The 144179-nt window shown below is 32.9% G+C and overlaps 9 protein-coding genes across 9 annotated transcripts; 3 read left to right on the top strand and 6 right to left on the bottom strand.

Annotated features, from left to right (window-relative positions):
- Positions 1-2282: 2282 nt before the first annotated feature.
- On the bottom strand, positions 2283-5441 carry LOC132738921 (uncharacterized). Its single transcript, XM_060726535.1, has 3 exons — positions 5192-5441; positions 3561-3728; positions 2283-3287 (listed from the first exon to the last, which is right to left on the bottom strand). The coding sequence occupies exons 1-3, from the start codon at positions 5321-5323 to the stop codon at positions 2868-2870; spliced, it is 720 nt and encodes a 239-aa protein (XP_060582518.1). The 5' UTR covers positions 5324-5441; the 3' UTR covers positions 2283-2867.
- Positions 5442-9352: 3911 nt separating this feature from the next.
- On the bottom strand, positions 9353-11127 carry LOC132738920 (uncharacterized). The gene is made up of 3 exons (XM_060726534.1): positions 10910-11127; positions 10511-10678; positions 9353-10292 (listed from the first exon to the last, which is right to left on the bottom strand). The coding sequence occupies exons 1-3, from the start codon at positions 11027-11029 to the stop codon at positions 9837-9839; spliced, it is 744 nt and encodes a 247-aa protein (XP_060582517.1). The 5' UTR covers positions 11030-11127; the 3' UTR covers positions 9353-9836.
- Positions 11128-17462: 6335 nt separating this feature from the next.
- LOC132738919 (uncharacterized) lies at positions 17463-19832 on the bottom strand. Its single transcript, XM_060726533.1, has 3 exons — positions 19624-19832; positions 19197-19364; positions 17463-18764 (listed from the first exon to the last, which is right to left on the bottom strand). The coding sequence occupies exons 1-3, from the start codon at positions 19729-19731 to the stop codon at positions 18318-18320; spliced, it is 723 nt and encodes a 240-aa protein (XP_060582516.1). The 5' UTR covers positions 19732-19832; the 3' UTR covers positions 17463-18317.
- Positions 19833-30352: 10520 nt separating this feature from the next.
- Positions 30353-35850, top strand: LOC132738918 (trimethylamine monooxygenase-like). Its single transcript, XM_060726532.1, has 5 exons — positions 30353-30427; positions 32639-32811; positions 33319-33483; positions 33798-34482; positions 34909-35850. Exons 2-5 carry the CDS (start codon positions 32655-32657, stop codon positions 35252-35254), a joined length of 1353 nt encoding a protein of 450 aa, XP_060582515.1. The 5' UTR covers positions 30353-30427; positions 32639-32654; the 3' UTR covers positions 35255-35850.
- A 5752-nt stretch (positions 35851-41602) lies between these two features.
- LOC132738917 (uncharacterized) lies at positions 41603-44309 on the bottom strand. Its single transcript, XM_060726530.1, has 2 exons — positions 43749-44309; positions 41603-43295 (listed from the first exon to the last, which is right to left on the bottom strand). The coding sequence occupies exon 2, from the start codon at positions 43162-43164 to the stop codon at positions 42157-42159; it is 1008 nt and encodes a 335-aa protein (XP_060582513.1). The 5' UTR covers positions 43165-43295; positions 43749-44309; the 3' UTR covers positions 41603-42156.
- A 3054-nt stretch (positions 44310-47363) lies between these two features.
- Positions 47364-57651, bottom strand: LOC132738916 (thymus-specific serine protease-like). Its single transcript, XM_060726529.1, has 12 exons — positions 57495-57651; positions 56518-56678; positions 55344-55467; positions 54646-54775; positions 53792-53915; positions 53098-53223; positions 52450-52559; positions 51230-51383; positions 50401-50548; positions 49661-49846; positions 48765-48913; positions 47364-48188 (listed from the first exon to the last, which is right to left on the bottom strand). Exons 1-12 carry the CDS (start codon positions 57556-57558, stop codon positions 48132-48134), a joined length of 1533 nt encoding a protein of 510 aa, XP_060582512.1. The 5' UTR covers positions 57559-57651; the 3' UTR covers positions 47364-48131.
- A 2408-nt stretch (positions 57652-60059) lies between these two features.
- LOC132738911 (probable RNA polymerase II nuclear localization protein SLC7A6OS) lies at positions 60060-64685 on the top strand. The gene is made up of 4 exons (XM_060726523.1): positions 60060-60235; positions 62386-62511; positions 63404-63901; positions 64377-64685. Exons 1-4 carry the CDS (start codon positions 60074-60076, stop codon positions 64683-64685), a joined length of 1095 nt encoding a protein of 364 aa, XP_060582506.1. The 5' UTR covers positions 60060-60073.
- Positions 64686-69371: 4686 nt separating this feature from the next.
- On the bottom strand, positions 69372-74273 carry LOC132738915 (M-phase phosphoprotein 6-like). Its single transcript, XM_060726528.1, has 5 exons — positions 74117-74273; positions 72911-73023; positions 70838-70928; positions 70471-70565; positions 69372-69911 (listed from the first exon to the last, which is right to left on the bottom strand). The coding sequence occupies exons 1-5, from the start codon at positions 74168-74170 to the stop codon at positions 69779-69781; spliced, it is 486 nt and encodes a 161-aa protein (XP_060582511.1). The 5' UTR covers positions 74171-74273; the 3' UTR covers positions 69372-69778.
- A 138-nt stretch (positions 74274-74411) lies between these two features.
- On the top strand, positions 74412-143777 carry LOC132738910 (uncharacterized). Its single transcript, XM_060726522.1, has 47 exons — positions 74412-74509; positions 84001-84047; positions 84557-84688; positions 85339-85430; positions 85628-85675; positions 86084-86203; positions 86451-86506; positions 86747-86899; positions 87653-88103; positions 102766-103215; positions 107384-107461; positions 108286-108343; positions 108698-108805; positions 109202-109393; positions 109535-109672; positions 110140-110241; positions 112024-112263; positions 113011-113142; positions 113921-114020; positions 114273-114418; positions 114949-115086; positions 116254-116315; positions 116503-116596; positions 116913-117075; positions 117858-117933; positions 118508-118571; positions 119379-119468; positions 119771-119833; positions 120225-120416; positions 120791-120861; positions 121288-121413; positions 125542-125664; positions 131561-131736; positions 132237-132469; positions 133004-133099; positions 133474-133538; positions 134481-134609; positions 135162-135222; positions 135722-135789; positions 136364-136439; positions 138284-138336; positions 138720-138845; positions 139926-140001; positions 140970-141070; positions 141837-141974; positions 142901-143023; positions 143561-143777. Exons 2-47 carry the CDS (start codon positions 84015-84017, stop codon positions 143775-143777), a joined length of 5829 nt encoding a protein of 1942 aa, XP_060582505.1. The 5' UTR covers positions 74412-74509; positions 84001-84014.
- Positions 143778-144179: the final 402 nt, after the last annotated feature.

Here is a 144179-nt window from a genome sequence, read left to right as displayed (position 1 = left end):
CACCAGTAATGAACAGAATCCCAGCCAGTCCTTCGTCATCGTAAATATCGAACGATTAGATTGTCCGTATACAAAAACTTTTATTTTATTTCTAAAAATCTTTTTCATTTTTTTTTTTTTTTTTTTGGTATGCTTTTATAGTTTCTTATAAGATACTCAATTATCTGAACCATCTTTTCCTTTTTCTTTTCTTTTTATATATAAATGTGTAAAATGATAAAAAGTGCCGGAACAAGAAAAAAAATATATAAAAAAATAACTGAAATTAACTGGATTTTCTCAATTTAATTTATTTCTTACCGGTTTCTATAATCGTCAGGGCAAATAAACATAAAACCATATGTGTATTATTATTATTATTATTAAATGTCTTAAGTCAATGCATATTTGAGCAAGAGAACACATGTTGTGCATTTTTTGTATATAAATCGTTGTCATGTCCTCTCTAGAATTCTGCCAGCCTGCATAGCACAATCGGTTAGAGCTCGAGACTTGAAATCTCGACATTGTGGATTCGATTCCCGGGCTGCCCAACTAAAATTACTAATCAGTCTTTCGGATGAGACTTTAAAACGAGGTCCTGTGTATGTGTGCTTAAACACTTGGCACGCTAAAGAACCAGGAGAAGCTTCTGGAAGTGGATCATTGCACTATCCTCCAAGAATCTGAAATTACAACTAATCTTCTGGAGGACTCGGCCATATGGGCAACCGATGGCCAGTATAGATAAACGGGAATACACACACATACGCACGCACGCACGCACGCACGCAAGCACGCACGCACACACGCACACACACACACACACACCAACACACCAACGCACACGCACACACACTAGAATTCTCATTGACTTTCGTACGTCATTTATAACAACAAAAAACAATTTAAAAAAACAACTTCCGGGGTTACAGGAACATTACCATGTTTTTAATATAATAGGAAAAATGTATTTTTAGAACGGTATAATATTATATTGCCATGACCTCGCACAAAATCTCATTTTAAAAATACTGCCGACTTTTTGTGCGTAATTTTTTAAAATAAACATCTGTGATAACAGGAAAATTGCCATATTTGGAATAGGAAAAAATGTTACAAGATATCATTGTATATTTAGGTTAGTGATTCGCGATCGTTCAGTCGGCATATCTCTAGTATGATTTTTACTTTTTTGATTTATTGTCAGAAATACCAAATATTGCAGTTAAAGCCGTAAAATTAAATGACATTTTTAGGTTGCTAAACATAACCTAAAACCAATGATTCGATACTTTAAATAACATTTGTCAACTTGTACTAAATATAAAACTTTGAAAACATGGGATAACAAATAGTTTGGTTGTCAAGCAATTTCTGTCGTGGGTGATTTGTCAAGTGAATGAATTAGGGCGCACTGTGTAATCAAAGAAGTATATAAAGTCAAGATGTATATTTAAAAAATAATTACATTTGTGTGTACTTCTAATTATTATATTTCAATATATCCGCTGCTTTTACAATAATTGTTGATAATATCCGGTTCATAAAAGTGAAATATAAACAGTTATATGAACTTAGTCATTAATAACTACTTCTTATTTTCTATCTTTATTTCAAACGGCTAGACAGGCGCTATTTATACATTCAGAATATTGCTTTTGAAAGCCCGGTATGATCATTAATTGTAACACTTGAAGTGTCATTTTCTTTAAATTTCATTATAGAATATCTTTATAAAGTTCGTCAAGGGGGCCAATAACAAAAGCTGAATGACTCAAGATGAGCCAAAGTATTTCAAGGGGAAAACAACTTGAGAAAAATGTTCTTAGAGTAGATATTACGAAATGTAAAACGATTAAAGATTTAAGTAAAAATTTACATGTTTTGTACGATTACTGACTGATTTTGACAGTTTTTTATAACAATGTTTGCACGTCATTAATATTTGATGAAGTTAAAAATATTCAAAAATTAATCAAATTTATGACGAATATGTTAACCAAACCAGGCTCTTATTTTCAAAGTAATAGAAAGGATATAATTGGGAAAATTGAATGACACAGTAAAATAACTTAGAAATATCGTGTACTTTGTCTACATAATAAATTATGAAGCCATTGGTAATAAGCAGAACCAATCGGACTGTAAACATAAGAAGGTTCAATCTTTAGTCAGATTGAGGTAGAACTTCAGATATATCCAACTTGCAAGTTTAGGGACCTCGTACACGGAAGAACGAACGGGTCAATTACTATATTATAAAGGTATAAAAAGGTATGAGTAATTAAGGAGAAATGTATAGTTTTCATTCATTATATTTCTTTCCAAACTCTATAAAGCTTAACAATACTGTGTGCTATTTGATAAGATAAGTACATGTATATAATTTGTGAAAACAATGTGTTTCTCCTGAAACAACTGCACCTTTTTCAACTGAAATAATCCGCCAATGTCCTTTGGAAAAAAGAAAATAAAATATCATGAAGAAATTGTTTCGTTTCTCTTTTCTCATAGCCACGACTATGTCTCACCTCCCAAACTAGCTTCATCTAACTTAATACCACTGTCTACTCAGACATCTCCCTCTTAAACACCGTCTAAACTTTAACGCTAGCCAAACCAACAAGATGATTATACATAGGTGATTAGTTAAATGCGATTTGTCTCTTTTCAAAGACTGCCCATGTGTGCATATTAATCAGTATGATGTTTTTAGCACTTGACTACATTTTATGTACAAAATGAAGTTTTCAGGCTTTTCAACAGTGTGCATAACTTCTTCACTGATGTATGATGATTACCCTCCTGTGGGTACTGGTGGAAAATAACATTCCATATTAAGATAAAACCTCTTACTATGAAGATTTAAGCTGTAATTGATTCATTCAAATCTCGTCTGGTCCATTGGTAATTTTTGATGGTTTATTTAAAAACATTTGGCAAAACTTATTGCAAGTATGGTTATCCGTAACATCTCTTATTCCCGGATCTCGCTTGTCTTTCGGACCAAATTTACCTTCTCTCGAATGTATTGTCGGGTTGGTTAGGATGAATTCTGATTTGTCCTTTCTATAAACACCTTTCAGACCACAAATTACAAAATTTCCTTCCGAAATGACAAAAGAAAAGTGGCTGAATGCCTCCAAAATCAAACAATAGGTATTTCCCCTCTTGTCAATAAAAGTGGTAAAATTTCCTTCAAGTTTTTCCTCAAAGGCCACAGATTCATCTTTCTTAAACTTCTTGCCGAAGGTTACGCCAGATCTAGTGTCAATTTGTGTAACAGCAGGGACAACAAAACGTAGCTGAAATGTACATGCATTTTTAAAAGATTAAACTATGTGATTTCCAATTATAATTTTTATTAAATGTCTAATGTTAGCATTTCTCGTACATAAAATATTGTAAATCCTTTTAACTTTGAATGGATATGTATATTGCCATTTTAAAGAAATGCTTCTATGGCATGAATTGTGCATAACGTTTTGAAATAAACAATATCAATCTTAAATATTTAATCTTTAACAACAATCACTTATTAGAAATTTGTTGAAATAATTCGTAAAATATAGATTTACCTTGCTAGAAAAGGTTGTGGACAGCTTATTGAATTGAATGGCTATTTTCCGGCTTTGTTCGTTGCAAAGTTTATACATTTCAAAGTCATCTTTATTTCCACAGAAGTACCTCATACCCTTTACAACAACAGGCCTCGGAATATAATCTTCATGACTAAACGCCTTGCCCTGAAATATGATAGACAATTTATAGATAGATAGATAGATAGATAGATAGATAGATAGATAGATAGATAGATAGATAGATAGATTTATTTCCGCATAGGAAGCATATACATAGTTGACAACATATCATAGGATAAAATAATGAGCATTATTAAATACTATATCACATACGAGAAAACTATGACATGCTCACCAACCCCAAGGATAACACAAAAAAGGGCAAAAAAGCTCTTATTTTCATTGTGGTCCTTTGTATTGGCGGCATGATATAGAGAGGCAGACCTAAATATAATCATGTTTAAAAGTACTAATACAAAGGACCACAATGGAAATAAGAGCTTGTTTGCCCTTTTTTGTGTTATCATTGGTGTTGGTGAGCATGTCATAGTTTTCTCGTATGTGATATAGTATTTAATAATGCTCATTATTTTATCCTATGTTATGTTGTCAACTATGTATATGCTTCCTATGCCGAAATCTATCTATCTATCTATCTATCTATCTATCTATCTATCTATCTATCTATCTATCTATCTATCTATCTATCTATCATAAAAATGTATATCACAGTCAAATCTTCAGTTAATGACACTCTTGTTTACAGCTAGGATTTAAAACACATTACTAAAATTGTAAAAAGATAATTAGCAGACAATTTAAAATCCTGAGCCGAAATATATAAAAACATAGTAAAAAAATAAATACATGTACTGTACATAAGATGACTTTTGATGTCAACCATAAAACTCTGTAACCTGTTAATCTCAAATTTAGATTTCATTAACGACAGACATTACATATTTTGCAATTAAAATTATCTAAAATTGATAGTATGGTTTATGTTTTATAAGCCATATAAAACCTTGCTTTTTGATGCCTTTTAAAAGGAACTCAAATGAGGTTAAAAATCATAAAACATAAAATTTGAAGCTTTTACATAGATCAACTTGGGCACTCGAGATAAGCACAAGATAATTAAGAAATATGTCCAGAAATTAATTGAAAATCCTATTTTTGTGCTATTCTAATGAAAAGCGCCGCACCGCTTATAAATTTTGGTTCGTTTTTTTTTCACAATTAGAATAATTATTCTGGATAAACGGATTGAACAAACGATCTGAAATTTTGCATACAAGTTATAGGTCCAAACTTACATCAAATCGAACATTACATCTTGAAAAATTAACTCCAGTCAAATCATGTCAGAAACCCTAGTAAATTTAGTCCTTTTGCAACTCACAATTGTTTAAGCTTCTATATACTTTTTTCATTGCAAATTGAATATCTAGTACTTTGTCGTTATTTGTCAACAGCATTGAAATATGATGATGAAAAAAATGTATATGTATTATACATTAAAGCTAAACAACATGCGAACACGCCACAGACAATAACTTTTGTTTAAGTCTCAGATGCTACAAATATTGCACTCAGAACTAACGCTTTAATGTCGTATAGAAAATTACCTTAAAAACAATCAAATGTTCCCCTTCCATAAAAGATTTCGGTCCAAACGATGCACGATACCTTGTTATTTTGTCCCTTTTCATGCCGTTTAATTTCGGCCAATAAACTGAATATGTACTATTTTCCAGCATTTTCACAATGAATTTTGCAAAATTTAATCATAAAAAACACAAGGAAAAACAAATCGCTAAGTGTATGTTGTACATAAAGAGATGAAAACATACTTCCTTATATACTTATATATACTCACAATATTTAATTTGCCGGAAACGAAAACAATACTGCGATGAAGATTGTTGTCTTTATAAATAGAAAATGGTGTCCCAAATATATGAGAGCGCGTTGAGAAAAGTTTAAATATTGGCGTACACATGTAAATGGGTATAGGCATTAAGCAAAAGCTTTACTGTGGATATATAAATAAAATCATAAAGTACATTTTAAGTTATAGATAGCGATTAAACTTCCTTTATTTCATATTAATGGACACAACTGCATTGTATATAAAGGAAATTTCTAAGACAATGCTTGAGAAAATCTTTCAAATTTAATAGTCTATGTTATACTAAAGTTGCAATATGAGCATTCGAAGCAATCCTTGGCGCAAACCTTACTGCCATTGATTTATAACACTTCTTTCTCAGAAAAAAATACTGTCAATTGATTATATTAAAAATAATGAGTAATCAACACATGCCTATGTATACACTTTTTAGAGAGCAATGTAATTCCCAGAACGCAAATTCTTGGTCAAATAAAATTAAAAATTTACTTGATAGTCTAGGTTTATGTGATATATGGTCAAATTTTGACTCTTCCTGTAACTATTTTTGTATTTTGAAACAAAGACTACGCGATCAATATATCCAAAACTGGCAAATGGAGATTCGTAATGTAGCTAAACTTGAATACTATAAACAATTTAAAGTCGATTTTTGTTATGAAAAATATCTAGATATTTTGACTAATAGTAAACAAAGAGAGCTATACACTAAATTTAGAATATCAGCACATAATCTCGAAATTGAAGTAGGTAGATATACTGGCATTGAAAGACAAAATCGTATATGTAAACTTTGTCAATCACAATCCGTTGAATCTGAGTACCATTTTTTGTTATGTTGTAATAAATATTATGACCTACGACAGAAATATTTTACAAATAATGCTTGGCCTTCAGTACAAAAGTTCATTAATATTATGTCATCAAAACGTAGAACTAGTATTGTAAAAAATGCAAAGTTTTTAACAGAAGCTTATAAATTGAGAAGTCTAACCCTTGAAAATAATGCTGCTTCGTAGGACTTATTACCTTTGTGAGTTAAAAATTGTGTTAATGTTTGATATTTGGTGATTATTTATTATGTAAAGATTAAATGTGTATTCATTTGTGTATCTTTTATGTATACTGTATGTCTTGACCATGTGTATTAGTATGTGTAAATGGTCAAAGGCATTATTATGCCGATTTGCCAATAAATGAAATGAAATGAAATGATTATATTAACTTCCTTAACTGCAGTGTCAATGTAGCCTAATTAGTTACGAGTTGCATTACATCATTACGTATTTTCAAATAATTTAAAACCGTCACAACACATGTTTCGTCTATCAAGTGTATATTTATACGTATATTTAGATCATTTGTATTCTAAATAAGTTACATATTTTATGTTATGTATGAATCTCTAAAGTTGTAAAATTAAATATGATAAATTTGGCAAGTAAGAGTTCACTTTACGGGTGCAGTCATCGCGCTGGAATTCAGATGCGAAAAAAATTAAACACTGCGAAATGTTAAATGTTTTGTAAAATTGTAAGCATAGTGTTGATTATCTCTTTATGACGTTGATTGGGATTAATACCATGTCTGGATATATAGCGTCTTCCTGTATATAGCCATGTCTGAAGATCTTATATGTACAAAGTGTTCAAATAAAGAGTCTGACCGTGCGGATGTTTTGTATTTAATTGTAAAATGATTATCTAACTTTATAAATATCATAATCAATCGAAACCGATACTTTATTATTTAACTTAGATTATGTCAAATTCAACATCTATACTTTAAAGTTTAATATTATATTTAAATATACATGGTCCATTGGATTGTAATCATTTGCGGAAAAATAGATCCATTCTCTATTATATTTCACTATTTGTAAGTTTCATTCCCATCAGTTTAAGTATGTTATCAGTAATTGGTCAAAGGTGTGTGTGTATTGATTAAATCTCCAATATGTGAAAGTATAATAAATCAACTTTTCAATTTAATTTCGATATACCTGTCACTGTTTATGTGTCAATAAAACTAATATAATTGATATTTCTTCCTTAAAAGAATAACAACGCATCTGAACTAGAACCTGGGTAATTACCTCCCTAAATAACCTGAAAAGTTTTCATGGTATCTTTTTTTAAGTAATGAAATCACATGATTCAAAGTAAAAGCAAACTACGTTTTAAATTTTTTGCAGTAATGAATGTCATTGGAATTCCTATTATCGGAGTTCAAGTCATTCAATTTAATCCTTAGTAACTACTTGCGTCATAGCTCAACACTCATGAAGTTGAATCGCAAAACTATTTTGTAAAAAAACACACCTCAGAATAATGTCTTCCCGTAATAAAACATTACATAGGGTTGCATTATTTTATAATATTGTGTTGTTCAACTTTCTTTATTGACATCTCCATCTGCTTGCTTAAAAGTAATGAATTTTGCTGAAAACTTAATAATTCATGTATGTTCGTAATACACTTTGGCTATTTTTTGAATACTAGTATTTTTACGTCTTTCTACAGTAATGAGCTATGCTGGGATAAATTTCACGGGATTTCATCATATCTTGGTCCACTTAAGTCCCATAGAATCCCGTAGGAAAGACACTGGACAATCCTTGGTCAAACAAATATAGTATTCATAAATATCGAACCAGTAGATCAGTTCCGTGATAAACGTTATGAGATACAATAAGTTATTTTTAATGATTTTTATTTCTTTTTTTAGCATATCCTTTTATTCATTTTTGATCAAGGAAACACCTAACCATTTTTATTTTTGGTCAAATTTTTGTATAGAAAGTAAAATGATTGCATCATTTATAAATTGTGGTTTTAAAAAAGGGAAAGGCTGAATCAATAATTACACGGTTAGGTCGAGGTATACTTGAAAATCATGTCAAACAAATAATGTTACACCATTTTTTTTGCTACACAGATATGGTATTTTAATAGCTGCTATATCGTTGAATATTCAGAGCCGTCCGTCATTTAACTGATAAGGGTGATTTTATCGCTTAAATACCATTTTTTTTATAAATATGACCGTGATATTGGATGACATTTTTATTTACTAAATCTATTAAAATCAATGAGTTAACACATTAGATAAGATTTGTTACAGGCAATATTATAGTACTAAAAAGATAATTAAAAGTATGAAAGGAGTTTATAAATAGTACGGTTTCGGCAACATAATTTTATTATGGGTGGTTTATCTGGTAATTGTATAATGACGCATTGTATGCTCGGTCACTTCTTTGAAAGTAAATAGGAAAGCCAACTATGCTTTATCAATAAAAATAGAATTGTTTAGATAGTTAATGCTGAAGTTTCCCAAAACTAAGACAATATATGTTTTAAAGAAAATGTCATAAATTATGACACTAATGTTTAGACTCTTCAAATTTGGAAAAGCAATAGCGATTCAGATGGACATTTACACTTTGCGGATTGAAGAACATGCCATTGCATCTTTTAATTTTTCTCAGGAGAATGAATAAAACAAAATTCTAAAAGTTTTGCTAATGATGAGAATATTTCTTGAAACGATCTTAAGTTAGTCCTAGAGTTTGTCGTCATAAATCCTAGATCTTAGGGTACATTTAGGACTTCCTATGACACGCAGCCCTGCCTCTTAGGACGATATGCTGTAGTAATAGGGCATCATTTATTTCAGGGATATATTTCGTTTATGTTTTATTGTAGAAAGGCTTATGAAGCAATAACTAAACCCACACTAATGTATTTTATTTGCTTTATTCCTGAATTAAAATAAAAGCAGAAAAACGAACAATTAACAATGCAGTTGAATAAATATGACATGTCAAAATTTAGTATTAAATATTTAAAAAAAAAAACAAACAACATGGCATATCAATGTGAAATGTAATTTTTTTGTATTTCATTTCAAAATTGATAGGTACATATCTTTTTTATTTAAACCGTGTTTTTCTTTTGAAACTCCTCTTTCAATTAAATATTCCATTTGTCAATCCATATGTCCATTCGTTTATTTTTTCTCACAGCCACGACTATATCACATCTCCCAACTAGCTTCACTTAAAATACAAAACTTAACACCACTGTCGATTCAGACATCGGCCTCTCAAAACAATATGTGAACTTTAATGCCAGCTTCTCCAACCTACTGATCTTACAAAGGTGATTCGTCATTTACGAATGCCTATTTTACAGACTGTCCCTGTTTGTATGTCAGTATGGCTTTTTAAGCATTTATCAACGTTTTCAACAGTGTATCCATGTTCTTCTCTGATGTATGATGCTTGTTTTCCGGTGTTGCTGCATTCAATATCTAGATAAACCCTCTTCTTGTACAGAGTTGAGCTGTATTTGATTCATTCATATCTCGCTTGTGCCATTGTCAAATGTTGATGGTTTCTTCATAAACATTTGGCAAAACTTATTGCAAGTATGGTTCTTTGTAACATCTCTTATTCCCGGGTCTCGCTTGTCTTTCTGACCAAATTTACCTTCTCTCGAATGTATTGTCGGGTTGGTTAGGATGAAGTCTGATTTGTCCTCTCTATAAACGCCTTTGAGACCACAAATAACAAAGTTTTCTCCAGAAACGACAAAAGAAAAATGGCTGAATGCCTCCAAAATCAAACAACATTTATTTCTATCCAACGTCTCTCCCCGCTTGTCAATAAAAGTTGTAAACTTTCCTTCAAGCTTTTCCTCAAAGGCGACATATTCATCTTTCTTAAATTTCTTGCCCAAGGCTAAGGTAGATCTTGTGTCGATTTGCGTAACAGCAGCAACAACAAACCGTAACTTAAATGTAGATTGCATCTTCTGAAAAAATTTGAAAAGTGCTCTACAAAAATAATTATTATTCAATGGCATACATACATCAAATAGTTGGTTTTTTATTAGTTTCGTAAAAATAAGCATAAAATCTTTTTCGGTTAATGCTATTTTGAACAGAACAATACACAATGTTTATATCTCTAAATAAATTTGTATGTAAATGTATATTTATATTCGTTAAAATAGTCCGTAAATGAACTTACTTTGCTTGAAAAAGTTGCGGATAGTTTGTTGAAGTGAATGGCCAATATTCGGGTTTGTTCGTTGCAAAGTTTATACATCTCAAAGTCATCTTTATTTCCACAGAAGTACCTCATACTCTTCACAACAACAGGCCTCGGAATATAATCTTCATGACTAAACGCCTTGCCCTAAAATAAAAAAAATCAAATTTCATACACGCCAGACATGGCAGAATGTTGCTATTTTAATAAATTGGAGTTTTACATTGATAGTAGGGTTAATATTTTATCAGCCGTATCTATCACCCCTTTTTCCAAATTTTGATACCATTTTAATATTTTGAGCCCCTTAAATACATTTCAACTCCTCTCATTAGTTTATCTTACCAATACGGAATACCTACTGTCTTTCTGAATTACCTTAAAAACAATCAAATGTTCCCCTTCCATGAACGACTTTAGCCCGAACGATGCTCGATACCTCTTTGTGTTGCCAATAACTTTCGGCCATTTAACAGAATATGTGCTATTTTCAAGCATTTTTGTAATGTTTAATAAGTCTTGAAGATAAATAATATAATCTGAAGTCTCAAAATTATGAAAACAAATCGCAAAGTGATTTTTGACGCAGAAAACATATCTTAAATACTCACAAATTTGGAAATTCCAGGAATCCGAATTAGTTCTGCGTTTTTATATTGGTTCTTGGCTGTTCTTATTAATAGAAATGGTTTCCCGGCGTGAGTGTAGTATTTTGCGTAAATTTAGATCTTACAAATGTTATTTGATGTGTTTGTTTCCATATAAACTCCGAGATATAATGTAGATTAAGCGATTAAACTTCCTGCACTGTAAAAGCAATATTAACGTTTGGTTATTCTAATTTATTTTCAAGTTGTGATAAGAGCATTCCAATCAATATTTGGTGACAGAAAATACATTAAACAATACCGCCATTGACAATTTTGCTATTTCTGTTTTTGAATGATTTTTTCCATATATAATTTTACCTTGTCAGCTGCGACGTCAATGTAGCCTATTAATTAAGTCAAAGGTCGCCATGCAAGAAATTTCAAACCAATGTAACAAATATTTCGTCTATAAGTGAACATTTAAAATCATTTGTATTCTGAATAAATTCTAAATGTAATTACAATTTAATATCTCTTTTAAGTTGTAAAAAGTAAATATGATAAATTTGTCAACTCGGTTTTCTCATTAAAAGCTGAAATTCAGATAGAAATTTTCTAAATCACTGCGTAATATCAAATGTTTTGTAAAGTGGTACGAGTAGAGTTCAGCAATAAATACAGGGTAATTATAAAGTTATTATAAACAGAACCTTGTAGTAAAGGTAGAAAAACAATCTGTTTTATCGCATGTTATTGCATTTGTACATACCAGGTTTCTCACGTCACTCCGCTAGAGTTTTTGACATGATTGAACTGGATTTTTTTTTTATCTAAAGTAATGTTCGATTTGATGTATGTTTAGATCTTATGGAAAGACTTATGGAAAAAGAATTCAGATCATTCGCTCACTTCGTTTTTCCAGAATAATTATTCTAATGATAAACGTTTTCCAAGAATATGGCAAAAATATTTTTCAATTTATTTCTTGGTATATTTCGTAATTATCTTTTGCACGTCTCTCCCCTCTTTTAACTGTCAAGGCTCTTGTAAGAACTTCAAATGTTATGTTTAAGGCTATTTAACCTGATTGGAGTTCCTTTAATATATCTATATGTATTTATCTAAAATTTGATTAATTATGACGAATATTTTCTCCCGCGTAAATATATATTTCCTCGCACGTAAATATATCGAAAAGTTACCAGTTAAAAGATTAATCAGATATCTTGGTTACCGAAAAGGTCACAACATTTTCATAATCTCTAAACTAAAAATAGGAACTTATCTCCGAAATTTAGATCAAATTTATAGAAGGGTATTTCCATGATTTTCATAATCGAGAAATAAATTTCTTACCTGTAGATACAACTGAGAAGTAAATCCAGGTCATACATTTTACTTCAATGAACAAAACATTTAAATAGAGATAAGGGTTTCACGATACGTGTTTTTCAATCAGAGTTTATTATCGGAATATAGTTTTACATTTCAGATCCCGAATATATATAAAAATCGACAAAATGAACAAAATATTGAAAGAATTTGTTGCTTCTATAGAACAAAATAATAGAGACTACAGAAAACGGACAGTATGAATTTGCTGAGCTTAGAATTCATTGAAAAGAATGCAATTCTAAAACATGTAACGAAATGACACAGTCTTGTTATGGTTATATTGTAATACCATAACATATTTATAGCTAGTTTATTATGTTTGTGCCATTTAAATCATAAAGAAAATAAACACCGTCATGACCAGGATATACACTGTGCACATGACTCTGTTTAATTGCATATGTACACTTTTACAATCTCTCATTCATGACAAAGTTAAAATTATTTAAATTTCATATCTATAACTGGGATATAGCCGTTTGCTAAAATATCCCAATTAGTTTGATTAAGAGTGACTATTTAAATTTGTACGGCGATGGTTACAAACTTTATATCATTTAATGTAATTGCTCTTTAGAACTACAAGCATCAGCTCCTGTTGCAGTAAATTCATCAATTGCTGTATCATGGTTCTGTTTATGCTGGCTCGTGAAAGACTCTAGGAATCTGAGACGCCATTTTGTACGTCAAATACCAAATACTGAATTGCTGCAATAGTTAGAATGCAGTGTTGCAATTGTTCAATGACCTAATCGAGCGGGCCTTTGAATAGGCCAAAGTTAATACAAAGCTATTAAACTCGTTTAATTTACCTTTGCGTATTTAAAAAAATTCTTTTGAAGAGGTCATGTACTAAGTATGGTGGCATAGAGGTGACATTTGCAGTTTTATTTTATCTCGTGGCCACGACTTATTATCTTGAGGCCTCAAGATATTATCTCGTTGCCACGACTTATTATCTCGTGGCCACGACTTATTATCTTGTGGCCTCAATATATTATCTCGTGGCCACGAGTTATTATCTTGTGGCCACGACTTATTATCTCGTGGCCACGACTTATTATCTTGTGGCCTCAAGATATTATCTCGTGGCCACGACTTATTATCTCGTGGCCACGACTTATTATCTTGTGGCCTCAAGATATTATCTCGTGGCCACGAGTTATTATCTTGTGGCCACGACTTATCATCTCGTGGCCACGACTTAATATATTGAGGCCACGACTTATTATCTCGTGGCCACGAGTTATTATCTTGTGGCCACGACTTATTTTCTCGTGGCCACGAGTTATTATCTTGTGGCCACGACTTATTTTAGCCAATGAAAATAGTCGTTTCATCTTGAACAAAATTTAATATCACACTGGCAATAGCAGTCACAGGAGGTGCGTGTCAATCACCACCATATATTCACTTAAGTTCACGCTTTTTCCCAGAGACGTGCTGAATTTCAGTAAGGGCTAATCAGCTAGTATATCACTATAAACTGTATCGACCACATTAACACGTCCACTGAGTAGACTCTTGTCATCACTAATTCGCCCTCTGTATTCTTATCTTATGGTCCTAACGTTTAAGGATCAAGTTTCTGTAGATGCAGTTTTTCATAAAATACACTCACTTTTATAAGTGGTCATCACCGGTAGGAAGTAAGCAGTAGCATTGAGTAGTAGCAGTAACAAAATTATAAAACATGAAGTTGGCAGTAACAGTAGCACAGAAGTAGCAGTAGCAAAATTATAAAACGTTAACCATGAATATATGTTGTGTCAGTTTTTTTAAGTAAAGATTACTTGACCTGTTATAGGGAATGCAGCTTCCTGTACATAGTTTATTGTTTTCTTTATTCAAGTTAGACGCATTAAGTTAGAATATCATAGATTTAAATAAATGTCTGTGATTTTAATATTCAATGGTGAGCAAGATTTTTCTAATGTGAAGTCAAAACATGTTTATTTTATGTTTACAAAGAGACAGTGTAACAATTATCAATATTTTCTAATATCAAATTTAAGCAAAGTATATCTTTAAAGATGAATGAAAGAAACACCTGACCATACAAAACAGAAGAAAGGGGTACACTAACAACTATAAAACGTCCCCCTTATTCACCGCTGCAGCGTTTGACCCGCCGCTCTTGTGACACTTTGGCCAGTGTGATATACGGTCGTTGTGATATTAACTTTTATTCAAGATGAAACGTCCATTTTAATTGGCTGTAATAAGTCGTGGCCACAAGATTATAAGTCGTGGCCACGAAATAATAAGTCGTTGCCACAAGATAATAACTCGTGGCCACGAGATAATATCTTGAGGCCACAAGATAATAAGTCGCGGCCACGACATAATATCTTGAGGCCACAATATAATAAGTTGTGGCCATGAGAAAATAAGTCGTGGCCACGAGATAATATTTTGAGGCCACGAGATAATAAGTCGTGGCCACAAGATCATAAGTCGTGGCCACAAGATAATAACTCGTGGCCACGAGATAATAAGTCGTGGCCACAAGATAATAAGTCGTGGCCACAAGATAATAAGTCGTGGCCACGAGTTAATATCTTGTGGCCACGAGATAATAAGTCGCGGCCACGACATAATATCTTGAGGCCACAATATAATAAGTTGTGGCCACGAGAAAATAAGTCGTGGCCACGAGATAATATCTTGAGGCCACGAGATAATAAGTCGTGGCCACAAGATAATAAGTCGTGGCCACAAGATAATAACTCGTGGCCACGAGATAATAAGTCGTGGCCACAAGATAATAAGTCGTGGCCACGAGTTAATATCTTGTGGCCACGAGATAATAAGTCGTGGCCACAAGATAATAAGTCGTGGCCACGAGATAATATCTTGAGGCCTCAAGATAATAAGTCGTGGCCACGAGATAAAATAAAACTGCAAATGTCACCTCTATGCCACCGTAGTTAGGCCGTGTCTACACCTATTTAAGTTTCTTACATGTCACATTTAGATAAGCTAAATAAATGGCCCTTTCAATATTTTATCAGGCACAATTTTTACTGAAATGTCTTATAAAGATTGCCCAGGATTTATACCTTTGTCTTTGCAATACTATCATGTTTCTGTAAAATATGTGAATAAAAAGGCGGGAAAATGATGCAATTAGCTAAAAACAATGGAGTATATATTGAAATGTGTACATCCTTTTAAAATAATGGAAAATGTGAGAAAAATATTTTTGAGCTGATAAATTGATGCAAATTCTTTATTTGATGAAAGTTATTGACTAAATGAACAAGATCATTTAAAATCCATTTTGACTACTTGAAAAACTGGTTTCATCTTTTTTTTTTTTTTTTTTTTTTTTTTTTTTTTTGCTCTTCTGTGTATCAATGTATTGATCTGTTCCTCTGACCAAGATATTTTATACATTTACTAAAATTTACAGGTCATGAACACAGAATCAGTAACAAAAAAGTCAGAAAATAATGAAAAAAAACAACACTATCACACCTTCGGGGCACATGTTTTGTGTCAAACCGGTGTTATCAGTGTCTTGACAGCCAAAAACTTGTAGAAAAATAGGACGTGTTCTAACTTTCTTGCAAGGAATTATCTTCTTGAATGTCACATAATTTCTCTTTAAAACTCATTCAAGTAGAGAATACAAGAGAATATGATGCTTGCATTCAAGACTTGGATAGGTGTAGACGGGCCTTTAGACCAGTGTCTTGATACTAACGTTTAATAACATGTATCAATCCCGGTTGGAGGTCCGTTAATATAACAATGTGTACATTATAGCCAGCATTGATATCACAAACTTATTTGAATAAAAATTTCTTTATAATTATTGAAAAAGACGGGTGACGGAAATTATAAAACTACTGCAAGTTTGAAATTAAGCAATAAACACAACAGCAATGATAATTTTGTTTATTTGGTTATCTGTCTCTTTTACCAATTAATTTAATTATGATTAGGTAGATCAGGTAGGTCTGTCTGAATCCAGTAATTAATAAAAGTCACTTTGGAAAAAACATGTGTACATATTATTTGCCCTGGTGATCCCTACTTTGTGATGCTTACTATGATGCACCTATCTTTTTTACTACAATATGTCTTTTAATATACTTATAAGCCCTTGCATATTCATTCATTCTTGTTAACTTATTAAAGTACCATCTAAGGACGCTTCAAATCAACTTTGATAAAATCTTTGAATTTTGTATTTTTCAGTCTAAGTTTGCGCTGAAGTTGCAGATAATTTAAAGTCATTTGACCTTGGTGATTACTTCATTCGCTATTCGTTATACACTTTTGTCACTTTAGAGAGTTTTATAATCAGTACACACTTACAGTGACAATATCAATTTTATGAACGGAAAGATACAGTAAAATATTTCAGATTAGTTTATGACGTCGATGTGTTGATTAACATGGTAAACAAAGGACCATAGTTTCAGTCACATAAATTTGTATATAAAATTCTTCTGATTTTCTTCAGCAAACTCAATTCAAAATTCAACCATTCAAAATGGTTTAAATACCGATGACAGATTTTATATAAACGTCGTTTCGACCATGATTAGTGGTAATAGGGGTTTACACAAATTTGTACGAGTATACAATAAAGAATATCCTTCAATGCCTGTCCTCGCTTAATCTTGCACAAATCAGTGATTTCACAAAATAATAAACCAAGTACCTGTTAAATTTTAAAAAGCGATGATTGTAATCAGTATGGTTTAAAGATTTAAAGAAAGCAAATTTGTCATAATGTTTATGTTTCCTTATTTATTGTAACTTTCGTTTTCATATCCTGAATAATCAATAAAGCGTGCTATTAAATCGTTAAGTAGTGTGGAGTTTAAAATAAAATGAGGAAGGAAAAAGGAAACGAACAATGAAAAATATTTGAAAAATGTGACATTTCGAAATTTTAGAAGGAAATGATGAAATAGACAGGACTGACAAAATATAATACATAAACTTTATTTACTGTATTTCTATTTATAGATGTAAAACAAAAGCTTTGCTATAAGATATAGTAATAAGAAGATTAAATCTTTGGAAGAAGTCATCATTAATAATCTATTGCTTGTATTTCAACTGATGTATATGTATGTGTAGCAGTTGTCAGTGTAAAGTCTGTGTCTACAAGACCTTCTCACGAAAGTGACATGATTCTGTTTCCTCACATAACGCTAGTGCTTGTTTAGCCCCAGGAAGCAGACTCAAGACTTGTTCCAATACTCTTCAAGCTTTCATCATAATTAGGCTCAGTTGTATTTAATGTATCAACTGTTTGAAATAGCCAGGTGCAGTTGCATTTCCTAAATGTGGTCCAATGTGTGTTACCCTTCTAAAATAGCCGCGGGCGTGTTTCTTTTTATTGTTTTGATATAGTAACAGTCATATCAACACTTAAAAGGTCATTTACTGGTGGAGGGAGACCTCGCTGTGGATATGTAAAATATAGGTTTTCTATGTGATTGAGTTAAACGAAAATGTCATAATGCCATTTTATTTTTACTCGCACCTCTTCAGCCAACCACACCAGAAATAGAGACAAAAACAATCCAAACCCACCAAACGCCTTCCTCACTTTAATGTTAGCCAAACCAACACAAAAAATGCAACTGTTACTAATCGTTTGTCCCTCTTTAAAAGACAGGCCATGTGAATTATCGTGTATTTCCAGTCTTTTCAACTGTGTACACATTTTCTCCACCGATGCCTGATGCATGCTCTATATCGCTGATTGATACCAACATCTCTGCCCGTCTAAACAAATCATCTCCTTGTAAAGGCTTCAGCTGAATTTGATTCATTCAGATCTCTCCAAATTCATTTTCAAGTTCTGTCGCAGACTTTGATGGTTTATTCATAAACATTTGGCAAAACTTATTACAAGTATGATTCTGTGTAACATCTCTTATTCCCGGATCTCGCTTGTCTCCGGGACCAAATTTACCTTCTCTCGAATGTATTGTCGGGTTGGTTAGGATGAATTCTGATTTGTCCTTTCTATATACACCTTGGAGACCACAAATTACAAAATTTCCTTCCGAAACAACGAAAGAATAATGACTAAATGCTTCTAAAATCAAACAACATTTATTTCCATCCAACGTATTTCCCCTTTTGTCAATGAAAGTGGTAAAATTTCCTTCAAGCTTTTCTTCAAAGGCAACATATTCATCTTTGTTGAATTTCTTGCCGAAGGCTACGGTAGATCTTGTGTCGATTTGTGTAACTGCAGGGACAACAAAACGTATCTAAAATGAAAATTGAGTCCACTAAATTTTCTTTACAACAAAACTTAGTATTCAATGGCCGATGTATGAAATATAATGCTTTGAATGTTGATATACCTGTATAGATGTATGCTTTACTTGCTATTTGGTTTTATGATTTTTATGTAATGTCATTCCGTTACTGTTCACCATTGTATAAAAACATCAGCATTGTTTAAAAACATCTATTACTAGTACATATATTAAATTATATAGATAATTATATGTTGTTTCTGTTAATTTAACACTTTAACATCAATTGAGCCTACAGTCTTCCAAATACTTGAGAGAAAAAAACGACGATAAAAATGTTAGAAATATTTTGCACATACTTAAACGTATAATATTTAGAATAACTGACGTTTCATCATATATTTGTAAAAAAAAGATAAAAAGTTAAAAATATTTACTAACCTTGCATGGAAATACTGTGGAAAGTTTGTTGAATTGAATGGCTATTTTTCGGCTCTGTTCACTGCAAAATCTATACATCTCAAAATCCTCTTGTTCACCACAGTAATGCCGCATACCCTTCACAACTACCGACCTTGGAATATAATCTTTACAGCTAAATGCCTTCCCCTGATAATAGATTAAACAAGATAGTTGAAATAAGATAGTTTCATTCAATATAAAGTGTTTATCATCTCTCATAATCCATTTATATTACCTTGATATTTGAAGTAATTTAAGTACTTAATTTATCAGACCCTTACATTTTCAGAAATCAATCAATCATTTTATCATTTCCCTTAAAAAAGAAGAGAAAAAAAGAATAAGAAATCACAAAACGTTTTAATCTCTTAGCATTATATGAAATCTTTCATTGAAAGTTGAATACCTTGTACACGTCAAAATAATCTCCTTCTCTATATGCCATCAAATCAAAGTGTGCCCGGTACCTGATTAGGCCCACCCAGTTAGCTGAATATGTATTATTTTCAAACATTTTAGTTAATTTCAAGAACAAAATAATGTATCTTTATTGTTAATTCAGATTTTTGAAATCTTAACTAACAGATTATATTTTGCCAAAAGAATTATTATAATGTAAACGAGTGAAAGTATTTTCTTATATACTCACTTTAGTAAAAATCCCCGGAAAATAAATAAATCTGTTTTGCGTTCATGGTCTCACATTTTCATTTCCTTATTTTTAGAATTTTAATGGGATCCTAGCCATTAAAATAATTGGACTTGACTCACGTGAATAATTCAAGTTTCAACAGGCAACTTGATACTAGTTATCTGCCATAGCAATTGAAACGTCCTCGGCTATTTTTCATAATAATCCCTACGGAAAGGGCCGAATAGTAACGATTGATGTAACATGTCATGCATTTATAAATAGCAAGCATGATCTAACTTGTAGTTAGTTCTGTTTCACGAAAGTTTGAACACTCTATCCATGTACGTAAATAAAATTGTCACATGAAATGAGATCAAATTCATTTTATCTAATTTCACCTGTAACGTCATTTAAATAGTCTTGTGACTACATTAAATTTTTCCACTCTACTGTAATTTGACTCAATTCAAGTAGCGTTAAATACATGCGGTGTGTCATTTACTGAAACTTAAGAAGTCGGCACAACGAATATATGAGCCGCGTCACGACGAAACCAACGTTATGCGTTTTCGACCAGCATGGAACCAGACCAGGATCAATGCTGTTCGCTATCAGTTTCTCTACTTGTAATATAGTTGGTAAGCGAAAAGCATGGATCCTGATCAGACTGCGCGGATGCGCAGGCTGGTCATGATCCATGCTGGTCGCAAACGCATAACGTTGGTTTTGTCGTGACGCGGCTCATATAATTATAGGCCCCATACTGGCAGAGGCAAATGAATGACAAAAATATTAAATTGATTTTTTTACACAAATCATGCTTAAATGACATTTTTTAAAGTCCTAGCACTAATTTCTGTATAAATACTATATATTTGGGTAAATAAAGACTCCGACAGAGTCATCGATTAGTTTTAAAACAAGTCAAGTAACAAGAAAAAAATACAATAACAGATATTGTTGACATTGTTAGAGTGAAAAAGTCTTAGTCATTCATTTGACAATGATACTTTAATGTGTTTAATAACTATAATTGTGAAATCTAAATGCTCTACAGTAACCTGACCCAAGTTGGGAAACCAACATTTTATTCTTTATAAGGAGAAAAGTATTGTTCCTGTGACTACTTAATGTATTCATTTTGAGGACATTTATAGAATAATAAACGAAGAAATGAAAATTTTGCCTGTGTCTTCCTTTAATTGATTTCATTTGAGTAAGATATGCTTACTGTCTTCAACTTTTTTAATAGTTTAAAAAAAAATGAGTCGAACTATTTATATATCTTACTTAAATCTGTCTTTTTTTAACTCAGGCCTACAGTGCATACCCGCATATATATATAACATTTATCGCTTGCAACTGATACAAATATATTTGTATCAGTTGCAAGCAAGCTAACCTAACACATTACATGCACTTATTTATAACATTATTTGAGTTTGCGAACGAGTTTTTATTTAAAGCAGGAAACAACGAGTCAGAGGTCCGCCGGTTCCCTTGTTGTTTATTGTAGTACGTTTTTATGTTTATTTGTTTTTACGACAAAAAGGGACGATAAAATGTGAGATAAATGGTTTTTTTACAAGACATATTGCTTTCAACTATTATGGGCATGCTTTTATACCGCTCCATTTGTTTTATATAATTAAACCGTTACCAGCAATGCAGGTAACTAAGGTATTTGAATATTATGTTACTATGGCGGCTGATTTGTTCCAGCTTCGCGAGGCGCCAGAGAAAAACACAAGATACGACAAAGTGATCACGATCGTTTTGTCGAAATTTCGTGCTTCTACTTATCGCTCTACTGACGAAATATAGAAAACACGAAAATACGACAAATTGATCACTTTGACGTATTTTTTCGTATTTTTTTGTTTTCGCCTTTCGTCAGCGGGGCGCTAGGCAAAAAAAACAAAAATTCGACAATGTGTCGTACCTTTGCTCTGCGGGGCAAAAATATACGACATATGTGACTTTTTTATTGCTACAACTCTTTTACACTGTTCTATGCTCTACTTTTAAATTAGGCATATCCAAAATGGAGTTTCTCAAACGAGAATTCATCTCAAGTTTTGTAAACTAATACTAGCTCATTCATTGTTGCAGTATAAAGGTGAACTTGGGTGCTATCCATTATATTTGTTAATAGATATGTAAGTACTTTTAAATATTGGTTTAAACTATTGAATACAGATAATATCATTTATCAAAATGATCTGGAACAATGTAATTAAAATGGTACAAAACCTGGGCATATCATGTAAAAATGTTTGCTCGGTAAATGTGAAATTTCCGAGAACATTTAAAGTAAAAACAATCATATCAAATTCAAACAAACAGTTACAGATTGTCCTAAGTAAATGGTTAATTGATACTGCTGTTTATGTTTCAATACCTTATATGCATATGTTAAAACAAGTTATATCTATGTGCTCTCTTTAATAACGAAATCACGTATACCTATGATTTGATGATGGCACCTGTTACTGACCCTTTTTTCACTGCTAATTTATTTAACAGAAAATATGCGAATCTCCCCTTATCCCATCATGCCATTAATCAGACTGGTTATGAAAATCCTGAGCTTGTTGAACTAAATGCATCTAAACTTCAGCATATACCCCTTTCAAAATACCTAAAATACAGCTCACCTATATGTGTTGAACCAATAAAAAGGTTTCTAAAGTTGTCGTATCGACCCACATTATTGCTCCAATACTTACCACTTATTTCAATAATAGCATTCTAAACAAAACATTTCCTTAATCGTTCAAAAATACCAAAACCATTCCTATACATAAAACGGGTACTAAATGTGATAGAGACCCATGTTCATATTTCCCTTGATATCAATCATTCTTGAACGTCATGTCAGTTCGCATTTAAAGCAATACCTTGAAGAAAATCAGCTTCTATACCAAAGTAAGTCTGGATTCAGGTCAAATCATTTATGTCAAACTGCACTGATTAGAATTATTGATGACTGGATTACAGCTATAGAAAAAAATGAAATAGTTGGTTCAATTTACCTTGATCTCTCTAAAGCTTTGACTATGTGGATTACTCCATTATTATTCAAAAGCTTAGAATATGTATGACCTAGACCCTTCATCAGGTGCTGGTTTTCCTCCTATTTAGATTGCAGAACCTTACAAACTTACATATCCGGTTTATATTCAGAGTCAAGTTCAGTAACTACTGGAGTTCCTCCGGGCTAAGTGTTTGGTCCTATACTGTTTTCAATCTATATTAATGGCCTGCCCTTGTCTATGGAAAAAATAGAAACTGATATTTTTGCTGATGACACCACCCTTTCAACCTCTGATGTATCCATTAACAGGGCAGTTGAATCTCTTACTCATGATCTTTTAAATGCCAACAAATGGTGTGATTTGAATCGCATGTCTATCAATGCTAACAAAACTAAGGTCATGTATATTTCCTCAAACACAAGCAAAATTATATAATTATGAATGTAATCCTTGTTTTTCGTATTAAACAGAGCAAATTGTTTGTAGCTCTGAAGAAAAACATTTGGGTACTACCATTAATAATAACAACTTGTCTTGGCAAAGCCATATTGATAATGTTTTCAAAAAAATGCAACTCATTGCTACATTTATTATGTCGTATAAAATTATTCATATCTATGCATGTACGTAAAATGTTTTACAGTGCATATATTTTACCACATCTTGACTGTTGTTGCATAATTTAATGTAACTGTACGTCTTTTCTAGAAGATAAACTCATTAAGTTCCAAAAGAGAGCTGCAAGACTAATCTAATTCTAGACAAAGATTATGACACTCCATCTGCTGAGCTATTTTCTGAACACCGCTGAATGACCTTTTCACAGAGGGTTGTTTTTCAAAAAGCTATTATGATGTTTAAAATAATGAATAATCAGGCGCCTTCCTATTTATTGAATAATTTCATTTTATCGTCATATGTTCATACCCGCATTTGATTTTCAACTTTACACCCCTAGATCGCAAATACTGACCATGCAATTCGTAAGTATTTTGTTTATTTTGGATCTTTAATTTGGAACGGCCTTCCTGATTATATCAAATGTGCTACATCTGTGAACCGACTTAAAACCTTATACTTGAGATATTATTACACATCGATGTATACAAATTGATAATCTCCTGCATTTACAATTATGTATTTTAATAGTTTAAATAAGTTTAATTTATATTGTTCCTTATTGAGGGCCTCATGGAAGACTGATATGTTGTTCAAATGAGTTCTCTCGTTAAATATAGACCTATATTATTATTATTATTATTATTATTATTATTATTATTATTATTATTATTATTATTATTATTATTTATGGACTGAGTCTGTCTGGTTTGGTCAAGATATGTTGGAAAAACAGGAACATCTGTTTCAAGTATGTGATATGAACGATATTAAAGATGAATATCATTTTTTACTTAAATGTAAATTATCTTGATATGTTTCGTGTTGAAATACAGTTATATCTTATATTTTATATAGCTATTTGTATTTATCATATGGCATTGTCATAAAATGTTACATCTTACAACAGAGAAAAGCGTAATTCCTGAAGAACGCTCGAAACAGCAAAACGGATACTTTGAAGGCTTGATTTGATTGAACCTGTTCATGAACGATAATGGTAAATGCAAGCTACCGTCCACACACACCTAGCACCAGCTTAAGCAGAGTCTGAAAATGATGACATTTTGAATTCACATGTGTTCATATGACGATGAGCCTTTAATGAGGCACTATCGCGCCATTCCTAAGCAGCGGCATATTTTTCCCAAGTAAAAGAATGCGTGTGCCCTAAACGAGAAAGCAATTAATGGACGGAACTCAAATACATGTATATTACATCATAACATGTTTAATGATTTGTCCATTCTCTCTCTAAGGAATCGTGTAAACACACTTGCTTATCCCGTGTATTATTTAATTTGATGAATTAACAAGACATACATATTGTTTAAATTTATTTAAAAAAACCTGTTCTGTTCTGTTTGTAATAACCTTACTATGTGACATTGTTGCACCCATTGCGTTATGTTGGTCATTGTCCTCTCGCTTATCAGACAGGTAACCTAAGCTTGTAACCTTAAAACCTCAAGGTCGATCATGACTATAAAATATGGGTCATTAACTTACAATCTCGTATAAAAGATGGTTTATTTATCCGCTAAATATTACCCATTGATATATTTGGTGCAACAACATAACAAATATGATGATGAAACATCACTAAATGATAAACTCTTAACATTTTGAAGACAAAATGCCATTGAAAAGGTGTATGTTTCCTTCAATATAAAATATAACAACTGTTAGATCGCGGCAAAATTCATGTCCCATATTCAGAGCTCCTAAAGTAAACCAATGTACATTCTGCTCCGCATTACGACCAGTTGACTTACAGGTCCTTGATGTCACGTTAAGGTAGGCAGTAAATGATACCAGTCTGTCTATACATAGTCACGTGACATATCATCTAAGTTCAACAATTTGTTAACCTCCACATATAAGCCATCATACACTTTGTTGCAAGTTGATAATTTTCATTCCCAGGTATGTTATTTCTTTATTTATTAAATGACGATGATTAAATATAAATTTCTTTAAGTGAATATTGTCTACATCTGCATCCATTATCCTATATAATGCTTGTCCGAAATACCTTATATTTGAGATCTTATTTCAGATATTGAATGAAGATAGATATAATACTAAATTTATTGAACAAGTTGAATAAAATTATATTATGCGAGCCTCTGGCAACAACTATTTTGTTTTATTCAACGAGTTAAGTATAATATGCATTGAATCTGCATGGATACAATATTCTATTAAATAAGAAAAGTTGATGCGCCTATAGTATCAACACCAAAATTAACGCGTTTTAATTGAATACAAGAAAAGCATTAATGCAAAGCATCAAAGGGCGCCCAAGCAAGAAATGCAGCAAGTGAAGATGAAATAGTAGACATCTGATGACCAGATATTCTTATAAACTTTTCAATGGTTAATTTATTTATTGCTACAACTCTTTTACACTGTTCTATGCTCTATTTTTATTTTAGGCATTTCCAATATGGGGTTTCTCAAACGAGAATTCGTCTCAAGTTTTGTAAACTAATACTAGCTCATTCAATGTTGCAGTATAAAGGTGAACTGGGGTGCTATCTATTAAATTTGTTAATAAATATGTAAGTATTGTCAAATATTGGTTTAAACTATTGAATACAGATAATATCATTTTAAAAAGGTATTTATCAAAATGATCTAGAACAATGTAATTAAAATGGTACAAATTCGGTACATATCATGTAAAAATGTTTGCTCGGTGAATGTGAATTTCCGAAATCATTTGAAGTAAAAACAATCATATCAAATTCAAACAAACAGTTACAGATTGTTCCTTATATGCATATGTAAAACAAGTTAAATTTGTGTGCTTTCTTTAATAACGAAAACACGTATACATGCACATGATTTGATGATGGCAACCCTTTTATCACAGCAAATTTATTCAACAGACAATTTGCGAATCTCCACCAATCCCATCATGCCATTAATTAGACTGGTTATGAAAATCCTAAGCTTTTTGAACTAAATGCATCTAAACTTCAGCATATACCCCCTTTCAAAATACCTAAAATACAGCTCACCTACGTGTTGAACCAATTAAAATCGATAGATATTACAAAGTCATGTGGGTCAGATGGTCTCAGTGCAAGGTTTTTATAGTTATCGGCCCATATTATTGCTCCCATACTTACCACTATACTCAATAATAACATTCTCAACAATATATTTCCTTAATCGTTCAAAATGTCAAAGTCATTTCTATACATAAAAATGATTCTAAAAGTGATAAAAGAAATTAAAAGCCAATTTCTATACTTCCCTTGATATCACTTATTCTTGAACGTCATGTCAGTTCAAATTTAAAGCAATACCTTGAGGATATCAACTTCTATACCAACGTCAGTCTGGATTCAGGTCAAAGAATTCATGTCAAACTGCACTGATTAGAATTATTGATGATTGGATTACAGCAACTGACAAAAAAGAAATAGTTGGTTCAATTTTCCTTGATCTCTTTAAAGCGTTGTCTATATGGATCACTCCATTATTATTCAAAAGCTTAGAATATGTATGACCTAGACCCTTCATCAGGTGCTTGGTTTTCCACCTATTTAGATATTTGCAGAACCTAACAAACTTACATATCTGGTTAAAATTCAGAGTCAAGTTCAGTAACTACTGGAGTTCCTCAGGGCTCAGTGTTTGGTCCTATACTGTTTTCAATCTATATCAATGGCCTGCCTTTGTCTATGGAAAAAATAGAAACTGATATTTTTGCTGATGACACCACCCTTTCAACCTCTGATGTATCCCTAAACAGGGTAGTTGAATCTCTTACTCATTATCTTTTAAATGCCAACAAATGGTGTGATTTGAATCGTGTCTATCAATGTTAACAAAACTAAGATCATGTACATGTCCTCAAAACACAAGCAAAATTATATAATTATGAACGTAATCCTTGTATTTCGTACAAAACAGAGCAAATTGTTTGTAGCTCTGAAGAACAAAATTTAGGTATTACAATTAATAACAACTTATCTTGACAAAGCCATATTGATAATGTTTTCAAAAAAATGCAACTCATTGTTGAATTTCTTATCTCGTATAAAATTATTCATATCTATGCATGTATAGTGTAAAATGTTTTACATTGCATATATTTTACCACATCTTGACTGTTGTTGCATAATTTAATGTAACTGTACGTCTTTTCTAGAAGATAAACTCATTTAATTCCAAAATAGAGCTGCAAGACAATCTAATCTAATTCTAGACAAAGATTATAACACTCTACCCGCTGAGCTACTTTCTGAATACCGCTGCATGACCTTTTCAAAGAGAGTTGTTTCTCAAAAAGCTATGATGATGTTTGAAATAATGAATAAACAGGGGCCTTCCTATTAATTGAATAATTTCATTTTATCGTCAGATGTTCATACTCTTATTTGATTTTCAAATTTATACCCCTAGACCAAATACTGACCAATTCGTTAGAATTTTGTTTATTCTGGATCTTGAATTTGGAACGGCCTTCCTGATTATATCAAGTCTGCTACATCTGTGAACCGTTTTAAAACCTTATACTTGAGATATTATCACACATCGATCTATACAAATTGATAATCTCCTGCATTTACAATTGTGTATTTTAATAGTTTGAATAAGTTTAATGTATATTGTTCCTTGTTGGGGGGCCTCGTGGAAGACTGATATGTTGTTCAAATGAGTTCTCTCGGTATATATAGACCATTATTATCATTATTATTATTATTATTATTATTATTATTATTATTATCATTATTATTATTATTTATGGACTGAGTCTGCCAGGTATGGTCAAGACAGTATGTTGGAAAGACAGGAACATCTGTTTAAAGTATGTGATATGAACGATATTGAAGATGAATGCCATTTTTTACTTAAATGTTAAGTGCATAAAAAATTTCGAACAAAATATGTCAACGTTAAAAGTATGCTCATACATACTTTCAAATTAACGTAGGCATCTAATTCCTTAACTTTGAATTATCTTGATATGTTTCGTGTTGAAATACAGTTATATCTTATAAGATTTCAAGATTTTATTCCAAATACATGTGGGTATTATACCCATGAGTACACAGCATACATACAAACATACATACATACAGAAACATAATATCAAGGTCATTAAACATATTTAACATATATTTAACATTTACTTTATATTTGAGACCGAACAGAATAATTATATTACAGCAAGGTTTAAATGAAGCACAAGTTTTGCATAATGATATCAATTAAGTAACATTACATTTACCTTCCTAGCTACTATAATTTACGAATATTCAACATTTGTTCTTAGTTCAAACATTTTAAAGATGAACATTGATAATTTTCTTATAATATTTTCATTTTGATTTGTTAACAATTCAATAAATGTTGGTATATTTGGTTTTTTCCAAAATATTTATCTATGAGCTGTTTTCTCAAAACATTCTACTGTGGACATTCTAATAATACATGAAATTTATCTTCTAGTTTTAAGCAAATATTACATTTTCTTTCATTATAAGGAATTGCTTCAGGTTTATGCCATCTACCAGTTTCTACTTTCAATCTATGCGGAGAAGTCCTGAAACGTGATAAAGATTTCCTAAATTTTTCAATATTAACCATTGACAAATATGATTTAAAACCAAAATCACAAACATTGTTGCACCCATGTCGTTATGTTGGTCATTGTCCTCTTGCTCTTGGTGAATCTCTTAAAGTTGCATACCAATTTTGCATAAATATATCTGTTAATCTTTGCTTTACTACTGATAAGATAAATTTATATCTCCAATATCCTGATAATCCATAATTCATGGAAACCTAAGGATTGTAACAAAATCATAACAGACTTAGCCCAGGACATCGAATTTGGTTTAAGTTCTAAATCTCTACACATAAGATCATATACAACTTTGACATATTTTGTAGCTATTTGTATTTATCATATGGCATTGTTATAAAATGTTACATCTTACAACAGAGAATAACGTAATTCCTGAAGAACGCTTGAAATAACAAAACTGATACTTTGAAGAATTTATATGATTGAACCTGTTCATGAACGGTAATAGTAAATACAAGCTACCATCCACACACCCTTAGCACCGGCTTAAACAGAGTTCAACATTTAAACACGAAAATGATGACATTTTGAATTAACATGTGTTCATATGACGATGAGCCTTTAATGAGACACTATCGCGCCATTCCTAAGCAGCGGCATATGGTTCCCAAGTAAAAGAATGCGTGTGCCCTAAACGAGAAAGCAATGGACGGAATGCCAAAAACATGTATATTACATCATAACATGTTTAATGATTTGTCCATTCTCTCTCTAAGGAATCGTGTAAACACAGTTGCTTATCCCGTGTATTATTTAATTTGATGTATTAACAAGACATACATATTGTTTAAATTTATTTAAAAAAACCTGTTCTGCTCTGTTTGTAATAACCTTACTATGTGACATTGTTGCACCCATGTCGTTATGTTGGTCATTGTCCTCTCGCTTATCAGACAGGTAACCTTGTAACCTTAAAACCTTAAGGTCGATCATGACTATAAAATATGGGTTATTAACTTTCAATATCGTATAAAAGATGGTTTATTTATCCGCTAAATATTACCCATTGACAAATTTGGTACAACAACATAACAAAATGATGAATGCCAAACTCGAAGACAAAAATGCCATTGAAAATGTGTATCGTATCTTGTAATATAAAACATAACAACTGTTTGATCCTGACCCATATTCAGAGCTCCTAAAGTAAACCTAAGGCTATAAATGTATATACCCGTCTCATGTTGACTTAAATGTCCTTGATGTAAGTCGGTCTATATATTGTCACGTGACTTAGTAGTTCAACAATTTGTTAACCTCCACATATCAGCCAACATACACTTTGTTGCAAGTTGATAATTTTCATTCTCAGGTATGTTATTTCTTTATATATTCAATGACGATGAATATATATTTCTTTAAATGAATATGCATACATTATGCTGTATGATGCTTATCTGACATTACATATTTTCTTTTTATATTTTATTTCAGATACGTGTTTAAATTTTGTTGTATTTTAGGACAATTACAAAGCCTTCGTGACAAGTAGTTACTATAAGATTAATGCTTATTAATGATTAAGTTATTTTTTCAATGAATAATTTGAAATAATTTTATTGAAATAATTTTATTGCAATCCATATTCTGATGACATCAGTTTGCTGTATTTTTACTAGTTTTAAAACAGAATTTGCAATAATTCTGTTTCAAAAAATTCGAAGCAATAGAGGATATATGTTTCTTTTTCAGGAGATGATCTTACACACACAAAAATAATTTCTTTCTATTTTATGTCCAAATACAAGTTTAAATGAAATATCCTCGGTATCAACTTGAATATCCAATCTGTTTTCCTCAATTTTAGACGTATTTCTCATCAATACGTGATTATTTTAAACTATTTTATACAAAAAAAACCAAACAAAATGATCGCTTGTTTCAATAATTAACACAAACAATTCTAGAAGAAGAAAAAGTTACACCAAGCCGAGCTTATTTCCGTTATGTTTCGCGGATGTTTGTTTATATTACATTGGCCTCACAGGCACGAGTATCGGACCTGGGAAGAAAAAATATGACCAGATTGATAAAAAAAAAACCTGTGTTCATAAAAAAACACCCCCAAAAATGTAAATAATGACCCCCTTTAAAAATATACTATAAGTTAAGAATATTTTAGTATATTTTTAAAGGAGGTCGTTACTTACATTTGTTTGGGGTTTTTTTTGACACTTTTAAGATGAACACATGTTTATTTATCAATCTGGTCATATTTTTTCTTCCCAGGTCCGATACTCGTGCCTGTGATTGGCCTTTGAAATGTAGGCGACCGCCATTCTTAAAGTTGTGTATTTCACGGGACGAAAAAAATAGTTTTGATACATACAATTATAAGAAAGAAAACTTATTTGGGTGGGGATTGTTGCAGAAAATAAGTAATTGTCAAATGATGAGTAAACATTATAGAATCCACTAGTAATTTGGAATGATTTGCTGTCTTACGAACGCTGGGTTGTTTACTTATCCTTCGATCTGGTGACCGCATTGCTTTTTATCACATTGCATTACAGTTAATGCTCGTAGGACACTTAAATATGCCCAAATGTCATCAAGAGCATGTGACAGGAAGTGTATTTTCCAACTGTTAAAATGTAGTCAAAATAATAGACGATGTTTGTGATTAAAAACCTGAATGAATGAAAGTAATTTCTTTTCTTTTTCATTACGTTTGAATTTTATGTTATTAATCAAATATAATGTTCACGGATAAATCAGTAACTCGTTTTAATGACGTTTATAATACTAGTAATAATAATTCGGGGCAGAGTCGACTACATGCCTGTGGATTTTCATTTTTAATTGGTTTGTCTTTGAATATCGCTTGATTATGCAAGGTCACATGGCTGAATGTTTTTGTCGTCTGGTGGATGTGTGCAAGTTCAATTTTATATCTCATTACTGTACATGCCATTTCTGTATTTTGGCTAGATCTACATGTTTTATTTCGCATTGGACATTTTTTCATGTATTCACAGACAGGATTCACTCCGATCTGACAAGTTCTTTGTTCGCTTGATTATTAATTTACTTATTTTTTTATCATTCAAGAGTTTCTTATTATTCAACAGTTTCTTAATTTGTACCGGTATTCTTAATCATATACGGTAACTGTGAAGATGGTCTGCTGTTTAAGCAGACGAGAACTAGCGCGTTTCCGTTAGCTCCTCCATACATTGTTTTGGCTACGTAAAAAAGCAATAAAAAAGCAAATGCATGAAATATATGGACAGACGGTGACAAAATATTCTATTTCAATATTTTTTATCATAGGACACGTTTTAATGACATTTACTGGTTATGGTGTTGCAACAAAACGAATTGTGCAATAAATTATTGCAAAACACGTAAAATAAATATATGTAATTCGTATTCTAGAAAAGGTGAAATCTTATTGATTGTTGCTTTTTTGAGACAAATTTAAAGCGATATAATAATAATTTTAATAAAGTAATTTTTATTACCTTCTGCAAAAGTGTATAAAAAATAGATATGATATTAGTAAATTGTTTTTCCTTTTAAGAGTCAAACGATATAACATGGCAAAGAAAAGGGTATGTGTAATCGGAGCAGGGCCATGTGGAATGACTGCTTTATGGAACTTTGCCAAGCTGGAGAGCGACAATCAAGTTGATGTCGTCTGCTACGAAAAACAGAAAACTTGGGGCGGTCTTTGGACTTACTCCTGGAGAACAGGTTAATTTGTAAACTATCTTTTCCGACGGAAGCGAATGTCAGAAAGTGAACCGCCAGACGACATTAAAATATTTATAAGAAAAATCTTCGTGCGTGTATATTTATGCAGTTTAGTAGTCACTTAATCACTCAAGGCCATTCTTAACAAAATGGTGCATAGATCACAAGGTGTTTGTCAAATTGAGCACATTAGATCTAATTATTCTTTGAATAATTTTTAGGATAAACAGTATAAAAGGTTTGTTTTTGTGAAGCCATACCTGATTATAGCCGTTGATACTATGTATTTGCGAGTAATAAATTGCCCAACTTGGAAATATCGTGGAAACCAATATGGACACTCCATAATCTGGTCCAACCCCGTCCCCCGCAATAGCTGTCGTATTTATTAACTCTCCGCATGAACCTTGTGTCAGTTGCTTTTATAACATTCTTTTCGGCGATTTTTGTAAATTTAAAGCTAGCTAGTTAATTTTATTGTTTTATTTCTACGTATTTCTATTTCAGGTACTGATGGTTATGGTGAACCATGTCATTCTGGTATGTATAGACATTTGTGGTCAAATGGTCCAAAAGAATGCCTGGAATTTCCAGATTACACATTCGAAAAACATTTTGGGAAAGCCATTCCCTCATTTCCACCAAGACCTGTTCTCAGGGATTATCTAGAGGGTAAAAACTTTGATCGATATTACTTTCACGCTAAATTTTATCATTTCGGCTGGACAATTTTGTTTGAACACCAACCCCCGTGATGAGGCATAATTTATAATTTAATGGTCACCTTGAATAAGATCATGACTTTGACTTACATTAATGCACAAAGGTGTACAATTTAAACACTCCTTCAATGTGGATTACTGCCGTGATCCGGAGCAATCTAAAACTTATATCACCTCTGCTTTGTGATTAAATGACTTGGTTACAAATGACTGATAAGCCATGCGCTAATTACTAGTTATTAGTATATGTATTTTATTTTCCAGGCCGCTGGACCAACAATGTAAATCTGAAACCATACATCAGATTCAGTACAGTAGTGAGGCATGTTGAGTATAACGAAAGAGACAAAAAGTTCACTGTTGATATCACAAACCTCGAAACAGACACTTCATTAAAAGAATCATTTGATTACGTCATCGTTGCCACTGGAATTTTCAATGTTCCTAATATCCCAGATTTCCCTGGACTAGATACGTTCGAAGGGAGGATACTGCATTCGCATGATTTTCGCGACGCTAAAGAATTTAAGGACCAGCGTCTATTGGTTGTTGGTTCCAGCTATTCAGCAGAAGATTTGGCTCTTCAGTGTATGAAATACGGGGCAAAAAGTGCTATCTGTACATGGAGAACAAAACCGATGGGATTTAAATGGCCAAAAGGAATTGAAGAAAGACCATTGGTCCAGAAATTCGATGGAAACATAGCACATTTTAAAGATGGCTCGAGCGCGGAAATAGACGCTGTGTTACTCTGTACAGGGTACAAGTACTCGTTTCCGTTTATGGAAGACAACCTTCGTCTGAGGTCGACATTGACCATGTTTCCGGACAATACATATAAGGGGTTGCTTTATTTCATGGGTGAGGACAGCAGATTATTCTACATGGGACTACAAGACCAGTACTACTCATACACTATGTTTGATGTGGAAGCTCTATGGATTTGCAAGTAAGCGGGTAGCTATATAGATTAAGCAGAACAAAGTAACCTCCAAATAACGCCCACTTGTTTATAAAGGCCATACCTTGTCCCTTTCTTTGGCGGGTTTTACTGTATATACATTTAATCATCAATGTTTTTCGATTAGCCAGTGTTTCGTTATATTAGAAAGGTTTCTTTTTGGTTGAATAACTTGCTTAATTTCGTTTTTGAGTACAATATATTTTCAACTAGTTCGAACTTTTCAGGCGTGTTGAATTTTATTTTAGAACCACTGTAAATGATACTGTTTAAAATGAAGAAACGATTCCATTTATGATATTTAGCGGGTTAAGGGTTAACTACGGTTACTCGCAGCAAACGTTGTTTGATAAGCAACATTTTAGGATGAAAACTTTTTTTCCTGTTAAGATAATATTTTTTTTCTTTTTTCAGATACATTCTCGGTAAGCTTCCCAATGAACCTAGACCACTCAGTGAAATGAAAGAAAACTCAAAGGAATGGTATGAGAAGCGTTCCAAATTGAAAACTGCGCATGATGACATAGATTTCCAGACAGCGTATATTGCGGACTTATGCAAGGATACAGGTTACAACCCTGATGTTACAAAGGCTGGAGAAATGTTTCATACCTGGGAGAATGATAAAGACAAAAATATCGCCACCTACAGAGATCAATGTTTTACTTCTATCTTCACGGGCACCAGGTCTCCCGCGCACACCGCTCCATGGTGGCAGGCAAAGGACGACAGTATCAAAGCTTTTGTAAATAAAAAATAATTGGAACAGTCTAGTCTATCATTAGAAATATTTTATATAGGAAACATAAATATATAACCGGAGTTCTTTTATTTCTGTTTTTGTAAAAATCAGCCTAAATGACGAATGTTAAGGAATTATTTTACTATCAAAATTCATTTTAATCAATGAATGGTACCATATAGTAAAGATAATCACTTATGTGTTACCATTTCCGACATATAATTGAACGTGATGTCATATACGTTAAACGAGCTAAGAGTGAACGTGGAGTGAACCCTACGTCATATACATTAAGCTAAGAGCTAGTGTAATAACATACACGTGATTCTTCTTTACTGAAAATTTTTGTTTCGTATTTTTGTTATGAAATATAATTATAGTACATTATATTTGTAACATTGTGCTCGCCAGTGGCTCGTATATATATATATTATATATATATTTAATTTTATTCAAACAGTATAGTTTTGTTGAAAAACATGTGACTAACGTTATACGAATATTTACTATCATGGAAAAGGCCGTAAAAGACGATCAAGAAAAGAAAAGACCGTTATTTTTCATGTTTGTTCATTCAAGATTGCACGAAATGAAAAAAAAAATATTTAATCATATTTGTTTTTATGTATATTCCTTAATAAATATACAAATTAGAAAAACCTTTGATAAAATACTTAGAATATGACTGTTTTTGTGCATCTTTTGACTAGCGGAAGAAGGTCTTTTAACGTTAGTGATATTTAGAAAAGTGGCATCCCATCGCTAGCGTATGTTTAAATTTTTTGTTAGATTGTAATAGATAATCATCTTAAATTCATCGATTGAATAAGTCTAAATATTTCACAAACATATTTGTCCATTGAGACACAACATGTACAAGATTCTTATTTACTTACTTATTTATTAGTAATAAAGTATCTTGGACAAGGATAGTGCAACCATTCTCCTAACCTGTAATTTATGTACTCTTTCTTGCAAGTGGAAAACTAAAACGTTTGTAGCAAATATATGATGGCATTTTCTTCAAATGAAAAATTGAGCTGAAAAAAGACTACCTAAGAATGCTACAGACAAAGTTAGGTGATCATCCATCGATTATTTCTGTAAGAAATGTTTAAAGGCTTTTCTACATTTAGCTTTAGTTTACTAAAAAGGGCCATCAAGTTAATATGAGCAAATTTGATAAAAGACTGCCTAAAAATGCTACATACACAGTTTGGTGATCATCCATCAATTAGTTCAGCAGGGGATGATGTTTACATCTATTTTTAGCTCTGTAGACCCCTAAACTGAAATTATATGAGCAAATTTAAAATCACAATGATGCAACAGACCGAATTTGAAATCAATCTGCCCAGCAGTTTCAGAGGAGATGAATGTTGACGCATGACGACGGAAATACGGACCCCCCCCCCCCGTCTTTGATACTAATAGCCCCCCCCCCCCTCTGAATCTTCGGTTCTGGTGAGCTAATATTGGATAAAAATAATATTATACAACTTTAAAATTATATTTTTGTTCAAAATGAGATGTCATCGACAGTTTGGAAGTTATTCTCCAGACAAGCATTATATAACATTTTCGGTATGATAAAAGAGACATAATCTAGAATTTCAGCAATGTAGAATTATGGTGCCCTCTTTTATTGATCTGTATTACTGTGTGAAGTTTTAATCAAATATCCTATAGTACTTTAAAGTGATTATCCGGAGAAGTATTATATAAGAAGAAATTTCAAAAATAAAGTAAGTAAAATGTAAAGTTGTCGTTCTTTGTCACTGCACTTTCTTCAATTTGTCCCAATTACTGCGTGAAGTTTCAATAAAGTTCATCGATAGTTTAAAAGTGATACTCCGGATACGCATAATTAAATTAGGGGGATAATTAAAAAACTAAGCAAGGTAAAGTTATGGTTCTTGGACGATGGACTTTCTCTTCCTGATCGATGGTTTAAGCAAATTCCTTTGACAAAGAACAATGCTTTTTCAAGTTATTCTCCGTATAAGGGTGTGACGGACAAGACGGTCGAAACTTAAGCCATAGGAAAAGGGCCCGGACGAACGGACGTCGGTGTCCGTACTTTTAAGTGAATATCCCATTGCTCTATTTGTCCACATAAAACCACGTATGGATGTTACATATTGTTTACATATCCACATAAAACCAAAATGACGGACAAGGCAGCAACTATATACAACATATAAATCCATTTATTTACTTTCGTCCGTTATTAACTCATTTAGATCATTCTTGAACAAAATGGGAAAATAAAGAAGCAAAAGCTACTAAATAATGAATTCAAAATTAGATCAAATTTATAAACAGGGTATTTTATCATTTCAAAATATTTTTGTGCTTTGTTGCACGGTTTCTATTGTTTAGGTAATTCAGGAGTTGTTGCCCCTGTTTTTGACTCTCTTCCAAGACATCTAAAATATCAAGAAGAATATGTGTACTTTCCTTTTTTTATTTTAAAGAATAAAACACATGTAAAGTCCAACATAAAGTGAAAATGATAACATCAAACATATGGAATGAAATATAAAACATGTTAAAATGACATAATTAAACATAGAACATGTTTTCATAAAATATAAAACATGTTGCAATTAATTATAAATATGATCAGTATAATCTACTTGTGTCATAAACCTTAGATTTCCTTTATATCCAATGACAAGAACAATTAACAAGTAAATGCAAATATAAAAATAATGCTAAATTTAATGTTCTTCATTTTACTACAAATTATCAACAGTCCATATTTTCGGATAGTAAGAGATAATCAAAAGCATAAATAATAACGTTGTCAATGCGTTTCATTTAACTAGCTAAAGTTAAATACATACAATTAAACAATTCAAAATGAATTGTGCAATTACCTGTACTAAATAGTTCCTGCATTATTGCTTAAATGATTCAAAACTTTAATTACAATGAAATCTATTTTGCTTGCATCATTACAATATCAGTTTAGCCAAAAGAGGCGCTTATCACGGAAAAGGATAAATCAGCGGATTCGAAATTGAATTATCAATTTACACTGAGTCCGTTAACAAACAAAAATAATAAAAATGTTAAACTATTACAGAAACATAGACACATTTACAATTTACAAACTGTAATCTTGAGAGAACATGTTAACAACATTCTGAGAATTCAAGTTTAACAAAATTTGTCCGAAATTCAAAATATAAAATTCTTACCTAAAATATCAAGAAGAATATGTGTACTTTCCTTTTTTTATTTTAAAGAATAAAACACATGTAAAGTCCAACATAAAGTGACTTTACTAAGGAAAGACACACTTTTTAAGGAAAGACCAAAAAAGATTTGAACCAATAACCATTGACGTTACAAAAAAAACAACCAATCAAAAATTATATATCGAAATATCCCGAACCACTGCCGGCGGCTTATGCCGAAAAAAGGTGCTAAAACACTTTTTTAAGCCGGAATGGCTGTCTTAAGCCGGAATGTATGTCTTCTATTTCAATAAAGACTTATCACCAGAATTTGTACAACAGATTACTTATCAAAATATGCATTTTTTAGATTGCTCAACATCCAATTGAGAAATGAACGACACCTTAGCCTGTGGCAACCAAATGTGTTTTTTAGAATTTGAGAAAAATATGTTTCAATACAAAAATGACAATTACAAAAAATGTACAAAGATTATTTCATTGAGAAAGATTTTGCAAATTTTCATCGCAATTATGCGCTGATTTTGTAGTTCTACTGAAGGTGGGTTGAATCTCAACACAATGTTCCGTTTTATTATTTATTGTTTCTTTTCTCAGTGGAATACCACAAACATTAATAATATATAAAATATACACAGGTTATCCTGACGTTAACAAATACAATGTAGATATTAAAAAGCAGTAACAAATATTTCTAGTGGAGAGCCACAATGTTATTAATTGGAAATCCAAAATCTAACTGTTCGATTATTCTATCTTTACAATATTTCTAAAAATGGTTTCGTGTTAAACTGACCAATAAAATTTTAACATCTTTGTTTCTTAAATAACAAAATAACCAATCGGGTTTCAATACAAAATAATGTAGCATAGCAACATATAATTTATAACAACAATCATCACCTGGACATTTTATCAGTAATAAGGTTTAACAACTTATTAAGTACAGACGGCTAAATTGACATTATCACTTAAATAGAATAAAACTTTTAACACCATTGATTGGACAAGGAGGAAAAGCCACATTTATTCTTCCGGTTACATAATTATAAATTTGACATCTATTGTTAAAACATAAAGTACCTGTAACTTAACATATTTGAAATTTCACACATAGTTTTGAAAATATGACCTTTAAGAAAATGATTATATTTTGAAATATTTGTGTTTAAAAGAAAATCATCATGCATATTTATTCATTTTTTTTTGTAAAAGAATTTTATCATTTTTCGGCCGCACAACACTTCTCCCTCCTTTAAGACTATTTCACTCCTGTGAAATGGAGCATAAAAATATGTATATAACAAAAGTAAATATCATTAAAATACTGTTTACGTAAGACATTCAGTTACAGAAATATATTGTGAACATAAAGCACCGATTTTGCTGAAAAGCGTAAGTACCATCCACTAATAATATATATATATCCTAACTGCTGTCTTATTGTAAACCATACACCCCTAATGACGTTTATTTCTGCTGTATTGCCCTCTATGTCCTTGCTGTCTTCCGCGGTGACAATTGCCTCCCCTATGTTGGAACCCGGTTTCGCATGTGTTATAACGATCGTGTTGTTGGTTTTCATTTTCAGTTACTCTTCTGCGACATAAATCTTTCGTTTTGTCTGTCAGCTGAGCGATCTCATTTCTCAAGCTTTCATTTTTATTTTTAAGTTCATCTATTTGGTCGTTTTTCATTGATTCTGTCACCATTGCTTCGTAAGTGTTCCGATTGTATTCAAGTCTCAGTTCTTCATAATCGTCATGTATTTTCTTAAATTCTAATATGAGTTTGTCCATTTTTTCTAGTTTTGACGCGTCAGCCCTAAATTTTTCTTCTAGCGAGTTTCTTTGTAGTATCAATGTTTCTTGAAGATGACATATTTCTGATTTCTTGAGGGAAATCTCATTCTGCAGGTTTTCGGTAAAGTCCTTGAGTCTTTGATTTTTCAAATTGAGAGCCACATTTTCTGATTTTAAACCGTTAATTGTTTTATTCATTGAATGAGTTAAAGATTTCAACTTTTGAAGTTCTGCTTTTGAAACATGACTTACAGAGTTGTTTGTTTGGTTGTTCTGAAAGAAAGCATCGTTTTCATTGTAGAATGGTAATGTGCATTCTGATGTCTTGCGTCTAATAAAAGTTGTCATTCGTTCTTGATCCCGTTGTTTAGATAGACTTGACTTGACTGCTTGATGTCGGCAAACTCGTGCAAAATGTCCAATTCTCTTGCATTTGTTACATCTTGCCATTTTCGCACAACACTTCTCCTGTCTGTGATAATGATTATGTCCACATGATTTTTCACTTCTAAATGGTATTCCATTTATGAAACTCATTGTTGTTTTTCTTGGGGAAGTTGAATTCGTAGTCTCGCTTGCTAAATTAAGAGGTTGGGAAAGACACTGATTCCCACCAAGTATTATGCGCTGATTTTGTAGTTCTACTGAAGGTGGGTTGAATCTCAACACAATGTTCCGTTTTATTATTTATTGTTTCTTTTCTCAGTGGAATACCACAAACATTAATAATATATAAAATATACACAGGTTATCCTGACGTTAACAAATACAATGTAGATATTAAAAAGCAGTAACAAATATTTCTAGTGGAGAGCCACAATGTTATTAATTGGAAATCCAAAATCTAACTGTTCGATTATTCTATCTTTACAATATTTCTAAAAATGGTTTCGTGTTAAACTGACCAATAAAATTTTAACATCTTTGTTTCTTAAATAACAAAATAACCAATCGGGTTTCAATACAAAATAATGTAGCATAGCAACATATAATTTATAACAACAATCATCACCTGGACATTTTATCAGTAATAAGGTTTAACAACTTATTAAGTACAGACGGCTAAATTGACATTATCACTTAAATAGAATAAAACTTTTAACACCATTGATTGGACAAGGAGGAAAAGCCACATTTATTCTTCCGGTTACATAATTATAAATTTGACATCTATTGTTAAAACATAAAGTACCTGTAACTTAACATATTTGAAATTTCACACATAGTTTTGAAAATATGACCTTTAAGAAAATGATTATATTTTGAAATATTTGTGTTTAAAAGAAAATCATCATGCATATTTATTCATTTTTTTTTGTAAAAGAATTTTATCATTTTTCGGCCGCACAACATATTTATTCAAAAAATCATGACCTAGAATCAAGGAATGATGAAGATCTTCCACAACTAAAAAATGGTGTGGACATGTCAGATTACCAAATTTAATGTCAAGTTCCACTGCACCAGAAACACTATGAATTGTTCCACCTACACCTTTGATTGAATTAAAAATATTGGAAACATACTGCGGTTTGTCATCTGGAAAAATTCTGTCTAAAAATGATTTACTTATACAAGAGACATTAGCACCCGTGTCACATAAGGCCGGAGTTTTTCTCTGATTGACAGAAACAACAACAGTATTTCTCAGTAACTCCGCAGAAAAGTTGGCATTTACTTCAGCTTCTTTTACAGTTTTATCAGAATTATTTGTTACAAAAGATTTTCTTTTGTTGCTTTTGGCAGCACTATTACCTAAATCATGGTCATCTTTTTTAGAAGAGTAGTCTTTATCTTTTTGGTTTTTATGGGTTTTTTGAAAATTTGTATCATTGTGGGTTTTCTTTGTTTTCATATCATTGTGCCCATCTACTGGTTTGATAGACTCACACCTGCAGATAGGCGCGAGTCCCTAGCTGGAATTTACCCGATAGTTTTTGCGAGCAGTCTTACATTTAGATTTGAAGTGATTGTTAAGACCACATAAGTCACAAGTTTTGCCTATTGCTCTACAATATTTATAGGAAGTGCACCTACCTCCACAACGTGGACATGCTTCTCTTTCCTTCTCAAAGTGAGGTTGGCGTCTTGTTTGTGGTTGGCGATGATGAGGACTGTAATTCCTAGAAGGCGGTTCTGGCTGTTGTTGTTGTTTTGTCATAACAGTTGTTAATTGAGCAACTGCTGCCGTTAAAATGTTCACAGTATCTTCAAAGGAATTATTGGCAGCAGCTACCGGTGCTGAATGTCTTACATTTGTTAAGCGACGCGCAAGATTGCGTACTTCTGACAATGTCTTTGGTCCATGAGTTGAAATGGCAGAACTTACACTTGGATGAAGACCATTGAGTGCGATCTGGACTTGTAAGTCATCATTTATTTTAGTTTTGAAAGTTTCTGCCTCTAATCGCGATAGAAATTGTTCTGCATTTTCCGAAACTTCCTGCTTCATACTGAAAATGTTCAGACTCACAGGTTTTTCTTTGGAATATTTTGTCACTAATAACTCTTTTAATTCATCAAGTGTGGTTGGAGCCGGTGATTGATTTTCAATATAGAGTCTAGCAATTCCATCCAAATGCCAGGCAAGTTGAGCAAAAGCTTGTCCCTCTCTAAAATTCATACAGGCACAGTACTGGTCAAAACGTCTCAAAAACTTTTCAATATCTTCACCACACTCCCCCTTGAAAGGTTCTAACCGAAGGGTTCCAGCCATGTTGGTGAAGTGAGAGATATTTTCAATATCTGCACTAGGAACAGTACTGGTTGATGTAGAGGCGTTTACCGTAACGGGACTTGATGGTGTGTTTGCTTCAATCTGGATGTGATGTAAACTAGAAAATGAACTTTGTGTCTGGTTCTGTTTTGAAGACCGAGTTTGTACAATGTTCACTGCAGATGGTTTTGTAGTTAGCACCATTCCTTCTCGCTTGCTAATCTGTGAGGTCAGGAAAGATCCCTACCCACCAGTTTTGTGCTTTGTTGCACGGTTTCTATTGTTTAGGTAATTCAGGAGTTGTTGCCCCTGTTTTTGACTCTCTTCCAAGACATCTAAAATATCAAGAAGAATATGTGTACTTTCCTTTTTTTATTTTAAAGAATAAAACACATGTAAAGTCCAACATAAAGTGAAAATGATAACATCAAACATATGGAATGAAATATAAAACATGTTAAAATGACATAATTAAACATAGAACATGTTTTCATAAAATATAAAACATGTTGCAATTAATTATAAATATGATCAGTATAATCTACTTGTGTCATAAACCTTAGATTTCCTTTATATCCAATGACAAGAACAATTAACAAGTAAATGCAAATATAAAAATAATGCTAAATTTAATGTTCTTCATTTTACTACAAATTATCAACAGTCCATATTTTCGGATAGTAAGAGATAATCAAAAGCATAAATAATAACGTTGTCAATGCGTTTCATTTAACTAGCTAAAAATAAATAAATACAATTAAATAATTCAAAATGAATTGTGCAATTACCTGTACTAAATAGTTCCTGCATTATTGCTTAAATGATTCAAAACTTTAATTACAATGAAATCTATTTTGCTTGCATCATTACAATATCAGTTTAGCCAAAAGAGGTGCTTATCACGGAAAAGGATAAATCAGCGGATTCGAAATTGAATTATCAATTTACACTGAGTCCGTTAACAAACAAAAATAATAAAAATGTTAAACTATTACAGAAACATAGACACATTTACAATTTACAAACTGTAATCTTGAGAGAACATGTTAACAACATTCTGAGAATTCAAGTTTAACAAAATCTGTCAGAAATTCAAAATATAAAATTCTTACCTAAAATATCAAGAAGAATATGTGTACTTTCCTTTTTTTATTTTAAAGAATAAAACACATGTAAAGTCCAACATAAAGTGACTTTACTAAGGAAAGACACACTTTTTAAGGAAAGACCAAAAAAGATTTGAACCAATAACCATTGACGTTACAAAAAAAACAACCAATCAAAAATTATATATCGAAATATCCCGAACCACTGCCGGCGGCTTATGCCGAAAAAAGGTGCTAAAACACTTTTTTAAGCCGGAATGGCTGTCTTAAGCCGGAATGTATGTCTTCTATTTCAATAAAGACTTATCACCAGAATTTGTACAACAGATTACTTATCAAAATATGCATTTTTTTAGATTGCTCAACATCCAATTGAGAAATGAACGACACCTTAGCCTGTGGCAACCAAATGTGTTTTTTAGAATTTGAGAAAAATATGTTTCAATACAAAAATGACAATTACAAAAAATGTACAAAGATTATTTCATTGAGAAAGATTTTGCAAATTTTCATCGCATAACAATATTGACAGCGTAATCTAGACCTTGATTTTATCACTACTGCAGATACAACTCATCGTGATAAAAAAGGTCGCCTGATCACATTTTTTTAAAATCTAAACATTTATATAAAGGGTATTTCACATTTTCAAAATATTGACAGCATAATCTAAACTTTGTATTTGATAAACAGAAGTTTCTTCATATTTATTCATAGTACGGGGCAGTCCATTTTAAAGATATGTAGGAAAATGGAATGTTTCATTTCCAGATTGTGTGAGACATTAAAACTAGCTAATAATTTGGCTATATGCTCAATAGCTAGAGCACAAAGCTCGGAGGAACACACTTTATGTCTCAAGACTTTCGGGCCGCCAAAAAACTCGTTTTCCCTTGTATCATTCGTATATAAGAAATACCGGTAACATTATTTGAATTGGTTATTTGATTTGGTTATTTTTGTTTTTATGCGAAGAATCTTAAATCAACGTAGGAAGATTTTGTAAGTTTTAAGAGACATTTTAAAGTTCATCTGCTGGTTTTGTCAGGCAGCAAGTTATGTTTTTGAATAAAATAAATAAAGCAGGATTAAAGCAGGTGCCGGTTCGCGCGTGAACCTGGGTTCTTCCTCAAACAATAAAGCTGGAAAGTCGCAATATGACCTATATTGTGTTGGTGTGACGTAAAACTCAACAAAATTAAAATTAAACAATTTCCAACAGTTTCGATTTCGATTTCAAAATCTCCATTCATTATGGTTATTATAAGCGGTCTAATGTTTTATAAAATAAAATACGTATTACCTATGATTACCTGGATCAATGTTTTTATGAATTGTTGTTTTATTTTTAGAATTGACAACTAATCTGCAATGATAAAACTTTTTTAGTTCAAATATTTTGTTATTAGAACGTAAAACTGATTCATTTCGACGTTTTTGTATACTCGTGAGATAAAGAATAAAATCAGACCATAAATTCAGGTTAAATGTAACAGCATTTATTTGTTTGTTATAACAGATAAGCTTGTTCACATTACGTGTAAATTATTCAGTAACAACCTAGCAGGAAGTAAAGTCAATATTATAAGCATCATTGCTACGCAAAATATCTTAAATGGACTAAATTACGGCCTGTATATTAAAACCATTCATTATTTTCAGGAAAATTTTCAAAAATATGCACTGGCTGAATAGCGTTCTGTGCAGCACGTGATCAGACGGCACGAACTTACCAGCTGACCTTGGTCTGGAATGGTTGCACGAGTAGATTCAGTTGCAGCCAAGCAGGACAGCAGTTCATGCAATAATTTTACAGAATTATTTCAATTTAATTGCAATTACAGTACAATTTAATTGCAATTACAGTATAATCTATGTAAAGCAATACACTTTGGGAGACAACGATTTTTGGTTGCTGTTGAGAAGTGTTGCTTTACGGGAATTAAATCTATTTTGAAGCTTTCCTTTGGGTGAAAAAAAAATGACACCGTCGTTTTTGTGAGGTGAATGTTGTAAAGAAGTCCGCTCTACAGAGGTTGAACTGTAATCACAATAAATACTTGATAGCAACTTAAAATGATGTGAGAGCAAGCCATAATCAGGGAATGTTATTCTTGCACATCAGACTGGTGTTTCTGGTAGTTTTACACATACCGGAAATTTCATCTGGCAAGGGGGATTCCAGGTGAGTCGCGTGGCTTAGGATGACGTAATTACGCCGTTATGCAAACGCTGTTGAAAGAAAATAGTTACGGATGTAATAACATAAATTTTCCATGGAAATTGTTTTATTAAGTTAAAGAATGCAAAATGTGATGGAAAATGAATTAATAATATCTGACATATGTTTGCGGGTATTCCCATCGGACCCGCAACATATGACAGATATATAATTAATATACAGAAATAAAAAAAAGTCCGTTGGAGCTAAATATAGACAGGTTTGAATGAAGTAATCGACGTCATCAACATTTAATAAATACCTACATGTACCTATAAATATTACTATAATTTATCACTGAACGTAACAAAACATTGCAAAATATTTACATTACATATAAACATGTGATCTTCTATGAGGTGTACATATTTATTTTGTAATTCAACAACTATGATGATAACACGTGATAAAAGTTGTTAAAATCAAATTTTACAAGTTTTTATAATCAACTATTGTACAAGTGTTTTACAACATACAAATATATGATAAATTAGAAAATCTAGAAATGTGTCATGGTCATAGGACGTAGAATCCCTCACATTCCATGGACGGATTGCGTCATAGACAATGTAAAATCTATATCCCTCAAATTGTGTACATTAAGTAATATATATTTTTAAATTTATGCTTAACAAGCGAGATTTCACGCAAGCGTAAAATGGCTGTGAAGGAATGAATGGTCAGCAGCTGTGCACTGCATACCTTTAGAAGAGCCGAATAAAATGCTACGTAGACGAATGTCTGTTTAGATCTGCGCAGTTGTTGAAATTACGTCTCAAAAGAAAAACACAAAACTTTAGATAAATTTCTTCAAAACGGACTTGTTTTCTTGTTTCTATAAGCCAATAAATGTTAAAAAGTTCAGATGTTTTATGACAGTGCAATGCAACAACTCTTACACCTATGTGTTTTGTCCAAATGCCAAACAGTTCCCCTGAAGGTGAAGAACGTGTTTAGGCATGACTTATTTTTAGCCTGGTTCCACGATATTAAATCTTGGTAAACTACAGACATTTGCTGCAAAAGCTATTTGGGACAGGAGCATAAAAAAATAACAATTATCTTTTACAAAGCAGATTATAATCTTATTATTTCTTAATTTGACATCTCTTAATTGACAAAATAAAAATTATATATAAAAAAAATAGTAACTATGACAATATATGATGATCATAATCTCTCTTTTAGCATCAAATATAAAAATTCCAAGTAACAAAAATACAGAAATCAGCAGGAGACATTTATTTATTAAAAATTATGTTTTAGATAGAATTTGATAAAAATGGCACAATTATATCATACATTAAACAATCATCATAAGTTTCTATCACATATATGTATAAAAAAGAAGTTTTTTTAAGGCACACTATGCCTAAGAAATGCTATCATTTATATTTCTCAAAAACTGTTTTGATTTTGGTGTCTTCTTACAGTATCTTGTTACAGTTTCTTTAAAATATTCATTTGCCATATACATGAAGAATATATTTGCTTCTTTTGATCTGTTGGCAACTGGTATACTTAAAGTGAATAAGTAGTTTGTACGAAAATACTATTTTGTTTACATTTAGCTACCATTATGAGACATAACTGCACATTTAGTGCTACTTTCTTCAGATATTAAACAGCTAACATGCTCTTAATCCATTATTAGAACATAATTAAACACATGTTTGACATAATAAAGAATTAAAAAAAATATGGATTTCTGAAGCATAATGTGCCTTTAAACAAAGATCATCAATAACGTTGTGTCTAAAATAGACATCAATGCATTAATTCAATTGCTGACTGTGGAATGTTGAATAAGGAGATTATTTTTATTGGCTTCTTTTTCTCTTCAATCAAAACTTCTTTGTATAAGCCTCTTCTAAAAACTGTCCCACTAAAGACGCAATTTCCTTTAAAACAGAAATAAAAGTCTTAACATCATTCTCAAATAATAACTATCTATATTTCATTCATTTTACCTGCTTTTGTATCTTTTTACATAGTCCAGCTGTTTAAAAATGTGTAAATTTAAGGCAGGTCTATCAACATTGCAGGAATTCAGAATTTGTCTTTGAAAGACTGAGAAAAACATCAAAGATGGTATTATATATAATAGATAATCCACAATCATCTGACCTTGATAACTTTTAAAATGTTTGAAAAAAGGCTTTAATAAAGACTGTGCTCAACAACAACAACAACAGGGACGCTGTAGCAATCATAATGGCTTGACGTTTTTCAAAAAAAAAAAAAACAAGCTAGAAATTAAATACAATGTATCCAAAAGTGCCAAAAATGCTGTACACCTTTCATATACAGTCCATATCACTTTGGACACAAATAACATATTATGTCCAAGATATATCAATCTACAAAGTCGTGCCAATCTTTTCACCAGTTAAATTGTTAAAGTTATTTTGCAAGGATGTAAACCTTTTCCTAGCATTTTGATATGTTAAAAACTGTGATATAAACATGAATCTCACCTGTCTAGCATTCTTTAACTCTACAGTGTCAGTGTCATGTTGGGGACTAAGGTCAGCACAGTGTGCAGTGCCGGGGATAAATACACTGTACGAACCAACTGTCGTCTGATTGGTTAGTATACTTAACTTATGCCACGGATCTATTGAGCCTGGAACAGAAATATGGTTTCACTGGTTGATTTATAAATTGAAAACAAATATAAAATATTACTAACAGAGATTTGGATTAAAGAACAAAAATAGATTCAAATTTTCTTACCCAAGATTCAAGAGTTCAATAATTTTAACAAAGTGTTAGTATGATTATTACTTTTCTGTTAGAACATATACTGTCTCAACTAAACAAGTAAAATACATTTTTCATACTGTTTTATTTGCTTTTGAAACTTTGCCCTATATCTAAATCTATCAAAGAGGGGCATCCATGGTCGAGTGGTTAAGGTTGTTTGTTGACTGCTTGCCTCTCACCAATGTAGGTTCGAGCTGCAAAAGTGTCATCGGATATTACATGTAAAAAAATAATCCAGCTAGCTTAACAGAATGTTAGTGGTTCTACTCAGCTGCTTGTTTGTACCTGAAATAATGTACAGAGGGACACCTGAGGTCTTCCTCCACCAATAAAGCTGGGAAGTCGCCATAAGACTGTCTTGATGCAATATTAAACCCAACCAAAACCAATGAATATGAATACTATATCATATGTGAAAAAGCTCTAGTCCAGAACTTGAATAAATGCAGCTTTTTGTTAAACCTATCTTACATTGTGAAGAAAATGTTTTCAGCATATACATATACGAGATGTAATAATGTACATACACATGTATGAATCAAATTAACAAGGCGTAAATATTGAATGTGGCAGGAAAAGTCAGTACTAATTTGCAATTATGACTTACCATTTACAAATATAATCTTGGATTGCTGCGTGTGATTGCCTCCATAATAATCATTTGAGAATTGTACATTGACATCAACATCAGATGTATCAATCTTGAAAACATCACGGCACATCTGTATATCACTGTTCTCAAGATCCATCAGGTGAGAAAATGGGCAGGTGGTGTCAACATCACATGTCTGGTCTAAAAGCAATATTAACCAATGAAAATCAGTTACTAAATATATAAACCTATTGCATGTCTGTTTTTTAAACAATAAACTCCAATGAAAATATAGTTTCCAATAATATCAACTAATCCTATGTTAAAATAACCTTTATCTTCTGTTTTACAAAACGGGGATGGTGACCTTATGGTCAAAATGTCTGCCTTACAACTTAGTGGGTGTAGGTTTAATTACATGTTTCAGGATGACATTCATGCTTGTTTCACAGGTCATGAAAAATTTAGTAAGCTCAAACTCAAGTCTCAGGTATTCCAATGGTCAGAAACTGGCATAGAATGTACATTGACCAGTAAAATTCCAGAATTTTGAGCAGAAGTTCAAAAGAAAGTTTCATGACCTCAAGGTAAATTTTGTTCCAAGTTCTACTAAAATCTCAGGATTTCATAGTACTTTCTGTGCTGGTTTCAGATCAATAAAATTTCTTGGTTTTGAGTTTGAGCTTAGAAAAATACTTAACCAAGAAAGCAGACTCAATTGTTACAAATAACCAAATAGTTACACAAATACTTACAATATCCAAATTGTGAACAAGTTTGGTAAGTCCATTGTCTGATTCCAGGACCAAAAGCATTCTTGTCAACTGTTGTGTTAGCAAATGAACTGGTATAATTCATAAAACAATTATCCATACATGGCTCATGCGCCTGGTCAAGGGATTCCTTCAAATATATTGCATTTCTTATTTAATTCAACATAATATGAAATGATAGCATTTAAATTAAATAACAGCAACTTTCATACTAATAAAACTAAAAAATAGATTGAAACTTCAGTTTTTGTTAAGAACTGAATATCTTTAGACTTTGAAAATTCATTCAGCTTTCAAATACTTGATACAATTTGTATCTGAAAAGATTTTTTGCAACTTCTAAGATTCGATCAACGTTATGTTGAGGACATTTTGTAAGAACTAACAATTAAATCAACATTGGTTAGGTCATAGGATGACTTAAGAGCTTTACCAATGCAATGAATAATGCAAAATATCTACAATGATTGAAATCAGAACTAGCCAGACAGTAAAAAAGGTTTTCTCTCAGGCAACTAAAAGTTCCTACCATAATTTACTTGTTTATTGTGTGTGTTTTTTTTACTTTATCTATGTTAATGCTTCAAAGTTACTTGTAAAATAAAACAGAATATAATAATTGCCCAGTAAATTTTCATTCCGGATAGTGAAAATCAGTCAGTGGCCCAACTTGGTTGTAAATTTCAATCAAGGTTTCTGTAAATGGGCGTACATGTTTTTTTTATAGGACTAACTGGCAAGGTGAAAGAAGAATAAGGAAGAAAACATTCATTTCTTTAAAGCAACACATTGAACATCCTCTTGTACTCACCTGGTTGAGTGTAATCAGATTTTGATACGGATCACTGGTTGACAGCATAACTTTACATACATGTGATATATTCTGTCCTGGTATCTCATTGTTATACTGAGCCACGCCCATGAAATATCCGGCCAGGTTAGAAACAAACAGCACTTGATCTGGTCTAGAAAATCAGAAAATAAAAAATGAATTGATATTTTATTGATACAAATTTGTATATGTTTTTTTACAATAAAATAGCCCACAAGCTGGCTTATGGTCTGCACTGTTCCCTATTCAGTGAGTATATATTTTGAAATTTTACCTAAAAATTATAAACGGTTTTGTACAGCTTGAATGAGGGATAAGTCAAATTAGGATATTTAATGTGGTAAGGATTGATAATGTTATGAAGGTAGTAATAGCTCCAGCAATAAATTTTTTTCAACCCTTTAAAGCTGCATGTCTCAGGTGAGCCGAAAAATTTCAAGAAAATCAAACTTGAGACAAAATGTACTAAGATTTTAAGAACAGTAAAAAGATCCAAGTAATAATTTACAAGTTATTTGCCATTAGTGACTACTTTTGCAGAATTTATCACCATATTAATTTTTTATTACGTGACTAATGCAGTAAGGAAATATTTTGCATATTTTGACCTCTTTTTGGTTATTTACATTGATTGAAAATGCTGTTTGCAATTTGTAAAATTACTTTCTTCACAATATTTTACTTTTAAATACATTTTCAAAGTTTTCATGAAAATTAGCATGAATCATGAGGCAGGCTGCTTTAAAATTGACTTGTTCTGCTTTGTAATAGGAACTGGTCATTTTCACAACCCTAACACCCATAAATGCTGATAATGGACTAGCTCTGCTTTGAATAGGAACTGTTCATTATTAATTTAAGGATTTTCAATATTCAAAATATTATAATTGAGCAGACTACAATATAAAACATTGATCACTGGTGGCATAGGCAAGTCACTTTTGCTGCTGGCATTCAAAGCCTTGATATGGGAGGCAAATTAAAACATCATTGTATTACTAGTAAGGTTTCTGATGTAAAAGAGAACTAAGAAAGAACATTGTAAATGCCGAAACATATGTTCCATAGATAAACAAACTGGTTACATAAAACCTGATAAGCTTTATTTTCATATACAAAAAATATATTAAATTAAACCGAAAAATAATCGGTACACTATGTCATTAATTAAATATATACTGCAGGTTAAAAACACTTACATCATAGACAACATGTTACAAGATTTGAAATCTGTACGTAGTTGATCATATTTTCCGTCTGCAATCATTGAGTCTATCGTTTGAAATCCTTTCTTTATCATATCCAGGCACTAATGTAAAAAATAATGTTTATCAATTAACACTGACCTACTTCTAGGATTGTCCAGGATAAAATGAAATACAATATACATGTAGTCAAACACTGGTCACTGAAATATTGATGACTGAAATGATGACTACGATGATCAGATGATGATAAGGAAGTGATCCAAAATGCAATAAAAGCAGCACATGTCCAGATTCATAATGAAAATTTCAAAAATGTACTAAATATATCAAAACATTATAAAATCAAGAAACTCAAGTTAGCCTATGTCACAAAGAAATATATACAGCATTGCCCTGATTCTTGAAGTTTCCTACTACCATTTTTTTTTCAAATTGACCTCATTAATTAGCATCTCTGTTAAAATCTATAAATTTGGCAGCATGCTTACTTTCTTCAATTTCTTTCTTCAAATTCACTCTATTACTGCATTTAATTGCAAACATATCTTTTATACACTTCAATTATTACAAAAAATGTTCAATTTTTTAACCACATCTCTATTTCTTTATCATTGTTGTAAAATTGAATAAATAACCTACCTCCTGTGACCCACCTACAAGATCACTTTTAAAACTTGCCGCCACTACCTCATTATAACCCTCAAAGTTGGTAACGGCCTGCACAGGGGCAGAGGATGCTACTGCTGCCACTACAAGATGAGGATACTGAAATTAATTCATCAGAATAGTTTGGTAATTCTTCACTCTTTGTTTTGAGCCAATTGTAATTTTAATGGATTTTTATGTGGAAACTTTTTGGACTACTGTTATTAACTATTGTGTTGCCTTTCACAGTTTTTCTATCCCATTACAAATGGAGCATGGGCTGTGTTTGCATTTTTTGCTTTGTAATAAGTACTTTTGTGATTTTAGACATTGATTCAGTTTATTTGAACATCTGATAAGGTGTTTAAACTTTCTTAATTTTATTAAAGCCAGGACAGTTCATTTTACTTTAAATATAATCATTTGAACATTTGCTTTCCAATGAAATTTATTTTGTAAATGAGTGTCTTTAACTAAGCTGAAAAATATACTTAAAAGTTTCTTAAGTGGTAGAATCTACTGTTAAATCTTGATATCAAATGTTTTACATTTTTTATGTACATGTAATTTATTTCAAATGTTTTACATTTTTTATGTAATAAAATGCATCTGACGGTCATAATAGAACCCTGATAATAATTGTAACCCCACATAATAATAATCAATCTACCAATCAATCATCACTTACCTTTAATCTAAACCAAGCAGACAGTGCCCCAGGGTAGCTGCCGCCAAAACTGACCCACGGTGTAGAATCTGGGATACCATACTCTTTTTGGATATGGTTTACAAACGTAGCCAGGTCTGCTAATCTGTAAAATATTTTTGGTGACATGAATGCCATGGATTTATAAGTGTCTTTTATCACACACATGTGCCGCTTTTTTTCGCCAGAGGCCCGCTTAATATAATTTTATTCAACTTGTTCAATAAATTCAGTATTGAATCTACACTCATTTAATATCTTTTTATTTATTAGTTAGTTAGCTTTATTTATTAGTTAGTTAGAGTATTCTGTATATGAATATTTACTGTTACAAATGTTACCTGAAAATGGTTTAACTGTATATTCCATGAAAAAGAGAGGTTTTACTGCTCTAATTGTAAATATTTTGTGTATCAATGATACAAATGTTACTTGTAAATTGTTTAACTGCATGATTATTCCATGAAAAAGACAGGGTGAACTGCTCAAATTGTAAATATATTGTGTATCCAAATTAGTATAGGTTTTCATGTTTAAATAATAATATTGATGACCCTTAACTGCAGACACAGATACTTCTTACAAAGTATTAACAGACACTATTAATTCAAAGAGAGGGATTTTGATTTCAGGGATACACTAACAGTAACAGGTAGATTAGGTTCTTATGCAATATTGAGTTTTTCTATGCCACCTGATAAAAGAAATACTTTATGTAAATGTTATTATAAATAAAATGTATGTTACTCTATTAAGAAGACTATTTGGTAGATTGCCAATAAGATCTAATAACTATAATTAATTACTATAATAGCATTAATAAGTAAATTAATTACGCCTGTTGGCTGGAGAGATGCTGAAGTTCCTCTAGCTGTAGGCCGTCATCATTCAAACTGGCTCCGTAAAATCTGTGCTCCGCTCCGACAATGAGTGCATTGTGTTTCTTCGCAAGATCCACAATCTCCCCTACAATTAAAAATAAGGCAAGCTGAACTTTTAAATTTCCTTATTTCAATAATTACATGTAGGTATTATTTTTTCATTCCAGTAAACTTTTTTTGGTATACATGTATATCAAATTTGTACATTACTATAATAAATTATGAAACAGGATTCTCAAAACAATAGATATTAAACAATTGACAATCAAGGCTATTTACAATACTGAATATTGGTCAAGTGGGTAAGGTTACTATATTCACTCACTTGTCCCTCAGTTTTGGTAGATTTATATCTTGATTTATATCTTGATTCAGGCATTTATAATGTTTGGAAACAATCAAGCTGAGATAGAATATTGAATATATTGAATATATATTGAATACGATGCCAGTTTATGTCTGAATTCATGTATAGACAGCATGGTCAATAGTCAATATAGTCTCCTTCCACCAGTAAAGCAGGAAAGTCTCCCTATTTATACTAAAAAAGTTTTTATGTTAAACCTAAAAGAAAATCTATATATGGTACCCTGGTAATCATTTTTTCATTTGCATGAATTCTTACCAAAAAACAACTATAAATGTACATTTACCTGCCTCAACCGCCCGAGACGATAAAGTTCCTTCCCCACCAATATACAAAAACACCGGACTCTTAGGACCAAACCAATATTCTGCATTTACATAATATCTTTGTTTATATGTTTTACCCAACTCCTGAAAAATATTAAGCAGTCATTCATTACCATACACGAAATATACAATAGACATATTTTACATTTTGATATGATTGACTCTTTCCAGGCATGTCTTATTTTGTTACACATAGCATTTCTGGACAGTCAGAGGAGATTCTTCAAGAGCAATGAAAACAAAAGCAAATAGTAGAAAAATCTCAGATTTAGTCTTATTTGGAATGATAATGAGATGTTATGGAAAATATAGCATCTCTTACTCCGCACAGCTCCAGCTTAAGCTGTACATGTATTCAGTCTTCAACACTAAAAATATATACCAATAATCATTCTAACACACTTCACACTATTCAAACAGATATGGCAAACGAGTGCATCATTACACAATATATGCAAAGCATAAAAAAGGAAGCTTACACGTCATATGACATCAGATATGACATCAATAAACCAAATTATGTCAAGAAAATTACTTCTACGCCCAATGCAGCAAACATATTTTTGTCAATTCTCTTTTTAGAAAATAAAATAGATATTAAATTTTCAAGCATTATAGTAAAATAATGCACAGTTTATCGTTGAAATGCTTTGCAATTAATCACTCAGGCCTATCAGTCTTCTTGATTATATTCCTATGATCTGAACTTAAACCCTGCATTAACATTACCCCTTACCACACTAAATATCTCATATTAACTTGCCCATCTTTAGACAAGGACATAACTATTTGTACATTTTGGGTATTTCAAAAAATTATTATGGATCAGTGCAGACAATGATCAGACAGCACTGGAGTGTCTCATCTTGGCCTGCACTGGTCACATGGGCAGAATCTGTTGCCATGGGCAGCATAAGGGTTGGTCAGGGGAGATATTAATGACAAATGTATACCCTAGGTTAGACAAGTGCCTTAAAGTGTTGAAAGATCTATATTTGGGAAGCAAATATTGTTTTACAAACAAATTATAAGCAAAATGAATTCCCAGATCACAGATATCTAGATTCATCATTGGGGGGCTTAAACAGAAAATTTCCATAGGTAATGTAATGAGAAAATATTGAAATAAATTACCTTTGACAATGCATTAAAGTGATCCAGAGGCTGCTTAAGGTAGTATGTTTTCACAGGGCTTTGTTTATAACCTTTATGTTTGTATAAAAGCTGAAGTTGAGAATCAACTTGCTTCCTTCTCACTTCCTCCACCTGTTGTCGGTACTGCCATAACCTCCGACCTGAAATCATTCTCTAAAATGTCTATATAAGTATCTATCTTGGTAACTGATATCAGTAACCCAGTACATGTATCTATGTACTGTTGTAGTAACCCAGTATCTATATATATGCACTGTTACAGTAACCCAGTATCTACATGTACATTTACTGTTACAGTAACCCAGTATATGTACTGCTGCAGTAACCTGGTATCTATGTGATGTTACAGTAACCCAGTACCTATATGTGCTGTTACAGTGACCCAGTATCTATGCACTGTTATAGTAACCCAGTATCTATGTGTACTGTTGCAGTAACCCAGTATCTATGTGATGTTCCAGTGACCCAGTATCTACATGTGATGTTACAGTAACCCAGTATCTATATGTGCTGTTGCAGTAACCCAGTATCTACATGTACTGTTACAGTAATTAACCCAGTATTTATGCCCTGTTACATTAACCCAGTATCTATGCACATGTATTGTTATAACAGATTCTAAAATTAACTATAAGCTTTGAAAATGTCTATTATTATTATTAATTATTATTATTATCATCATCTTCATCATCATCATCATTATTATTATTATTATTATTATCATTATTAACAAGAAATCACTCTAGGGTTAGATCTATATCAAATATCTTTATATCCAACTAAGTATGAAATATTTCAGCAGCATATGCTGAAATATTTAATTTAGTGTTCTATTGTTTCCTCTGCAATTGCATTTAATTTTAACAAAAAGCGATCGACAGTTTAACAGTTTAAAAGTCGATCCTCCTGTCAAAATCAGCTGAAATGACAAGATTTATGCTAAAAGAATTACTTACCAACAAATGCATCGATTTGTCCTAAGATCGAAACAAACACAATTAAGAAAATTGAAAGCTTCATCTTTGTGTATTTTCACTTCCTCGGTCTGTATATGTATAATGGTATCACGTGAGTACTAAAAATAAACACGTGCTACGTCATGTGTCCGTCACCCGGCCCTTTATAACCAATTTAGTACAGTTTGTTAAAGTTCGAAAAACAGGACATAACAAATTGAACATTGTCTAAATAATGTATATCTATCATTAAAGGATATTTGCTACGTACTTAATAAGAAAAAATATATATACAGCAATCTACATAGATCCTGCATTATGTATATACATGTATATATGTATTGAATTTTTGAAAAGTCATTGTAGGTCTACATGTATTAATAATTAGGAAAATGATAAGATTATTTATCAATACATTACTCTGCATGCAAATTTATATTTATAGTCACTGTTTCAGTTAACTTTGAAGGACCCTGGTCTAATTATTAGCAGTGGTGAAAATACGACTTAAACAATTTTAACATGAAAATTAAAATTTATCATGTCCTAGCTATACAGACATGTCTCTATAAATCTAACGATGTGCATTGATGTAATAATTGTATAAAATTGAAGATATTCTTATAAACGAGTATTCTCGTGTAGAGAGCTACTGGTGTTACACGTATCACAGATATGTTTTTTTGCATGAGAATCCTCTTGTAAAAATGTATTAACAAATAAATCACAAAGCAGAGCTCTTTCAAATTAAAAAAATAATGGACCCTACACAACGTGATCCTAATCAAAGTAGGTCGGACGATATATTAAGTTAAGGAACGAGCCACGGAACCAGGCTACATGACGGGAACAATATACGCGCCATATTTTTCAAACTTCATAAGTGTTAATATAAGGATTCGATCCACTCTGCATCAAAAGATGCAGATTATTAATTGTTTATCTTCTAGAAGATAAGGTACAACTTACAAGAATGTACATGTATGTTACAGATTTCGGTATCTTTCATCACGTTTTTTTCTTCAAATTTCCAATCTGGGAGAAAGAAAAACTTATATTATTATTAGGGTTATTCTTTGTCCTAGAATGAAAGCCATGCTATCAATTTTAAAAGAAAAGGAGTTTGTATACTGCAACTCAAATATAATGTTTTCATGAAATGATAATATGATTATACCCCCTCCCCCACTAATTAAGTCTCTTAAAACTTTTTGGAGAAATGTATGTAATTAATAAAACCCATTGGAAATGCTGCATTAAAATTTGGACGTTTTATTCGCTATAATGTTTAAGTCATGCTACATGTATCAAAACGAAATCATTTAAATTGCATATCCATCGATACAGGCGATATAAGATTACTTTATCTACAATTTGACGAATTTTACCGTTTACTCTGTCATCATAATTATCACGATTATTGTATTTTCTGATCGCAAGATCAGTAAATACATAGCTAACATCCACGGTCTAACACAAAATTTCCTTACAGACCTAACAGCACAAAGTAGTTCTCACTCAAAACTGCTTAAAAACCAGCAATTTAAAAGAAAGAATAATTTTTAATGTAGGCATCTAACGAATTACAGTGCATTAAAAGTTTAGATTAGTCAATAGAAATATGAGGTTACAATCACAAATTTCGCGGATGAATATCTTTTTTTCCCAATGAAAAATGTTCGGCTATTTCCGTAAAGCTTCGGATTATCATGAATGCACTCGGAAGAATATCATTTTAATCAATGAAAATGCTATTTTTAGCTATGTCGATCCAGAGCGTAGTACACAAATAAATCTGACTGTCGGACTGTTTTGGCGAGAAGATTTCGCTAAATTATTTTCATCAGTGTTAAACAACAGGTTTATCGTGGAAAAAATACCTCGAAAATCGTGGAAAAAATACCTCGAAATTAATAAGGATTACAAACACGAAATGGAAATTCTCAATTTAATGTATTCGTTTTTATTCAAGGTACATACGTATTAACTTCACCGTAGTCTTGCAAAATTCCATATGTATCAATCTCAAACTGTTATAGAAAAAAATCTAAACGCTGTCGCTGTGTAAGATGAATTATAGTATATAAAAATAAACTTATACAGGAAAATAATTACAGATAGTCTTGCAAAGATCAGAAAATACCATAGAGCTGCAGCCCTTTGATATTTAATGGAGTTGAACTTTGCAAAAACTTATTTGGTCTTTTAAAACCAATCAATAAAGTCCTTTCACCTTCCATGCGATGTAAATTTTTCATAAACTTTTGAAAGAAAAAACAACAACAACATCAAAACTAAACAAACAAACAAACAAACAACATACATATTTAGCTCCAAAGAACAATAAAAAAAACAACATTTATGAACTCTACTGTACTCTAGCTGGGACAAAACGAGTGCTAAAACATAAAAAAATGAAATAACTTAATATTAACCCAAATTTTAGTTATAAGAAATTAATAAAAACATTTGAGCTCATGATCATTTGAGAAAAAATCTTATCGTAATCGAAAAATTCACATTGACTTATTAAAGACGATAACGATTTTTGTTTGTTGTTAGGTTTAGACCTAACCAACATGGCAACTATCGTCCGAATAAAACGAAGACGAGACGAAGATCCACTCGAAATACTACTTTTGGCGAATAAAAAGCCTAAAAATGATATACCTAATGAAGCAGTCTTTATAGATCCGGGTGATAAAAGTAGTTTCATGTTTGCAGGAACTGTTTCTTCAAAAGTAATTCAAATTATCACATATTTTCGCGTTGGTATATTTTTTGTGCGCACTAAATTTTAAACGAAATCAATCGAAATGTAGCTCTGGGAAAACTTTTATTGATTTTAGAAAAAGTAATTATCTCAGAAAACTTGTTTGTAATAGATATCGTAAGTCATTGGCAGTCTTCTTAATTTATATTTTTGTTTTGATCCAGAATCTTGCTTAGACTTTATCAGGAGGTGAGATACATGTCACAGGGTGAGTAAAATGTGCAGCCTGACCGGGACTCGAACCAGGGACCCTCGGAATACCGTTCCGCGGCTCTACCCACTGAGCCATCCGGCCGCTTACACATCTTCTTCCCTAAATAGTGAACAGTTCTGAACCGTGACCTACTCTCCTGCTATATTGAAATTCGTCCTCGAATTTCACAGAGTTACAGAGCAATGTAAATTAAACTCTGAGCTATATCAGTCACAGCCCAACGTTGGGCGTCAAATGTCACAGGGTGAGAAAAATGTGCAGCCTGACCGGGACTCGAACCCGGGACCCTCGGAATACCGTACTGCGGCTCTACCGACTGAGCTATCTGCCCGCTTACACATCTTAACCCCTAAATAATGAACAGTTCTGAACCGTGACATACAGAACTTTTAATGATGCTTTCTGTTGCTATGAAAAATCAACCACAAGTAGTATTTTCTCAAGCATGCTCAATCTGCGTAGGGCAAAATACTAATGCCCTTCATACTAACATAGAAATGTAAAAGAAGTACATAGATTGATGATATAAATTATAATTATGATTATTAGGTAAAGCCTTTGAATGGGGAACTTGGTTAAGACATCATTCATTTTTCTGTTTTAAAGGTGTCATCCGGTATTTCATGCACCACTTCCGAATCAGTTTTCACTTGGAATACTCAACGGTTATTATTAATTGGAAGTTGCGATTATTCGTTTTATGAATACCCCACTATAGTAATTGAATTACATTTGAAAATGGTGGGGCCCGACTAGAACTGGCACTGAAAATTTCATTGATAGGTATAGAATTCTATTTTTCTTTAATTGTTTTTTTTTTTATATGATTTTCTTTTAAATATACACAGTCATGTAGTCTACAGCCGGGCAAGCCACAGCCCGGGCCTTCTTTGTGGTCCCTGCCTTTGACTTCCCCGTATAAAATACCTGTTAACAAAAACTCATTTTAGCTTCAAGGTTTATTATCATTCTGATAAAAGTCAGAACATGTGATTTTTAGTTTTCAGTTTACCTGATTTTATCCACTATCAAAATTTGACATGTAATGCAAATTTAAAAAAAGTTAATAAACAATAAAATTTTTTAAATTTTTCTTTCAAATATTGAGTGGGCATTTTTAAGTTTTGGTTTGGTAAAATTTAAACCCCATTTTTTTCCGGGTTATTTTTACACATTGTAAAGGGCATGTCACATTTTTGTCACTTTATAAAATTAATAAATAAACATTGTTGAGATCGATATATACATGTATATAAAAGTTGCTTAAATTTCAATTTTCATAAATTTACATTATTAACTATGTCATGGTACTGATACATCCTGGTTGAAAGATATTGAAAACAACCGATCATGTGCCAATCTTTTTGACATTTACCACCTTGCCAAAAGCATACAATACCAATTGTGTAGTGTAATAATATTATGTAATACATGGGTAATAAAATTTTATCTTTAACACTCTTCTGTTTTAATTGAAATTAATGAAGAAAAAGTTGTCTAATGATACTTTTAACAGAGGACTTTTTTATCATTGAATTATTAGTCCTGCATAGTTCATATCTGTTATAAATATCAATTCATGTTTTAAATACTCATAAATTTTAAGTCATCCAAAAAATACTGTTTTCTGAGTGACATAACTTGAATTCACGTCTAGTAAACGTAAATACTTTAAGTATTAAAATGTAGTCTTTTGGTATTGCGTTTTTGCACTATGCAGAGTGTACATGCGCAAAATGCAACATCAGTTACTAACTGAAAAATCATATTGTAATAAGCTCTATTGCCCATGCACAAAATAGCATAATATCTCAATGTGTATTACAATAAGTTTGACTAAGGTATTGCTGAAATCCCTGATTATACTTCTTACTTATTGATTCTGGTGTTTTATTTGTATGTAGGATGATGGAATATCTCGGCATGTGAAAGAAGCAATAAGGAAAGAGAAGTTAGAGAGAGAATACAAGCAGCACCAGGCAAACATACTAGGCTCTGTGAGGCAACGATCCAGACAACATAAACATCAGGTTATATATTAAGATGAAACAGGTTCATTAGGACAAGATTTGTATATTGCAAACATGTGTATACAGTCACTAGACAGAGTGTAGTTACTGTCTTATGAAATTCAATCAAAACTAGCAATGTTCAGGAATTGTCACAAAACCAGGTTTTTTGCCTAAACTGTAGATTTTTTTCTCTTTTTTGGGTGGAGGTCTTTTATAGGCTTCTGTTATATAATGCAAAAAAAGCTCTGATAATAGTTTAGGTTTACACCTCTAGAAAAGTCAGAGGTTACTTAAATTAATTTGGAAAAATAAAGGACCATTTTTATGCCCCCACAAAGTGGGAGCATATAGCGTTGCACTTGTTTGTCCGTCTGTCCGTCCGTCGAATGTCCGTCCGTACGTCCCGAAATCTTGTGAACGCAACTCCTCTTAAACCGGATGGCAGATTTTGCTTAAACTTACAGGGATGAACAACCTTAATGCGTAGATGGTAGTAAAGGAAGGAATTTTTGCTGCAACCAAATTTAACAGAATTATGGCCCTTTGTTGATTTTTTCACTATATACTATGTAGAAATTTTGTGATCCTCTTAAAACGGATGGCAGATTTTGCTTAAACTTCCAGGGATGAACAACCTTAATGTGTAGATGGCAGTCTGATCAGGATCCATGTTGTTGGCTATCAGTTTCTCTACTTGTTATAGGGTTTTTAAGCGAACAGCATACATCCTGATCAGACTGCGTGGATGCGCAGGCTGGTCTGGATCCATGCTGGTCGCAAACCCATTATGTTGGTTTTGTCATGACACGGCTCAAATAATAAATGTACACTGTCAACATACATGTACTTTAGCCAAATTTTTGTACGGTATTTATATTTTTCATAAACCTTACTGTATTTCATTTTACAGAAATCCCAGCAGAACAGATTCAAAGTCATATCCAAACATCGAGCCTTGGACTTGGACCGTTTAGATGCTAGTAAAAAAGATGTGAACAATAAAGATAGAAAACAGACTGTATGCCAAAAATGTGGACTGGAGATAAAGAGCAAAGGTGAGACAAATGTGGACAAAAGCATCGTAAGTAATAAAATTGTGTCACACGAGACTATAAGTGAAAATGTTCAATTAAATGTGAAAGAAGACACTTGTGAGTCAAAGACAAGTCATACCGGTGACGGAACAAGCTTGACATGTAGTTGCAATGGGAATGAAATAAAAAATTGTTCTGAAGAACAGGAAAGAACTTTGGAAAAAGCACTGGGAGATACAGGATGTGTTCGGGATTGTGAAAAAACTAAAACTAGTGAAAAAGTATCTAATTCTGATAAAGGGGAGAATGATGGAGATGGCATGTTTTGCCTGGTTGACATGGAATCAGAAAGAGGAAATCACACAAACCAAATGGTAAGGACTTTTCTTTGATTATTTATAACATAACTTTGATTATTTATAACATAATTATTATCAAGATTATCGAAGTGTTTAAAGGGATATGAAATCAGGTCATTCTGTTAGTGTAAAAATAAGAATCATTGGATATGCTTTTGATTCAAGTTTCAAGCCTGTCCTTGATTTGACACCAGTTTTGTTATGGTTCCAAAGCCTCAAGAGTCTGTTATGTGAGAATACATGTATGATTTCACCGTTTCTTTTTGTCATATCTTAGTAAATTGTATGTATCATAATCATATGTTCAACAACAGAAATTAAGTGTAGAAAACTTATTCAATAAAAATGCTTAGGATGACTGATCATGCAAGAAAGATTTAAATTCTGAAAATGATTAAGATACTAAAGGAAAATTAATAATTATATGAAAAGGATTTGCACTGTCACTAATATATAATTATATGTAAGAGGATATTTATTGATAATTCAGGGTAGTTCTACAGCAGATCAGATAACATGTAACTCTGAGCCGATGGCTAGGGAGGTTGTATCCGAACGTCCCAATGACGATGATTATGTGTATGACATTTACTACACCAACAGCCGACAGTTTGATTTTAGAATGTTCGAAAGAGACTTGACGTTTGAGGCATACAATGGTGGTCTTATGTTTGACAGAGAGTTTGCTGATTATGATGATAATCTTGTATATGAAGATGATGAGGACGAGGAAGCTGAGAATAATTTTAGGAAGATTTTTCCCCGAGGGACCCCAAAATCGGGGAATGAAACATTCTAAAATTAAAAAATTATGCAAAGGTTTAAACCCCTTTTTTTGAAAAAAATTCATTTCATGTTTTTTCACAGGTAAAATTTGTCTGTTTGGGGTCAAAACTTGGCATTGGGGATGAAAAAAAGTAATAGAATGTTTAAAACGTGTAACAAAGGTTGTTTCCCCCAAAAATTCGTGCATTTTAAATTATTGTCCCTGAAAAAGTTATTTATTTTAAAGGCCCGAATTAATTTTCATTTTAAGGGGGGAAAACTGTCGCAAATAAAAAAAACAAAAGAAAAAGCCCTGTACCGGGGTGTCGTTAAAAAAAAAATCGTCATAAAAGGTTTTCCCAGTTTCGTCATATTGGCCACACAAAAATTTGGGTTAGTTTTATTAATTTTATTTCACACAGAAAACCCTTTAAAATAAAAATAAAGTAAAAAATTTAGGGAAAAGGTTTTGGGGGATGTATCTCTGAAAAAACTTTGAAAAATTTTGTTTTAAACCCTTTTTGAAACGGTTCGTAAACCAAAAAATTTCCATAAAGGTTGGGCAATACTGTTTATTACCCTTTAAAATGGTCAATTGCTAAATGTCTGGAAATACAGACCATCATTAAATTTTGCGCAAGTATCGGTAAAACACCGACAGATACCTACAAAGAACTGAAAATGGCAAACAGGACCAGTTCATTATCACGATGTCTGGTTTATAAATGGCGCAAACGCTCTGTAGAAGGGAGAGTCGGTAGACGATCACAACCAGTCAGGCAGACATCCGTCTGTAATCCCGGCGCATGTGACGAGGGTTGTCCAATATATTCGTGCACTGGTGGAATATGTTACATGTAGGTTGCATAACAACAATAAAAACTACAAAATACTTTGCATTAATCATTCCTCTACTGGCAGTAAAACAAGTTATGACATAAAAAGCAAATGCCACTTTACAAGCAACAAAAATTAATACAATCAAGGTAATGAACTAACCCAATTTTTTGTCGTGCGCCGGTTTTACGTTACTAAGGTAACTGTATGATGATTCTTTTTCACGACACGCCGGTTACACAGATTTTTCTTTGTTTTCTTATTTGAGACAGATTTCCTCTTCAAGTGATATATATTTTTTATACTTTTTATTAATAACTCTTTTTATGAAAGATTAATGATAAATAGAGGATATTGAATGAGTGTAAGTTCAATACTGAATTTATTGCACGAGTTGAATAAAATTATATATGCGAAGCCTTGGCGAGATAAATATTATTTTTATTCAATGATTGCAATAAATTTCAGTAATGAACTTTACAAAAAGTTTAATATTCTATTTTTATCAACATACCCAAAATAAAGACCGTTTTAAAGGGAAATAAGAGTCTTTTTTTCCATTGAACGCGTTATGGTTTATACCGCTAACATTTTTCGGGCGTCTTTATCAACTATGTTTGTGGATAACGGCTAATGACGTAAGTCAAAATATAATGCACGGCCCGTGCAATACCATATTTACGGAAGTTGCCAAAATCGGCATGTGTGTCCGATAAAGATATTCTTCTTAACTCCATGTTGATGAACTACTATACAAAATAGAGCTTTAAAAACTGAATTGTGTGCTAAAGGGCTTAGTAAGATATTTAAAACATGTTGGATAGTATATGGAATGCTTTGTCTTTGCTTTTGGTATTCTCATACTTTTAGAAAGCACATTGTATGAGAAGCCTTCAATTGTTAAAGAGTACAAAAATTACACATCATCATGTAAAGTTGAGATATTCCATTACTCTAGCTTTGATAATATATTGATTAACTTTTCCTGCCCTACTTGTTTATATGAATTAATATGTATTATATTAGTAGCAGGGAGTCATTTTCTTTGATCCTGGTCCTCTTTAATTTATCTTGAATGTTACTCAAGGAGAAAAGTAACAAAATATGGATAAGGTACCTTAATCAATTGACTGATTTTATCAAGATAATTATGTTTAATTACAGATTTGAATGAGTATGTAGCCTTTGAGACAGAGACAGGCAATCAGCTGGCTGACTGGATGTCATGGAGATGTAATATTGGTCAGTATATATATAATATATATAGCTTATTTTACATTTTATAAGTATTCAACACATGAAAATAAATGGTCCCTCCTTTGCAACTTTTTAGGAATACATATAATAATGATGTATGAATATTCTAATAATGTATGAATATTCTTTCAGGGAATATTTGGTTATGTTTCCTGTAATAATTTATGTTAACATGCTTTAAATATCAGACACTTCGTTTTAAATTTTCAACTTTGGGATCATAGGTTTGAGATGTAAGGGGATCTCGTTCATATTTCCTCATATGACCAAGGATTTTTTTTTGCTTTTTGCAAAGCCGATATTTGGTCATATTCCCAATAGAAAATTCATGTAGTATATTATTTTCCCAATCTACAGGAAAAAAATTTCAGTCATGCATTTTTTTACCAATTTTTAACAAAACATCGCTGAAATTCCTAATTGCATGGGTATGGGTCGTGTCCCGAAGTCCTGAACAAAAACCCTGTTAATGATATTGGTTAATTCCAAGAAGCAGATTAGAGAAAAAAAACTTGGGTTATTGAGGGTCAATTAGGAAAATGTATATAAATTTCAATGAAACGGGAAATTTTCCGTGACATGGGATTTTGGGTCACTATGGGATAGTAAAAAAACATTTGATAGTTTAATATAAACGTGTACGTAAAGAGATGGGCGAAGATGAAGATGGTGACCCGTCATGAAACATTAGTTAGGACATGTTGTCAGTTGATAAAAGGAGAATAATGACCAAATTTTGGAATTGCCAATAGTATTTAATATATCTTAGGGAATAAAAACACTGTGACTGCAATTATTGGCTGTTGATCAGTCTGTTTCTATTATAAAGGAAATGATAGGCAGTTTAATAAGAAATGTACAACATACTTGTCTATAGGTGTTGTTTTCACTGATAAAGCAAATGATTCATATGGTTATTTATAGTACACTTAGTCTACATGCATGAGTGCAAGTTGGAAATTTTAAAAATCCTGAATTTAGCAGTTTTTCTACAGTATTACATAGGAAATAGAAGGCTTTCAGGAGACTGAAAATCCTGAACTTCAGGAATAATCCTGAAAACTTTCACCAATGTACATGTTCCATACAATCATTTCTGTTTTATTTCATTTATTCCTCGCCTATTGGTTGATAATTCAGAAAATTGTGCAATATTATTTTTTCAACTCCACTTTGCGAAGAAGAAAGTGGAACTATTGTCCCGAGCCTCTCATCGATGTTAGCATCAGTAAATCTTTACATTAAAATCCATTTTCTCAGAAACTGTCAGGGCTTTTTGCCTTAAACTTGGTTTACATGTTCATTGTCTTAAAAGGATGACATTTCAGAAGGGTCTCTGTGGCTGACTGCTTCTGGTCATTGATTTTAAACCACTTGCCCCTTACCGCTATGGGTTTGAATTTCGATAGGGACTTTTGATTCTTTCATGTGAGAAAGCTATCCAGCTAGCTAATGGAACAATAGTGGTTTTACTCATTTGCCTGAGGTCTTCCTCCACTAATCAAGCTGCAAAGTCACCAAATGATCTATATTGTGTTATGATGTAATAACCAGGAAAAAAAATTGAAACATTTCTTTTCATAAAAGCAGATAATCCTTAAATTCATTTTTGCGAATTAGTTCCCCTATATTGACTTAACCTTCATCTTCTAAGGTCAATCTGTCTATTTTTTAAAAAATTGTCAGTTATTCACTTCAAACTTGGAGAATTTTTTCAGTTCTTAAATTTGAATGCACATAGGATACATGGGAAAGAAACAAGACCGACAAATATTAATTAGAAACTAACCAGAATGCAGGTTTTGATTTCAGTGAAATCATTCTCGATACCTTTAATAGTAGAAAAAAGAAAAGAAAGACTTGTGTATCAATTTAAATCTTATTTATTCTTAAATGTAAATATTTGAATTTCATTCCATTCTATAATTTATCAATGCATTTAAACAATGGTATCAAACAAGACTGTAGACATTAATTATCTTCAAAATAGTGTTAAAATATAAAACATGCAGTTCAATATAATAAATATTTTTACATTTATAACATGTTAATCCATCATAAAAGAAATAAATACAACTTACAAATTTAAATTGTATATAATGGTTGTAAATTATTATATTTAATAAAATATATGAACATTTTATTTGTGTTAAATTTCATTTCCATGATACATAACATGTCTTTCAATTATAGACTTATGATCGGCATAATTAAATAAATATTAAAATGGTGAAAACCTTTTCAACACTTTGTAAAATTCTATTACATTTCAACCTAGATGCAGTCTTTTTATATAGTTTACATATTAAATGACCAGTAAAGCATCTTATATGGTCGTTGCAAAAAATGTATGCCAGCACAGATGAACCTGTGTTCAATGACAGCCATTGGGACCACATTTTACAAGTTGTTTCAAATGCCTAAATTTTCCAGTATATCAAATTCACAATACAATGTACATTTCGCCTGTGAGTTCTTGAATATATGAACTACAAAGCTGTGCTTTATAAAAATATTAAAAATACAGTCTAACCTCTGAAGAACGGCCATCTATAGACCATTAACCTCTGTACAACAACAATAACATCAATTTATCTCAGAGACTTCACAATAGATTAAATATCTCGAAATCAGCAAACAAAATCATTTCTGTCCAAATGGGTGTTGCTCTGCAGGGGTTTTACTGTAATTGTCCTAAATGTTGGACATGTACGTTTCTATGAACTGCAGCAATCTTTATCTGATATAAACTCGTACAGAGCATTTCTAAAACCATATAACCAAATAGATATCAATCACCCTGTGCTGCACAATTCCAAATGATGTACAATAATATTGCAATATGGAAAGACCATAACCACTTCTCTTGTCAGGACTGAAATATTGCCAAATTCCATCGTACACAGTTTGATCCTATCCGTACCAAAAACATTAAAGACACTATCTTCATATCTATAAGATATTTGCGTACAGGATTAACAGTTTAACTGTTTGCACACTGACAAACATCATAGTCTATATCTTTGCTGTCTGTCAATCATCGGCAGGCTTGATAAATTGTTTTTTCACTTTCTTCCTGGAAGATTTGGAGTTTTCTTCTGGTTCTGTCTGTCTTTGCCGTTTTGTTAAAAATCTTTTGTTTATTGTATCACTCAAACTTTGGAATCTGCCAAATACAATACAGATGTTTACTATATATATATGTAGATATACAATATACTAAGTTTGTATTGTTTTAAATTTGTAAATGTAGAACAATTTGATAGTACGGCTGATATCCACAGAAAGAAGATAAAATAATTCAGAAGTATAATTTAAAATAAAGGAATGGTTAAACCCCATATGACATCAGATGTGATGTCACTCAACCAAATCATGTCATGAATATTACCTCTCTGGTCAATTTAAGATATTTTTATTTATGATCTTTCTTATGGAAATCAATATCAATTCTGGTAAAAAAATGCATGGTTTAAATGATGTATTGTTCAAATGCTTTTGTTATTAATCCTTCAGATCTACCCTTCATCATGATTACAGAAACAATGTAATTTTACTGTTTTATAAATAAAAAAAAAAATCATTAGATGCAGCTCTATACCCTTTGAAAGTATGCCGAAATTGGATTTCTACCATTTAGAATGTTACTTTTGTAGAATGAGTAATAGAATCATAGACATTTAATAGAAGAAAATCTAAAGTTAACAGCACAGGAAAGGTAATACCTTTGAGCCATCTCTTCATCATTAACACTGGTTTCATTTTCTCTTCTTTCAGCATCTTCTAATTGGAGTCTGGCATTATTTTGGACCATCAATTTCTGTAATTAAATAAGTAACATTTCTTAAAATAAAGGTTTCTTTTCAAAATCATCAGTTTACCATATTTTTTTTGCTTGATTTGAAGACAAATTGCTTTTAAAATGGTAACACCATAACGAAAACAAATCACAATTGGTGCTTCTATATATTGTGCGATCAAGAAATTCTTGTAATAACCATATTGCATAACCTTTGTTTTCTTATATTTATATATTGTATAAACATGTATAAAGTTCATGGTATGGATATGGAATATAATAAAGAAACTCACCTCTACTTCGGTGTTGAAACCTTTGAAAGACATCCTTCCATACATTAAATTTTCACATCTTTCATAGCTTGGCTCTAAAACATATTTACTTCTGCAAGCAAAAACAAAAATATGGTCTCCGGCATGTATAAATTCTCGTACTATACTGACAATGACTACTAAAAAACCTTAGTAAAATGAAAAAATTGTTAATTATTATATTTGTTCTAAAAAGTGGAATACAGTTAAAAAAACAAGAGTAAACGTTTGTCTGTTAAGTGCAACCTAAAAATTCTAAGTTAAAAAATACAGGTATACTTCCAAAAATATAACTTTCAGAATTATGCCCCTTGTCAGTGTCTTAACAACTGCAATTTACCATGATAAGCAAATGTTTCAAGTTTCATGTTGACACCTTTTAAAATGTTTGAATAATTGGCTACATTAAAGTTTTTGCATGACCTTTACAATGCAGTCATCAAAAAAAAGCTAGCTATCACAAAATTTTGACCTTTTCTTCTAAACAAATGGATGAGCTAAAAATTTATTATGTTTTTTCTAGAAACTTTGGATTGAAAAGGTATAATGTTATTGGAAATATATAGACTCAATTTCAAATAATTATAAGTGAAATGAATAGAGCTGTCATAGATAGAAACAATATCGATGTATCCTTGATACTTTTCTGTTGATCAATAATCAATATACATTTCAAACAAGAGCTGTCCGTAAGACAGCGCGCTCGACTTTTTTATTGCTTGCCAATAAAAAAAGTTTTTGCAGTAAAAGGCAATACAAGAATCTCTGTATTTTTAAAGTGAACAATGGCCATGAGCATTAAGATATTTAGTGAAGAATTATTTTACTGAATTGAATATTACAGCAATGTTTATATGACATAATTTATGGTAAAGTGAACAAGTGGATAGGAATGAATTTTTTTAGATTTTTTAAGTTTTTTAGTGCTTGCCTATAATACAAAACATTGACAGTTAAGGGCCATAATTCAAATAAAATCTTTGACAGAATTACCTTCTCCTGGACATGTTGGGAATCATGATTGTAAACAAGTATTCCAACTTTCAAATTAATATCTCAAACAGTTCAGTCAAAAAGTGGACTGGTACTAAAAACTTAACCAAGATTCTAAGTCGATAAAAGGCCTTAATTTTTAAAACAAATCCTTGACAGAGTTACCTTCTCTTGCGTACAGATGGGGGTAATGATGTGAAATAGCATTAAAAGTTTCAAAGCAATATCTCAAAGGGTTAAGGCAATAAGTGGATTTTACCCATATTCAATGTATTTTCTAAGTCAAAAAGGGGCATAATTCTGTCAAAAACCTTGACAGAGTTATGTCCTCTTGTCTGTTGATGAAGGTCGTGATGGTAAACAAGTATGGTCAGTTTTCAAAGCAATACCTCCAATGGTTTTGAAATAAAGTGAGGTGGTACAAAAAACTTAACCAAGCTCAATACACTTTCTAAGTCAAAAAAGGGCCATAATTCTGTCAAAAACCTTGACAGAGTTATGTACTCTTGTCTGTAGATGGAGGTTATGATGGTGAACAAGTATGGTAAGTTTCAAAGCCATACTTGTAATACTTCTGAAATAAAGTGGGGTGGTACGAAAAACTTAACCAAGGTGTGACGCCAACGCCGACGCCGGGGCGAGTAGGATAGCTCCCCTTTTCATAGAAAAGTCGAGCTAAAAATCGATAATTTTGACTTACTGATGAAGGGTATATCTTACCCGAAACCGGTAGTGATATTAAACATATAAACCGACCTGGTGTTTTTGATGTGTTGTTCCCCCCTCCCAATCTTTTAACCTATAGTTTACTGATAAATTGTCTAGAAATTAGGAAAATTCACCCAGAACATAATACTGAAGCAGGTTTCCATGTCTAACATTATGCGCAATGATGACAAAAAAAAAAGGTCTGGATAAAAATCATGCAATGGGCTTTTATGAACAAGACACTAAACAGAACATGTTTTCAACTTGAATCAATGACAGCCCTAGAAATGAACCTTTCAATCTTTTTTTATTTCTTTTACAAAATGATTGAAAATCTGATGATGTTATGCTTACTCTCTTTGTTCAATAGGCGGCAGATCCAACACCCAATGTTCATCATCTATTTCATGTTTCCTTTCTTCTTCACTTTTTTCTTTTTCTATTCTAAGTGCACTCCTTTTCATAAACTGTAAATTTACAACAATTTTGTTTTTATTTTTTGTTTTATTGAGGTTTTTTTGACATGATGGGAATGATAGTCCAACAGCTAGTCTTTAAAATCTGTCCGCAGCTATGATTTTACCCAATATTATTTCTTTAATTCACCGACTGACAGTTTCTGAACTAGAAGATGACCGGCTATTCTTATCAGTAAAATTGCAAGTAAAGATAATTGGTTGCATATCTCACTGTATGAAACATATGTTAAATGGTCCGACTTGTGGTAGGTTTAACCGTAAATTTAAATACCTTTAGTGTCAAACAATGTGTTGATGTATATACTGAGATGAAGCTAAGATCATAAGCTTTTAATTGGTGTTATAAACTTTAAAATTGACCATTAAAATCACTCAGATTATTTCTAGAGATAGGGTTAGTGTTTTTAGAATGGGTTAGGTTTAGAGGCTTACAAGTCATGGATTTTGCTGCGGACAGATTCTAAAAGTGCTGCTAGTCCAACTAATTATACTAGTACTACACAATGAGATATTTTGTGTATTCTACAAAAAGCGAGATTCTGACCCACAACAAAAATATCTCAGAATCTAGCTTTTGACTACAGGAATGTAAACAATGCCAATGACTTACTGAGTAAACTTTAATGATATTCATGGACTGTCCATAAACTGATAAATCTATAGTCTGGACTCTGGTCTGGAAATTTCAAGATTTTTCAATCCATAAATTTACAGATATTCAAAGTGAAATTTGCTGTTTTTGGTTATACACTAAAATCTGCAGCAAAAGACAAGTTGTTTTATTGATGGTTTACATTTACTGTTCATCTTTCTATGATGATTTTGAAATTTTTGTTGAAAGTGAAAATGGAAAGTCATCAAATTGTTCTTAATGATTAATCTTACCATAGTGTTACATATAGTCACATAATATGTAACCTTATTCATTTTAAAATGCGGTTTTGAATTTTAATGCAACTTCTACTATTTTCTACTTAATGTCGACCAAAATTTTACAGACTCAGTGTCCATAAATATCATGAAATCCTAGACCTTTTTAAAAGAAAGCAAAATATAGCATCTTAAATCATTGAGTCAATACCTTCATTTGTAAAACATTGCTGGACAAGCTTGACTTAGACTCATCTCCAGCCATTTCGTTATTTTTCAATCGATTGTTGAAAAATAAATACAAACGTGGTCAGACCAATTTGAAGAGCACTTTCCTTTGTCTTCACCGTCAAAAGGGATAAATTATTAAAATCAAAACATTGCTTGCAGAACTTTAATGCCAATGTTTTGATTAAAACCCTGACTGAACACATTATATATACATTAAAATTCTTTTCTGTTAAATTGTACATTCACATTAATATATTACGCTTTAAAATGTTATTGATTTGAAAAGAAACAACACTGAAGTTAATGACAGATCCCGTTCAGAAAATGTGGGCAAACTGTGCGAAACAAATTGCGTGTTTTATGCGTCCATGAGGTTGATTTGACAAAATACTTCAATTTATAATTGTTTAATATAATTTGCAAATATATGGCAAAGTATCAGTTTCATGCATTTTTATTTTTTGAAAATGAACACAGAGCTAGATTTACAGTAATCGGATATGTGGAAAATTCGGATATATCCTGTTTTCTCGTATTCTCGGGGGGTTAAGGACTAAAATTCGTTGCATAATATTTATAAAACATTCTGTTACAGTATTTTTAGCCTGATATACAGAGAAATACCTTATTAACAAAATACAAAGAAAGAAAGATCGTAACTGTAAGCAAAACAAAAGATATTTCTGCTTGTATACTCGGTTCCTATGATATCAAGGGTTCTATGATATCAAGGTATTTAAATTTTCTGTGACTGCTAGTAAAAGCAACACATAAGGATTCTAATATTTGTAAAACTTGCACACTAGATTCATTTTCATCTGCCAATAAATTTAATTTGGTGAATAATGAATGTATTTGTGGCAAGAAAACTATTTTATAAAACTCAGGGCTCATCCGGAAGGGCGATTCAGGCGAAAACTTCGCCGTGTATATTCCAATTTCGCTCTTCCGATTGATCAAAGAGAAGTCAACATCGCCGATAAAATCTTAATTCCAAATAGTAATTACTTAGCGATGTAAAGAGCAGAGATTGTATCCGCCCATATGACGACCCCTAATCATCATTATCCAATCAGAGCGTCGCTTTATACTACCCTTCTACCTGTAAGCGAAGCGATAGACCGCCTACTCTAAACAGTAAATAATGAGAGCATCGGCCCGAAACGGTATAATTGTGTGATAGTTTGCGAGTTTAATACGGGATTTGGCGATAATTATAAATTGTTTTTTCCCCGATTATCTAAACACGTGCAATCTTCCCTAATTGATATACACGATGTACTTCGATGGTGGGTTTTTAACCCGAGTAAAGGCGATGTGCAATGGATTTTTTCACGGCTATCACAAAACTGTTAGTCAATTAAAAATAATCAATTTCATTAATGATCAGCGACCGGATTGAAAACTTAATCATAGTTTTGAATGATTTCAGTCTGTTAACATCAAATTTTTACTGTAAAATTGTTATGTCGCTCACGTCATGGCTACAGGGCGAAATGCCCAAACCTAGCAGTAAAACTAAAAGAAAGTTACTGATTCTGATACACCTACGCGAAAATTTAAGAAAACCATTTCGCAAAAATCTGGCGATTGGTATGTTGTAGACAGTGGGGGTGTTTGGCATTGTTCTGTTTTTAGAAATGCCAAATTTGACACAGTTTACACGGTCGTATATCATGTAACGTATATAACAACAAAATTTGTCAAGAAGAAGAGTTCTTATTGTTTCAATATACATATTTGTTTTAATGTCGTTAATATGACGCTCAGATTAAGATTTATCAATTTTGTAAATTTTAAAAAGCATTATTTATAAAGATATTACCGAATTTAACATTTCATGAAAATAAAGGGAGGTAATTAGAAATTAATTTTCTACAATTTCTCAGTCAAATTTTTCAATAAGAAATGAATGTATGTAATTTTAGTGATCAAATATAATGTGCACAAATGTTTGCAGTACATATTTTACATATTCTTTGATGTTTGAAAATTGTTTTATAAGCATAATTATATGCATATAAATCTGACATTACAACATTCAGGACGTTCAAAGAAATTTCTGTTACCAGAACAGAATAGAACAGATTTTATTAATCAATATCCAAGGTGACTTCATCTTCTAATAAAAGTGAGGAAAGAAAAAATATGAAATTGATTTTATCATCACATCTTTTCTTACACATCATTATCAACAAATGTACATGAAAATATATAAACACATATTTTGAGAAAGCTTATAAATAGCTGATCAATAGATATCAAAAATAATTTTTTATATTCATATTTGCAGCTCAAAAACATTTAGATGCCATTGCCAGATCTACTACTAATTAATCTACTTTTAATTAATACTACTATTAATTAATCTACTATTAATTAATAAACTGGAGAAATACTATAAGTGATGTTAATTGTGTTTATATTATATTTAAAGGATGTATAGCCATGCATGTTAATGCATACACATTGGGTTGTTTCCCTTCTCCCTAATTTTCGCGAGGAAGTCACTTCTCCCTAAAATTTCCCCCCAGGATGAGCCCTGAAACCCTCATATTTGACAACCATTTTCCTTAATGATTTTTATACAGTCAATTAAAATATGTTATAAACACATATACTGAAATATAGTCTGTTCATATAGTTTTAATTTTACAGCAAGTTAACTGTTGGAAGTTTTTCACAACTTAACTTGAAAGTTTTGACCCATCAATCCTTCCATACTGGGTACGTTACGATACCGAAATCAACTTGATTTCGGTAAAGTTACCGAAATCAACTTTTCATTACCGAAATCAACTCGTAAAAACCAACCTAGTTAAACTATTGCTATTATTTCTTCATTATTTGTTGAAAATTAGTGAAATAGACTTTCATTTAAAAAAGCTATTGAAAATATTTTATTTTAATGATGTTATTAACAAAAATGTAATTATAGAGTTACTTCCCTTTGTTCTAAACAACCCGTTATGTGTTTAGCATTACCGAAATCAGCTGTGAAGTTTAAATTATGTATATAAATGTACAATACATATATACTGTAGTGATTATTAAAGATTATTTATGATTTAGAAATTATAAAGAAAACCCGACTGCATTGATGGTTCAGTTGCAACTGAAACTAAAATATATTGCAGGTTTAGAGATATTTGGAACACAAATTATGTATTTACAGCAACCATTTATTACAAGACATTAGAACAATTAAGGATGCTATATAGCTGCACGTGATTGTCGTGCATAACAATTTTCTATTTAAATCGTATTTTTAAAAATCTATGATCGGACTTAAATGGAAAAATATAATACTTTGTAATGTGAGTTATTTAAGCTAATTATAAATTTTGTACATGTCTATGTTTTATCTGGAACATACGGTTATAGTACATCCCAGGTTTTATGAAGAAAAAATATCCAACTTCAACCGGAAGTTTATGATTTTCTATTATAAAATAAAATTTGAATACAGGTGTATAATTCGACTCCTCAAAAAAATTTCCATAAACATTATATATATATATATATATATATATATATATAATGTATCAGGCAGTAAAATTGGAAATTGGAAAGTTTGTGTCTTTCTTTTATTGAACAGTTAAACTGTATATTAACAAATCGCTAACATATGTTATGGGGACTCCTTATTATAATATTTAATTATATTTTATTAATATTTTATTTATTCAAATGTTTATTACGAAATAAACCGATGGTCCATTATAATCTTTTATCTTTAACATACATTGTATGTCAACTGTACCTCCTGTCTTAATTACTTCACACCTTACTTAATACAGTAATACACAACATGTCATATCGTACAAGTTATAACATTACATAATTGAAATTTGTCAGTATAAAGTGTTCCATTTATTCCATCATATAAATCATCATTCATGCATATGTCAGTCATTCCATAAATTTATGCTGTTTACAGATATGAAATTTAAAATGATTATAAATCGATCAACATAAAAGCATGACTTAACAACTTTTTCAATAAGAAGAATATGTAGTTATTAATACATTGTAAAGTACCCGGGACATCAAAAAATTGCATACATTTTTGGAACAACTGATATGCAATTTGGTAATCATAATATCTGTCTGTCTGTCTGTTATAATTTCCAATCAACTATTTTAATAGTGATCTTAATTAGGCGGATAACTTCAAACACAGTTTTGTTTACTCTTGTATTTTGAAATCATTAAGAAACATCAAAGAGATGATACGCTAGCTGCTATGTTATCTGACTAAAATATGCGATATGAATTCAAAGTTTAAAACTCACTCAAATAGCTTTTTTCATAGACTTCTGAAATTCATGCAAATTATTTAGGGGTTGTTCTCATCTTTGAAATGAAATCTGATTTTGATTTCGGTAATGCAACACATTATAATAACAAGGGAAGTAATCATGATATAATATACATATCCGTCAATTACATCATAATTTATTATAATTAAATATTATTTTATTATATTATTGTTTATAGTTCAGTTTGACTGATTTTTAGCTCGACTTTTCTATGAAAAGGGGAGCTATCCTACTCGCCCCGGCGTCGGCGTCGGCGTTGGCGTCACACCTTGGTTAAGTTTTTCGTACCACCCCACTTTATTTCAGAAGTATTACAAGTATGGCTTTGAAACTTACCATACTTGTTCACCATCATAACCTCCATCTACAGACAAGAGTACATAACTCTGTCAAGGTTTTTGACAGAATTATGGCCCTTTTTTGACTTAGAAAGTGTATTGAGCTTGGTTAAGTTTTTGTACCACCTCACTTTATTTCAAAAACCATTGGAGGTATTGCTTTGAAACTGACCATACTTGTTTACCATCACGACCTTCATCAACAGACAAGAGGACATAACTCTGTCAAGGTTTTTGACAGAATTATGCCCCTTTTTGACTTAGAAAATACATTGAATATGGGTAAAATCCACTTATTGCCTTAACCCTTTGAGATATTGCTTTGAAACTTTTAATGCTATTTCACATCATTACCCCCATCTGTACGCAAGAGAAGGTAACTCTGTCAAGGATTTGTTTTAAAAAATTAAGGCCTTTTTATCGACTTAGAATCTTGGTTAAGTTTTTAGTACCAGTCCACTTTTTTGACTGAACTGTTTGAGATATTAATTTGAAAGTTGGAATACTTGTTTACAATCATGATTCCCAAACATGTCCAGGAGAAGGTAATTCTGTCAAAGATTTTATTTGAATTATGGCCCTTAACTGTCAATGTTTTGTATTATAGGCAAGCACTAAAAAACTTAAAAAATCTAAAAAAATTCATTCCTATCCACTTGTTCACTTTACCATAAATTATGTCATATAAACATTGCTGTAATATTCAAGGGTATCAAACAACTAGTTCACTTTAAAAATACAGAGATTCTTGTATTGCCTTTTACTGCAAAAACTTTTTTTATTGGCAAGCAATAAAAAAGTCGAGCGCGCTGTCTTACGGACAGCTCTTGTATATTAATTAATCAATTAAACATGTTCTATTAAAATGTTTATTGTAACTTTTACAAGCCGATTTCGGTATGGTAACACATATATTTCGGTTCGTTTAGTGATCTTGATATTAAGATATTTGTTTCTAATTTCATAATTATTAATTATTTCGAACTGATTTTTTTGCATGAAAGTCAAACATAACCTATTGTAATAGATTATCATGAAAAAATTTAATAAAACGCTTAATTGTGATTTTACAAGCCGATTTCAATATGTTAACATATATTTCGGTTTATGACAAATCAGGGAAGTAATCTTGATATTTAGTTATTTGTTTCTAATTTCATAATTATTAATTACTTCGAACTGATTTTTTGCATAAAAGTCAAACTTAACCTACTGTAATAGATTATAATAGAAAAAATATAATAAAATGCTTAATTGTGACTTTATAAGTTGATTTCGGTAATGAAAAGTTGATTTCGGTAACTTTACCGAAATCAAGTTGATTTCGGTATCGTAACGTACCGCTTTTTTTGGGGATAACCTTGATACCGTAGTAACCTCCTCTGAAATGACCCAAAATGGCAGGCATTGAAAATATTCTAAATCATGTCATTTTTATTGGTTCTTTTGAAATAATTTTTTGAGAAACAGTTCTGGAAAAGGTTCATTTATAAGATGGAAGAAAAATCTCATTCATTTATGATATTTAATTATTTATATTTAAATATTTTCGATAAACGTTAAGTACCTTGATATCATAGAACCCCGGGCTATATACTGACCTTCACCCACTAAGTGAAGCAGGTGCTTTCTCGTATTCTCGTGGAATTTGATTGGTTGTTAAGGCTGGTAGCTATGTGATGATTTTATTCTACATACCAGCAGTTCAAATCATTAGTGCCACACCTAATTAAGTGTTAAATGGCCTAAATCTGTAATTTTGTTGTGTTTTGATAACAGCTTGGCAGGCCATATCAAACTTTAAGGATCATATTGTCGCCTCTTTGGTACCAAATGATTTTTATTGTTCCAAAATTAGTTTGAACTCAATTTAGTGTTGTTATTTACATAATTTCTCTAATATATATTAAGTTTACGTTTATTTATTAGTTAGTTATTAGTTATATGAGCATTAAACAATGAATACTACTGTTTTCCATTGCAGTTGTCAAAAAAGAAATGTGTTTAGGACAATGTTTCATTATTGGTTTTTAATTGGAGTTCAAATCTTTTTTATACTATCTATTCGTGGAACAAATATTTTGAGCTTTATTGTATAAATAGTAGTGTGAGACCATCATTTGAAGCGTCTTGCGTCAGAGACCCGCTTCAGGTTTCTGCAACATGGAAAAAACTAGAAAATTGATGATTTTGGGGGGGAAAATTGATAAATTTAATATTTATTCTCTGGATTTTATGATTATTTCCACAGTTATTTTGGTTTTTTATCTGTTTTTGTCGCATTTCTTTTATTTTTTTAACGGAGATGAAAATGCTCTGCTAAATAGACATGTTTTCGGATATCGAAGGAAGTCGCGAGCGGCGCTTCCATCCGTTTTAATTATTCCACGAGAATACGAGAAACCTGGAGAAAACGAGAAAGAGGGATACGTGCTCCTGTAACTTACTGTATTTTTAGCTCACCTGTCACAAAGTGACAGGGTGAGCTTTTGTGATCGCTTTTCGTCCGGCGTCCGTCCGTCGTCCGTCCGTAAACTTTTACTTTAAATGACATCTCCTCATAAACCACTAAGCCAATTTCATCCAAACTTCACAGGAATGTTCCTTTGGTGGTCACCTTTAAAAATTGTTCAAAGAATTTAATTCCATGCAGAACTCTGGTTGCCATGGCAACCGAAAGAAAAAACTTTAAATATCTTCTTTTAAAAAACCATAAGAGCTAGAGCTTAGATATTTGGCATGAAACATCTTCTAGTGAGTGTCTACCAAGTTTGTTCAAATAAAAGCCCTGGGGTCAAAATTGGCCCTGCCCCGTGGGGTCATTGATTTTCCCTATATGCATATAGTAAAAACTTAAAAAATCTTCTTTTAAAGAACCCAAAGAGCTAGAGCTAAGATATTTAGCATGAAACATGTTCTAATGGGTGTCTACCAAGTTTGTTCAAATAAAAGCCCTGGGGTCAAAATTGGCCCTGCCCCGGGGGGTCATTGATTTTCCCTATATGCATATAGTAAAAACTTAAAAAATCTACCTTTAAAGAACTCAAAGAGCTATGGCTAAGATATTGAGCATCAAACATGTTCTTAAAGGTGTTTACCAAGTTTGTTCAAATAAAAGCCCTATGGTCAAAATTGGCCCCGCCCCAGGGGGTCATTGATTTTCCCTATATGCATATAGTAAAAACTTTAAAAATCTTCTATTAAAGAACCAAAAGAGTTAGAGCTAAGATATTTAGCATGAAACATGTTCTAATAAGTGTCTACCAAGTTTGTTCAATTAAAGCCCTGGGGTCAAAATTGGCCCTGCCCCGGGGGGTCATTGATTTTCCCTATATGCATATAGTAAAAACTTAAAAAATCTTCTTTTAAAGAACCAAAAGAGTTAGAGCTAAGATATTTAGCATGAAACATGTTCTAATAAGTGTCTACCAAGTTTGTTCAAATAAAAGCCCTGGGGTCAAAATTGGCCCCGCCCCGGGGGGTCATTGATTTTCCCTATATGCATATAGTAAAAACTTAAAAAATCTTCTTTTAAAGAACTCAAAGAGCTATGGCTAAGATATTTAGCATCAAACATGTTCTTATAGGTGTCTACCAAGTTTGTTCAAATAAAAGCCCTGGGGTCAAAATTGGCACCGCCTGGGGGTCATTGATTTTCCTTATATGTGTATAGCAAAAACTTAAAAAATCTTCTTTGAAAAAACCCAAATAGCTAGAGTTAAGATATTAAGCATGAAACATCTTTTAGTGAGTGTCTACAAAGTTTGTTCAAATAAAAGACCTGGGGTCAAAATTGGCCCCGCCCTGGGGGTCATTGATTGTCTTTATCTGTGTATAGCTAAAACTTAAAATCTTCTTTGAAAAAACCCAAATAGCTAGAGTTTAGATATTAAGCATGAAACATCTTCTAGTAAGTGTCTACAAAGTTTGTTCAAATAAAAGCCCTGGGGTCAAAACTGGCCCGGCCCCAGGGGTGTCATTGTTTTTAACTATATGTGTATAGTAAAAACTTTAAAAAAATCTTCTTTTAAAAAGCCCAATGAGCTAGAGCTTAGATGTTTAGCATGAAACATCTTATGGGTGTCTACCAAGTTTGTGCAAATAAAAGCCCTTGGGTTTAATTGGCCCTGCAACGTTGGGGGTTGGGGGGGCCTATATGCAGGTGAGCGACCTCAGGGCCATCATGGCCCTCTTGTTTTTTATATCATTTAAACAATTTTCTGAGGGAGCAATAGCCAATTATTTATAATTTCTTAACATTTACCACCTTAATATGGACCTAGACCAGCAATAATTATACTACATGTTGAGATATTTGCACAGACACTTGACAGATCCCTACTCTGAACTTACATTTGAATAACAAAACATTGACCAAAAACATTGACATGCGTTCTTATGTGAACAAATATGTTGTGGTAAAATTCTTACTGCATCTGCTAATCTTATTATCTGATAATTAGAATTAGACAGATCAAGAATCTATGTCTTGGTCACAGGTGTATGTGTTCCAATATTTTCCCATAATGATCCTTTTGGTCTATCCCTGCAGTAAATATTGTTCTCCACAATCATGGTCAATTTTATTATTGAAACTACCTCTCCATATTAACAACACAATATGCATTGTTTTACTCCATTTACAAATTCTTTCTACAAATTCAAATATGGCTCTCTGCCATATTCAAATGCGGTGCTCTTTTTAAATATGGGCACCAGTATATTCCTGAATTGTTCTGACGATAGCCAGGCTTGTTCTCACATTCAAAGGCTAATTTTAAGGGTGTCACATTTGGATACCACAAAGCCTGGAGCTTTTAAAAATAATTCTGTGAAATGGCCTGAGCTCAGAATCTCTCCTTCGTGACACAAGTTGTGATGAAGTTTAATTTAAAGCTGTCATCAATAGAGATTATATTGATGTATTGTTGATATTTTTCTGTTGATCAATATTCGATACACCTTTGTAAAAATCAATAATTTTGGTCAATTATTTTAAGGTCTATGAATTATGAAAATTCGATCCAAAACATACAAAAGCAGTCTCAGACTAATTAAGCTGGTGGCCATGTCTAAAACCAAGCTGTTGTTACATTATAGACACATTCAAAGCAAAATCTTATTTATGACTAGCAAAATTCTTCGTCCAGATAGGAAAAGAAACCATTGTATGTTTTGTTGAATGTATGTTCTATTATTTTTAGGTGAATATTTGAAAATGAATGATGAACTTGTATTAGAGAGAGTAAAGGTAATTAACATAATATAGTCAGATGATATTTGTTTGTTTAAAATAAAATATTTCAGCAGTGATATAGCCATGACTGAAAGAGTATAAGAATCTAACACCAGCTGCTGGTACTGACTGGAATATTTAGCTTGAGGGTAACTTAAGGCAGTAATGAGGCTCTGCCAAGATTCTGCTAAACAGTCACCAGAGAGCTATATAATATTCCTGTCAGCCATTACATATCAATGTTTTCATTTAGCACTTTTTACTTATAGTAAGGTATGAATTTGTAAATTCATTCATAACGGTCAAATGACATCATTCTAAGCATGAAATACATTCAATTTTCATAAAGAGTGGGGCAGTTTTTCTATATTTTATGTATTTATGATTATGATAACATTTTTTTATTGTCAATTATTGGTCAATCACCAGTATAATAGCGAGTCTTTTTCAATATAATACTTGTTCAACTTTACAGCAAAAAAAAAAGCATAATGTCACTTTAATGCAAACATTTGATATTTCAGGTTGATTGCCATGGAGGTATATCAGGAAAGGTACGGACAGATGATGATGCCTATGATACACTGCTGGCAGAAATGCAGGAACACTTTACCAATGACCAGGTGGTGTCTGTCATGTCCTATAATCCTAGAGTCGTATGTATTTTTATTGCCTAAAATGCAAAATAAGGATCTTATATAAAAATCAAAGAAATGATTAATATAATGATTGTAAGGTTTTATTACAAGTAACAGATAAAATACTAGTGCATTTTTTTTATCTGAAATGGAAAAAAGGCCATAGACTTGTTTGATAGGAATAAATGTATTGTATTCTTAATGTGACATCTTAAATCTAAAATTAAGATGTTGTTAAGAGTTAGTGTCTAATTGTGTTAAGCTCTTAGATTCAGTTTATAGCTTGATTTTTTGAAGAATTTTTAAGCTATCTTTAGTTTGAGCATTAAGACATTGGAATAACACTTAGTTAAGGTTTTGTGTTTCTATATAACTACATAGGATATTCACTTGAAACTTAACTTACAAGAGTGAACTTAACTTACAAGAGTACAGGGTCATATACAATGTTAGAAGATGTTTGAATGCCTCACAGTAAGCCAAGGTTGTGCCTTATAGTGTTTGTATTGACACTGGAGTAAAATTTGATATAATGCTTTACAACACAGTTTAACTTCTTATATTAGCACAGTATGGTACAGAAATTTATTATTTATAATAAAACCACTTCTGCTACATACCAGGACAGTGCCTATCTATCATATACATGTATTACATAATGTTTTCAGGGTGAACTGTGTGCAGGTATACTAAAAAACCATTGGTACAGAGTGAAAGTAATCAGTAAACTTAGCGGAGGCAGACATGGTTATATTGTTGCGTAAGTCTTTAAAGTGATAATACCAGTCAAAATCAATGCAAAAAAGTAAAGCCTTTAAATAAATCATTTGTTTAATAAACATATAATTATTTTATATTTTATAAGAAACTATTTAGATGACTGAAAAATAATAGATATTGATGGATAGACTTCCCCAAAATATTTTATGATCAACAGGTTTATTTTCTTTCTTAAAGGTGCCGTTTTGTGGATGAAGGACTAGAAAGTACCATTCCAATATCAGGGTATGTAGGGCTGTACATTTTATGGAGTAATTATTTGTAATGTACAGTGAAAAAACTTATAAGATACGTGAACATGCTCTGTGTGCTTAGTATACAGTTCATATTATGGTGTGACTTTCAGCTCAATTTGTTAAGTTTGTTTTTCTGGGGGGATTTTTATACCAATTTTAACATGCCCATGTCTTTGCTGCCAATTCACCTAACCAACTTTTCTGAAAACCTAACCATTAATTACCAATTTCTTTGCAAGTGACTACTTATTTCTCATGAGTAAATAAAATCACTTGTCACAGAGAATTAATGCCTGGCATGAGGATCGAACCAGCACTCTATTACTTATCTGATGCTCTCCCAATTAAGTTAAGCAGGTGGACAATTACATTACTTACACATGTGGTTTAATTCCAGGTTGAAACACCTACCTCCTAAGTATTGTGAACTGGCATTCCAAGTGAAGAATGTACATCTGCATGATATTCAACCTTATTCTATGAAGATTTCACCAGAAGATTTAAGTGTTTACCAAGGGTTAGTTGTACATTGTGAACCATTCTATTTCTTTTGATTCATATTGCTTCACTTTTTGGAACTGTTCTTTCATAAAATATTCCCCATAATTCAATGTTTCATTCTCTAGAAGTACATGAAATATCTGGTAAAATTGTTTTTATTTTAGCCTTGAATATTGATAATGTGCATCCCTGCTTTCAATTTGTAATTTGTCATTTTCAAAGAAAAAGTCGGAGCTAGTATGATTTTATTTGTTCTGATTCAGACCAAAGAGATTCTGGGACGAGGCAGCAGTAAAGTATATCAGTGACAACATTGAAGGTAATTTTATACAGTTAGTATGTTTATACACAGATTTAATTCATCCAGTTTAGCTTTTGAAATCACCAGTAAGATATCATTCACATGGTGTTGCTAAAAAAATAAAGAGTTTTACTGTTAAATTGGAAAAAGAAGTGGACTAACTAAATGTTCATTAAATCATTGAAATGATAAGACAATGTTTCTAATTTATTTAGCGAAATTGTTTCAAATTACAATTTTTTCTTGTTATTATTTTAGCTGCTACAGAGGTTAGATGCAGCGTTATGGAGACATATTTAGACGGCACTCTGTCTGTACGAATGTTCCTTGGAACACGACGTGGCGGACTCATCTGCTTGAATGAATTACTTGTGACAGAAAATTATGCCACATGGACTGATAGACAAGAAGGTGAAGTGTTGTGAAGCTGTATTGATTAGTTTGGCTATTCGAAGAATAGGGAGAGCTTTTGTACTCACCCAGGCTTCAGCATCACACTTGGTTAAATTTTTGCATGCAAGTTGGTATCTCTGAAACTACTGAATAGAGTGGGTTGAAACTTTTCACACTTATTTGAGTGCATAAAAAGGAGGTCACTGTCAAAGGCCTATAAGTTTGACATGGATTTTGACGGAATAATGGTCCTTTTTGAACTTTGAAAATTCTACATTATCCAGGTTCTTGTTGATCAAGCTCTGAGAATAGGTCAAGCACAATGTCCTTTCTACAGCTCTTGATTTTTTCATCCCTATTCAATAAGTTATTGTCTCACAAGACTTTTAACTGTGCTGGGCAATTTATTATTGTTATATTGAAATACTTAGTTAATATGATTCTGCATTGTCAGCCATGTTTGATTTTCAATAAGTGGGTCAAAATAAAAGTATGAAATTTGGCCTTCTTTCACTATGGACCCACTTACTGAAAATCAAATATGGCTGACAATGCTGAATCACCTTAATTTGAAAATGGACAGTTCCAAATTTAAATCAGGACCAGTCTATTACAATTATGCAGCAGGGTGAGTGTTAAGTAAGTTTATTTTTACAAAATAACATGTAGTGTATAATTTACTTTTTTGTAGTTGCTAACCTGTAAATTAACATGTAGATTATGATAAAAATCAGGTTCAAATATTGATCTTAGTGTATATTGATTTTTCAGAAAAGCAAAGCGTCGGCCCCCAGACAGCTGAAAGTCTTACTGCAGATATTCAGAGAGTGTTCCGAAAGAGACAAAATTCAAATAGACAGATAACCAATGAAATGACACGTAAATCAGATACTGAATATGCAAGTAGAACATCTTTTCCTGATGAGAGAGGGGATTTTAGCGATAGATTAAGTGACTATCATGACCGGTTCAGCGAATATAACGACCGGTACAGTGATTATAATGATAATCAGGGTATATCTGCAATCTCCCATAGAAGGTTTCATCGTACACCTAAAAAAACATTGACTGATTTGGACCAAGAAAGTGACCTTAAAAGGATAGGATTAAGCAAGAGTCGGAATGGTTTAAACGGTTTCTCCAACACACATGTGGCTATTGATAGCCAGACAGATGATTCTGAGAAACAAGTTCAGGTAGGAAATTCATATGTTAAAGACGTGTAAGAATTTTTTATATTGGAATAAAATACTGGATATTAACATTTAATGTAGATTAATTATCCCCCGCCGATGGAATCGGGAGGGGGATATAGTTTTGGCGTTGTCCGTCCGTCCGTCCATCCGTCCGTCCGAATTTCGTTTCCGGAGTAGTTCTCTGCAACTAATGGCTGGAATTCAACGAAACTTTATGGGAATGTTGATCAGCATGTGAGGTTGTGCACCTAGGTATTTTCTTCTGGATATTTTTAGTATTTTTAGAGTTATTGCCCTTGACTTAGTAAACGTCCGAATTTCGTTTCCAGAGTAGTTCTCTGCAACTAATGGCTGGAATTTAACGAAACTTTATGGGAATGTTGATCAGCATGTGAAGTTGTGCACCTAGGTATTTTTATCTGGATATTTTTAGTATTTTTAGAGTAGTTGCCCTTGACTTAGTAAAACGTCCGAATTTCGTTTCCGGAGTAGTTCTCTGCAACTAATGGCTGGAATTCAACGAAACTTTATGGGAATGTTGATCAGCATGTGAAGTTGTGCACCTGGGTATTTTCGTCTGGATATTTTTAGTATTTTTAGAGTTATTGCCCTTGACTTAGTAAAAAATTTTAATTTTCAACTTGTGTCGCATGTAACTCAAGAAGTATTTGACCTAGAGTCATGAAACTTTACAGGAATGTTGATCAGTATGTGTAGTTGTGCACCTGGGTATTTTCGTCCGGGATATTTTTACTATTTTTAGAGCTATGGCCCTTGACTTAGTAAAATTTTGCAATTTTCAACTTGTGTCGCAAGTAACTCAAAAAGTATTTGACCTAAAGTCATGATACTTTACAGGAATGTTGATCAGCATGTGTAGTGTTGTGCACCTGGGTATTTTCGTCTGGATTTATTTAGTATTTTTAGCTCACCTGTCACAAAGTGACAGGGTGAGCTTTTGTGATCGCTTTTCGTCCGTCCGTTGTCCGTCTGTCCGTCGTTCGTCCGTAAACTTTTACTTTAAATGACATCTCCTCATAAATGACTAAGCCAATTTCATACAATCTTCACAGGAATGTTCCATTGGTGGTCACCTTTAAAAATTGTTCTAAGAATTTAATTCCATGCAGAACTCTGGTTGCCATGGCAACCGAAAGAAAACACTTTAAATATCTTCTTTAAAAAACCCTAAGAGGTAGAGCTTAGATATTTAGCATGAAACATCTTCTAGTGAGTGTCTACAAAGTTTGTTCAAATAAAAAGCCCTGGGGTCAAAATTGGCCCGCCCCAGGGGGGTCATTGATTTTCCCTATATGCATATAGTAAAAACTTAAAAAATCTTCTTTTAAAGAACTCAAAGAGCTACAGCTAAGATATTTAGCATGAAACATGTTCTAATGGATGTCTACCAAGTTTGTTCAAATAAAAGCCCTGGGGTCAAAATTGGCCCCGCCCCGGGGGTCATTGATTTTCCTAATATGTGTATAGCAAAAACTTAAAAAAAATCTTCTTTGAAAAAACCCAAATAGCTAGAGTTTAGATATTAAGCATGAAACATCTTCTAGTGAGTGTTTACAAAGTTTGTTCAAATAAAAACTCTGGGGTCAAAACTGGACCCGCCCCCGGGGGTCATTGATTTTCCCCTTATGTGTATAGCAAAAACTTAAAAATCTTCTTTGAAAAAACCCAAATAGCTAGAGTTTAGATAGTAAGCATGAAACATCTTCTAATGAGTGTCTACAAAGTTTGTTCAAATAAAAGCCCTGGGGTCAAAATTTGCCCCGCCCCGGGGGTCATTGATTTTTCCTTATATGTGTATAGCAAAAACTTAAAAAATTCTTTTTTGAAAAAAACCCAAATAGCTAGAGTTTAGATATAAGGCATGAAACATTTTCTAGTGAGTGTCTACAAAGTTTGTTCAAATAAAAGCCCTGGGGTCAAAACTGGCCCCGCCCCAGGGGTGTCATTGTTTTTAACTAAATGCATATAGTAAAAACTTAAAAAATCTTCTTTTAAAGAACTCAAAGAGCTAGAGCTAAGATATTTAGCATGAAACATGTTCTAATGGGTGTTTACCAAGTTTGTTCAAATAAAAACCCTGGGGTCAAAATTGGCCCCGCCCCGGGGGGTCAATGATTTTCCTTATATGTGTATAGCAAAAACTTAAAAAAATCTTCTTTGAAAAAACCCAAATAGCTAGAGTTTAGATATTAAGCATGACACATCCTCTAGTAAGTGTCTACAAAGTTTGTTCAAATAAAAGCCCTGGGGTCAAAACTGGCCCCGCCCCAGGGATGTCATTGTTTTTAACTATATGTGAAACATCTTCCTATGGGTGTCTACCAAGTTTGTTCAAATAAAAGTCCTTGGGTTAAAATTGGCCCTGCTTGGGGGGGGGGGGGCTATATTCAGGTGAGCGACCTCAGGGCCATGATGGCCCTCTTGTTAGAGTTATTGCCCTTGACTTAGAAAATGTTTGCAATTTTCAACATGTGTCGCATGTAACTCAAAAAGGATTTGACATAGAGTCATTAAACCTTATTGGAAAGTTGCTCAGCATATTTAGTTTGTTCCTGGGGTTTCGCTTGTGGATTTACCCAGTATTTGTAAAGTTATTTCCCTTGACTTAGTAAAAACTGTTTCATTATGTTGTTATTTGATCCTTGAGTGCTTGAGTTAGAATCGACCAACTTTACAGGAATAATGATCAACATCGCTAAATTACAGGAATAATGATTCACCTCACTGTGAAGCTATGAACCTGGGACTTTGCATGTGGATTTTTTTCAGTTTTGTTAGAGTTATTGCCCTTGAATTACAGTAGTTTAAATTTGCAATTTTCAACTTGGGGTTTGCTTGGGGATATATTCAGTATTTGTAAAGTTCTTGCCCTTTACTTAGTAAAAAGATTTTTAGTTTTCAAAAAATATTTGACCTAGAGTCATAAGATTGACAGAAAAGTGGCGGTGGGGGCACCTGTGTCCTATGGACACATTTCTAGTTTTTATTGAAGAAGAATTAAAATGATTTGTTACAATAACATTTAAAAATATTTGAAAATTGTGAGATCCCTTCTTGATGCCTTGAAAATGGCAATAAAGTCTGGAGATTAAGATGTTTTTACATCTAGGTGAGCTATTGTGATCCCCCACCCGTCCGTCGTCGTGCGTCGTCAGCAATTTTCTTTAAACAACATCTCCTCAGAAACAAATGACTGCACAGCAACCAAACTTTATAGGAATGATCTAGGGTGGTCCCCTGCAAAAGTTGATCAAATGGTTCCGGTCTGTTGCATAAGTAGGTCACAGGGCCAGAAAGGAGTTTCAAAAATGCAAAATTAAAAAATTCTTGTCTGAAGTAAAAGGCCTAGAGCTTTGATATTTGGTATATGATATAACCTATAGGTCCTCTACCAAATTGTTCAAATTTTAGCCCTGGGGTCAAAATTGACCACTCAGGGGTCATAGATTTACCTTATATGTATATAGTGAAAACTTCTTCTTGTTTGAAGGTACAAGGCTTCAAGATCAAAGAATATTACAGTTTATGCCATGATTAATATATAAATAAAGCCTTATGTCTTCAGTTGTTGTGTTAATAATAACCAGTACTCGGCGGGGGATATAAATTCAACGAATTTGCTTGTTTTAAATGTTTTTTAGAAAAGTGGTATAAAGCAAGCCTCCGGAAAGAATGTAAATATTTTCATAGCCTCTATCTGTTAAATGTTGATCAATGCCGGAAATCCTCATTTTACGCTACTTTTCAAAGAACCATAACTATTTTGCCTGGTTTTTGAATTATCTCCCCTTAAAGAAAAATCTTGTCTGGGACATAACTCTAAAACTATAAGAGATATCAACATGAAACTTTGTAGGTGAATAGATCTCAATGGGTAGATGTGCAATGCACAAGAACCATAACTCTTTTTTGCCTAATTTTGGAGTTATTGCCCTTTGTTAATTTTAACACTTTGTACTGTCCGAAAAATAACTCTAAAACTATAAGAACTATAAGAGATATCAAGATGAAACATTATGGGTAGATAGATCTCATTGAGTAGAAGTGCAGTGCAAAAGAAACATAACTCTGTTAAGCCTCATTTTTGAATTATCTCCCCTTTTAGAAAAATATTGTCCAGGACATAGCTGTAAAACTATAAGAGATATCAACATGAAACTTTGTAGGTAGATATATCTGAATGGGTAGATGTGCAGTGCACAAAAATCATAACTCTGCCTTGCCTAATTCTTGAGTTATTGCCCTTTGTTTATTTTTACTTTTTGAACTTTGTCTGGGAAATTACTCTAAAATTATAAGATATATATACATGAAACTTTGTTGGTAGATAGATCTCATTACATAAGTGCAGTTCAAAAAAACCATAACTCTGTTTTGCCCAATTTTTAGCTCACCTGTCGCAAAGTGACAGGGTGAGCTGTTGTGATCGCTTTTCGTCCGTCCGTCCGTCTTTAAACTTTTACTTTAAATGACATCTCCTCATAAACCACTAAGCCAATTTCATCCAAACTTCACAGGAATGCTCCTTTGGTGGTCACCTTTAAAAATTGTTCAAAGAATTTAATTCCATGCAGAACTCTGGTTGCCATGGCAACCGAAAGAAAAAACTTTAAATATCTTCTTTTAAAAAACCCTAAGAGGTAGAGCTTAGATATTTAGCATGAAACATCTTCTAGTGAGTGTCTACCAAGTTTGTTCAAATAAAATCCCTGGGGTCAAAATTGGCCCCGCCCCAGGGGGTCATTGATTTTCCCTATATGCATATAGTAAAAACTTAAAAATTCTTCTTTTAAAGAACCCAAAGAGCTAGAGCTTAAATATTCAGCATGAAACATCTTCTTATGAGTGTCTACCAAGTTTGTTCAAATAAAAGCCCTGGGGTCAAAAATTGGGCCCCGCCCCAGGGGGCATTGATTTTCCCTATATGCATATATTTAAAAACTTAAAAAATCTTCTTTGAAAGAACTCAAAGAGCTAGAGCTAAGATATTTAGCATGAAACATGTTCTAATGGGTGTCTACCAAGTTTGTTCAAATAAAAGCCCTGGGGTCAAAATTGGCCCCGCCCCAGGGGTCATTGATTTTCCTTATATGTGTATAGCAAAAACTTAAATAATCTTCTTTGAAAAAACCCAAATAGCTAGAGTTTAGATATTGAGCATGAAACATCTTCTAGTGAGTGTCTACCAAGTTTGTTCAAATAAAATACCTGGGGTCAAAATTGGCCCCGCCCCAGGGGGTCATTGATTTTCCCTATATGCATATAGTAAAAACTTAAAAATTCTTCTTTTAAAGAACCCAAAGAGCTAGAGCTAAAATATTCAGCATGAAACATCTTCTTATGAGTGTCTACCAAGTTTGTTCAAATAAAAGCCCTGGGGTCAAAATTGGCCCCGCCCCGGGGGTCATTGATTTTCCTTATATGTGTATAGCAAAAACTTAAATAATCTTCTTTGAAAAAAACCCAAATAGCTAGAGTTTAGATATTTTCAGCATGAAACATCTTCTAGTAAATGTCTACAAAGTTTGTTCAAATAAAAGCCCTTGGGTCAAAACTGGCCCCGCCCCAGGGGTGTCATTGTTTTTAACTATAATTATGTGTGTAGTAAAAACTTAAAAATCTTCTTGTAAAAAACCCAATGAGCTAGAGCGTAGATGTTTAGCATGGAATATCTTCTTATGGATATCTACCAAGTTTGTTCAAATAAAAGCCCTTGGGTGAAAATTGGCCCTGCCAGGGGGGGGGGGGGGGGGGGGGCAGGTGAGATCATTTGTTTTTCATTACATTTGTAGTAAAAACTTAACATTGTGAAACATCTTCTAATGAGTGTCTTCCAAGTTTGTTCAAATAAAAGCCCTGGGGTTTAAACTGGCCCCGCTCCGGGGGCCTATATACAGGTGAGCGACCTCAGGGCCATCATGGCCCTCTTGTTTAATTATCTCCCCTTTAAAAAAAATCTTGTCCGGGAAATAACTCTTAAACTACAAGAGATATCAACCTGAAACTTTGTAGGTAGATGGATCTTAATGGGTAGATGTGCAGTGCACAAGAACTTGAACTCCGCCTTGCTAAATTTTATAGTTATTGCCCTTTGTTCATTGTTAGCTCACCTTGCACAAAGTGCAGGTGAGCTTTTAGGATGGCCAACCAAATGGCGTCCATCGTCCGTCGTCCGTCCACATTTTAAATATTCTGAGGACATCTTCTATGATACTGCAAGGCCAGTGTTAATGAAACTTGGCAGGAATACTCTTTGTATGAAGCTCTATCAAGATTGTTCAAAGAATTCCATTTCATGCAGAACTCTGGTTGCCATGGCAACCGAAAGAAAAATCTTTAAATATCTTCTTTTAAAGAACTGTAAGAGCTAGAGCTTAGATATTTGGCATGAAACATCTTCTAATAAGTGTCTACCAAGTTTGTTCAAATAAAAGCCTTAGGGTCAAAATTGGTCCCGCCCCAGGGGGTCATTGATTTTCCCTATATGCATATAGTAAAAACTTAAAAAAATCTTCTTTTAAAGAACCCAAAGAGCTAGAGCTAAGATATTTGGCATGAAACATCTTCTAGTGAGTGTCTACCAAGTTTGTTCAAATAAAAGCCCTGGGGTCAAAATTGGCCCCGGCCCGGGGGGTCATTGATTTTCCCTATATGCATATAGTAAAAACTTTAAAAAATCTTCTTTTAAAGAACTGTAAAAGCTAGAGCTTAGATATTTGGCATGAAACATCTTCTAGTGAATGTCTACCAAGTTTGTTCAAATAAAAGCCCTGGGGTCAAAATTGGCCCGCCCCCAGGGGGTCATTGATTTTCCCTATATGCATATAGTAAAAACTTAAAAAATCTTCTTTTAAAGAACCCAAAGAGCTAGAGCTAAGATATTTAGGCATGAAACATCTTCTAATGAGTGTCTACCAAGTTTGTTCAAATAAAAGCCCTGAGGTCAAAATTGGCCCTGCCCCAGGGGGGTCATAGATTTTCCCTATATGCATATGGTAAAAAACTTAAAAAATCTTCTTTTAAAGAACCCAAAGAGCTAGAGCTAAGATATTTGACATGAAATATCTTCTAGTGAGTTTCTACCCAAGTTTGTTCAAATAAAAGCCTGGGGTCAAAAATTGGCCCCGCCCCGGGGGGTCATTGATTTTCCCTATATGCATATAGTAAAAACTAAAAAAAATCTTCTTTTTAAAGAACCGTAAGAGCTAGCGCTTAAGATATTTGGCATGAAACATTTTCTAGTGAATGTCTACAAAGTTTGTTCAAATAAAAGCCCTGGGGTCAAAATTGGCCCCGTCCCAGGGGGTCATAGATTTTCCCTATAGATGCATATGGTAAAAAACTTAAAAAATCTTCTTATAAAGAACCCAAAGAGCTAGAGCTAAGATATTTAGCATGAAACATCTTCTAATGAGTGTCTACCAAGTTTTGTTCAAATAAAAGCCCTGGGGTCAAAATTGGCCCCGCCCACAGGGGGTCATTGATTTTCCCTATATGCATATAGTAAAAAAACTTAAAAAATCTTCTTTTAAAGAACTCAAAGAGCTAGAGCTAAGATATTTAGCATGAAACATGTTCTAATGGGTGTCTACCAAGTATGTTGAAATAAAAGCCCTGGGTCAAAACTGGCCCCGCCCGGGGGTCATTGATTTTCCTTATATGTGTATAGCAAAAACTTGAAAATCTTCTTTGAAAAAACCCAAATAGCTTGAGTTTAGATATTATACATGAAACATCTTTAAGTAAATATCTACAAAGTTTGTTTCAAATAAAAGCCCGGGGTCAAAACTGGCCCTGCCCCAGGAGGTGTCACTTGAGTTTTTTAACTTTATGTGTGTTAGTAAAAAACTCAAAAAAATCTTCTTTTAAAAAAACCCCCACAATGAGCTAGAACTTAGATGTTCTAGCATGAAACATCTTCTTCCATGGATGTCTACCAAGTCTTGGTTTAAATAAATCCCTTGGGTGAAAATTGGCCGGGGGGGGGGGGGGGCTTATACAGGTGAACGACCTCAGAGGGCTCATGGTCTCTTGTTAACATTTGGAACATTGTTAGGTGTCATAACTCAGAAGCCATAAGAGATATCAACAAAGAAACGTGTGTAAGGTTGATAGGATAGCATTGAATAGAAGTGGCAGTGCAAAGAACAATAACTGCTGCCTTGCCTAATCTGTGGAATTGCATTCACTTTTGAACCTTTCTTCCGGGAGCGGACATAACTTTAATCTGTACTTTTCCTGTGTCCAAAACCTATTCGGGGGAGCAATCACCTGGCTCAAACTGGGCTCTTGTCAGAATCTGTGTTATCCACTTGCATAGATTTCTAAAAAATGGTTTACTCTTAGTATGTATAAACAGATCAAAATCCAGTGGTCCTGGTCTTTCCCATATTTGTTTGGACTTGTAAGCCGTAAATCTGGAGAGAAAAAAAACGTTATCTTAAATCAACATCAGGTATTTTTTTTTTTCAAACTAAGTTGGCAGATAATCATGTTATAAGAATTTCTTTCTATTGAAATAGTACATTAAAAATTATTTTCTCGGTACGTTTTTTAAAGGGACAGAATCTGGATCATTTTTTGGTAGAGGTCTGTTATATAATTCAGTCACACGACCCAGGCATACACAGTGACAATACTCAGATAGGCAAAGAATGAGAGGGGTAGGGGAAGCTAACTGGCCTTCTGGTGATCGAAAATGTCAGAAAAGAAATTGAACGCAGACGACAAATTATAATTGAATCAGCATTCATGGACTTACATTAGCAGATGACCAGTTTAATTGACTGATCAAATCAATCAGTCGAAGGAAGGAATGAAATCTCCGCGAAATTACTGAATACGCATAAACAAAAATGGATGTACTTTAGTTAAAGGCAGACGGCATTACATCTCCTTCTATGGGAGAGGTGCTATGTTGACCCTTCTGACCTAGGAGGAAAGTTGAAATCCGCAGCGAAGGGCCCAGCAGTGTTCCGGAGGATACCTCGTCAAATGAATGGTGCTCCTAAGGAAGGGTTGCTATTCTCTAACTCATATTTTCTGTCAACAATCTATGCAATCAGACAGAATAAGTCCGAGTGAACAAGGATGTTAGATGATAATGAAAGTATTCAGGGAGTCAGATCTGCGTGTAGAAGTCCTTGTCAGTAAGATAAGGATCTGTAAGTGAGCTTGATTCATGCAAGCGCGAAAGTGACAAGAGATTCGTTATTCGAGGAATGAAAGAAGGCGACAAGCAAAACTGAAGTCTGCTAATACAAACCGGCTTACAGTGACTCAAAACATAGTGCAATTCATAGTAGTAGTAGAAATTTAATCGGCAAATAAGTAAGGAATAATGCAAGCGAGGTATGCAAGAGTCATTAAAAAAAATCACGCGCATTCTAAAACTTCTATGTTTGGGCAAAATAGCAGGGGAGGTACCATGTGATATGGTCATCAGGTAAATGAATCTTCAGCAACAGAAGTTAGCATTGTTGCAAGCATCATTGAGAGGTCAGGGGCTGAAGTTCAAGAGAGTCGTCTCCGTGAGATGCAGGCTCAATTTAAATTCCGAGTAGAAGGTAAGGTGGATTGAAAACATTCAGAATGCAGTAACATCACAATTTTTCTAAAAATAAGAATTATTAGACACTATCCTAGATGATCATTTCAATCAATTTGGCATATTATTTTATTGTTTTTCCCATTAGCTATCCTGTAAAAACAATAGTCGTAAAAAGTTAATGTTATAATTCAAGTGGAGTGATCATTTTAATCTTATTGTGATCTTTTCAAAGACTATCCATCGGCAGTGGCAAATAACTTCTGATAGTTACAGGATAAAGTTTCTTTTATTAAAACTTTTTTTATCTCAAACACTGGGGGGGGTACTTTGGGGCTTGTACATGAAGCTTATTTCAGTTTTGTTCCTGTACTGTTACATTAGAATATACTATTGATTAAAGGTCATAAGTGTTTTTGTTATATGGGTACTAGTATATAATATTTTAATGGAAGCTATGTTTGGTGGTCCGTGACCAAGTGTAAAGGTTGTTGACTTCAACCAGCTTGCCCATGCAATGCAGGTTGGTTCGTATCCCAAACAGGTGAACTTGATTCTTTCATATGAGGGAGCTATTAGCTAGCTTACAGAATGTCGGGTTGCTTTTGCGCAGTTTGCGTCTGAATGTGCTCGGAAATGGGCAACCTGAGGGTCTTCCTCCACGCAGTAAAGTGGAAGTCGCCAGAAAACCAAACCCGCAAAAAACAAGGTGTTGTTTTCGTGATTTTTATGCTCCCCGGCATATAGTGATTGAACCGTCGTCGGTCGCACCGTTCTGTTCGTACGAGGTTACCCCTTGAACGGCACAGTATTTGTTGGGAGTGTGTATGTTGGTGCTTAGTTCTACCTGTACCAATTGGCTTCTAGTGTTGTCCGATTTCTTGAAAATTGATAACTATCGGACCACCCCATAATCGGCAACAATCGATAGTCCTTTTTAAAAAATCGATTATTTAAAGTGGTTCTACCATCGCTGAAGTTGCCTATGGCGTAACTTTTTTACATGCAGTCAAAAAGAAGTTTCCTGACCGAATCTCTTTAAATTCAAGACAATTTTAAAGTATTTTTTTTGTATTCAAACCCTATTTAACATGGTTAATACTACTTAGAAAATTATAGTTGTTAGTAAACATAACATTTTAAACTTATATATCTACTGTAGTTAAATTAGTGATCTACAATACTACTCATTGATATTTTGACCTGTTGACTAGTACTAATAATGACACAAAAATTGACTGTCACAAAGTATGTATTGGTATTTGTGTTGTTTTTATTGAATTCAAAGAGCAAATCATACTAAAGAAAAAAGGGCCATTATAAGTGTGAAACTCGATGGTACTATTGGCAGACAATTGAGATGTGGTGGTCATTTATCGATAGTGATTTTTGAGTCCGACGATATACCAGCAACACTAATGGCTTCTAAGTTTACACACTTACTAATCAATACAAAGTGCATGATCTGGCAAGTACATAACTCTGGCTTTCATATTTACCCAAGTTATTGCCCTTTCAGCACGTTCAGCACTTAGAAAATGAATAATGGTTAACATAAAACGGCAAAAGTTGGAAATATTTAAGTTCTATCTATACTAATGGCTTATATATTTCCACACTTACTTATCAATACAAAAGTACATGATATTGCCAAGTTATATAACTGTGTCATCCATATTTCCCAGTTATTTCCCTTTTTATACGCCTGTTTTGAAAAACGGGACGTATTATTGGGAACGCCCCGCCCTGGCGGGCGGTCGGTCGGGGCGGACGGCGTCCATTGATTTTGTCCGGAGCATATCTCCTACACGCATGGAGGGATTTTAATGAAATTTCATAGAAATGTTCACCATTATGAGGAACCATTGTCACGCATATGAACTTAGGTCTCTAGGTCAAAGGTCAAGGTCACACTTAGAGCTCATTGAAAAATGCTTGTCCGTGCAGCAAAACTTCACATGCATAGAGGGATTTCAATATAACTTGGCACAAATGTTCACCATTGTGAGGCGGAGCTGTCGCGCACCGGTAAAAGTCAGGTCGCTGCAGCCAAGGTCAAGGTCACACATAAGAGGTCAAAGTTTAGATAAAAATATGAAGATGTGTATAGGGACGATTTAATCATCATTTTATTGAGGGAATTGTAACACAAATGGTCATTATCATGACTACGGCTGTGACACATGTACTTTAGGGTCAATATATGCAGGTCAAGGTCACCTAAAGATGGTGAAATATCCAGATTTTGTCTGGAGCATATCTCCTACATGTATGGAAGAATTTTATAATACTTTAATGGAAATGTTCACCACCATGATATGTATTGCTCCATGCATGATCCAGGTCAAAAGGTCAAGGTCACACTTAGGAGCTCATTGAAAAATGCTTGTCCGGAGCAAAACTTCTACATTTCATAGGGGGAATTTCAATATAACTTGGCAGCAAATGTTCACCATTGTGAGGCTGAGTGTCGCACGCAAAATTCAGATCCTTCGACCAAAGTCAAGGTTACACATAGAGGTCAAAGTTCAGATAAAAATTTGAAGATGTGTATAGGGACCATTTAGTCATCATTTATTGATGGATTGTAGCACAAATGGTAACTATCATGACTACAGGTGTGACACATTTAATTTAGGTTAATATTTGCAAGGTCAAAGGTCACTGAAGATGATTAAAATATCCAGATGTTGTCCGGAGCATATTTTCTACATGCATGGAGGATTTTAATGTTACTTTATAGAATTGTTCACCACCATGAGACGTAGTGCCCTGCACATGAACCAAGTCTCTGGTCAAAGGTGAAGGTCACAGTTAGAGCTCATAGAAAAAAGCTTTGTCTGGAGCAAAAACTTCTACATGGCATAGAGGGATTTCAATATAATTTGGCACAAATGTTCATCATTGTGAGACTGAGTGCCGTGCATAAAATTCAGGTCCCTGCGACCAAGGTCAGGTCACACATCCTGTGCACATATCTTCCCTACTGATTTGTTTTAAGGTTCATTTAACAACACAGTGCCAAGAATAAAAACTTGCTTGCTGGATAACACTTATCCATAATGCCCCCATCTCCATCTAAAGCTTTCGTAAAACGGGCGTATTTTGTGACTATGGCACCTTGTTTCACTTTGAAAATAGGGCCCTTGTCTGGTTAACCTATTTCGGCAAGTTGGATTTATCTTAAAACTTCTCCTAATTGCTTAATTTCTTGTAATGATATCTTTCATATTTAGTAGGTGGATAACTTTGATGGTCCTCTACTTTTTTGTGGAGTAAGCGGTCTCTAGCGTCAAGGTCAAGGTTACTGGTTTAAAAAATAAATATTTAAAATTTAAAAAATGCTAAAATAGGTTTTTACCACATTTGCTCATACAGCCTTTATCAAGTGACAGATATATTTTATATTTGGTAGGAAGATAACTTGCATGGTATTCATCCTTTTGATTGGGGTAGGGATACATGTAAGTGGGTTAAGGTCACTTGTGCTAAAACTAGATTTTTTACACTTTTGCCCATACAGCTTTTTTTTATTGACAGATGTATTTCATATTTGGTAGGAAGATAACTTACATAGTATTCTTCCTTTTGATGAAAGTAAGGGGTCAGTTGGTCAAGGTCACCAGTGCTAAAAAATAGATTTTTACACTTTTGCCCATACAGCCTTTATTTATTGACAGATGTATTTCAATATTTGGTAGAAAGATAACTTACATGGTATTCTTCTTTTGGATAGAGTTAGGGGTCAGTTTGGTAAAGGTCATCAGTGCTCAAAATAGATTTTTACAACATTTTGCCCATACAGCCTTTATTTATTGGCAGATGTATTTCATATTTGGTAGGAAGATAACTTACATGGTATTCTTCTTTTGGATAGAGTTAGGGGTCAGTTTTGGTTTAAGGTCACCAGTGCTCACAAATAGATTTTTACACTTTTGCACCATACAGCCTTTATTTAATGACAGATGTATTTCATATTTGGTAGGAAGATAACTTGCATGAAAGTTGAATATTTTTCAACTTCACAAGTCAGAGCAATGATTGGCAACTTATATTTCTCACAATTACAAAATGCCATGCCTTTATCAAGCTAATATAACTTGTGTTTACAATTTTTTTTTGGCAATTTTTTCTGTCCATTACTTACTTACATAGTATTCTTCTTTTGATGAAGTAAGGGGTCAGTTGGTCAAGGTCACCAGTGCTAAAAATAGATTTTTACACTTTTTGCCCATACAGCCTTTATTTATTGACAGATGTATTTCATATTTGGTAGAAAGATAACTTACATGGTATTCTTCTTTTGGATAGAGTTAGGGGTCAGTTGGGTTAAGGTCATTCAGTGCTGAAAATAGATTTTTACACTTTTGCCCATACAGCCTTTATTTATTGGCAGATGTATTTCATATTTGGTAGGAAGATAACTTACATGGTATTCTTTTTTTGGATAGAGTTAGGGGTCAAGTTTGGTTAAGGTCACCAGTGCTCAAAATAGATTTTTACACTTTTGCACCCATACAGCCTTTTATTTAATGACAGATGTATTTCATATTTGGTAGGAAGATAACTTGCATGAAGTTGAATATTTTTCAACTTCACAAGTCAGAGCAATGACTTGGCAACTTATATTTCTCACAATTACAAAAATGCCATGACTTTATCAAGCTATATAACTTGTGTTTACAATTTTTTGGCAATTTTTCTGTCCATTACTGAGTGAATGGGTAAACATTTTTGGAAATATTGCCCCACTGACAAGAATCTGAGTCGGGGGCATTTGTGTTTAAACACGTTTCTTGTTTGTTTTTTTTTTTTTTTTTTTTTAAGTCAGATGTTACCTTATTGTATATGTATAATTTTCTGCAAGTGAAAGCATTTTGATATTAAAAAGTCATTCACATAATTAAAAAAAAATATACATGAATATTTTAGTCTTGGTATCTCATATTGGACAGTAATTATGTCCAATTCACAAATGTAGATGCAAAAATCAGGCCAGCCTGACCAATCTGCATTGTTGGCCGCTACCAGCCAGCATATTTGTTATTCTGGTTTCTTAGATTATTAGTGGTGTGGGGAAGTGCATTTAATAATGATAATAATCTGTATGAATATTTAAGGTCAGACAGTGATGTTACCTCAACAAGACTCCAGCAGCAGATGCCTTCATGCATAAGTCCTGTCAACCAGTCTCAACACAAGTGTCCTAGAACCATAGACTCGACTGATTCTCATCATATTCTCCAAACCCAATCCACAAACTTGACTGGATCCAGATCAAATGTAGACAACCAGTCACATATTAGACAATCTATTTCTTCAGATTTGACTGGTTCGCGATCAAGTTTGATTAACCAATTAGAAACAAGACAGACTGTATCCAGTGATCAGACTGGTTCTGTAAATACCAGTAATGATCAAAAGAAAACCAGTCCAAATAAATTACAAATGTTTCTGTCAAGTGTGTCTGGTGAAAATAGCCAAAAGCAGACGACAGATAGACTGATGAATAATTTGTCATTGAAAGAATCAAAACCTGCTGTAATTGATAGTGCCATGGTTACAAAAAGGTAATTTTATTTTAGGTACACAGTTTAGTAATTTTACTTAAACTCTTATTGAATTTTTTGGTAAATGAATATCTTTTCGAAAAAAAATGTGTTGGTGAGACCACTTCTTGAGTTATCAGTAGTGTTAGTATGGTTAAGAAATACGATTATGTCTCTAGTAGTACTAAGATAAACAGTCCTTAAGTTGTTATATAATCTTGATAAATTTTTGCCAAAAAAACCATCTCTTTCGTTTAATGTATAAGTTTGTAAAATAAAAACATTGTTTACAAGTATAGGTTAGTGTTTAATAATATGTATTAACAAAAATAATTGGTCAAGCCTGCCGCAGGCAGGTGACCAATTATTTTTTGTTAATGCATATTATTAAACATTAACCTATTTAATGATCAACATTATTTTTTGTCCAATCACATTGCAGTATTTTTCAAATTTCTGCTTAGTCTAACTTTGGTTAATGTGTACTAACTAAATAAAATTCACTTAATCTGTCGTCTAACCGCAGTCTAACAAATTTCAATAATGCATTATATTAGGGAGGAGTTAGAGGTATGGTTTGCACTCTGAATTGTAAAATATCTAGGTTTTCAAAACAATGCCAACGTTACTTTTTTAAAGGTCAGGTGTTTCTGAATGTGAGGATACAATCAAATTTATTACACAGATAATACATGTGGGGCACGCAGAGACAATGATTACATAATAACTTTTTAGCTCGACTTTTCTATGAAAAGGGGAGCTATCCTACTCGCCCCGGCGTCGGCGTCGGCGTTGGCGTCACACCTTGGTTAAGTTTTTCGTACCACCCCACTTTATTTCAGAAGTATTACAAGTATGGCTTTGAAACTTACCATACTTGTTCACCATCATAACCTCCATCTACAGACAAGAGTACATAACTCTGTCAAGGTTTTTGACAGAATTATGGCCCTTTTTTGACTTAGAAAGTGTATTGAGCTTGGTTAAGTTTTTTGTACCACCTCACTTTATTTCAAAACCATTGGAGGTATTGCTTTGAAACTGACCATACTTGTTTACCATCACGACCTTCATCAACAGACAAGAGGACATAACTCTGTCAAGGTTTTTGACAGAATTATGCCCCTTTTTGACTTAGAAAATACATTGAATATGGGTAAAATCCACTTATTGCCTTAACCCTTTGAGATATTGCTTTGAAACTTTTAATGCTATTTCACATCATTACCCCCATCTGTACGCAAGAGAAGGTAACTCTGTCAAGGATTTGTTTTTAAAAATTAAGGCCTTTTATCGACTTAGAATCTTGGTTAAGTTTTTAGTACCAGTCCACTTTTTGACTGAACTGTTTGAGATATTAATTTGAAAGTTGGAATACTTGTTTACAATCATGATTCCCAAACATGTCCAGGAGAAGGTAATTCTGTCAAAGATTTTATTTGAATTATGGCCCTTAACTGTCAATGTTTTGTATTATAGGCAAGCACTAAAAAACTTAAAAAATCTAAAAAAATTCATTCCTATCCACTTGTTCACTTTACCATAAATTATGTCATATAAACATTGCTGTAATATTCAAGGGTATCAAACAACTAGTTCACTTTAAAAATACAGAGATTCTTGTATTGCCTTTTACTGCAAAAACTTTTTTTATTGGCAAGCAATAAAAAAGTCGAGCGCGCTGTCTTACGGACAGCTCTTGTTTATATCCTTTTAACTCTAAGAAAAATGTCTGTTATAAATTGGGATTTTAAATGTTAGTGAATAACTTGAAGCCAATAACGAATTTGTATCAATTCATAATCTCTAATGTATTTTTCTCACATTTAAAAGGATGTACACATTTTATTAACTCCATTGTTTTTATCTAATTGCATCATTTTCCTGGCTGTTTTATTCCACATATTTTATAGAAACAATTGATAGTCGGTATAAATTCTGTGACATTTCAGTAAAAAATGGGCCTGATTATATGTTGAAAGATTAGCTTATCTAAATGTGACATGTTAGAAACTTGACAAGGTGTTGACATCTTGTAGAGTGAAAGGGCAGAGCTATCAGTGATTTAGAGCAATGCCTTGTTTTTGGTTGAAAAAAATAATGTTGATCATTAAGAGTGATTGGGATGATTTGATTTTATGAGTTTTCTCTTGAGTAAGTATGCAACATTTTGTTTTCAATATCATTTTGCTTTTACATTGTTCTTGTCTGTCAGCATCATCAGAAACTTTGCCATTACCACTCTCAATATCCTCAATGAGCTTGTTGATCTTCCAGCAGTCTGAACAAAGCCAACCATTGTTATGGGGAAATTTTCAAAATGAACATAGTGAATATTAGTGGTTCTTCTTAGGTGCCTGTTGGTTCCTGAAATTATGCACGGAAGTGATTCTTCCTCCAGTAAATCTTGAAAGTCACCATATGACCTATATTGTGTTGGTTTGACATAAAACCCAACCAAAAAAAAAGCAATCTTTCTTGTACAGCTTTTTAGCTCACCTGAGCTTGCTCAGGGTGAGCTATTAGGATCGGTGAATGTCCGTTGTCCGTCGTCCGTCGTAGTCGTACGTCCACAATTGCTTGTGAACACTCTAGCGGTCACATTTTTGAACCAATCATCATCAAACTTTGTCAGGATGCTTGTTTAGTCAATTGCTTGGATGAGTTCGAACATGGGTCATCTCCGATGAAAATCTAGGTCACAGGAGCGATAAATAGAAAAACCTTGTGAACACTCTAGCGGTCACATTTTTGAACCAATCATCATCAAACTTGGTCAGAATGCTTGTCTAGTCAATTGCTTGGATGAGTTCGAACATGGGTCATCTCTGATAAAATACTAGGTCACAGGAGCTAAAAATAGAAAAACCTGGTGAACACTCTAGTGGTCACATTTTTGACCCAATCATCATCAAACTTGGTCAGAATGCTTCTCTAGTTGATAGCTCAGATGAGTTCGAACATGGGTTATCTTGGATGAAAAAGTAGGTCACCGGAGCTAAAAATAGAAAAACCTTGTTAACACTCTAGCGGTCACATTTTTGCATCAGTCATCATCAAACTTGGTCAAGATGCTTGTCTAGGTGAAAGCTCGGATGAGTTTGAACATGGGTCATCTCGGATGAAAAACTAGGTCACAGGAGCTAAAAATAGAAAAACCATGTTAACACGCTAGAGGTCACAATTTTGCCTCAATCATCATCAAACTTGGTCAGGATGCTTGTCTAGGTGATAGCTCTGATGAGTTCGAACATGGGTCATCTCGGATGAAAAAGTAGGTCACAGGAGCTAAAAATAGAAAAACCTTGTTAACACTCTAGCGGTCACATTTTTGCATCAATCATCATCAAACTTGATCAAGATGCTTGTCTTGGTGATAGCTCAGATGAGTTCGAACATGGGTCATCTCGGATGAAAACTAGGTCACAGGAGCTAAAAATAGAAAAACCTTGTTAACACTCTAGTGGTCACAATTTTGACTCAATTGTCATCAAACTTGGTCAAGAAACTTGTCTAGGTCATTGCTGGGAATAAATTGAACATGGGTCATCTCGGATGAAAAAGTAGGTCACCGGAGCTAAAAATCTAACACTCTAGTGGCTACTGTTGTTATCCAAATATTCTGTTAATTGGTCTGAAAGTTTGTTTTGATGATTTCTAAGTCAAGTTCGAACATGGGTCATCTTGGATGAAAAACTAGGTCACACCGCCCAAATATGGAAAAACCTTGTTAACATTCTAGTGGTCACATTTTCGACTCAATTATCATCAAACTTGGTCAGGATGCTTGTCTAGGTAATTGCTTGGATGAGTTCGAAATCGCATGTGGAACTAGGTCACCGGAGCTAAAAATAAAAAAATCTTGTTAACACTGTAGTTACTACTGTTTTGATCCAAGTATCCTGGAAATTGGTCTGAAAGTTTGTTTTGATGATTTCTAGGTCAAGTTTGAATATGTGTCACCTGGGTAAAAAACTAAGTCACACTGCTCAAATATGGATAATCCTTGTTAACACTGTAGTGGTCACATTTTTGACTCACCTGTCATGAGACTTGGTCAGAATGCTTGTCTAGGTAATTGTTTGGATGAGTTTGATAAGTCAGGTGAGCGATCTAGGGCCATCATGGCCCTCTTGTTTGTGATCATGATTACTTGTAATATTTGAAGCAAATATTTTATTTGTTTCAGATTTGAAGACAATTCTGTACATACTGCTGCCTTTACCGAGGCCAGATCTAAAATGATTGGTGAGATGGCAGGAAAAAGGTTAATATTTTAATAATTTTACTGTTCTTTTTTTAGTTTCTTATTTAATGCCTTTTTCATATCCTGTTCCAGTCATAAAAAACTGTCTAACTTGAAGACCATTTGCTCTTAGAACTTGAAATGTTTGTTATTCATTTGTCTTAATATGAAGTTGGAGTTTGCTCCATTGTCTTGTTTTAAGGATTACTGACTCTACAAATACAATCGATTATATTTGTATTGGTGTCACATTGAAAAAATACCTTTTCATGTTATAAAAATTTACTAAAAATAGTGAAACAAAAGCTTTGGAATGAAGGCAATTTTGGCTGTGTTTATTTCAATACTACTTCCCAGCATAAGTCTTTATTGACTGATAGAATTTAATCTGAAAGTTGTTTTTATTAAGGAGAAAGCATAATTTGAGCAACCATATGCAGAGACTTTTTAGCCTAAATCTAGAAATACCAATAGTTAACTGTTTCCACTTGTAGTTACAATACTTATATCAAAGAAAGACAACAAATTTAATGTTTCAACTCCATTGTTAATGAAGACTTAGAGTACATTCCACTAACATTGAACCAGCCTGCATATTTGTACAGTCTGACAGGACTTATTACTGTTCGTCAGACTTATTACTGTTCACTCCTCAATTTTAGCATTTTGACCCCTTCAGATACAAATAGACTTTTCCAAGGTCAAAACAGGTCAAGTCTATTACACAAATTCAGCAGGGGAGATGGCATTGTTTTTAATTACAAATGTATATATCCAGGAAAATAAAATTACTGGTATTTAAAACAGGTTCAAAGTCTAACTTTTAAAAGTATTTTTTTTTTCAGAATTTTAACAAATCTAACTCAAGGTTCTACAAGAAGTACAACAAGAACAACTTCACAGGTAAATGCATATATGAATTGTATTGTAAGGTATTGATTAATTAAATATTGCTGAAATGAGTTATTTTTAGATCCAGACTAACAATACTATATTTAGACTTTCGTTCTATAAATAGATGCAAACAGAAAGTAGAGTATTTTTTTTGAAAAATAGAAATGAGATAAAACAATGTTTAATTTTAAGTGAAAATGATTTTGAAAAATACATAGTTTCACAATTAAATAGTAAACTAGTGCCCTGAAATTTACAAATGAAATATGTATATTCTTACTTAAGATTTTAAATATTGAGCTAAAAAGACTAAGATGGATATTATAATATGATAGTGAATTGTGTATTTAATGCTTCCTACAGGAATCTGGATTTGTGACAATGTGTCATGAAGTTTTGGTACATGGCAGCCGTCCACCGAGGCCAGTATATAAACTGAAGTCTGCTAGATTCACAGAACATGTGGAAATGGTAAATAATTCTTATATATTGTCTTTAATGACATTTACTTTATTGTGTTCATGTTAGTGTAATATTTATTTTAGTTATTTACCGGTACATGTGTTATTTTCTAAAAAAACTGGTACATGTGTTATTTTCTAAAAAAAAATCTTTAAGAAAGAGGAAAAAGAAATACAGTGTTCCATAACATGGGAAAAAAATATATAGCGTACCTTAAAATTTTCTCCATTGTATCTTTTCAAGGTTTGAATGCTGTCCAATAAAGATTTTTCCTATTTGTATTACTTGTACAGTGTTTGTTTAGTTGATAGAATTAATTTGATTTCATTATACATTTTTTCTTAAACTTTATACTTACATATTTTTATAATTTTAACACATGTATTGATCTAAATTTACATTCAGGCATTCAGTGCAAGGCGATATCCCGATTTAAAACTTTCTCAGGCGTATTCCTGGCCAGCGATTACCCGAGGTCATCATGTGATAACAGTGTCTCCCCCTGGTGGCGGGAAAACATTAGCATACTTGTGTCCACTGATCTCAGCCCTGTCTGATGCCAAAGTCTACCATCAGGTTGATAGGAATGGAAAAGGGGTAAGCAATTGAAAACCTTGTTTATGTTCAATATGTGGCAAATGGCTTGCTTCTTTCAAGTGACATTATGCTGATTTTTTCGTTGTCGAGTGGACCTGAATTGACTATATATATTAAGTATTTTACTGTTTTATATTGCAGCCATTTGTGATAGTGTTGTCATTTACATGGAGTCGAGCTAAGAAGGTATATTCCGAGGCACGTTCCTTGATAGGAGGTCGTCAGGACATGAAGGTGATCCTCGTTCATGGTGGGGCACAGTTAGAGGAACAGAAAGCTGTAAGTTATGATACTGTCATTATAAAAAGTATTCTGCTTCATTTCAGTGACTAGCAAAATGTAATAGATAATTTTTGGCAATCTTTAATTGTTATGTCCGTTTCATCAAAGTTGGTTATTGATAGACTTTGCCCTTTACAGACAAGTGTTAACATGGCATGCAGTTTTTTTGTTGGGTCTATGTGACTTGAGTCTGTGTTATTTAAAATACAATTGAAGCTATACCTAGTTAACACAATTTTTGGGCAAGAAGTCTGCAAAATTTACGAAAGTGCATAATGAAATAATTATAGATTTTAATAAAAAAAAAATTGTATTTCTTGTAATTTAAATTTTTTTTTATAGTTGTTGGTTTTGTTTCAGTGATTTGTACTAGGAGTTCCATGGTCAATTTGACAAAACAGGAAATTAATGATGTTACAAAATATATACATGTATACATAATAACTGTTTGGAAACTATTTCAGTGTGAATTGTTAAATGGTTGTGAAATATTGGTGGCCACTCCCCCAAGTTTGACTAGAATTCTGGAGGCAGGGTATACAGACTTGCGTAGATTATGTCATCTGGTATATGGTCCATCTTTATACTTTATAGTTTTATGAAAAAAATTATCTTAAGAAAATTAGTATAATGCATATATTGTTTTATAGAGATACCATTTTGATTTATTGCATTCTTGCATATATCTTGATTAATTACTCAACTAATGCATGTAAAAGGGTCTGTGTTGCTTATTATGCCCCCACCATGTAATGGCCGGGGCATATAGTGTTACCCTGTTCCGTCATTCCGTCCTTCCGTCATTCCGTCCTTCCGTCATTCTGTCATTCCGTCATCATCAGTTTCCGTTCATTATTTTAGTAACGGTTGCACATATTCAACTCAAATTTGACATATGGATATGGCATTAGAAAATACAGGTCAAGTTCGAATTTGGTCATGGTTCAACGATTTTTGGCAGAGTTATGCCCCTTTTACTTTGAAAATAATATGAAATTTTCAGTTTCCGTTCATTATCTCCCCAACCGTACAACACATTCAACTCAAATTTGACATATGGATATGTCATGAGAAAATACAGGTCAAGTTCGAATTTGGTCATGATTCGATGATTTTTGGCAGAGTTATGCCCCTTTTACTTTGAAAATAATATGAAATTTTCAGTTTCCGTTCATTATCTCCCCAACGGTACAACACATTTAACTCAAATTTGACAGATGGATATGTAATGAGAAAATACAGGTCAAGTTTGAATTTGGTCATGGTTCGATGATTTTTGGCAGAGTTATGCTCCTTTTACTTTGAAAATAATATGAAATTTTCCGTTTCTGTTTATTATCTCCCCAACAGTACAACACATTCAACTCAAATTTGACATATGGATATTTTTTTGGAATGCCAAGGTCAAGTTTGAATTTGGTCATGGTTCAATAATTTTTGGCAGAGTAATGCCCTTTTCACTTTGAAAATAATATGAAATTTACAGTTTCTGTTCATTATCTACCCAACAGTGTTACATATTCAACTCAAATTTGACATATGGATATGTCAAAGGAATGGGCAGGTTAAGTTGGAATTTGGTCATGGTTCGATGATTTTTTGGCAGAGTTATGTCCCTTTCACTTAGATAGATACATTCACAATATATATACATTTTAGGAATAGGCAGTTTAAGTTTGAATTTGGTCGTGGTTCAATGATTTTGGACAAACTTATCTTTCTTGAATATTGGAAAAATTTTGAACTTTCAGTTTCAGCACTCATACTTTTGTGGAAATGTATGTAGCCATTATTTTGGCTACAAATATGAAATATGCTATTTTCAAAAGGTTAAGACTGAATAATTTCAGTGCCTTGAACATTGTATGAAAATGGTTTGTGTTAACATTGAAAAGTTTTAAGGGCTTTGAACTTAAAATGAAAACAATAATTTGTGCAAACAAATTTGGAACTAAATATTATAACATCTGAAATTTTGGCTGCATGCGGGGGCATCCGTGGCATGATGACACATTTCTAGTTAGGAAATCATTTACCCATACAACTGTGGGTGTGAATCCTGTCGGGGATTCTAAGCTACCCAGCTGGCTTACAACAGAATTTTGGTGGTTCTACTCAGTTGTCCCATTGTAGAGCTCCACCTCAGGTCTACCTTTTTTAGAAAAGTTGAAATGTCACTATATTGCTTGAAACCCAACCATACTAATTACTCCTATGGTAACATCTGCAACACTTGAGGCTAGTTTGCTCATAAGTTAATTCAAGTTTCCATTCTTTTCCCATAATCTTAATTTTGTGCTATAATCATTGAAACAATATAACTGTTTAAAGTATGGTATGGTCATTAGGTAGTTGATGATGCTGACCAAACGTTGAAGAATTTCAACAAAGATATTGGCAACTTAATCAAAACGTACCACCTAGTTATCAAGAATGAGATGAAGAATTTAGGATGCCCACGACAGATCTTATGTTTTGGAGCACAGTGGAATCAGGCTACCAATGAGTTTATGCTTAACAATCTGAACGAACCCGTGTTGATTATCACATCTCCGTTTGAGGCGGCAATTTACGGCCAAGTTAAACAGGTATTTCTATATGCTTCACAATAAGTAGATTGGTTAAAGGACATGGCTACTAAGCCTTTACTAGATTTTCCTATTTATATGAGGTTTCAAGCTTAAGACAACATGATAGATACCATGACATTGAATTGTAATAAAAAATAAAAACAGAAGTTTATTATCTTTTCTATCTGGAGTGGTTGATCATCCATTTCATCGCTAGGTCATCGCAAATGTGGAGCCCAAGATTTTTGCTAATTTTTGGTTGTATCTTTAATATTTGAACAATAAACATACACTATGTTCTAGGCTTATATTTGCAAATTCTAATGGTACATAACTTTCCATTGAAGCTATTTTACTTTTCCTGTTGGCTTAAATAGTTTTCTATAACGTTGTGTCACAATTCCTGCAAACATATCTGGAGAAGTCAAGAGCTACAATGGAAAAATATATATCATATCATAAGAGTTGAAAAATATTTGCCTGGAACTTGGTATATGTTTCATAATAAAAAAAATTGAAAGATAAAATGAAAAATAGCAAATACCTTAAAAATGATGGATGTGGCCATTAGCAGAGACACAATGTAAATATAAACAAATAAACACATACCCTGTGTATGACTATGAGCATTTCTACTGATAGAAAAGATAAGATAAATGAAATTGACATTTTTTGTACATTTACAAATTTAGCAATATTTCAAGGTAATTTTACCTATAATTGTACATATATGATTTATCTGAAGTTATATTTTTCTTTTGCTAGATTACACATATGTGTAGGAAAGCAGAAAGACTGAAGGAAGTACTGGGTATACTAGAAAACCTGCCAGATGACTCAAGTCATCCAGTCATCATTTTTGCCTCAAATAAACGAGACATTCTGATGTTATATAAGGTAACTTACTTATTTTACATTCAATTTGTTCATTTGTTCTTCTTGTCGGACTGGTATTGCTCTGAAATTGAATCATTTTGTTCATGTATTACTGCCGTGGGTTTGAATCCCAATAGTTTATACAAATTTATTTTAGTTCGATTGTGTTGGAAACTATCAGCTTATTGAAACCCTCTCGAATCCGTTCCTGGAACCAACCAGTACTTAGCAATGAATGTAAAGTTTCTTGCTCAAAGAAACGACTTGCCTCTGACAGGTTTGAACCAACCTGGTTAGCAATCCTTAAATTACCAGTCTGATGGGTTAACCACTGGTCCAAGCCCCACTCCCAATAGAGACATTGAATTTTAGCTTGTAAGATTGTCAACTTTTTAGCTTATAGATGGTTCATGGCATAATTTGGGTGCCTTTTTTTGGATGAAATGATACAGATACCAATCAACTTGAAATTTTGACTGATAATTTCAACTAACCATGGACTATGTGAGGAAGCTATCCAGCTAGTTTATAGAACGTCAGTGGTTCTATTCAGGTACCTGTTTGTGCCTGAATAAATGCATGAAGGGGGACCTTAGGTCTCTCTCTACCAGTAAATATAACCTTTACAATGTTTGTACGATGTAAAACCTAACAAAAAAAATTCAACAACCCAGTTATAAACCACGGATTTGAATGATATCATTCATTAGATATAATTTGTTTTAACACAAAATTAGTTAAAACAAATATGTTGAAAATTTTGTACCCCTGAATTCATGGTATTTTATATCTCTTTCAGACATTGAACACAAGTTCTCGTTTCTGTCTGATGGTACATGAAGATATGGACACGTTCGAAGTGGAAAAAATTGCTGACCAGTGGCCTGTACCCCTACTAGGTAAATCTATTGTGTGCATAGAACATTCACTATGATACAACAACAACAACAACAATTTAACCGTAAGTAAATAATATACATGCTGACAATGATACAAGAGTACACAATAATAGGTATATATTATCTTTACAATCCAACAATCCAGTCCAAATAAAGGAAGGAAAATATTTCCTGCTCAGGAATCATACATATTTATGTGCTTGCATATAATTTTGATATAAAGATGTGAAGATTTGACTCGATGTATTACAGTATGTTGGGATGAGCATACAGCTAAACTAGGAATTACGAATGCTACATCTGTAATCCACTATGACATGCCACCGTCCAAGACAAAGTTCAGTAACAGATTATGTTGTATGAGACAATACTTCCATGACTTCTCCAAGACAGAACAGGTATCCTGCTATCTAATTTTATACTAGCGGTGGTGAAATTAAGTAAAGTTCTAGTGATTTAAGGTTTTTGTATGGGAATCAAAATAACACTGTTTACATTCTGCTACTTTTATGACAAATTATTTCACATTCATCACTGCTCTATTTAGGTGATATTAGTCAAACATGCTCTAAATCTGTTATTGAAACAGTATAAAACACATGTTTGCCTTTTCAAAAAAAAAAAAATTGTACTCATTTGTGTGCCATTAAAAATGTGTTTGTTATATAGCTATGTCTATCATAGAATTTGCTCTTAGAAGCAAGCAGAATAAAACAAATGTAATATTTTTACTGAAACATAACAGAACAAGTAAAACATTTTGTTTCTTAACCTCTTGGGATTCCTTTGATTTCTGCCTAAAGCTGAGGGAAAGATTTGCCTTAGAATGAAATACCGTATGATACCATAACCATGTTTTTTTATAGTTAAAAAATGAAAAATTGAACAGAATTTTATATGAAACAATGTAATATTTTTTTGTTTTCAGTCAACCATTAAGCCAACTTCACATATGATTATAACAGAGGATTGTGATAGACAGTTAAGAAGTTTAAATGATTTACTAGTGAGATTAGACTGTGAACGACCAGCTGAGCTGAAACAATTTATGGCTGGGCTATTAGAGGTGAGTTATCCACTGAATTAATTAGTATTTATTGCTCAGAATACTTTTCCAAAAAAAAGTCTTGCTTTAAATTCTAAAAAAAATCTGAAAAAACTGTTTGAACAAAAAATATTTATCAGTGTATTCAGTGTGTTTTAATATTTATGTTTTGTTATGCTTTTTAAAAGTTAAACATTTTCACATTTTAGCTTGTCTGTTTCAATGCTGTGGCATCATTTTTGTTGTGCAAAAACTGTAATTTTGCCTCTTATTCAAATATTTTAAAACTTATCAACATGAATATGGGAACATTTGTTTGTCTTGATAAGGTGCAGTATGGCACAGTTGTAATACCAGGGGCATAATTCTGAAAGCTATTTTTTTTTTAAGTTGTGCCCCTTTTTAACACGGCATTTGGTGCTCTTGTTGTCTACCTTCTTGTAGTAAGCTGGACCTTGCTGTCACAATAAAGGTTATATGCATTTCTTTATACATGTTAATGGCTTGCATGCAAAATAATCCATCTAAGTTTGTCAGGGTTTGAACATAGCTATGGGTAGTGGGACTGTAAGTCTTAAATTACTTTATAGAAATGAGCCGCATCACGACAAAACCAACTTAATGTGTTTGTGACCAGCATGGATCCAGACCAGCCTGCGCATCCGCGCAGTCTGATCAGGATCCATCCTGTTCGCTTACAAACCCTATACCAAGTAGAGAAACTGATAGCGAATAGCATGGATCCTGATCAGACTGCGCAGACGCGCAGGCTGGTCTGGATCCATGCTGGTCGCAAACCCATTATGTTGGTTTTGTCATGACGCGGCTCAAATGTTAATGTCAATAAAATTATATGCCTTAATTAGTTACTCAAAGATAAAAATCACACTTCAAAGTCAAATTAATGCGGTTTTGATTGTCTGAGCAGAAACTTGCATATTCATTGAGTAATTCCACAAATTGGCACAAATGTTTGCCGTAGTGAAATGATGTTTCACACTAAAAAAATAATTGGTAGTTTAAGGTGATGGTCATACTTAATATATATAGCCAAACAGTGCTGCAATTTAGTTTTTCTGGTTTTTTTACCCTTCTGATTTAACTTGGCTGAAATGACAGCAGCAGTTAAACAGCTTGTCAAATTTGTAGCTCAAGAATAAAGCTCATATTTGTTATTACATATTTAAGCAAAGAGAAGAAGATGAAGATAGGGAGCTATGTACACAGACACTGGCTTTTGGAACATGCAGGTTAGACATATTATGTTGAGAAGCACACTCTCACATGACAATAATATACTAAATGTAGGTAATACAAAATACTGACCAATTTACCAATTTATCAGGGTTCAGAATGATTAGTCCTTTAATTAAGCTCTGAAAAAAGTAATATAATTTTATTTACCCATTTGTAAACACATTTTATATTCTGTTTTAGAGATACAACACGATGTAGCTGTAGACACAGGGTTATTCCAGAATCTGACAACATGCCCGAATCTGACTGGCTGCCAAATGAAGGCGAAGTCAAGGTTACTTTACTTGATACTTGAAAGGTTTTGGACGTACATTGAACCATGTAATGGTGCTTTATACCTTGATGGCTGCTTCCTGAATAGTGAAATTTCTCTATCATTTTCCATGAGCATAAAAGTAACTATCCATAACTATTCAGACATTTTTCCGGTGGCCACTATTAATAAACTAATGTTAAACAATTTATTTGTATAATAATTATGTAGGCCATCATTGAAAAAATCAGAAGTCAACTGACATTGAAATAAGTGTGTTCAATTTTATAAATGTCTGGAGATTGCTGTTTATTACAGTTTGTGTTTCTTATTAAAGGTGTTAGTGACACATGTAGTGGATGCCAGCCATTTTTATGTACGTCTGTTGGCAGTAAAGCGTGATGGGAAAACTGTATATGAGGATCTGTCATTGAAGTTTACAAAGATGCAGATGGAGTTATCCATGTGGTACAGTAATCTTAAACACAAGAAAAGATATGGTGAGATATTTAGAATTATACTTAACCCTTTACCTACTGTAGCTAAAAGTTATTACTTTTGGTCGCTCAATTTTTAGTTCAAATATTCAAAGAATAGAGAGATTTATTGGTCTAGACCAGCCTTAGTCGTCACAATTAGGTTAAGTTTTTGCTTGCAAGTTGGTATCTCCAAAACTGCTTAAGAGAATTGGTTGAAACTTCACGTGCTTGTTTTCCGTGATTATCTAATATGATAGACACATTTTCCATAACTCTGGACCTTGACTTACCTTTAAACAGTGTTATGCCCCTTTTGTTACTGTCAAGCACTGAGAATAGTTTAGCACCCTGTTCAAAATTCAAAGGAGGGCAAATCCATTTAACAATTCAACAGGTTAAGGGTTCAAAACAGTATATCAGGTAGTCACATTTTTCAGGGAGGAAGAAACTTATGATGTCACACTGTTAAAAAGTCTGTATTAAAAAGAACCTTGTCTCAGTGGTTCATGTAAATTTTACTGCCGTTATTTTTAATTTGCACTGTGAAGGGAAGAATATGACTAGTATGAAAAGTATATAATTTAACCCTTCATTTTTAGGGAAATTTAAATATGTACTGACTGAATAGCGAATTCCATATTTAGATGATATATTTGATATACATATAGATTAATCAGTTAAGTTATTTATTTGTGAATGACTAAATAATGAAAATGACAAATATCATTCCCAAATTTTCATCATGTATATTGAAGCGTAGTACTGGACGATATATTTGTATTCTTGTATTGTGATATTTTTAGCACCAAATATTACTGAAGAATCTGGATACACTATAGGCGAGGTGTGTGGGTATGAGGAAAATGAAGTGTTTTACAGGTAAAAGCTATACTTCTATGGTTATGCCAAATTTTATGATCTGCCTATAACACAAGACACGTGTTGGATTTTATTATCCTCTTACATACCAGTAGAGTTAAATTGAATTTAAGCTGTATAATATATCCATTCATATTTGAGTGAAATTCACTAGTTTATATACCAATAAAGCAGAATTTATGTATCAGTGACAAAAAATTTATGTATGAAGCTGAATTTATACACAAGTAAAGATGAATTTATGTACAAGCGAAGCTAAAATTATATATCAGTAATGTTTCATTTATATAATCTGAATTGATATACCACTGAAGTTGAATTTATAAATCAGATAAGTTGAAGTTATATCAGTGATGTTTAATTTATATATCAGATAATCTTAATTTCTATACCAATGAAACTTGATTCATAAATAAGTTACACTGAATTTATATACCGTGAAGCTGAATTTATTAATCAGTGAAAATGAATTGATATAACAGTAATTTACTGAAGTTCCTGCAAGTGTGGGTTTTAACAAATGTCTCTCTCATTCACCTTTTGCGTGACAAGGTTACTGTTTTTTTTTACCTAGAGTACAGATATTTGATGTACATAAAGAATTAGAACATGAGGCAGTTCCTGTGATAAAAGCTTGGGTCAGTATATTTTTATATTGACATATACATTGCATACTGTTGCTAGACTTAGTTTTGAAGTAGTTGTATATTACATTGACACTTTTGCTAGGTTTATGTTCATGAATATATGGTGATCTGATGATGAATGTCCACTTGTGAAATGAAATAAGATGTATAATGTTGTCAATAAGTAAACTTAAATATGTGTGTCATGAAAAAGTAGTTTTGATATAAGACATCTAGTGTTATTATTTTTCTCCCATTAGTTGAAGTGAAGAATAAATGAAATCTTACTCATTGGTGTCACCATTGTGTAAAACTTGGTTACTGTTTTGTGTATATGTTCATATCTCAGTTATCATTGATACTATTCACTTAAAAAGTAACACATATATTTATGATTACAGTGCACAGGTTACAGTTCAATAACCATAGCTCTAGAATTTATTTTGACTGAATAATACCCCATGGTGAACTTATATTTTGGTTAAGGTTTGCCATGCAAGATTGATCAACACAATTGTATTTTACATTTCAAGTCATATAGCTTTATTATGGTTTTTATGTACCCACACAAGGATGGGGATATAGAGTTGCCCTTGTCCATCGTCTGTCACGCTGTCCGTCCATAGATTGACAAAACAGTAAAATATGGGACATCAATGGCCTATGGACACATTTCTTGTTTACTGAATTATTTCCCTTTCATGAATTTTGAGAAAATTCTTGCATTGTGACTTAGAATAGTTGAGCCCAACTGGCAGCTTGTGATGCTTTTCCTTGATAAATCAGGATAAATGTATAGCAATATTTCTTTTGTTAAAGGTGAAATTTGTAGACAGTGGAAGAATGGAGAAAATACCTGCTTATAAGTTGTATGTGTTACCCAAAGATCTGCGGAACCTCCCATTCCAGGTATGTACAGTAAATAAGTCCTAAATAATTGAAGAATTAGAGTTGAGACTCTAGGTTTGTGTTCAGTCTGTCCATATGTACTTCTGGCAATAAGTTAGTCTGTGTGACTGTTAATAGATTTGGCTTTTTTAACTTGATTAAAAATTATGGTTGCTATGGTAACTAAAATAGTAATAATTTGTTTTTGAAATTGTTTTTATGATATCTTAAATTACATGTAAAATAAATGGCTAAAACTTTGTATACATAAGTGATAATATTGTGATAAAACGTATAAATTCCTGTCTAAATGAATATTTTAGGCTGTTGAGGTGTTTGTTTGTAAAGTGAGACCTGTTGATAAAGATATTGAATGGACTAACAAGGTATGTATTTCTATAACCTTAGAATTATGTCCAAAAAAAAAAAGACAAACAGCTAATGCAGAAAGTCACCATTTTGACCATATATTTAACATCCTATAGTTTGACCATGATTGTTAAGGTCACTTTGAAAAAGTCAGGCTAAACTTTGCATTTAAAAATTAAGCTTATCCTGAAGATGTAATAAAATTATTATGAAACTAATTTGAAATGTTTTAGATATGGAACAATTTATTCAAAATTAGGATGCAGATATTTAATAGCAATGCTAAGTACATTTTTGTGATAAAACAGAATTCAGATATGAAAATATTACGCACTTGTTATAGATGTAAACATATTATTATAGATGTAAAAATATTATTATAGATGTGAATATATGTACATATTTCAGGCAAATATGTTTATCAGTGAAGCATTGATAGGGAAGGAGTTGGTAGGCAGTGTATTGTTACGTATAGGCTACATTCTGTGGCTAGATCCACTACTGTCACGTAAATACCTACCTATAACACAGGCTGTGTCACATCTGTTCTACGTACATGAAGAACTTATCAGAAATGGCTTTGCAAATGAAAATAAAAATGTAAGAATAATATAGCATATTCTTATATCATTTTCTACAGTAAATGTCAATTAATATCTCTGAGAATTCATTTATATATTTATATTTGCATTGAAAAAAAAATGAAATGAAAAATATTTTTTACATAGATCTACAGTAAATTCTTAAATTCTATAAACTATATGGAAATAAATGGTAAATTCTTGTAAGTTAATAAGATATACAGTAAGTTCTTATAAGTTGATAAAACTAGACAGTTAATTCTCGTAGGTCCATAATTATATACAGTAACTTCTTGTAAGATCTATTTATGCCTGACTGCCAGTATCAGAATATCTTTTGTTTAAAAATTATGCTTTGTTCTTGAACTTTTGTTGATCTTTTGTATCTGTCAGCATCTACAAAAGTTGTACAAGTTATGTGAAGGAAAGATTAATATACCTAAAGCTCTGCTCAGGAAAACCAAGTAAGTGTCTGTAAATAAACTAAAATGTAACATTTTCATGAAATGAAATACTGTATAGTAACATTATGTAATGTTTCAAGGAATGAAGTTTCCAAGAATGGTATGAAAGTAATATCTGTATCTTTGATTTTCTTTTGACTTTATAAATTGGGCTGTGTTAGTCTGTGTACATATATCAAATGTTAAATGTCCTAAATCATCTCACATGGATCATCAGATTTGATGAAATGACTGTGATTAAAATAGATGGAAATAAAATACAAAGTCAAATTCTGAAATGTGTTAGTGGTGGTGTGGCTGAGTGATTCAAATCCGAAATCAAATCTGAAATATCAAGGGTTAACCTCAAAACTGTTGTAAGTCCTTCTTTATTTTATATAAGTTACTGCAGTTTTGCGGTGAACCTTTAATATGTCATCATTTCAGAATGAGCGCTATACTGGACACAGATGTACTGCCAGCATGTGCCACAAGAACAAGTCATGACATACATGTATCTTCCGTCCTCTCTCCTGATCTCTTCTTTGTCCAGCGTAAAGAAAAACTGGAAGAGTAAGTCTGTTTAACTTGATATACTTATACTATACCAGTATAATCATTTATCTTGTCCCAAAGATACATGTCTACATCACCACAATGGGTTTGACATAATTGTAGGTAGGTGGGTAGGGTAGGGTATTTAGGTGTAGGAGGAGTATATCTATCTTATTGGCAGTGAAAAGGTTTATGAACATTTCATAAATCACAGCATGGCAAGTCTTATGTATTAAATTAGTAGGGAAAGGTTCTATAGTAGAAAATAATAGGTTTTTAACCAGGTTTTCCGAAGGAAAAAACTGGTTATTAGATTGAGGTATGTCGGCGGGCGGGCGTTAACAATTTCTTCTGTGCGCAACTCCTCCTACATTTTTCAACGGATTTTGACCAAACTTTCACAGAAGCTTTGTCATCAAGTGACCTGGCGCATATTGTCGGGGTTTTGTGATTGGATAATATTTGACCTAATTATGGCCCTTTGTTTTTTTTCCTTATATAGAATATATAGTGAATAATTTCTTTTGCGTCCAACTGTTCCTACAGTTCTCCATGGATTTTGACCAAACTTTCACAGAGGCTTTGTCATCAAGTGCCCTGGCGCATATTGTCAGGGTTTTGTGATTGGATAATATTTGACCTAATTATGGCCCTTTGTTTTTTTTCCCAATATAGGATATATAGTGAACAATTTTCTGTGCGCAACTCCTCCTACATTTCTCAACGGAATTTGACCAAACTTTCACAGAGGCTTTGTCATCAAGTGCCTTAGGGCATATTGTCAGGGTTTTGTGATTGGATAATATTTGACCTAATTATGGCCCTTTGTTTTTTTTCCCAATATGAATATATAGTGAACAATTTTCTGTGCGCTACTCCTCCTACATTTCTCAACGGAATTTGACCAAACTTTCACAGAGGCTTTGTCATCAAGTGCCTTAGGGCATATTGTGATTGTATAATATTTGACCTAATTATGGCCCTTTGTTTTTTTCCTTATATAGATTATATAGTGAACAGTTTTTACCATGGGCAACTTCTCCTACATTTCTCAACAGATTTTGACCAAACTTTCACAGAAGCTTTGTTATCAAATGCCCTGGCGCACATTATCGGGGTTTTGTGATTGGATAATATTTGACCTAATTATGGCCCTTTGTTTTTTTTCCTTATACAGATTATATAGTGAACAATTTTTACTATGCGCAACTTCTCCTACATTTCTCAACAGATTTTGACCAAACTTTCACAGAGGCTTTGTCATCAAGTGCCCTGGCGCACATTATCGGGGTTTTGTGATTGGATAATATTTGACCTAATTATGGCCCTTTGTTATTTTTCCTTATACAGAATATATAGTGAAAAAAATTTTCTGTGCTGAACTCCTACATTTCTCAACGGATTTTGTTCAAACTTTCACAGTAGCTTTGTCATCCAGTTCCCTGGCGCACATTATCGGGGTTTTGTGATTGAATTATATAGAATATAATTATAGTGAACACTTCCTCTGTGGCAATTCCTCCTACATTATTATGCCCCCATTTCGAAGAAAAGGGGGTATATTGCTTTGCACTTGTCGGTCCGTCGGTCTGTCGGTCCGTCGGTCCGTAGACCAAATGGTTTCCGAGTGATAACTAAAGAACCCTTAGGCCTAGGAACTTCAAACTTGGTATGGTGATTGGTCATGACAAGTAGATGACCCCTATTGATTTTGGGGTCAATGGGTCAAAGGTCAAGGTCACATTGACCTTGTAAGCAAAAAAGGTTTCCGATCAATAACTAAAGAACCTTAAGGCCTAGGAACTTCAAACTTGGTATGGTGATTGGTCGTGATCAGTAGATGACCCCTATTGATTTTGGGGTCAAGGGGTCAAAGGTCAAGGTCACATTGACCTCTTGGGTAAAAACGGTTTCCGATCAATAACGAAAGAACCCTTAGGCCTAGGAACTTCAAACTTGGTGTGGTGATTGGTTATGACCAGCAGATGACCCCTATTGATTTTGGGGTTAAGGGGTCAAAGGTCAAGGTCACATTGACCTTGTAGGTAAAAACGGTTTCCGATCAATAACGAATGAACCCTTAGGCCTAGGGATTTCAAACTTGATATGGTGATTGGTCATGATCAGTAGATGACCCCTATTGATTTTGGGGTCAAGGGGTCAAAGGTCAAGGTCACATTGACCTCTTAGGTAAAAACAGTTTCCGATCAATAACTATAGAACCCTTAGGCCTAGGAACTTCAAACTTGGTATGGTGATTGGTCATGACCAGCAGATGACCCCTATTGATTTTGGGGTTAAGGGGTCAAAGGGCAAGGTCACATTGACCTTGTAGGTAAAAATGCTTTCCGATCAATAACTTAAGAACCCTTAGGCTTAGGAACTTCAAACTTGGTATGGTGATTGGTCATGACCAGCAGATGACCTATTGTTTTTGGGGTCAAGGGGTCAAAGGTCAAGGTAACATTGACCTTGTAGGTAAAACGGTTTCCGATCAATTAACTAAAAACGCTTAGGCCTAGGAACTTCAAACTTTGTATGATGATTGGTGGTGACCAGCAGATTATCCCTATTGAGTTTTGGGTCAAGGGGTCAAAGGTCAAAGTCACATTGACCTTGTAAGTAAAAACGGTTTCTGGTCGAGTGGTTAGAGTCGATGACTTCTAATCCAGTTACCTCTCTGGCGTGGGTTCGATCCCCGGGAGATGCTTTGGTAGTTTAGCGCGGAGGAAGGTAGTCAAGTACTGGTGTAACTCTCCAGGAACGATGGTTAGGAAACAACCCGCCTATATGACTGAAATACTGTTGGAAAAAGGCGTAAAATGACAGAAACAAACAAACAAACAAACAATGATCAATAACTTAAGAACGCTTAGGCTTGGGAACTTCAAACTTGGTATGGTGATTTTTCATGACCAGCAGATTACCCCTATTGATTTTGGGATCAAGGGGTCAAAGGTCAAGGTCACATTGACCTTGTAAGTAAAAACGGTTTCTGATCAATAACTAAAGAACGCTTCGGCCTAGGAACTTCAAACTTGGCATAGTGATTGGTCATGACCAGCAGATGACCCCTATTGATTTTGGGGTCAAAGGTCAAGGTCACATTGACCTTGTATGTTAAAACGGTTTCGGATCAATAATAAAAGAACCCTTAGGCCTAGGAACTTCAAACTTGGCATGGTGATTAGTCATGACCAGCAAATGACCCCTATTGATTTTGGGGTCAAAGGTCAAGGTCACATTGACCTTGTAGGTAAAAACAGTTTCTGATTAATTAACTAAAAACGCTTAGGCCTAGGAACTTCAAACTTTGTATGATGATTGGTCTTGACCAGCAGATGACCCCTATTGAGTTTTGGGTCAAGGGGTCAAAGGTCAAGGTCATGACCAGTAGATACTTGATAACCCTTATTAATTGTTTGATCACTGGGTCAGAAGTCATGCATAATTACCTTATCACATGAATAATTGGCTGCTGATGGGGGCATACATGTTTTACAAACATATCTTGTTCATGTTTTACATTGCACATAGTTACATTGTTTGTTGCTTGTATTTGTATTTCAAATACAACATATTTATCTACAATGATGATAATTGAAAACCTGGTTTCATGGCATTGCCATGTTTCTTGTTATTCCTTATTTTGAAAAAGTAAAAGCAGTCTTACGCAATGTTTTTGTAGGTTGAGAGGTCACCATCTGTAAAAGTAAGACATTTCATTATGTCTGATATAAAACCGAAACTGTCAAATGACAAAACACTTGCATGTCTAAAGTTTTCTAAAACGAGTCTTGATATACGAAAAGGGATACATAAAATTACAAAACTAGGCATATTCTATGCAAGAACAGCGCTTCTGCACTTTTTTGTGCATAAACATCAACAGAATCCCTCAAACTTAATTGAATTTCTCTTTTCTGCGGGCTTGGTCTAAAAATGGGTCCTTGTACTTCTGCAACTGTCAATAAACAAAAAAGCTTCATGTACACTCTTATTAAGTTTAATTCTAATGATTACTTTTAGTGCAACAAAGTTTTAGATTAATAAGATATAAAAGTGTATAATTCTCATTCCTAGTATATCTAATATTTTATTTACTATTATTAAATTACATGTGTTGTTATATCTTTTGTATTTTAGGCTAGAAGAGTTAATGACAGAAATCAATGAGTTTGTGGACCAGAATGATATTTATGTTGATATAGGGCAGGAACTTACACGCGGCAAATACTGTCTCGCACAGTACACAAACTTTGATCAAAGGTATGGTATACTCTAAAGTCAAAGATTGAGCAGGTCTATCTAGGCAGAGCACGTTTCATGTTTTGTTTCTAAAAAAAAAATCAAAGGGCTGTATGCAATGATGTTGCTGGTCTCAAATTATCAAAAAGTTACTAATATTAGGTCAATAAAGATTTCAGTAAGTGTAAAAAAAATGTGTAACTTTTTAATTAACTTCTAAATAATTACAAAAAAGTATATAAAGTATGCAAGTACAAATAATTTGGCTGGGATTTACTTTATTTCTGACAATTAAATTAAAAGCTATTTTCCCAGGTTCAATCTATAACAAGTGTTTTATTTGTATAACAGCATAGAAATCTCACAGGTATGCTTTTCATAGCACAGTGACGTAAAATGTGTTTGTCTGTCATTAAAACTCTTCTTTGCACTCTTCTATTGTGATTTGGATTACTTAATAAAATTTTACATCTTAATAAAATTTTACATCATCATATTTTGATATAAGTGTATAAAGAATTTCAGATTTATTACATCTGTTTAAATGGTAGGTTGACATGTAAGTTATTTGTGTAAGGGAATGCTTACAGATACAGTTAACAGCCCATTGGTTTGCTCAACTGGTCTCATTGTTGCTCTTCCAGATCAACAAAAAATGTTTTAGCATTACATAGCGGTAGTAAATGTGGGTCTTGCCATAACACAAAAAAGTATAAAACCCCCAAAATACTTGGTACTTATATAAAGGACAATATCGTCACCTTAGTGCAGTAACTGGTTAATTTATGTTAAATTATATAAGGAGTTAAGTCGTTTCTGCAATAAGGTGATGATATAGAGGTTATACACACCAAAAAACAACAGAACAAATCTGGCTCCTGTTGTAGCTCAAACAGTACAAAAGTTAAGTTGATGAAATTTGGTCCTTGTATTATAGGGGACTGTATTGAGATATTGTACTTACTATAATTTGTTCAAGAAATGTGGTTGCTATGATAGCAGGATTGATATAGTATTAACCATGAAAATGGATGCAAAAGTGAGATCCTGTTAAAATATTATTATTATTATTATTTCCAAATTAATGTAAATTTTCTTAAAATTACACAGGGGCATGAATTCTTCCTAGTTATACCCCCGCACAACAAAGTTGTAAGGGGGGTATACTGGAATCAGATTGTCCATCCGGCCGTCCGGCGTCCGGCGGTTTTTTCTTGTCCGCCCAATAACTAAAGATTCCTTTGACCGACAGTCTTCATATTTGGCATGGAGGTTAGTCGTGATTAGTAGATGACCCCTATTGATTTTGAGGTCACCAGGTCAAAGGTCACAGGGGCCTTGACTTCAAAAAGCTTGTCCGCCCAATAACTTAAGATTCCTTTAACCCACAGTCTTCATATTTGGCATGGAGGTTAGTCATGATAAGTAGATGACCCCTTTTGATTTTGAGGTCACCAGGTCAAAGTCGCAGGGGCCTTGACATCAAAAAGCTTTTCCGCCCAATAACTTAAGATTACTATGACCCACAGTCTTCATATTTGGCATGGAGGTTAGTCGTGATTAGCAGATGACCCCTATCGATTTTGAGGTCACCGGGTCAAAGGTCAAGGTCACAGGGACCTTGACTTCAAAAAGCTTGTCCGCCCAATAACTCAAGATTCCTATGACCCACAGTCTTCATATTTGGCATGGAGGTTAGTCATGATTAGTAGATGACCCCTATCGATTTTGAGGTCACCAGGCCAAAGGTCAAGGCAACAGGGGCCTTGCCTTCAAAAAGCTTGTCCGCCCAATAACTTAAGATTCCTTTGACCCACAGTCTTCATATTTGGCATGGAGGTAAGTCATGATTAGTAGTTGACCCCTATTGATTTTGAGGTCACCAGGTCAAAGGTCAAGGTCACAGGGGCCTTGCCTTCAAAAAGCTTGTCCGCCCAATAACTTAAGATTCCTTTGACCCACAGTCTTCATATTTGGCATGGAGGTTAGTCATGATTAGTAAATGATCCGTATTGATTTTGAGGTCAAAGGTCAAGGTCACAGGGACCTTTATGCGGGGGTATTCACGCCATGATAGTGGCAGTTCTTGTTCTGCCAACTCAAAAAAAATCTTAGACAAATTCTTTAAAATCATTTTCCATAATTATGTAGAGGGTTGGGGATCAGACAATATTATACTTGTAGGTGGCTGCTGTTTTGTGACAAGCTCTTATTAGTCCCCTACTGGTTTAACCGGAGGGGATTTTAGATTTGCCTGCGGTTTGGTATTTATGCACGTCTTTTTCTTTTCCTATGTTGAAAACTGGTAAATATGGCAACATATAGACTGAAAACACATAAACTGGAAAAAGTGCTGGAAATATTTTTATGAAACTTGAAATTTGGTTGCTATGGCTACAAATACGCTTAAAACACGGCAAATATAACAATATTTGTGATTACTTAAAAGTAGTGAAAACATTTTCATTGAACTTAAAATATGGATAGATGGCAGTATGGAGATTATACACATCATTAGCTCGACTATACGAAGTATATGGAGAGCTGTCCTACTCGCCCCGGCGTCGGCGTCCGCGTCCAGATTTTAGATTAAAGTTTTGGTACAGTAAAATATTTTTCACTATAACTTTGTCATTTCTTAAGGTATCAACTTCAAACTTCAAATATATGTTCCTTATCATCAACCACATCTTATGTGACAAGGTTCATAACTCTAGCACCAATATTTTCAGATTTATCTCCCCTTAACTTAGAATTTTCCTTAAAAAATACTATTTTTTACTGTTACTTCTTTATTTCTTAAGGGATCAACCTCATACTTCAAATATATGTACCTTATCATCATCCCCATTTTATGTGACGAAGTTCATAACTCTAGCACCAATATTTTCAGATTTATCTCCCCTTGAACTTAGAATTTTCCTCAAAAAATACTATTTCTTACTGTTTCTTCTTTATTTCTTAAGGGATCAACCTCATACTTCAAATATATTTACGTTATCATCATCCCCATCTTATGTGACAAGGTTCATAACTCTAGCACCAATATTTTTAGATTTATCTCCCTTTGAACTTAGAATTTTCCATAAAAAATATTATTAGTCCCCTACCGGTTTACCGGAGGGGACTTTAGGTTTACCCTCCGTCCGTCTGTCCGTCCGTCTGTCCGTCCGTCCGTCTGTCAGTCCGTCCGTCCACAAAACTGGATCCCGCGATAACTTGAAAAGTACTGAAAATAGTTTTATGAAACTTGGTATATGGATAGATGACAGTATGGAGATTATGCACGTCTTTTTCTTTTCTTCCTATGTTGAAAATTCTGGTTGCTATGGCAACAAATAGGCTAAAAATATGGCAAATTTTACACATAAACTGGATCCAGTGATAACGCAAAAAGTACTGGAAATATTTTTATGAAACTTGACATATGGGTAGATGGCAGTCTTGAAATTATGCACGTCTTTTTCTTTTCTTCCTATGTTGAAAATTCCGGTTGCTATGGCAACAAATAGGCTAAAATATGGCAAATTTTACACATAAACTGGATCCAGTGATAACGCAAAAAGTACTGGAAATATTTTTATGAAACTTGACATATGGGTAGATGGTAGTCTGGAAATTATGCATGTCTTTTTCTTTTCTTCCTATGTTGAAAATTCTGGTTGCTATGGCAACAAATAGGCTGAAAATATGGCAAATTTTACACATAAACTGGATCCCGTGATAAAGCAAAAAGTACTGGAAATATTTTTATGAAACTTGACATATGGGTAGATGGCAGTCTTGAGATTATGCACGTCTTTTTATGTTCTTCCTCTGTTGAAAATTCTGGTTGCTATGGCAACACATATACTGAAAATATGGCAAATTTTACACATAAACTGAATCCAGTGATAACTCAAAAAGTACTGGAAATATTTTTATGAAACTTGACATATGGGTAGATAGCAGTCTTGATATTATGCATGTCTTATCTGTTCTTCCTTTTTTGAAAAAATATCAGTTGCCTTGGCAACAAATAGGCTTAAAACATGGGAAATATAACAATATTTGTGATAAGTCAAAAAGGGCTGAAAATTTTATGAAATTGCATCTTTAAGTCAAGAGTTATCTCCTATTTAAGAATTTTGCTTTTAAAATGTTATATTTTGGTAACAGGGATGTTTCAAATATTAACTTTAGAGTGTCCTTCAGTCCGTCTGTCTGTCTGTTCATAAAAACTGTTTCCTGTGATCACTTTTAAAGAACTTTTCCAACAAGTTTACTTAAAATAGAGAAAAATTGAAACATAAGTGAATGGCCAATGCCCTTCAGAATGTTGATGGGGTTCTAACCGGTAGGGGACTTATGGATTGCTTGCAATACTATGATAATTGCTTGTTTTTTACTGTTACTTATTTATTTCTAAAGGGATCAACTTCCTACTTCAAATATATTTACGTTATCATCATCCACATCTTATGTGACATGGTTCATAACTCTAGCACCAATATTGCAAGAATTATCTCTCCATAAACTTAGATTTTTCTACTAGATGTTATAGAATGTTATTTTTTATTATAACTTTTTTATTTTTAAAGGTATCTACCTCAAACTTCAAATACTTATTCCTTATCATCAATTACATTTTATGTGACAATGTTCATAACTCTTGAAGCAATATTTACAGATTTATCTGTCCTTGAACTTAGGATTTTCTTTAAGAAATATAATAACTTCTTTACTTTTTAAGGTATCTACTTCAAACTTCAAATATATATTTCTTATCATTACACAAATGTTGTGTGACAAGGTCCATAACTCTAGCATGACTATTTCTAGAATTATTCCCCTTGATCTTGGAATTAATGTTAACAAATGTTATTTTTTTTCTATAACTTAATACATAATTATACATAATTGATTTTTACGGAACGTCGGTGGTTCTACTCAGGTGCCCGTTCGTGCCTGAAATAATGCACGGAAGGGCACCTGAGGTCTTCCTCCACCAGTAAAGCTGGAACGTCGCGATATGACCTATACTGTGTCGATGTGACGTAAAACCCAAAACAAACAAAACATAATTGATTTTTCTTTCATAGTTTTGTCCTCCTTACTGTGTCCAGTATTTTATTAGTCGAGCTTCGCTGTCTCCTGTGACAGCTCTTGTTTTAATCTTTACTATAGGCAGTATATTTCACCAAGCGTCAACAACCTTGTCAAGTTTATGGTTCAAGTTTTAACACTTTTTCACTATAAGTTCTTTATTTTTTAAGGTATTTACTTCAAACTTCAAATATATGTTTCTGATCATCAACCACATCATATGTGACAAGGTTTACATCTCTAGCACAAAAGTTATCAGAATTACCCCCCCCATGAACATAGAATTTTCATGAACAAAATGATGACTTTTTTTTCTTTATATTGTATTGTATCTACTTCAAATTTTATATATATGTGTCTTATTAACACTCAAGTCATTTGGGAAAAGGTTCAATACTCTAGCTTAACTATTTCAAGAATTATGTCCCCCTTGAACTACAAATTATTATTTTTTACTTAAACCTCATTTCTTAGAGCATTTACTTCAAACACCCACATGATAATAATATGACAAGGGTTATTATTCTAGCGTCCATATTTCCAGAATTTTCTCCTCCTCAAACTTTGAATTTCTCTCACTCATTCTTTAACTTTTTTATACATATTCATCCTGAGGAAATTGGATCTTTTGATAATCTGTTATATAAACATAATTTCTTTTCTAGGCAGGGAAACTTATTGCTTGTAATACTATGATAATTGCTTGTTTTTTTTCTATAACATGTTGATAACTGTATAAACAAAACCCTCCATATTGGCAGTGGATAGGTCCATTTTCAAAACAGGAATAGTCTATTTCACAAATTTAGCATGGTTAGATTTAAATTTTCAGATGGTATCGTGGACAAATCCTTGAGGTTGAGGCCAATCAGTTCAAGGTATTCTTCGCTGATTACGGTGACAGTGACATTGTACCGAAAGATAAGGTGCGGGAATTACCGGTGGATAAATTTTATGAACTACCGCTACAAGCTATAGAATGTAAACTGTATGGTATCAAACCTGTAGGTAAGTGGTTTGATTTATTCAAACATTACAGCATTAGAGTTGTTGATCATAGAGCATCTGGTTGTGTAGTACTTAATTGATAACGAATTATTTCTTCTAGTCTAGTTATATATGACTTTGACCATATTTCAAGTGTTAACTTCTATTTAAAAGTTTATGCGACCATTGTCCTGTTTTCAGTTCAATCGGTTGTACATTTATTGTTCTTGCTCTTTCATTTTTGATTTCTTATTGACATAAATAATGTGAAATTTTGTGTTTTCTGAAAATAATTGAATAGTACTAAATACATCTGTCAGTTAATATATGTACAGTAGATGGCTGAATCAAGCAAAAAAAGTTCTTTAAATAGATTCAGTAAGTTCTGTTTAACAGGAAGAGATTGCCTTGTGGTTGTAGTATGCATATTGAAGTGATGTATGGCAGAGTGCCAGTAAAAGTTGACACAGAAATGGCCAGTGATTTTAAATGCCTCTTAACTATTAATACATCTATTTTAGATGAAGAATGGTCGGAAACTGTTGGTAATGTGTTATGGGACCTGACCCATTATGTGAACTTTGACCTTCGTGTACTGAATGCTGTTGTAAAGGGAAAGGAACCAGCCAGATACGCAGGACGAAACAAGTTTGTGATAGAGCTAGGAACAGTGTCAAGGTCATGTGACCTAAATATTGCCCAGGAGTTGTCATGGCAACAGCTTGCTGTTTTAGATGAGGGCAGTGAAATGGAAGTAAGTTAAAATCTTATTATTTAAGAAAAATATTGACAGGAATTTCTCAATTTGCTCCCATTAACTTTTTCAATTTGTGTCTACTGTCTGTGACTTACACAGTATTACATCAAGTCAGTTTTAGATAGAAAAGAAGTTTACAATTGAGAATGGTAAAAGTAGCTTACTAAATGTAAGTTTAACTCTTCTCTTCCAGAATATATGTAATGAAATTTTAATAAAGACACTGTGTAACTTGGCAAATGTGATTTTCCCATCTAGCCATATGGAACAAACAAACTTACTGTTACAACTTGGTAAATATCTTAATAAAAAGTGTGCCATGAAGTTATATTGGTTAAAGTTTGTTTGTACCCTGGGATTAGATAGGGAAAACTCATGTTATTGTGCCAAATGGCCTTGTTAGCCGAGTTTTATCAAAATATTAAAATTCAGCACAAAGAAGGGCCAGTCTGACTAAACTGTATAGACTGGTTTTACATGCAAGTTTTTATCTAACACTCTACGACGTTAATGTATCTGGTATAATTTCAGCCACTGTTTCCTAAACCATCAAGACTGAGGATGAAGATGTATGGTTCCCTGCTTGAGAAAATACCAGACTTGTGCTGCTCTCTCTACTGGGAAACAGTAAGTTAAAATAGATAAATTTGCATGTTGCTAATTATTTGAAATGTCTTGTTTTTTAACTTCTGAATGATTGTTACATTATACAATGTATTTAGTATTTAGAGCAAATTTATAGATTTACATTGTATATACATGTATAGTCAGTAGTTCTAAGGTTTTACTTCAAGGTCAAAGATTATTTATTAATTTTCTTGATGTAATTTGGGGTTTTGTCTATGCCTTTGTTAAAGTGTCGAGGTCAGAAAAAAAAGTCAAAGTTTGGTATTGTATCTTATATTTGTTTGTCACACAACATTTATTTCTATGTGCTATGACATATGTCAGGTATGTACTTGTATTATACATGTAAACATAATGTGTCAAATATATTCTAGAATGAAGAACTGGCTAAGAAGACCTGTAAGGAAATATGCGGAATTGTTTCATCATCATTGAACAGGTAATGGCATTTAGCCAATTTTAGAATTTTATATATGTGTCTCTTTATATGTGTCACTATTAGGGAATTTGCTGGGTTTTCTCTCCGTATTTTAATTTTTGATATCATTTTGAAACTCGGGGGTCCTTTTTAGATGAAAAACTGGGTCACAGGAGCTAAAAATAGAAAAATCTTGTTAACACTCTAGTGGCTACTGTGTTAAATATTCTGTTAATTGGTCTGAAAGTTTGTTTTGATGATTTCTAAGTCAAAATCGAACATGGGTCATCTTGGATGAAAAACTAGGTCACACTGCCAAAATATGGAAAAACCTTGTTAACATTCTAGTGGTCACATTTTTGACTCAATTATCATCAAACCTGGTCAGGATGCTTGTCTAGGTAATTGCTTGGATGAGTTCGAAATCGCATGTGAAACTAGGTCACCTCAGCTAAAAATAGAAAAATCTTGTTAACACTCTAGTTGCTACTGCTTTGATCCAAGTATCCTGGAAATTGGTCTGAAAGTTTGTTTTGATGATTTCTAGGTCAAGTTTGAATATGTGTCACCTGGGTAAAAAACTAGGTCGCACTGCTCAAATATGGATAATCCTTGTTAACACTGTAGTGGTCACATTTTTGACTCACCTGTCATGAGACTTGGTCAGAATGCTTGTCTATGTAATTGTTTGGATGAGTTTGATAAGTCAGGTGAGCGATCTAGGGCCATCATGGCCCTAGAGTTATATATTGACAGACTTCTATAGTTCTAAAGTCAATTTTTGTATCAATGAATAAACCAATAGTCAATTGGCAATTGATAATAATTACAGGGACTTCACAAAAAAATAAGAAAATGACCACCTCTGAAACTTTTTAGAATTAATGTATTTAATAAAGATATCTTGGGACATGATATTAACTAACGTCTATATCATATAATATGTTGTTTATATCATTACAGCACCACAAGTTCTGTTTCTGTTGTAAAGTGTATTTCAAGTCTGGTAAAGTTACTGGGTCGTATCAAATGGGAGACTTGTCATGGTGATATACTACAGTGTATATTATGCTTCGCTCAGCATAGTGAAATGTAAGTTATATGTTTGTAATATTTAATATGAATGTTAAATCTAAGAAACATTGGCTACCTTATCTAGTATGTTGGTTATGAAATTATGTTCTTAAGTCTTTGCGTCCAAATTACACCCAATCTAAAGGGAAGATAAAAAAAACATGTTAATATACTATGTTTACTAGCCTGTTCCAAAACTAGTCTGCATAAATTGAAACATTTGACATAGTGTAAGAAGTCAGGAATGGTATCGTGTCAAAATGGCCTCTTTGGCTGAGTGGTTATGTCACTGGCATTGAATCACTTCCTTATCATCACTGGCTTCAAATCCTGATTAGGGCTTTGTTTATTTTCATATGAAAAAGGAGCCAGCCAGTTTAAGGATTGTTGGTGGTTTTACCTCGTGCCTGAAATAATGCATGGAGGGACACCTGAGGTTATTTTCCATCATCAATGCTAAAAATATGCCGCTTGCAGTAGTGTTGTATGACATATAATGTGTACCATGTATAGACTACAATAGATATATTTTCTGGTATGAAAATTTTAATTCTTATGTTTATATATTAGGGTATGTGATGAGTTGATAGATGTCAAATGTGTCCCATGTATCATCAGATGTCTTGAAATGGTAAAATTTGTTTCTTTAATGTTTCTAAGTTTAAACTGATGCGCTGTCTCCATTACTATTGAATGGAATGGGTTGAAACTTTACACACTTATTTGAGAGCATAATAGGAGGTCATTATCCAAGACCAACAACTCTTACATTGATGTTGAAAGAGTTATGGTCCTTTTTTACTATCAAGCACAAAATAGTTAAGCATGTCCTATTAACAGCTCTTGTATATTCATGATTAACAACAGGTAGATATGTATATACCGGTATGTGTGATTAAAATCTATATGAAATATAATCATGCATTAAATACAGTTGAAAAATTTGAATTAAGGGAACAAAACTATTTTAAAGTTGATAGTTATCAAACTTGTTGATTCTGTTTCTTTAATATAATTAAATGAGATTTCCAATGTGTTGAAATATTTTCAGTTGATAAAATGTAGCAAATGCAAATTATAGACTACGTAGTTTTCAATAATTTGAATCTTGATTTTTTTTCTATCTACAGAATTCCAACTGTACATATCAACAACAGGCTGCAGATTTTATTGCCCAGATTTCAGATATTTCATCCAGGTAACTGAATTTTTTACCTACACCATTGATTGATATTTTTAGGTTTAATTGCATACCTTTGCTATTCAGTGTTAACTTCAGGTTTTGTCATCCCAAGTTGAAGAAGGTAGGATGTGGTATTGGTGCTTTAAGTTATAAGATGTCTTCATTAAACATTTGATATTAATTTGACTATACTTAGCTTGTCTGTTTTGTATGAAAAAAAAGTTGAGCCATTATGATCACTGTGCTGTCATTGTTGTTGTGCAAAAACGTTCATGTAGCCCATTTCTCAAACAGTTTTAAAGGTATCAATATGAAACTTGGAATACTTGCTAATCATTAATAGATGCAGTTGTTGGACAAGGGGCATAATTCTGAAAGCTTTAGTTTTGGAGTTATGTCCCTTTTTAACTCATTTTTTTTTCAAAAGTAGTAGACAAGCATTTACTCTGCATTCTCTTTTTGTTTCCTAAATGTATTTTCTCTCCTTTTTCATTGATTTAGAAAAAATAAATATGAACTCGATTGTTGATTTTGTGACTATTTTAATAGGTATATACTTATATATGTAAATGATTTTTTTTTTTATCAGACTGAAGACTTACTTTATGTTGAAGGAGAACTTACAAGTGTTGTTCGAGCTGTTAACATCCACAGAGTCTGAACTGGTATGTAAATTTTTAATTTTATTGTAATGCCAAAGTCGGCGGGCGTCAACTTTTGGTTTCCGCTCAATAACTTTAGTTTGTTTTTGCCTATTGACACCAAACTTGGTGTGTAGGTAGCTTATATCAAGAGGCAGCTTTGGATTGCTACCCAGGTGTCTTTGATCAAGGTCAAGGTCACTGTTACTAAAAATAGTAATTCAGTTTCCGCTCAATAACTTGAGTTTGCTTTGGCCTATTCACACCAAACTTGGTGTATGGATAGCTTATATCAAGAGGCAGCTTGGGATTGCTACCGATCAAGGTCAAGGTCACTGTTACTAAAAATAGAAATTCAGTTTCTGCTCAATAACTTGAGTTTGCTTTGGCCTATTGACACCAAACTTGGTGTATGGATAGGTAATATCAAGAGGCAGCTTGGGATTGCTACCCAGGTGTCTGTGATCTAGGTCAAGGTCACTGTTACTAAAAATAGAAATTCAGTTTCTGCTCAATAACTTGAGTTTGCTTTGGACTATTGACACCAAACTTGGTATATGGATAGCTTATATTAAGAGGCAGCTTGGGATTGCTACCCAGGTGTCTGTGATCTAGGTCAAGGTCACTGTTACTAAAAATAGAAATTCAGTTTCTGCTCAATAACTTGAGTTTGCTTTGGCCTATTGACACCAAACTTGGTGTATGGATAGCTTATATCAAGAAGCAGCTTGGGATTGCTACCCAGGTGTCTGTGATCTAGGTCAAGGTCACTGTTACTCAAAATAGAAATTCAGTTTCTGCTCAATAACTTGAGTTTGCTTTGGCGTATTGACTCCAAACTTGGTGTATGGATAGCTTATATCAAGCGGCAGCTTTGGATTGCTACCTAGGTGTCTGTGATCAAGGTCACTGTTACTAAAAATAGAAATTCAGTTTCCGCTCAATAACTTGAGTTTGCTAGGGCCTATTAACACCAAACTTGGTGTATGGATAGCTTATATCAAGAAGCAGCTTGGGATTGCTACCCAGGTGTCTGTGATCAAGGTCAAGGTCACTGTTACTAAAAATAGAAATTCATTTTCCGCACAATAACTTTATTTTTCCTTGGCGTATTGACTCCAAACTTGGTGTATGGATAGCTTATATCAAGAGGCAACTTTGGATTGCTACCCAGGTGTCTGTGATCTAGGTCAAGGTCACTGTTACTAAAAATAGAAATTCAGTTTCTGTTCAATAACTTGAGTTTGCTTTGGCCTATTGACGCCAAACTTGATGAATGGGTAGCTTATATCAAGAGGCAGCTTGGGATTGCTACCCAGGTGTCTGTGATCAAGGTTAATGCATTTAGTTTTCATGTTATAACTTGAGTTTGCTTTGACCTTTTGTCACCGAACTTGCTGAGTGGCAGCTTCGGATTGCCACTTAGATATCTGGGAGCAAGGTCAAGGTAATTTGCTTACAATAGAATATTCAGTATCTACTCAATAACTTCAGTGCACCTTGACCTATTGATTGCTGTCACATCAAAACTTGGTCGTTGAAAACCTGGTTTTCGTCGCATTGCGGCGCTTCTTGTCATTTTGTTATTTAGCTAGATTGTTTGAAGAATAGTTGTTCGGTGGATAGTGCTTGTTCTTACTCTCTAAACTTGTATTCTGATGCTGTTTTCACCTTATATTGCAACCTCCAAAGAGCAACTACCTTCACAACAACTGATTTGATTTTTCCCAAAGTAAAACTTCAAAATAGATTCAACCTCTCCAGAGCAACACCTCTCATCAACAACCGAACTTTGTCTCCTAAAGGGGGTTGCTATGCCGAGATACTAAAATTTGACATTTAATACATTGTTTTATTGTATGATTCAGGTACAAGGTGCAGCATGTAGGGGACTTGCAGCTCTCTGTAAAGGGTCAGAAAGGTAAATATATTAATATACATCCAGTTAGCTTATGGAAGGGTTGGGGATTCTACTCACATCCGCCTGAAATAATGAGTTATTCATTCACCAGTATAACTGAAAAGTCACTGTGTGTGTGATTAAAAATCTTTGTAGTTACACAAAAGTCCCTCTGAGGGTGCCATGCATAGTCCATATTCTCAGACAATAATATAAAATGTAAATCCCAACAACAAAAAAAAAGAATTATGAACATATTTTATGTTCCATACAAATTTGAAAGAAAAGTTTATTATATGCAGCAAAAATGTATCAAAAATGTTTGTTTTACCCAATATATCTTAAAAAGGCAACAGAATATCTCGGAAATATTTAATATACAAGAAAATTTGTTTAAATTGCAGGGTATATGAGAATCTAATGGAGAAGTCAATTTGTCAGAAATTGTTGAAATGTTTGTTGCACACATCAGAACATGATGTAGCTGAAGGTGTTCTTACATTGATAGCAACTCTTGCTGAACATGACAGGTAAGGGCTATATTTCTTTCTGATACTGATGGCTATAATAATATGTCAAGGTCACCAGTGCTTAGCCAGGCCAGTCTGCTACTTGTCAGTCCGATAAGGCTCTTTACTTTTTGATACTCAACAATTGACAGTTGAAAATTTAAAGCAAGTGAAGTCCATTTTACAAATTAAGCAACATTAGGGTTGATTTCTATAGGGTTACCATGGTTAAGTGGTTTCATAAGTGGTTTCAAACCACTAGCCTCTCAACCGCTGTATGTTCCTCACAAGCATTGTCAGAATATACTTGTGAGAAACTATCCAGCTTGTTCACGGAATGTCGGTGGTTCACTTTGTCAGAAGAACACCGGAGTAAAGCTGGAAAGTCACATACTTTGTTGATGGGACATTAAACCTAACAAAAAAACACTATCCCAATATTAAAACTTTCCTTGCAGATGTTAAGGGTGTTACAGACTTACTTTGAATTTGTACTGGCTATTGTCACTCTTACTTAAGAGTATGACAAAGGTGGGAAATGGTCAGCCAACAGTATTTAGCCAGATAAAACTTCAGACTTTTTGCTGGCCTTGCTCTATAGTTGCAGAAAATGTTTTGCAGTTTTGTTTTAGCATTATGAGAATTTGGACAATGGCTGCATGTTATGATTTAAAAATTCACTGGTGACAGAGTTATATAAATATAAGATTAAAATTTAAAAAAAAAAAAAGTTTTTTCATAGATGAACATAATTGATAATGATTATTTGTTAATAGTGATATATTGTTGATAGTGATATATTGTTAAAAATGTTGTTGCGCATTAAATATATACATGTAATGACAACAGCATAAAATGATGTTGTACTTATCAATTCTGTATTACTTTGAGCATATTTCTCCATAAGCTGGTTACAACTTCATTACATTTTATCAGTTGAGGGGACATGATATTATGAATCAAATTGTCCTTGGGCAATGTTTGCCACTATCTGCGGAACTGACTGCGAAGTTGATACTAATGTATCCTCAAAATTTCATGTAAAACAATTATATTTTATCATTCTTGTTATAGTGTTTTCTATATTATTTACATTACCAGCGGACATGAGGACTTGAAGAAAGAATCTCTGATAGAAGCTATAGTGAAGAATCTCAGTAAAACTGACTGTGATAAGGTATGTTCGGTTATAGTATTTTTATCATATGTATACCTTTCTATTTGTTGATAAAAAATATGTTACAGTAATGTTCTCTATGTATATTAAGAAGTTTTTGAAACACAATGAAACTTGAGCTTAGCAACAGCAAAACTGTTACCAGTGATATTCTTGATATCTCACTGTTGATTCACTGTATCTGGTAATCATATTAGCCTAAAATGAAATTATTGCTTATTAATGAATATTCAATATATTATATTTGGAAGTACATGTAAATTTCCTAATTTTTAGCTCGACTATTCGATAAGAATAAGTAGAGCTATTGTAGTCACCCAAGCGTCGGCGTCGGCGTTGGTGTCCGCGTCGGCGTAACCACTTATGTTAAAGTTTTTGTAATAGTTCAAATATTTTCAAAGTCCATTGACATATGTTTTGAAACTTGGCACACTTGTTCACCATCATGACCCCAACCTGTAGACAGGAGGAGGTAACTGTATCAAGCATTTGACAGAATTATGCCCCTTTTTTGACTTAGAATTTACGTTAAAGTTTTTGTAATAGTTCAAATATTTTCAAAGTCCATTGACATATGGCTTTGAAACTTTGCACACTTGTTCACCATCATGACCCCAACCTGTAAACAGGAGGAGGTAACTGTATCAAGCATTTTGACAGAATTATGCCCCTTTTTCGACTTAGAATTTACGTTAAAGTTTTTGTAATAGTTCAAATATTTTCAAAGTCCATTGACATATGGCTTTGAAACTTTGCACACTTGTTCACCATTATTACCCCAACCTGTAAACAGGAGGAGGTAATTGTATCAAGCATTTTTTTTTACTATCGAGCACTAAGAATAGTCAAGCGTTGCTGTCCTACCGACAGCTCTTGTTGGAAGTTTGATATGTATTTACATAATAAAGTTCTAATATTGTATTGTTTTCTCGATAATAAATTATTAACTCAGTACATATTCACTACAGTGTATCCAGTATTCCGTACAGCAGTGTGATTATTTCTCTTCAACAAGGAGAAAACATAAAACATTCCTGTTAGAACAACAGATGGTTCCTATACTTACTAGGTAACAAAATTGTTTCTAATACGGTGTACTTTTATTTGTAAACAATGACCCTGTAAAAAGTCATATCACAACTTGCAAGCCATACTTGTGGAGGAAAGTCTCAAAAGCTCTTAAGGCACAAGTGGGCATTAGAGAGTAACAACAACTCTTTAAGTAAGATTCTCACTCAAAAGAAGCCAAAGGCTGTGGCAAGATTTAAACCCAGAGGGATGATTGACCAGTGATTACAAGTTAGCATCTCTAACCACTTGGCCACATATTGTCATCTCAAAACTTAAATTTACTTTTGGTTCCAGCAGGGTAAGAGTGAAAGTAATTAGTTTAACCATATTTTATTACCTTTATACATGCAAGTATACACACAAAATAGAACACTAGAACAAAAGCAAATGGGTTGCGAAACAAGTCCTATTACAATAACATTAAGCCCTTCCCAATGAAAGTAAAATTAATGGTTGATCATTTGAGATATATATATATTCGTGCCTTTAATTATGCCTGGAACTTTTTTTCTGTCAGTCAAATATTGTTGTATGACATAATGTTACACAAAATGTATTAATAAATAATGTATTTAGCGGGTGAAAATTCCAATAAATACCTTCTGTTGTGTATCATTTAAGATATTTTTCAAAACGCTTTTTATATTGTTTAGAATTTAGGTATTTTTGGTAAAGATTTGTATATCTTCAAAGATTTTTTTTTTGGTAATATTGTCATTTATGTACCTTTTTCAATGTTAAATATATGTGATTTTGTTTTGCAGAATATTACAGTTAGAATTGAAATCAACAACCAAGCAGTTATGTAAAGATCTTCTAACATCACTGGTCATCAAAGTTCCATCAGAACCTTTACGTGGTACAGCAATCCGGTCTGATAACCAAACCCTCGTCTCTGATAGGTCAGTTTAATTTGTATATGAAATATTTTTCCAAGAAAAGATTGTAGACTTATATATTTGTTTAAGAATGATTGATCAACACTGCAGTAGAATTGGCAAAGATATGCATAACTGGAGCAAATGAGGAATCAAAGTTAGAAAAAAATAAACAAATTATTTGTTTGATAAACATAGATTAAAGGTTGAAATTTGAAACTTGTTATAAAGTTGCCACAAAGTCTTACAGATCTTTATAAATAAGACATTTTAATATCTTGCAAATGTTATTTAATACCAGGTCTTTTAACAGTCAAATAAGTAAAATTTTGTTTTCCAGGTATTTTTGGACATATTTTTGTGTATTGTTTATTTAAGTGTTTAAAAATGAAAAATTTCCTTTTTGTGCAAAGCAAATTTTATAAAATAAACTTGGCCTACTTAATGTTCAGAAGAACTTGTTTTTTGAAGGAAATACAATGTCCCAAAGTTATAATGTAGCCACCTACAGCATAGAGCCTTGTCAGACTGTGTAAATGTCCGCCCACATAGTTCAATAGGAAGAGCATTAGATTTGTAACCAATGGGTTGCTGGTTCCATTCTCCGGCAAAGTGAAATTTCTCTACGACAGTTTATCTCGGACCCTTAGACTAAAAGTCATTTATCTCTCGCTATTGATTCAGAAATCATATGGGATAAGTAGTGAAATTGGTAATTACTTGTTATTTAACCAGGAAAGCTTGTTACTTGGATGGACTCTTGAGATACGGCCAAAAATGTGTTAAAATTGGCGTAAAACGGAAAAACAAAGTAACAAATATATGTTGGCTGGCCTGTGTCTACAGTTGACATAGACAAGACTGTTGCATACATTATGTAGAGCTATTGGCAATAGTTTATGAAAAAATGATATATCGGGTGTTGATATTGTTATGTTTTTCTATATCAGCGTCCCGCCAGAAGTGAAATGGTCACAGAATACATTCCGTGTCATACTTAAGGTTACAGTTAGTAATGTATCGGGAACCCCACGTGACATCGTATCATTTACAGATCACTCTGTCAAATTCAGGTAAAGTTTAATCCAAAATGCATTGATAATTATAAGTACAATAACGCAAGAAACATGCAAGAATGGGTACATAAACTGTGTCTCTGTGCGTCATTTTCATGAATAAAGGTCCATTTACATATATAATTGACATTATTGTGTCTTATTTGCATTCTATGTTTGTATTTAACTTGATGACTATTTATAATTCAATTTAAACACTTCAAGAATACATGATGATTAAGGCATTAAAAGGTGGAGAGGTAAAGTGAGAAAGTAGGTTTTGAGTTTGTATATGTCAGAAATAATAAAGTTTGGTTTTAAGTTTGATGTGAGGTAACAGCATAAGATACAGTATAACCTGTGTAAAGCAACACCCTTTGGTAGACAGAAATGTTGGTTAATGCTGAGAAATATTACACTACATACATTAGATTTATTGTGAAGTCTTAATTTATGAAAAAAATTTATACTGTTGATGTAAAGAGGTGATTGTTGTACAGAGGGCCACTATGTTGAGGTTGAACTGTAATAATGTGTTGTTGTTGTTGTTTCCAGGGCTGTTGTGGATGGACTATGTTACGCATTTAAGTATAGACTGTTTGACAATATAATAGTTGAGAAGAGTACAGTAGAAGTGGGTTCTAATGTTGTCGCAATCTCAATGAAGAAATTAAGAGAGGGAAAATGGAGCAGACTTCTGTTTGACAAAGTGAAGGTAAGTTTATATAGATGTGATATTAGTGTCACCTTGACAACTGATGGTGGAGATTGAGTCAAATGGTCATTTGTCAATCACTTATGGCTCAGATTCATGTGAGATTAGTAGTCGGTCATTTGTCAAGAAATTTATAATGAATGGTTTGTTATCTTTTAAAGTTAGTTAGATTGACGGAACACCCATATTTGTCCTGAATTGTGTTTTTAATCAGCATAAAAACAGTTGTACGATAAATTAACAAGTTTATTTATGGTTGCCATTGGAAACCTGTGCTGGCAACTCACTCTAAGTAATTTCATGGGGCATAGGTGAGCGAGTGGTTAAAGTCCCTGACTTCAAACCACTTGCCCCTCACCACTGTGGGTTCGAATCCCTACAGGGTCTTTGGATGAAGCTGTCCAGCTAGCTTGCAGAACATCAGTGATTCTACTCAGGTGCCCGTTTGTGCCAGAAATA

Source organism: Ruditapes philippinarum, unplaced genomic scaffold, assembly GCF_026571515.1.
Source record: "Ruditapes philippinarum isolate M1 unplaced genomic scaffold, ASM2657151v2 ctg1785_1_1_1_1, whole genome shotgun sequence".
In the NCBI taxonomy this organism is placed as follows: Eukaryota; Metazoa; Mollusca; class Bivalvia; order Venerida; family Veneridae; genus Ruditapes; species Ruditapes philippinarum.
Note: the sequence above shows the minus strand (reverse complement) of the source record. Positions and strands in the feature narration are given on the sequence as shown.

Excerpts from the sequence above, each read along its gene's own strand:
- LOC132738918 (XM_060726532.1), top strand. The coding sequence starts at position 32,655 with ATGGCAAAGAAAAGGGTATGTGTAATCGGAGCAGGGCCATGTGGAATG. Across the intron at positions 33,484-33,797 it reads TCTCAGGGATTATCTAGAGG|GCCGCTGGACCAACAATGTA; the intron begins GTAAAAACTTTG and ends TTTATTTTCCAG. Across the intron at positions 34,483-34,908 it reads GAAGCTCTATGGATTTGCAA|ATACATTCTCGGTAAGCTTC; the intron begins GTAAGCGGGTAG and ends TTCTTTTTTCAG.
- LOC132738919 (XM_060726533.1), bottom strand. The coding sequence starts at position 19,731 with ATGTTTGAAAATAATACATATTCAGCTAACTGGGTGGGCCTAATCAGG. Across the intron at positions 19,365-19,623 it reads ATTATTTTGACGTGTACAAG|GGGAAGGCATTTAGCTGTAA; the intron begins GTATTCAACTTT and ends ATCTATTATCAG. Across the intron at positions 18,765-19,196 it reads CCACAGTATTTCCATGCAAG|ATACGTTTTGTTGTCCCTGC; the intron begins GTTAGTAAATAT and ends TTTTCATTTTAG.
- LOC132738921 (XM_060726535.1), bottom strand. The coding sequence starts at position 5,323 with ATGCTGGAAAATAGTACATATTCAGTTTATTGGCCGAAATTAAACGGC. Across the intron at positions 3,729-5,191 it reads AACATTTGATTGTTTTTAAG|GGCAAGGCGTTTAGTCATGA; the intron begins GTAATTTTCTAT and ends ATCATATTTCAG. Across the intron at positions 3,288-3,560 it reads CCACAACCTTTTCTAGCAAG|CTACGTTTTGTTGTCCCTGC; the intron begins GTAAATCTATAT and ends TGTACATTTCAG.
- LOC132738917 (XM_060726530.1), bottom strand. The coding sequence starts at position 43,164 with ATGGTGCTAACTACAAAACCATCTGCAGTGAACATTGTACAAACTCGG.
- LOC132738911 (XM_060726523.1), top strand. The coding sequence starts at position 60,074 with ATGGCAACTATCGTCCGAATAAAACGAAGACGAGACGAAGATCCACTC. Across the intron at positions 60,236-62,385 it reads CAGGAACTGTTTCTTCAAAA|GATGATGGAATATCTCGGCA; the intron begins GTAATTCAAATT and ends ATTTGTATGTAG. Across the intron at positions 63,902-64,376 it reads GAAATCACACAAACCAAATG|GGTAGTTCTACAGCAGATCA; the intron begins GTAAGGACTTTT and ends TTGATAATTCAG.
- LOC132738910 (XM_060726522.1), top strand. The coding sequence starts at position 84,015 with ATGAATGATGAACTTGTATTAGAGAGAGTAAAG. Across the intron at positions 86,900-87,652 it reads ATGGACTGATAGACAAGAAG|AAAAGCAAAGCGTCGGCCCC; the intron begins GTGAAGTGTTGT and ends TTGATTTTTCAG. Across the intron at positions 141,071-141,836 it reads ATGGTTCCTATACTTACTAG|AATATTACAGTTAGAATTGA; the intron begins GTAACAAAATTG and ends TTTGTTTTGCAG.
- LOC132738916 (XM_060726529.1), bottom strand. The coding sequence starts at position 57,558 with ATGAAGCTTTCAATTTTCTTAATTGTGTTTGTTTCGATCTTAGGACAA. Across the intron at positions 48,914-49,660 it reads CAAGATTATATTTGTAAATG|GCTCAATAGATCCGTGGCAT; the intron begins GTAAGTCATAAT and ends TTTCTGTTCCAG. Across the intron at positions 48,189-48,764 it reads AGTTAAAGAATGCTAGACAG|GAAATTGCGTCTTTAGTGGG; the intron begins GTGAGATTCATG and ends TCTGTTTTAAAG.
- LOC132738915 (XM_060726528.1), bottom strand. The coding sequence starts at position 74,170 with ATGGCTGGAGATGAGTCTAAGTCAAGCTTGTCCAGCAATGTTTTACAA. Across the intron at positions 70,929-72,910 it reads CCGCCTATTGAACAAAGAGA|AAGTAAATATGTTTTAGAGC; the intron begins GTAAGCATAACA and ends TTTTGCTTGCAG. Across the intron at positions 70,566-70,837 it reads GTTTCAACACCGAAGTAGAG|AAATTGATGGTCCAAAATAA; the intron begins GTGAGTTTCTTT and ends ATTTAATTACAG.
- LOC132738920 (XM_060726534.1), bottom strand. The coding sequence starts at position 11,029 with ATGCTTGAAAATAGCACATATTCTGTTAAATGGCCGAAAGTTATTGGC. Across the intron at positions 10,679-10,909 it reads AACATTTGATTGTTTTTAAG|GGCAAGGCGTTTAGTCATGA; the intron begins GTAATTCAGAAA and ends TTTTTATTTTAG. Across the intron at positions 10,293-10,510 it reads CCGCAACTTTTTCAAGCAAA|AAGATGCAATCTACATTTAA; the intron begins GTAAGTTCATTT and ends AAATTTTTTCAG.